Source organism: Salmo salar, chromosome ssa01, assembly GCF_905237065.1.
Source record: "Salmo salar chromosome ssa01, Ssal_v3.1, whole genome shotgun sequence".
In the NCBI taxonomy this organism is placed as follows: domain Eukaryota; kingdom Metazoa; phylum Chordata; class Actinopteri; order Salmoniformes; family Salmonidae; genus Salmo; species Salmo salar.
In genome coordinates this window covers 89,619,446-89,763,624 of record NC_059442.1, presented here as the reverse complement: position 1 = coordinate 89,763,624, position 144,179 = coordinate 89,619,446, and the positions used below count along the sequence as shown (strand labels likewise).

The 144,179-nt window shown below is 43.8% G+C and overlaps 4 protein-coding genes across 4 annotated transcripts in view; 3 read left to right on the top strand and 1 right to left on the bottom strand.

The window, feature by feature from the left end:
- The window catches only part of LOC106609293 (testis-expressed protein 2), a 52,778-nt gene extending 11,925 nt beyond the window's left edge, over positions 1-40,853 (bottom strand). The window contains exons 1-8 of the mRNA XM_045724166.1: positions 40,684-40,853; positions 32,363-33,847; positions 29,659-29,865; positions 28,971-29,286; positions 21,795-22,027; positions 21,549-21,689; positions 21,277-21,376; positions 19,053-19,185 (exon numbers count right to left, since the gene is read on the bottom strand). Of these exons, the coding sequence (XP_045580122.1) occupies positions 19,053-19,185; positions 21,277-21,376; positions 21,549-21,689; positions 21,795-22,027; positions 28,971-29,286; positions 29,659-29,865; positions 32,363-33,817 (2,585 nt within the window). The 5' untranslated portion in view covers positions 33,818-33,847; positions 40,684-40,853. The remainder of the gene's footprint in view (positions 1-19,052; positions 19,186-21,276; positions 21,377-21,548; positions 21,690-21,794; positions 22,028-28,970; positions 29,287-29,658; positions 29,866-32,362; positions 33,848-40,683) is intronic.
- Positions 40,854-82,054: 41,201 nt separating this feature from the next.
- On the top strand, positions 82,055-112,082 carry LOC106609741 (heparan sulfate glucosamine 3-O-sulfotransferase 6). Its single transcript, XM_014208722.1, has 2 exons — positions 82,055-82,914; positions 110,740-112,082. The coding sequence occupies exons 1-2, from the start codon at positions 82,406-82,408 to the stop codon at positions 111,356-111,358; spliced, it is 1,128 nt and encodes a 375-aa protein (XP_014064197.1). The 5' UTR covers positions 82,055-82,405; the 3' UTR covers positions 111,359-112,082.
- Positions 112,083-130,027: 17,945 nt separating this feature from the next.
- Positions 130,028-136,077, top strand: LOC106610039 (meiosis specific with OB-fold). Its single transcript, XM_045694778.1, has 14 exons — positions 130,028-130,332; positions 131,592-131,696; positions 131,907-131,964; positions 132,242-132,373; positions 132,479-132,551; positions 132,638-132,833; positions 133,039-133,139; positions 133,223-133,275; positions 133,374-133,469; positions 133,640-133,732; positions 134,955-135,099; positions 135,267-135,453; positions 135,555-135,641; positions 135,785-136,077. The coding sequence occupies exons 2-14, from the start codon at positions 131,628-131,630 to the stop codon at positions 135,887-135,889; spliced, it is 1,395 nt and encodes a 464-aa protein (XP_045550734.1). The 5' UTR covers positions 130,028-130,332; positions 131,592-131,627; the 3' UTR covers positions 135,890-136,077.
- A 3,669-nt stretch (positions 136,078-139,746) lies between these two features.
- LOC106609735 (membrane-associated progesterone receptor component 1) lies at positions 139,747-143,508 on the top strand. Its single transcript, XM_014208712.2, has 3 exons — positions 139,747-140,089; positions 141,375-141,530; positions 141,972-143,508. The coding sequence occupies exons 1-3, from the start codon at positions 139,795-139,797 to the stop codon at positions 142,064-142,066; spliced, it is 546 nt and encodes a 181-aa protein (XP_014064187.1). The 5' UTR covers positions 139,747-139,794; the 3' UTR covers positions 142,067-143,508.
- Positions 143,509-144,179: the final 671 nt, after the last annotated feature.

Below are 144,179 nucleotides of genomic sequence, written 5' to 3'. Positions count from 1 at the left end.
CACTCTGCCCCTACTCGGATGGTATTGCGCCGTCCCAACCTTCGCTCTCTCTCTCCCGCTACTCTCTCCTCTTCCATCCTATCATCTCTTCCCTCTGCTCAAACCTTCTCCAACCTATCTCCTGATTCTGCCTCCTCAACCCTCTTCTCCTCCCTTTCTGCATCCTTTGATTTTCTCTGTCCCCTATCCTCCAGGCCGGCTCGGTCCTCCCCTCCTGCTCCGTGGCTCGACGACTCACTACGAGCTCACAGAACAGGGCTCCGGGCAGCTGAGCGGAAATGGAGGAAAACTCGCCTCCCTGCGGACCTGGCATCCTTTCACTCCCTCATCTCTACATTCTCCTCTTCTGTCTCTGCTGCTAAAGCCACTTTCTACCACTCTAAATTCCAAGCATCTGCCTCTAACCCTAGGAAGCTCTCCTCCCTCCTGAATCCTCCTCCCCCTCCCCCCCCCCTCCTCCCTCTCTGCGGATGACTTCGTCAACCATTTTGAACGGAAGGTTGACGATATCCGATCCTCGTTTGCTAAGTCAAACGACACCGCTGGTCCTGCTCACACTGCCCTACCCTGTGCTTTGACCTCTTTCTCCCCTCTCTCTCCAGATGAAATCTCGCGTCTTGTGACGGCTGGCCGCCCAACAACCTGCCCACTTGACCCTATCCCCTCCTCTCTTCTCCAGACCATTTCCGGAGACCTTCTCCCCTACCTCACCTCGCTCATCAACTCATCCTTGACCGCTGGCTACGTCCCTTCCGTCTTCAAGATAGCGAGAGTTGCACCCCTTCTGAAAAAACCTACACTTGATCCCTCCGATGTCAACAACTACATACCAGTATCCCTTCTTTCTTTTCTCTCCAAAACTCTTGAACATGCCGTCCTTGGCCAGCTCTCCTGCTATCTCTCTCAGAATGACCTTCTTGATCCTAATCAGTCAGGTTTCAAGACTGGGCATTCAACTGAGACTGCTCTTCTCTGTGTCACGGAGGCTCTCCGCACTGCTAAAGCTAACTCTCTCTCCTCTGCTCTCATCCTTCTAGACCTATCTGCTGCCTTTGATACTGTGAACCATCAGATCCTCCTCTCCACCCTCTCCGAGTTGGGCATCTCCGGCGCGGCCCACGCTTGGATTGCGTCCTACCTGACAGGTTGCTCCTACCAGGTGGCGTGGCGAGAATCTGTCTCCGCACCATGCGCTCTCACCACTGGTGTCCCCCAGGGCTCTGTTCTAGGCCCTCTCCTATTCTCGCTATACACCAAGTCACTTGGCTCTGTCATATCCTCACATGGTCTCTCCTATCATTGCTATGCAGACGACACACAATTAATCTTCTCCTTTCCCCCTTCTGATAACCAGGCGGCGAATCGCATCTCTGCATGTCTGTCAGACATATCAGTGTGGATGACGGATCACCACCTCAAGCTGAACCTCGGCAAGACGGAGCTGCTCTTCCTCCCGGGGAAGGACTGCCCGTTCCATGATCTCGCCATCACGGTTGACAACTCCCTTGTGTCCTCCTCCCAGAGTGCTAAGAACCTTGGCGTGATCCTGGACAACACCCTGTCATTCTTCACTAACATCAAGGCGGTGACCCGATCCTGTAGGTTCATGCTCTACAACATTCGCAGAGTACGACCCTGCCTCACACAGGAAGTGGCGCAGGTCCTAATCCAGGCACTTGTCATCTCCCGTCTAGATTACTGCAACTCGCTGTTGGCTGGGCTCCCTGCCTGTGCCATTAAACCCCTACAACTCATCCAGAACGCCGCAGCCCGTCTGGTGTTCAACCTTCCCAAGTTCTCTCACGTCACCCCGCTCCTCCGCTCTCTCCACTGGCTTCCAGTTGAAGCTCGCATCCGCTACAAGACCATGGTGATTGCCTACGGAGCTGTGAAGGGAACGGCACCTCCATACCTTCAGGCTCTGATCAGGCCCTACACCCAAACAAGGGCACTGCGTTCATCCACCTCTGGCCTGCTGGCCCCCCTAACTCTGAGGAAGCACAGTTCCCGCTCAGCCCAGTCAAAACTGTTCGCTGCTCTGGCACCCCAATGGTGGAACAAACTCCCTCACGACGCCAGGACTGCGGAGTCAATCACCACCTTCCGGAGACACCTGAAACCCCACCTCTTTAAGGAATACCTAGGATAGAATAAAGTAATCCTTCTAACCCCCCCCCCCTTATAAGATTTAGATGCACTATTGTAAAGTGGTTGTTCCACTGGATATCATAAGGTGAATGCACCAATTTGTAAGTCGCTCTGGATAAGAGCGTCTGCTAAATGACTTAAATGTAAATGTAAATTTAAGTTGTAATGGCAGCTGTTATCTCCTTCCATCTTCGTGATTCTTTGCCATATGGTGTGCCGCGGACAAAAGCCTCTTGCGAAGTCTCAGTCGGGGGTTTGTTTTGAGCACTCAAATGTACTTTTATGGGTCTCATTCGTAGGCTCTCTCCATACTGTTTCACATGATTCTTGCGTAGGTGGTAAAAGAGGTTAGTGGTGTTTGAGCCTGTTGTCGGGACCGGCCTGCGGCATATTTTGCAGAGGACAGTTTTCTGGTCCGTGTCAGACTTTTCATACCCAAACCACGTCCATGCAACCGAAGTAGTCCCTCTTTTAGGTATGAGCTCCGTGTCTCCGTGCCACATACTGTAGTGGTCTGGGTGTAGCTGGTGCAGAGGAGTCAGGCGCAGGACAGCAGAGATGGGTAACACAAGTAACTTTACTCAAATATTCCAATAACATGTCGTAATACCGAGCTCACAATAACGGACCGAACATACATAAAACAATCACGCACAAAAACCATGGGGATCACAGAGGGTTAAATAATGAACATGTAATTGGGGAATTGAAACCAGGTGTGTAAGACAAAACAATTGGAAAATGAAAAGTGGATCGGCGATGGCTAGAAGGCCAGTGACGTCGAACGCCACCTGAACAAGGAGGGGGACCGACTTCGGCGGAAGTCGTGACAGTACCCCCCCCTTGACGTGCGGCTCCAGCTGCGCGTCGACACCAACCTCGGGGACGACCCGGAAGACGAGGCGCAGGGCGATCCGAATGGAGACGGTGGAACTCCCGCAGCAACGGAGGGTCCAAAACGTCCTCCACCGGCACCTCTCCTGCGGACCGTACCCTCCCACTCCACAAGGTACTGAAGGCCCCTCGCCCGACGCCTTGAGACCAGTATGGCTCGAACAGCATACGCTGGGGGCCCCCTCGATGTCCAGAGGGGGCGGAGGAACCTACCGCACCTCAGACTCCTGGAGTGGACCAGCCACCACCGGCCTGAGGAGAGACAAATGGAACGAGGGGGTTAATACGGTAATCGGGGGGAAGCTGTAACCTGTAGCAAACCTTGTTCAGTCTCCTCAGGACTTTGAATGGCCCCACAAACCGCGGGCCCAGCTTCCGGCAGGGCAGGCAGAGGGGCAGGTTTTGGGTCGAGAGCCAGACCCGGTCCCCCGGTGTTCGCTGCGGTGGCGGTCAGTACTCGCCTTCTGACGCCTCACGGCCCGTTGCAGGTGCACATGAGCGGCGTCCCAGGTCTCCTCCGAGCACTTAAACCATTCGTCCACCGCAGGAGCCTCGATCTGGCTCTGATGCCAAGGTGCCAGAACCGGCTGATACCCCAGTACGCACTGGAAGGGGGAGAGGTTAGTTGAGGAGTGGTGGAGCGAGTTTTGGGCCATCTCTGCCCAGGGGATGACCAGGGGATGAGTGCCTGAAACCTACCCAGAAACCTACCCACATCCTGGTTTACTCTCTCCACCTGCCCATTACTCTCAGGGTGAAAACCCGAGGTAAGGCTGACCGAGACCCCCAGACATTCCATGAACGCCCTCCAGACCCTTGACGTGAACTGGGGACCTCGATCAGACACTATATCCTCAGGCACCCCGTAGTGCTGGAAGACATGTGTAACAGGGCCTCCGCAGTCTGTAGGGCCGTAGGGAGACCGGGCAAAGGAAGGAGACGGGTAAAGGACATGGCCCACCTTGCCTGGCGAGGGTTCAGTCTCCTCGCCGCCCGGATGTACTCCAGATTGGGGTGGTCAGTCCAGATGAGAAAAGGGTGTTTAGCCCCCTCAAGCCAATGTCTCCACGCCTTCAGAGCCTTGACAACAGCCAACAGCTCCTGGTCCCCCACATCATATTTTCGCTCCGCCGGGCTGAGCTTCTTCAAAAAGAAAGCACAGGGGCGGAGCTTTGGCGGCGTACCCGAGCGCTGAGAGAGCACGGCTCCTATCCCAGCCTCGGACGCGTCCACCTCCACTATGAACGCCAAAGAGGGATCCGGATGAGCCAGCACAGGAGCCGAGGTAAACAGAGCCCTCAGGTGACCAAAAGCCCTGTCCGCCTCAGCCGACCACTGCAGTCGCACCGGTCCCCCCTTCAGCAGTGAGGTAACGGGAGCCGCTACCTGACCAAAGCCCCGTATAAACCTCTGGTAGTAGTTGGCAAACCCTAGAAACCGCTGCACTTCCTTTACCGTGGTGGGAGTCGGCCAATTACGCACGGCTGAAATACGGTCACTCTCCATCTCCACCCCTGAAGTGGAAATATGGTACCCTAGGAAAGAGACGGACTGTTGGAAGAATAGACATTTCTCAGCCTTGACGTACAGGTCATGCTCCAACAGTCGACCAAGCACCCGGCCCACCAGGGACACATGCTCGGCGCGTGTAGCGGAGTATATCAGAATGTCGTCGATATACACCACTACACCCTGCCTGTGCAGGTCCCGGAAAATCTTGTCTACAAAGGCCTGGAAGACTGATGGAGCATTCATCAACCCGTACCTTACAGTGATTTGGTTGATACCTCGATAGTCAATGCACGGGCGCAGACCTCCATCCTTCTTCTTCACAAAAAAGAAACTTGAGGAGGCAGGTGAAGTGGAGGGCCGAATGTACCCCTGCCCCAGGGATTCGGAGACATATGTTTCCATATCCGCCGTCTCCTCCTGTGACAGGGGATACACGTGACTCCTGGGAGGTGCTGCGTCTACCAGGAGATTTATCAAACAATCCCCCAATCGATGGGGTGGTAATTGAGCCGCCCTCTTCTTACAGAAGGCGAGAGCCAAATCGGCATATTCAGAGGGGATGCGCATGGTGGAGACCTGGTCTGGACTTTCAACCGTTGTAGCACCGACAGAAACCCCTAAACACCTCCCCGAACACTTGTGACTACCCCTTGAGAGCCCTCTGTTGCCACGAAATAGTGGGGTCATGACATGCCAACCAGGGTAGGCCCAGCACCACGGGAAACGCAGGAGGGGGCTCTGAGTGAGCCTGGTGCCGACTCACCTGGGGTGACACAAGAGTGCCCTGCCTGCTGCCTCGACTCCCAGAGGAACCTCCCCAGCACCGACCAGCAGTGTGCCCTCTGCAGCCACAGATGGTACAGGGAACGGCCCCTCCTCTGGTCACCCTAAGTGCAGCACCTCCCAGCTCCACGGGCATCGGAGCGGTGGTGCTGGGGGATGGAACTGACAGGCCCTGATCCGGATGTCCGTGGGTAGCCAGCAGGTTATCCAGCCGGATGGACAGATCCACCAGATGGTCAAACGTGAGAGTGGTGTCCCTGCAGGCCAACTCCCGACGGACGTCCTCGTGCAGACTGCACCGGTAGTGATCGATCAGGGCCCTGACGTTCCATCCCGCACTGGCGGCCAGGGTCCGGAAGTCCAAGGCGAACTCCTGTGCGCTCCTCGTCCCCTACCTCAGGTGGAACAGACGTAAACGCCGCGTAATGGTCCAACACCGCTTCTCCTTCCCCCCATACGCCGTTGGCCCACTCCAGGGCTTTCCCTGAGAGACAGGAGACGAGGGCGGACACGCTCTTACGCCCCGGGTGGACGTTCGCCAGGTAGAGTTCCAGCTGGAGTAGGAACCCCTGGCATCCGGCAGCCGTCCCATCATACTCCCTCTGGAGCGCGAGCCGAATCCCACTAGGACCGGGTGAAGGAGGGGTGAACGGTGGTGCCTGTTGTAGTGGTGCTGGTGGAGGCGCTGGAAGAACTCCTCCTGTCTCCCATCGGTCCATCGTCTGCAGCACGCGATGGCGTTGCAGAGATGTTGCAACATGGTCGCATGCTGCTGGACGTGCTCCTCGACCGCCAAAGGGGGGTTGTCTGCTCCTGCTGACTCCATTTTTGGGTGCGTGATTCTGTAGTGGTCTGGGTGTAGCTGGTGCAGAGGAGTCAGGCGCAGGACAGCAGAGATGAGTAACCCAAGTAACTTTACTCAAATATTCCAATAACATGTCGTAATACTGAGCCCACAATAACGGACCGAACATACATAAAACAATCAAGCACAAAAACCATGGGGAAAACAGAGGGTTAAATAAGTCGTGACACATACACTCTACTCCATGTTTGTTTGTGTTGCAAATTTCCTTCCACATGTGATCTCAAAGCATCGTCCAATTGATAAAAAATATTACCATCAAGAGTGTGATTTGCGACACAACGAAATAAACAATGGAGCATAATATGAAACGATAGATGTTTTTCTATCGTCACATGATATATATCGTCATATCACCCAGCCCTAGTTTCAAGCAGACCACCATAGTCCCTGTGCCCAAGAACACTAAGCCACGAAGTGCTTTGAAAGGCTGGTCATGGCTCACATCAACACCATTATCCCAGAAACTCTAGACCCACTCCAATTTGCATACCTCCCCAACAGATCCACAGATGATGCAATCTCTATTGCACTCCACACTGCCCTTTCCCACCTGGACAAAAGGAACACCTATATGAGAATGCTATTCATTGACTATAGCTCAGTGTTCAACACCATAGTGCCCTCAAAGCTCATCACTAAGCTATGGACCCTGGGACTAAATTCCTCCCTTTGCAACTGGATCCCGGACTTCCTGACGGACCATCCCCAGGTGGTAAGGGTAGGTAACAACACATCTGCCACACTGATTCTCAACACAGGGGCCCCTCAGGGGTGCATGCTCAGTCCCCTCCTGTACAGTGGTTCTTCATTTAAAAGTTGTGTCGTACTGATAGCACAGCTTGCGGGCTGCAGCAGAATTCTATGGTACGCTATTTAAGTGTTAGCTATTGTTGCCATTAATGCTAGTTAGACCACCAGAGGGCATCTTTGAGAAGCATTTGACTGTTTTTAATATTGGCTGTACTAGAGAATAAAAAAAAGTGTAATAACATAGTATATGGGATTAATTTTAAGAAATTTTGCTTAATTAATTAGATTAATATTATGGTGTTTCTATTCCAAGAAAAACGAAAAACAAAACCCTCAGGGTTTCCATTAGAAAAATATGACGCTGTACAACGTGACCAGTCGGGAGAAGGCTAGTAAGTGACTGCGAGTGAATAGCAAAATAATCACTTTGGGTGTTCCAGTAAGCAACAATTCGTTGCCTTCATTAGTCTACTTTATTCTTAAAGAACTCCAACACAGAGAAGAGAAAGGAGACTTAAATAATTAAACAATAAAGCGATTGAATTCAAATATATTTTACTGTTTTTAATATTGGCCATCAACCAAAAACACAGCATCTACCGTGGTCGAAACATGTTATTGAATTCAATAAATAAATAAAAAACTATTTCAAAATGCACATGTTTATTAGGCTACTGTGCAGTCAGACAAAACCAACAGGACAATGAGAATAGGCAAAAATAACACATAATTCCTCTCAAGAGAATTAACATTACAGTTACCAACTGGTAGGCTAATCACACAATTGTTCAAAATGGTAAGAGAACTAATGAAGAAAGTTACTCCTCTACATACACATTTATTGTATTTACATATAACAATAGCAACAGGAATATTTTAAAAGTAAAATAAGTATTTGTTCTGACTTACATTTGGTCAAAAACACACAAATATCAAAAGAAAACAGTTTGAGCTACACAATAGCCAACCAAACTAAGAAATACATTTCGTTGATTGCCATGGTGAATAAGCCAATAATAATTGGTAGGACACATAAAAGAAAACATCAAAGAGTTTACCCGGAATCTCTGAATGAAAATACTGGCAGATCAATAAAATGTCCTTGTACAGTAGTAGGTCAAATTAAATTTAGAGGATTGTAATTTAGTATCTAAGGAGCTTTTATACAATTATAATGCAGGGTTAATAATAAATTAATATATTTGTAGGGGTTGATGCATTTTTTGGTGGGGCAAATCTGGTTTTAGATTATTTAAACATCGAATAAATTGCAAGTTTGCCCATTTTGGCCTTTAGGCTACACTTTACAACAGGACTCAACTCTGACGGACTGCAGAATCTACAGTGGTACAAATATATTATTGAATTCGATAAAAAAAAGTTTTAAAGTGTAATGTTTATTAAGTAGTCTTGCTTGTCTCAGAACACTGTGAAACGATGCTGAAATAGTTGACCGGGTAAGCTATTGCTTCACAATCCTATTTTAACAACTGGATGACTTTGGGTGTTACAGTAAGCAACAATTTGTTGCCTTCATTAGCCTACTTTATTCCAATATTTTTGTCATTCAGTGATATTTATTCCTATAGTAATTCATTATGGAACCATCCAGATGTGGTTAGAAAACAAAGCATTTGGTGGACTTGGTGGACTGCGTGCACAATTATTAGGCAAGTGAGTATTCTGATCTTATCATTATTTCTATTCACATTTTCGAAGTCCAAACCATATAAACTTGAATGCTTATTGGATTTAATCATTTTCAGGTGATATGTATTTGTGCAATGAGGGAGGGTGTGGCGAAAGTGAATAATGTGCATAATTATTAGTGCATAATTATTAGGCAGCCTCATTAAAATGGGCCAAAAAGAGATTTAACTGACACTGAAAAGCCAAAAATGTAAAATGCCTTTCAGACAGATGCGACACTCTTTAAATAGCTAAACTATTGAGGCGTAGGCGTGACCACCGGACAATCAAACGTTTTGTTGCGAATAGTCAACTGGGGCGCAAAAACGCATGGGGAAGAAAAGGCGCAAATTAACTGCAAAAGACTTGAGAAGAATTAAACATCAAACTACCAGGAACCCATTATCCTCCAGTGCCACCATATTCCAGAACTGCAACCTACCTGGAGTGTTCAAAAGTACAAGGTGTCAAGTGCTCAGAGACATGGCCAAGGTCAAGAAGACTGAAACAAGACCACCACTGAATAAGATTCACAAGTTGAAGCGTCAAGATTGGGCAAAGAAATACCTGAAGACAGATTTTTCAAAGGTTTTATGGACAGATGAAATGAAAGTGACTCTTGATGGACCAAATGGATGGGCCTGTGGCTGGATCAGTAATGGACACAGGGCACCACTTTGAGTCAGGTGCCAGCAAGGTGAAGTAGGGGTACTGGTATGTGCTGCTATCATTGAGGGTGAGGTAGTAGGACCTTTTCGGGTTGAAGATGGTCTGAAACTCAACTCCCAAACCTACTGCCAGTTTCTGGAAGATTCTTTCATTAAACAGTGGTACAGGAAGACGTCCTCAGCATTCTAGAAGGCCATGATCTTTATGCAGGACAATGCTCCATCACATGCATCCAAGTACTCCACTGCTTGGCTAGCCAGCAAGGGCCTCAAAGATGCCTGAATAACGTCCTGGCCCCCTTCCTCACCTGACTTAAATCCTATTGAGAACTTGTGGGCCCTTCTCAAACATGAGATTTTCAGTGAGGGAAGACAATACATCTCTGAACAGCATTTGGGAGGCTGTGGTTGCTGCTTCAGCGAAAATTGATTGTGAACAGATCAAGAAACTGACAGACTCCATGGATGGAAGGCTCATGGCAGTTTTTGAAAATAAGGGTGGCTATATTGGTCGCTGAATATTTTTGAAAGGCCAAAAATGTTATATAATTGTCATTTTATGTTACTTATCTGTTACACTTACTCTAAAAATTGAGAATCAACAAGTGAGTTGAGAGAAATTATTTTTGTAATTTAGTTGCCTAATAATTCTGCACACTAATAGTTGCCTAATAATTGTGCACACTTATATATTTCCCTGAGAAAGACAAAACTCACTTTTCCTTTGTTAAACATTCAGGTTTGAGGTTCAATAACATTTTGGATTGACTGAGAGCATTGTGTTTGTTCAACAATAAAATGAATCCCGAGGAATACAATTTGCCTAACAATTGTGCACGCAGTGTATATACATACTGCTCAAAAAAATAAAGGGAACACTTAAACAACACATCCTAGATCTGAATGAAAGAAATAATCTTATTAAATACTTTTTTCTTTACATAGTTGAATGTGCTGACAACAAAATCACACAAAAATAATCAATGGAAATCCAATTTATCAACCCATGAAGGTCTGGATTTGGAGTCACACTCAAAATTAAAGTGGAAAACCACACTACAGGCTGATCCAACTTTGATGTAATGTCCTTAAAACAAGTCAAAATGAGGCTCAGTAGTGTGTGTGGCCTCCACGTGCCTGTATGACCTCCCTACAACGCCTGGGCATGCTCCTGATGAGGTGGCGGATGGTCTCCTGAGGGATCTCCTCCCAGACCTGGACTAAAGCATCCGCCAACTCCTGGACAGTCTGTGGTGCAACGTGGCGTTGGTGGATGGAGCGAGACATGATGTCCCAGATGTGCTCAATTGGATTCAGGTCTGGGGAACGGGCAGGCCAGTCCATAGCATCAATGCCTTCCTCTTGCAGGAACTGCTGACACACTCCAGCCACATGAGGTCTAGCATTGTCTTGCATTAGGAGGAACCCAGGGCCAACCACACCAGCATATGGTCTCACAAGGGGTCTGAGGATCTCATCTCGGTACCTAATGGCAGTCAGGCTACCTCTGGCGAGCACATGGAGGGCTGTGCGGCCCCCCAAAGAAATGCCACCCCACACCATGACTGACCCACTGCCAAACCGGTCATGCTGGAGGATGTTGCAGGCAGCAGAACGTTCTCCACGGCATCTCCAGACTGTCATGTCTGTCACGTGCTCAGTGTGAACCTGCTTTCATCTGTGAAGAGCACAGGGCGCCAGTGGCGAATTTGCCAATCTTGGTGTTCTCTGGCAAATGCCAAACGTCCTGCACGGTGTTGGGCTGTAAGCACAACCCCCACCTGTGGACGTCGGGCCCTCATACCACCCTCATGGAGTCTGTTTCTGACCGTTTGAGCAGACACATGCACATTTGTGGCCTGCTGGAGGTCATTTTGCAGGGCTCTGGCAGTGCTCCTCCTGCTCCTCTTTGCACAAAGGCGGAGGTAGCGGTCCTGCTGCTGGGTTGTTGCCCTCCTACGGCCTCCTCCACGTCTCCTGATGTACTGGCCTGTCTCCTGGTAGCGCCTCCATGCTCTGGACACTACGCTGACAGACACAGCAAACCTTCTTGCCACAGCTCGCATTGATGTGCCATCCTGGATGAGCTGCACTACCTGAGCCACTTGTGTGGGTTGTAGACTCCATCTCATGCTACCACTAGAGTGAAAGCACCACCAGCATTCAAAAGTGACCAAAACATCAGCCAGGAAGCATAGGAACTGAGAAGTGGTCTGTGGTTACCACCTGCAGAACCACTCCTTTATTGGGGGTGTCTTGCTAATTGCCTATAATTTCCACCTGTTGTCTATTCCATTTGCACAACAGCATGTGAAATTTATTGTCAATCAGTGTTGCTTCCTATGTGGACAGTTTGATTTCACAGAAGTGTGATTGACTTGGAGTTACATTGTGTTGTTTAAGTGTTCCCTTTATTTTTTTGAGCAGTGTGTAATATATATATATATAATTTTTTTTCAGAACATTAGCCATGTGTGTTCTCTTGTTTTGTACGGTTCTGTAATTTCGGCCCAATGATTCGTCTGACAAACAAAGAACTTTGCGTACTGCAGGCCCAGGCATGGATCAAAGCTGGCGAGACATTCAATGACATCATCAAGAGATTTGCTGGACCCTAGGTATTTTTGGGACCACATCGTGTATATTGTCCTCCTAATAGCCCTTGAGTTTAACCACAATATTTGTTGTATTATTTGTTCTGTCTTTTCTGGTGGATTAAACTGAAATTGCAAACAACTTTCTATTGCTCATTTAAAAAATAACAATATTTTGGAGACTATTTCATTTTCAAATAACCGAAAGTGAGTGGTTGTAATCTGAATAAAGGGGGAAATGCAGTTCTTGAACATGGGGTGAGACATTCTTACTAATTTGTTAGAGAACCAGTTCGGATTTAAGTATAACTTTTGTATGACTGATGCCTTTAGTGAGAGGTCTAATGCTTTAATATTTCACATGTGCACCTTCATCAGATGAACTGCAACATGTCGGCTAAAGCTATTTAATTCATGAATGCATTTGAATGTTTTTAATATTGTGATAGTGAAGAGCAAAATAATGCAAACATTTCCCCCCCAAAATTTGATTGATTTATCAAGACCAGTCCCCATGATATGTCATTCAGTGATATTTGTTCCCATAGTAATTCGTTATGGATCCATTAATATATTTAAAGTCCCTAAACTCGGCAAGAGTCTATTGTCCTGCTGATAGTTGAAATAAACATCTGCATTTTGAAAGAGTATTTTTATCATTATTTTATTAACGAAAGCATTAAGATGTTGATTAAGAAATACTGTACAGCATATGCTTTATCCAACATTTTGCAATTGCATGAGGTTTAGAGTTAAAAATGTTAAACTTTAGAGTACTTAATACATTGCAAGTTGGGGGGATTGTTTTCACAATAGCCGAGCTATTCTTTTGTAAAGGTTGAAGAGTCTATTGTCCTGCTAATAGCCCATCATGGAAGCATTGTTTGCACCCATAGGTTTTAGGCCTGCATTAGGTTATAACAATCCATGTGGTCCCATGTGGCTCAGTTGGTAGAGCATGGTGTTTGCAACGCCAGGGTTGTGGGTTCGATTCCCACGGGGGACCAGTATGGGGAAAAAAAGAAATATATATGAAATGTATGCATTCACTACTGTAAGTTGCTCTGGATAAGAGCGTATGTAAAATGTTCTGGGAATGTTTAAAAGTCATGGGTGGAGTTATAATTTTGCTGTCAGAAGTATTCAAATCAACCAATGTCAGCCTTTAAATGCTTTATTATCCAAATGTTTAAAGTGCGTGTGAGCGACGGAGAGAATGCATTTGACTGTTTTTAATATTGGCCATCAACGAAAAACACAGCATCTACCGTGGTAGAAATATGTTATTGAATTCATTTTTTAAAACTATTTCAAAATGCATATGTTTAATAGGTGTCACGTCCTGACCAGTATAGGGGTTATTTGTATTTGTAGGTTGGTCAGGACGTGGCAGAGGATATTTGTTTTGGTTGGTTCGGGGTGGTGGTTTGATTAGAAGGGTGTTTGTTTTATTATTTCCGGGTTTTGGGTTATGTGCTATGTTTTTCTGTATTTCTATTGGAGGCAGGTGTTTGTAGTTGCCTTTGAGAGTCCTATATATAGGTATGGGTTTTGTTTGTATTTTGTGGGTAGTTGTCTTTAGCACTGCTGTTGTAAGTATAGCCTGTTAAACTGTCTTCTGTCGTTCTTTTGTTTATTGTTTTTCCCGTGTTCACATTTACTTAATAAATTATAATGATGAGCACGCAACCCGCTGCGCCTTGGTCGTCTCTACCCAACGACACCCGTGACAATAGGCTACAATGCAGTGTCTACCCTCCTTCTTGGCAAGAGTCTATTGTCCTGCTAATAGCCCATCATGGGTGGATGGCTTCATTTGTATTCCAATGTGAGGAGTACTGGAAAGGTGTGGCTCCAGGTTACAATAGGCCATAAGTATACAGCAGATCGCAGATTGTCCTCACTTTGATTATGCTGTAACAACATACTGTAGCACCATGACCAGGATCTCTATTAATTTAAGTAAGCAGATTAGGGCTTTCAGGGGGAACATAAATTTGTGTGTCAATTCATAAACCATGTGCCACGGAATCGGTACATCGAGAATCTCTTCCCAACTATTTTGCAATCTATATGGCACAGCTGTAAATGTTTTGGTCATTAAATGAAACTGGTATATATTTTTATTTATCACAATTTTCTTTCGAAAATTTTGTTTTTTAAGGATTGATTGAATATGTCTGTAAACACACCAGCCAGCTGGTCTGCACATGCTCTGAGGACGCGGCCGGGGATGCCCTCTGGGCCGGCAGCCTTGCGAGGGTTAACACGTTTAAATGTTTTACTCGCATTGGCTGCAGTGTAGGAGAGCCCGCAGGTTTTGGTAGCGGGACGTGTTAGTGGCACTATATTGTCCTCAGAGCGAGCCAAAAAGTTGTTTAGTCTGTCTGGGAGCAAGGCATCGTGGTTAGGGGTTAGGTTAGGATATTGGTTGGGGTCAGGAATAGGGTTCTGTGGGTTAAGGTTAGACTTAGGAGCAGGGTTCTTCGGGTTAAGGTGAGGGGTAAGGTTAGGGTTGGGGTCAGCAGCAGGGTTCTGTGGGTTAAGGTAAGGGTCAGGAATAGGGTTCTGTGGGTTAAGGTTAGGGGTGATGTTATGGCTAGGGTTCTGTGGCTTAGGATCAGGGTTCTGTGGGTTAAATTGAGGATAGGATTGGGGTTAGGGTTAAGATTAGGATAAAGGTTGAGGTCGGTTGTCTCTGCCTGGTCCTGGGTGCTGTAGGAGACAGGAAGGGTATGGGGTTTAGGAGAAGGAGGCAGTCGATGGTTGGTGATGCTGGCTAGGGTGCTGGCCCTGATATATCTAAGCTACGCCTGGAACAGCCCCTCCTTCTCAATGCCCCAAACAATGTTTGTGTAGCTGCTGTGAAATCAAATCAAATTGTATTTGTCACATGCGCCCTGAATACAACAGGTGTAGACCTTACAGTGAAATGCTTACTTAATGCAGTTTTAATAAAAATAAGTGTTAAGTAAAAAAATGTATAAATAAACTATTAAAATTAAAATAACTATAATTAAAGAGCAGCAGTAAAATAACAGTAGCAAGGCTATATACAGGGGGTACCGGTACAGAGTCAATGTGCAGGGGCACAGGTTAGAGGTAATTGAGGTAATATGTACATGTAGGTAGTTTTAAAGTGACTATGCATAGATAATAAACAGAGAGTGGGAGCAGCGTAAAAAGAGGGGGGGGGGGCAATGCAAATAGTCTGGGTTGCCATTTGATGAGCTGTTCAGGAGTCTTATGGCTTGGGGGTAGAAGCTGTTAAGAAGCCTTTTGGACCTAGACTTGGCGCGCCGGTACCGCTTGCCGTGAGGTAGCAGAGAGAACCGTCTATGACTAGGGTGGCAATTTGACAATTTTTAGGGCCTTCCTCTGACACCGCCAGGTATAGAGGTCCTGGATGGCAGGAAGCTTGGCCCTAGTGATGTACTGGGTCGAAGGCACTACCCTCTATAGTGCCTTGCGGTCAGAGGCCGAGCAGTTGTCATACCATACCAGTTGCAACCAGTCATGGTGCTCTCGATGGTGCAGCTGTAGAACCTTTGAGGATCTGAGGACCCATGCCAAATCTTTTCAGTGTCCTGAGGGGGAATAGGTTTTGTCGTACCCTCTTTATGACTGTCTTGGTGTGTTTGGACCATGATAGTTTGTTGGTGATGTGGATACCAAGGAACTTGAAGCTCTCAACCTGCTCCACTACAGCCCCGTCGATGAGAATGGGGGCGTCCTCGGTCCTCCTTTTCCTGTAGTCCACAATCATCTCCTTTGTCTTAATCACGTTGAGGGAGATGTCTTTATCCTGGCACCACAGGGCCAGGCCTCTGACCTCCTCCCTATAGGCTGTCTCGTCGTTGTCGGTGATCAGGCCTACCACTGTCGTGTCGGCAAACTTAATGATGGTGTTGAAGCCGTGCCTGGCCATGCAGTCATGAGTGAACAACGATTACAGTGGTTCTTTCTTTAAAAGTTACGAGCTTATGCCGCGACCATTAGTGGTAGATGGTGGCATTCTGTCATTGCACCACACTATCACAAGGGGGAGTTGATCTATCAGTAGTCTTAACTGTGGCACAAATTGACTTTCTTTTCATAAATTAATGGAGGCGTTTTCAGTCTGAGAGTCTCTTCTCTGGCACTAGGCAACAACACAAAAAACTGTTGGTGGTCCTGGAGTAAAGACAGAACTTTGGTAAATACAATGGGGGAATTTCACTTGACATGTGGAATGATGATTTTTGAAAAATAGGCAGAGTGGGCTTTTGGTTTCTCTCCCTTTAATGCAGGGCTGACAGACAAGTTCCTTACTTTTTTCCCATTCCACTTGATAAAGGTTCCAATTCATAAAGTTTTTTTTATCAATTAGTATATTTGTTGTATTATTTGTTTTGTCTTTTCTGGTGGGTTAAACTGAAATTGCAACCAACAGCTTGATATTTGAGATTAGTTCGTTTTCAAATAACCGAAAGTGAGCGGTTGCAATCTGAATAAAGGGAAAAAGGCCATTATTGAACATGGGATGAGACATTCTTACTAATTTGTAAATAAAGCCAGTTTGTTACTTAGAATGATTTACTTCTGTTTTTAACCGAGTCTGCTGTCCCCACATGCTTCAAGAGGGCCACCATTGTTCCTGTTCCCAAGAAAGCTTAGGTAACTGAGCTAAATGACTATCGCCCTGTAGCACTCACTTCCGTCATCATGAAGTGCTTTGAGAAACTAGTCAAGGACCATATCACCTCCACCCTACCTGACACCCTAGACCCACTCCAATTTGCTTACCAACCCAATAGGTCCACAGACGACGCAATCGCCATCACAATGCACACTGCCCTAACACATCTGGACAAGAGGAATACCTATGTAAGAATGCTGTTCATCGATTACAGCTCAACATTTAACACCATAGTACCCTCCAAACTCGTCATTAAGCTCGAGACACTGGGTCTCGACCCCGCCCTGTGCAACTGGGTCCTGGACTTCCTGATGGGCCGCCCCCAGGTGGTGAGGGTAGGTAACAACATCTCCACCCCGCTGATCCTCAACACTGGGTCCCCACAAGGGTGGGTTCTCAGCCCTCTCCTGTACTCCCTGTTCACCCACGACTGCGTGGCCATGCACGCATCCAACTCAATTATCAAGTTTGCAGACGACACTACAGTGGTAGGCTTGATTACCAACAACGACGAGACGGCCTACAGGGAGGCGGTGAGGGCCCTCGGAGTGTGGTGTCAGGAAAATAACCTCGCACTCAATGTCAACAAAGCAAAAGAGATGATCGTGGACTTCAGGAAACAGCAGAGGGAGCAGCCCCCTATCTACATTGACGGGACAGTAGTGGAAAGGATGGAGAGTTTTAAGTTCCTCGGCGTACACATCACGGACAAACTGAAATGGTCCACCCACACAGACAGCGTGGTGAAGAAGGCGCAGCAGCGCCTCTTCAACCTCAGGAGGCTGAAGAAATTCGGCTTGTCACCAAAAACACTCAAACTTTTACAGATGCACAATCGAGAGCATCCTGTCGGGCTGTATCACCGCCTGGTACGGCAGCTGCTCCACCCATAACCGGAAGGCTCTCCAGAGGGTAGTGAGGTCTGCACAACACATCATCGGGTGCAAACTACCTGCCCTCCAGGACACCTACACCACCCGATGTCACAGGAAGGCCAAAAAGATCATCAAGGACAGCAACCACCTGAGCCACTGCCTGTTCACCCCGCTAACATCCAGAAGGCGAGGTCAGTACAGGTGCATCAAAGCTGGAACCGAGAGACTGAAAAACATCTTCTATCTCAAGGCCATCAGACTGTTAAACAGCCATCACTAACATTGAGTGGCTGCTGCCAACATACAGACTCAACTCAAGCCACTTTAATAATGGGAAAATTGATGTAATCAATTTATCACTTGCCACTTTATATTATTTATATTAGATAATGTTTACATAACCTACATTATTCATCTCATATGTATATACTGTACGCTATACCATCTACTGCATCTTGCCATCTTGATGTAATCAGATGTATCACTAGCTACATTAAACAATGCCACTTTATATAATGTTTTCATAACCTACATTACTCATCTCATATGTATATACTGTACTCTATACCATCTACTGCATCTTGCCATCCTGATGTAAGGTATCACTAGCCACCTTAAACAATGCTGCTTTATATGTTTTCATACCCTACAATACTCATCTCATATACTGTACTCCATACCATCTATTACATCTTGCCTATGCCGGTCGGCCATCACTCATTTATATATTTTTATGTACATATTCGTATTCATTCCTTTACACTTGTGTGTACATCTCCATAAACAGATAAACTACAAACCTAACCCTAACTTAGCCTCAACCTTTTTATTTATTTTACCTTTATTTAACTAGGCAAGTCAGTTAAGAACAAATTATTATTTTCAATGATGGCCTAGTAACAGTGGGATAACTGCCTTGTTCAGGGGCAGAACGACAGTTTTTTACCTTGTCAGCTCGGGGATTCGATCTTGCAACCTTTTGGTTACTAGTCCAATGCTCTAATCACTAGGCTACCTGCCGAGATGTGTATCAGGATGTGAAAGTTAAATCAGGTACTGCTGGATAAATAATATTCAGCAGAGCTGTAAAGACAATCTCATACATGCCGAACAAAAACAGGATCTACTGAAGGATTACATTTTAATTTAGAAACAGACCAACTAATCAACATAATGTGCATGCACAGGCTCTGTTCAAAGGTTCACTATTAGAGGAGTTTGACAGATCAGGAGGGATAATGTAGGCTGGTGTCTTCATTATTATTTCACTATTTAGTTCACAGAGGGGGCAGACAGAGCGTGGCAGATGCCAGCAGATGCCAGCAGATGCCGCAAGGCTGTGGTTATTTTGTAGCTTGAAATCCAGACTTGTTTTGTGCTAATATTCCACTCCTTGTACTCCGTGTCATATTCTAAACATGACAAGGAGTGGAATGATAGCACAAACAGACTGGTACCCAGCTAGACTAGCAATTTTTCAGTTCAATTTACAATTAAATAATGAATAATGTTAATTATACAACGTAAATGCTGTACAGTAAATCAGATATTTCTTTTAGATGATAGTGCAGTAGTAACTGTAATGTGACTGACCCCAGGCTGCCAGTATCAGTGAGGCTGTCTGTGTCCAGGCCTCCCTCCTTGCCCAGTTTGGACAGGTTGATCTTGGTCTCCAGGGTGATCTGCAGGGCCCCGGTGTACACCACCTCCAGCTCCAGCCACAAGCCTGTGGAACACACCATTTTTATATATTTTATTTAACCTTTAATTAATTAGGCAACTCAGTTAAGAACAAATTATTATTTTACAATGACAGCCTACCCCTGCCAAATCCTTCCCTAACCCGGATGACGCTGGGCCAATTGTGTGCCGCCCTATGGGACTCCCGATTACGGCTGACTGTGATACAGCCCAGGATCAAACCAGGGTCTGTAGTGACGCCTCTAGTGCTGAGATGCAGTGCCTTAGACCGCAAAGATACTCAGGAACCAAACATGCAGGTACGCCCGCACGCCCGCCCGCGCGCACGCACGCACGCACGCACACACGCACACACACACACGCACACACACACACACGCAAATACATATACACACACACACCAGAACAGAGATTGAGAGAGATCTAGGAGATTAAGAGGAGGAGACACTCCTCGTCTGATTATGGTGGAGTACTGAGCATCAGATGAGTCCATATTATTAATCTGGTGTAATCTCAGGGAGCCAGGGAGCTGTTACTTCCTGCTGGGGACATGTAGTGCAGCATATTGGTTTGGTGGTGGTGTGTGTGTGTGTGTGTGTGCATTGTGTGTGTGTGTGTGTCTGCGAAGCCATACACACGGGTGCATTTAGCAGTGCTTAGGCAGGATTTGCCATTTGCCAGTAGTTAGTCTGGGTGTCCTACCCTCCTGTCTCTCTGCCCCCTGGCTATTATCTCCAGAAAGGGTTAGTCTGGGTGTCCCACCCTCCTGTCTCTCTGCCCCTTGGCTATTATCTCCAGAGAGGGTTAGTCTGGGTGTCCCACCCTCCTGTCTCTCTGCCCCCTGGCTATTATCTCCAGAAAGGGTTAGTCTGGGTGTCCTCCCTCCTGTCTCTCTGCCCCCTGGCTATTATCTCCAGAGAGGGTTAGTCTGGGTGTCCTCCCTCCTGTCTCTCTGCCCCCTGGCTATTATCTCCAGAGAGGGTTAGTCTGGGTGTCCCACCCTCCTGTCTCTCTGCCCCCTGGCTATTATCTCCAGAGGGGGTTAGTCTGGGTGTCCCACCCTCCTGTCTCTCTGCCCCCTGGCTATTATCTCCAGAGAGGGTTAGTCTGGGTGTCCTCCCTCCTGTCTCTCTGCCCCCTGGCTATTATCTCCAGAGAGGGTTAGTCTGGGTGTCCCACCCTCCTGTCTCTCTGCCCCCTGGCTATTATCTCCAGAGGGGGTTAGTCTGGGTGTCCCACCCTCCTGTCTCTCTGCCCCCTGGCTATTATCTCCAGAGAGGGTTAGTCTGGGTGTCCCACCCTCCTGTCTCTCTGCCCCCTGGCTATTATCTCCAGAGAGGGTTAGTCTGGGTGTCCCACCCTCCTGTCTCTCTGCCCCCTGGCTATTATCTCCAGAGAGGGTTAGTCTGGGTGTCCCACCCTCCTGTCTCTCTGCCCCCTGGCTATTATCTCCAGAGAGGGTTAGTCTGGGTGTCCCACCCTCCTGTCTCTCTGCCCCCTGGCTATTATCTCCAGAGAGGGTTAGTCTGGGTGTCCCACCCTCCTGTCTCTCTGCCCCCTGGCTATTATCTCCAGAGAGGGTTAGTCTGGGTGTCCCACCCTCCTGTCTCTCTGCCCCCTGGCTATTATCTCCAGAGAGGGTTAGTCTGGGTGTCCTCCCTCCTGTCTCTCTGCCCGCACCACAATCTGCACCAGGCTCAGCTTGTTAGTCAGTGACCCACGTCACATCCATGCCTCTCTAATCACATGTCATCATTTACAGATTTATACAGAGCTCCCCCACACAGTCAACATGTGTCACCATCATTCCTTTGGGGAATTATAATCTGTCGTAATTTACGGTAATTTTCAGACCTTCATCATCAGGGCAAATCCATTTAATCTGATCCTAAATACCCCTCCAGAATCCAGATTAGACTGAGGATGACACATTGTCATTGTGTTTCAATAATTGGTTCTCTGAGTAGAGTTTCATTTACTGTACTGTGGGCTGAGTTACTGGGTCCAGAGTTTCTCCTGGTCAGGTCACATGGTCTGGAAAAGCTCCTGGCCCTTTATTGCAGAAACATCAGGGAGTGTAAAAAAAGGGAGCGTGCGCTCTCTGGTTGACACTCACCTCTGCTGTTGACCACAGGCCTGGATGCGCTGGTGATTTGGGGCAGACAGGAGCCCATGTCCAGTTCAGTCAGAGTCAGCTCATTCATGAAGTAAGGCAGCTGCACAAACACAAACAAACAAAGAAACTAGCTCTTCTGTTTTGCTTGTTTCCAGTGGGTGTTGTGATTATGTAGGCTATATATTACTAGCAAATGACAAAATATAAATCTTATACAAGCTCCCCTTAATCCTGAACAGAGGATTTTACACTGTGATAGCTCACATACTCACTCTGATTCTGCTCAGCTTTCTCTGGATCTTTCTGGAGACAATGTCCGCCCAGTATTTCTCACGCAGGAAGTCCAAGAAGATTCGACCAATCAGGGCATTGACCCAGTCAGTCTGGCCCTCCCCCAGGAACTCGCAGGTGCACTGTAGGGAAATAGATACACCACTACAGATTAACACACTATTTCAATTGACCATTTATCTGTTTCTAGATGTTTCATTCAGGTGGTCACAGGAAATCACCCTCACTTTTTTGGTGGGGCTTGTCTCTGTGCTGTTGAGATGTGGGCTGGGAAAGGGGCTGGGCTGCTCTGAGGCCAGGAAACGAGCCATGTAGGTGGGGTAGTCCAGCAGCGGAGAGCCCGCCCTGGATGGTTGGATGGAGGGGGTAGAAGGGGGAGAGGGGAGGTCCTCTTCAGTGCTCCCCATCCTGCTGCCCTGGAACCGTCTTGAAGGGCTCACCCCTTGCACCATTGGCACATCTAAATACAGAGATGACAGTTGTTGGTTCACAGATTTGATGTTGTTGTGATCATTTTCTTTTAAGAGTGTTACATGAGAGTGCATCTGTAAGGAAACGTGTAATATTGTCAGCGATGGATTTAGCTTCAGGGGCCTTAGTGGACTGTCTAGGAATAAAGATGGAGGGCAACACTGTTCAGTTTACTACCAGGACAGACCAGAGCGAGGGCAGAAACATTTGTGGTTAAGTGCTTGAGAGCATCACGACAGTACTACATTCTCCTGCATGTTCACGCATCTGTAATCTAGAAATGAACCTGAACACAAGGAACTACCCTGGGGCAAAGGTGCCTGAACAATGAAGGAAACGGAGCAGCTGCAAAATAGGGGCGTAAACGTATGTTTTTGCACCCCCACTTTTTTATAAGAAAATTATCATGATCCATTGGGTAACTTATTTTCAATGATTAGTAGTGTTTTGAGCTAGTCTGTATTAAAATAGATATGTCCATTTTATATATGATATAATAATTAACGGATAGCATTTTGCACCCCATGTCACGGCTGTCAAAAGGAGCGGACCAAGGTGCAGCGTGTTTGTAGTTCCACATTTTATTAAATCCGTGAAACCTTGCAAAACATAAATAACTGAATTTGACAAAACAAACTGTGACGCAGAGAGAAACAAACACTATTCAAAAGATAATAACCCACAAAAACAGGAAGAAAAAAACCCTTCTTAAATATGATCTCCAATCAGAGGTAACGAGGACCAGCTCCCTCCAGTTGGAGATCAACCCAAACAACCCCAACATAGAAATAGAAAAACTAGAACTTAAACATAGAAATAGAAAACCTAGAAAAACACAAAAGGTGCAGACTCCGAATGCAACAAAAATCAATAAAGAAACCACAAAACAAAAGGGAGGGTAGGGAGGGTAATAATTGTCTATGGCGGCTCAAATGCAGTCCACATAACCTTAACCTCCAGCAGAGGAGGCGGCTCCGATTCGGGGTGTAATCCCCGCTCCACCCGCTGATCCCTCCGCTTTAGTACCACCGGACTGTGGATCGTCGGAGGAGGAACCGGACTGTAGATCGCCGCTGGAGACTCCGGGCTGCAGGCCGCCGCTGGAGACTCCGGGCTGCAGGCCGCCGATCCCTCCGCTTTAGCGGCGATCTACAGTCCGGTTCCTCCAACGACGATCCACGGTCCGGTGGTACTAAAGCGGCGGGATCAGCGGGTGGAGCGGGGATTACGCCCCGAATCGGAGCCGCCTCCTCTGCTGGAGGTTACGGTTATGTGGACTGGACTGTATTCCGTCTTAGGGGATTCCGGACTGTAGGCCGTCTCAGGGGGTTCCGGACTGTAGGCCGTCTCAGGGGGTTACGGACTGTAGGCCGTCTCAGGGGGTTCCGGACTATAGGCCGTCTCAGGGGGTTCCGGACTGTAGGCCAACTCAGGGGGTTCCGGACTGTAGGCCGTCTCAGGGGGTTCCGGACTCTAGGCCGTCTCAGGGGGTTCCGGACTGTAGGCCGTCTCGGGGGGTTCCGGACTGTAGACCGTCTCAGGAGGTTCCGGGCTGTAGACCGTCTTAGGAAGTTCCGGACTGTAGACCGTCACTGCAGGCTCCGTGCCGTGGATCATCCCTACAGGCTTCTTGCCATGGATTATCCCTACAGGCTTCTTGCCATGGATTATCCCTACAGGCTCCGGACCATGGATCATCCCTACAGGCTTCTTGCCATGGATCCTCTCTACAGGCTTCGGACCATAGATCATCACTGGAGGCTTCCTTCGTGGAGCTGGAATAGGTCTCACCGGACTAGGGAACGTCGCTGGGAGTCCTGGACTAGGGAACGTCTCTGGGAGTTCTGGACTAGGGAACGTCGCTGGAGGCTTCCTTCGCGGAGCTGGAATAGGTCTCACCAGACTAGGGAACGTTGCTGGGAGTTCTGCACTAGGGAACGTCTCTGGGAGTTCTGGACTAGGGAACGTCGCTGGAGGCTTCCTTCGTGGAGCTGGAATAAGTCTCACTGTAATTATTATTACGTGATTAACCTGATTATTCATGTAACTGTAATTAACTAGGAAGTCGGGGCACCAAGGAAAATATTCAGATTACAAAGTTATAATTTTCCTAATATAACTTTCCGATATTTTAATATCTGATCAATTAGTCTTCGAATTAATGAATTATTATTTACCTCACGCCAGTCTCATTCCAAACGTCGTAAATTGTTGGTTATCTGCACGAACCCAGTCTTCACTATGAGTCATCCATACACCAATTGTCTTAAAATCAATTATTTACTAACTAAGTAATTCACAGAAATGCATAACAAACAGTAGATATGATTACAAGGAAATGATAGGAGAATGTGCCCCAGTGGACTAAACCGGCATGGCGGCTTGTTAGACAAAAGGGGAGTGGGGGGGGTCAACTGAGGAGACACTACAGAGTTTAATATTATAACAATTGAAATGCCAATCCTTTGCACATGAACGCTCACTCATTCGGAAATAATCGCAATCAATATTTATATTTATATTGTGTCGTCGGGAACTCTGGTGAAAAGTTTGTTTCTGTTGGAGAGTCTGTCCGCCCTCTATCTTTCTCTGTTGTGGTTAGAATGGATGGTTCAGAGTAACATTCATTCATGTCGTTATAGAATAGCTGTTTCGGCGGTTGTCGGTCTTCGCGTTCAATGATACCGAATTCCTAGCTGCAGACTAGTAATTAATATCAAAGACTTGTTCTTATTTGGTCGGTATCGCTAGTCTAAGAGTTTAAAACCTCTTGGGGCTAGGGGGCAGTATTTTCACGGCCGGATGAAAAACGTACCCAATTTAAACAGGTTACTACTCTGGCCCAGAAAATAGAATATGCATATTATTAGTAGATTTGGACAGAAACCACTCTGAAGTTTCTAAAACTGTTTGAATGGTGTCTGTGAGTATAACAGAACTCATATGGCAGGCAAAAACCTGAGAAAAATTGAATCAGGAAGTGGGAGAAATGAGAAATGTAGTTCTTCTTTTGAATCCCTTGAGAAACTACAGTGACATAGGGTTTACGTTGCACCTCCTAAGGCTTCCATTGGCTGTCAACAATCTTTAGAAACTGGTTTCATCTGTCTCCTGTTACCGGGCAGAAAATTGTGGCTCAGTCAATCAGTGGCCAGTCTGAGGACAGGTGTCTCGTGACGCGCATGCACGCGAGTTCGCTGTTCGTTATTTTTCTTCTGGGATGAATACCTATTGTCCGGTTGGAAAGCTATCGCAATTTTACGTAAAAAAATACCCCAAAGATTGATTGTAAACATCGTTTGACATGTTTCTACAAACGGTAATGGAACTTTTGAAGTATTCATCTATGGATTTGTGCCCACGCCTTATGGCATTGTAAAGTGTTCTGGATGGGTCAACAAAACGGAGGTATTTGGACATACAGTGGGGGAAAAAAGTATTTGATCCCCTGCTGATTTTGTACGTTTGCCCACTTACAAAGAAATAATCTGTCTATAATTTTAATAGTAGGTTTATTTGAACAGTGAGAGACAGAATAACAACAAAAAAATCCAGAAAAAGGCATGTCAAAAATGTTATAAAATGATTTGCATTTTAATGAGGGAAATAAGTATTTGACCCCTCTGCAAAACATGACTTAGTACTTGGTGGCAAAACCCTTGTTGGCAATCACAGAGGTCAGACGTTTCTTGTAGTTGGCCACCAGGTTTGCACACATCTCAGGAGGGATTTTGTCCCACTCCTCTTTGCAGATCTTCTCCAAGTCATTAAGGTTTCGAGGCTGACGTTTGGCAACTCGAACCTTCAGCTCCCTCCACAGATTTTCTATGGGATTAAGGTCTGGAGACTGGCTAGGCCACTCCAGGACCTTAATGTGCTTCTTCTTGAGCCACTCCTTTGTTGCCTTGGCCGTGTGTTTTGGGTCATTGTCATGCTGGAACACCCATCCACGACCCATTTTCAATGCCCTGGCTGAGGGAAGGAGGTTGTCACCCAAGATTTGATGGTACATGGCCCTGTCCATCGTCCCTTTGATGCGGTGAAGTTGTCCTGTCCCCTTAGCAGAAAAACACCCCCAAAGCATAATGTTTCCACCTCCATGTTTGACGGTGGAGATGGTGTTCTTAGGGTCATAGGCAGCATTTCTCCTCCTCCAAACATGGCGAGTTGAGTTGATGTCAAAAAGCTCCATTTTGGTCTCATCTGACCGCAACACTTTCACCAGTTGTCCTCTGAGTCATTCAGATGTTCATTGGCAAACTTCAGACGGGCATGTATATGTATTCTTGAGCAGGGGGACCTTGCGGGCGCTGCAGGATTTCAGTCCTTCACGGCGTAGTGTGTTAAACAATTGTTTTCGAAGGTGACTATGGTCCCAGATGCCTTGAGATCATTGACAAGATCCTCCCGTGTAGTTCTGGGCTGATTCCTCACCGTTCTCATGATCATTGCAACTCCACGAGGTGAGATCTTGCATGGAGCCCCAGGCCAAGGGATATTGACAGTTATTTTGTGTTTCTTCCATTTGCGAATAATCGCACCAAATGTTGTCACCTTCTCACCAAGCTGCTTGGCGATGGTCTTGTAGCCCATTCCAGCCTTGTGTAGGTCTACAATCTTGTCCCTGACATCCTTGGAGAGCTCTTTGGTCTTGGCCATGGTGGAGAATTTGGAATCCGATTGATTGATTGCTTCTGTGGACAGGTGTCTTTTTTACAGGTAACAAGCTGCGGTTAGGAGCACTCCCTTTAAGAGTGTGCTCCTAATCTCAGCTCGTTACCTGTATAAAAGACACCTGGGAGCCAGAAATCTTTCTGATTGAGAGGGGTTCAAATACTTATTTCCCTCATTAAAATGCAAATCAATTTGTAACATTTTTGACATGCGTTTTTCTGGATATTTTTGTTGTTATTCTGTCTCTCACTGTTCAAATAAACCTACCATTAAAATTATAGACTGATCCTTTCTTTGTCAGTGGCCAAACGTACAAAATCAGCAGGGGATCAAATACTTTTTTCCCCCACTGTAAATGATGGACTTTGCAGAACAAATGAGCATTTCTTGTAGAAGTGGGAGCCCTTCCGAGTGCATTTCGCCGAAGATCAGCAAAGGTAAAAAAATATTTTGAACATATTTTACAGATTTGTTGACGCCGTGTTTGTAGGCTAACTGTATAGCGTAGCATTGAAGGCTAAGTTCTGTACTCAGAATATTGAACAATATGCTTTCTCCGTAAAGTTATTTTGAAATCTGACAAAGCGGTTGATTCTGTAAATTGATGTGCCCATTCACCGGCGGTTATGGGGAGAAAACATTTTCTGAACGTCACGCGCCAATGTAAAATGGGGTTTTTGGATATAAATATGAACTTGACTAACATGATGTCCTAGGAGTGTCATCTGATGAAGATTGTCAAAGGTTAGTGCTTAATTTTAGCTGTATATCTGGTTTTGTGACGGCTATCCGTGCTTGGAAAATTGCAGTTTTTTTTTTTTTGCTAAGGTGCTATCCTAAAATAATGTAATGTTTTGCTTTCACCGTAAAAGCCTTTTTGAAATCGCACAATGTGGTTGGATTAACGAGAAGAGTATCTTTAAAATGCCGTTTAATACTTGAATTTTAATTTTGAGATTTTTTTTTATTTATTTCGCGCCGTGCTATCTCACTGGTTGTTGTCCAACCAATCCCGTTAACGGGATTTTATCTTGAAGGGGTCCTCAAGAGGTTAACCACGTGGTATGGTTAAAAGTTCAGCAAGAGAAAAGCTTGGTCTCCTCTCAAACCTTGGCCCTCTCATTATCGAGGTAAGCTGGTCTCCAACCTTTAGCCATCTCGTAATTGAGGTAAGCTCGGTCTGGTGATAGAAAACCCAGGTGGGGGTTTTATTCGTAAGAGCAGAAAAGGGCCTGTCCCATGACGCCAGACCATAACTGTGCTCATGGGCGGTCCTCTGATTTAGTTAAACTCCAAAGGGAATTGGAGTTTCCTTCATTAAACAGTCCAAAATCACATTACACAATTTCACAAACAGTTCCATCTTTATTCATTCATTTTATACAACAATTTAGATGTAAGTCTCATAGCTGAGGCTATTGTATAAACATGATTATGGTAATGTGGCGGTATTGTCTCTCATGAGTTTCACAAAATTGTACCAAACGGACCAGTTCGTAGCTGGATTCTTCACCGATCTTTTATACCTTCTCCAGAACATAAATGTCGTTCGGTTCTCCAGTTCTGTGAGGTGGAAGAACTCCTTTGTTCTCTCTATACTGTGGCCATGAGGAGAGGGTCTCCTCGTAGGAATTTACGACCGCTCTTACAGAGCCTGGTGTCAGAAGTATAGAGGTCGGGGGATGGTGCATAGAAAAGGCCTGGTGCAGAGGGAGGGGGATCAACTGTGCTCGCTGTACCCAAAGAGGGCAACATCATGACAAGCATCATGTACTGCTGGAATGCTAACCAATCGCAAATCCATATTTTTGTGAGAAATTACACTGGTCACTCAAAACATTTATTAAGTATTTAGAAAGTATAAATAGCCCACACTAGATGAGGCCACACAAAAATACTATAACTAATGATTAGTAAATTGTTTATATGGACCTATGTGAAACATATGATTTGAGTAATGATTAACAATAAATGATGAATTAATTATTTACTAATCCATTATAAATGCTTTATTACATGTTATTATCAAGTGCCACCAGAAAGTATAATCCACTAGTGTAACACTTGCTTGATTTCTCCTTCCCTTCCACGTGTATTGTTAGTGCATTATATTTCCATGGCCAACATGTGCACTGTGTTGAGATTTGTCATTATGCAACAATCACAAATAAAAGACTAGCGTGAAGTTAGGTAAAAGACAACCATACCAAACACAATGTCCAAAAAACAAAAACAAACAAAAACAATGTTTCTCCTACCTGATCTGGTCACACATCTGCCAGGCCTTTCCTTCTCCTTCTCCATTACCATGGACGAGGACAGGAAGTGATGAAACCACTCCTCCTTCTCTCTTCCTGTCCGTCCAAAGAGGTATAGGGTTGTAGGGACGCTGTTTGCTGGTTTGGGGGTTGTGGTGGGTCGTGTTTGCGGGTCTCCCCCCTGCTCCTCTCCTGGGGTCTCCTCTTTACCCTTCTCCTCCTCCATGACCCGCTCTCCCTCTGCCAGCTCGATGCAGATAGGGTACTTCAGATTCCACAGCCTCTTACGGGCTAGCACAGAGGGCAGCAGGAACACCTGGTATGACAGCAAGACTTATTAGAAACCTGTTATAACACAACATTAAGTGAAGTGTGATCAAATGCACGTCCTTAAGTTCAGGGCCGAAACAAGTAGGTTTAAAAGAAATAGAGCCCGCACACTCCACATGCTCCACCACGCAACTTTATTCACAAACAAACAATGTTTCCTTCCTGCAGGATCTCCGTCAGGTCATTGCAGAAACTAAATGTTGTTTGTTTATAAATAAAGGTACATGGTACATGGTACATGGTACATGTGCTTATTAATATTCATGCTTTCATAGCATCTCAATGTTTTATTTATTTCCTCAAATGAAATGGTAAGCTTTGAACGGTGAGTGTAAGTTGACAGACCAAGCAGACATACCTTGCCGTTTTGTAGCTGGAAGCAGCGTGAGCTGACAACCACAGCCTCGGGGGGCTTTTCGTCATAGGTGGCCCTACGGCTGATGTTGTTCCTGGGGTAGTCCAGGCGGAGGCAGTGCCCCTCCAGGGTGGCGAACACAGAGTGGGTAAGGGACGGGTGGTAAGTCTCTGGGTCGTACTCAAACATCTCGTTCATCCAGCCCTGGGACTATGGGAACATACCCAGTTATAAAGTGAGACTGTGAGAGAATACCTGAATGACACATGGGAATACACTAAGAGCATGCTTCAATGACTAACACTAGCTGTTGTGCAACGAGCTATTTCATCTATTGATAATATCTTGTTCTAAAATAGTAGCTTGTCCTTCCCAACACCTGTCAGCTAATCAGAGTGAAACGCCTGTCAGTTAGTCAGAGAGTGAAACGCCTGTCAGTTAGTCAGAGTGAAACACCTGTCAGTTAGTCAGAGTGAAACACCTGTCAGTTAGTCAAAGTGAAACGCCTGTCAGTTAGTCAGAGAGTGAAACGCCTGTCAGTTAGTCAGAGTGAAACACCTGTCAGTTAGTCAGAGTGAAACACGTGTCAGTTAGTCTGAGTAAAACACCTGTCAGTTAGTCAGAGTGAAACGCCTGTCAGTTAGTCAGAGTGAAACACCTGTCAGTTAGTCAGAGAGTGAAAAGCCTGTCAGTTAGTCAGAGTAAAACACCTGTCAGTTAGTCAGAGTGAAACACCTGTCAGTTAGTCAGAGAGTGAAAAGCCTGTCAGTTAGTCAGAGTAAAACACCTGTCAGTTAGTCAGAGTGAAACACCTGTCAGTTAGTCAGAGAGTGAAAAGCCTGTCAGTTAGTCAGAGTAAAACACCTGTCAGTTAGTCAGAGTAAAACACCTGTCACTTAGTCAGAGTAAAAAACCTGTCAGTTAGTCAGAGAGTGAAAAGCCTGTCATTTAGTCAGAGTAAAACACCTGTCAGTTAGTCAGAGTAAAACACCTCAGTTAGTCAGAGTGAAACGCCTGTCAGTTAGTCAGAGTGAAACACCTGTCAGTTAGTCAGAGTGAAACACCTGTCAGTTAGTCAGAGTAAAACACCTGTCAGTCAGTCAGAGTAAAACACCTGTCAGATAGTCAGAGTGAAACACCTGTCAGTTAGTCAGAGTGAAACACCTGTCAGATAGTCAGAGTGAAATACCTGTCAGTTAGTCAGAGTAAAAAACCTGTCAGTTAGTCAGAGTAAAACACCAGTCAGTTAATCAGAGAGTGAAACACCTGTCAGTTAGTCAGAGTGAAACACCTGTCAGTTAGTCAGAGAGTGAAACACCTGTCAGTTAGTCAGAGTAAAACACCTGTCAGTTAGTCAGAGTAAAAAACCTGTCAGTTAATCAGAGTGAAACACCTGTCAGTTAGTCAGAGTAAAAAACCTGTCAGTTAGTCAGAGTGAAACACCTGTCAGTTAGTCAGAGTGAAACACCTGTCAGTTAGTCAGAGTGAAATGCCTGTCAGTTAGTCAGAGTAAAACACCTGTCAGTTAGTCAGAGTGAAACACCTGTCAGATAGTCAGAGTAAAATGCCTGTCAGTTAGTCAGAGAGTGAAACACCTGTCAGTTAGTCAGTGTGAAACGCCTGTCAGTTAGTCAGAGTGAAACACCTGTCAGTTAGTCAGAGTGAAACGCCTGTCAGTTAGTCAGAGTAAAACACCTGTCAGTTAGTCAGAGTGAAACATCTGTCAGATAGTCAGAGTGAAACACCTGTCAGTTAGTCAGAGTAAAACACCTGTCAGTTAGTCAGAGAGTGAAACACCTGTCAGTTAGTCGAGTGAAATGCATGTCAGTTAGTCAGAGAGTGAAAATACACCATGACACATAGAGAAAGCTACAAAGCAAAATATCTATCAATGTTGGACTTGACATAAACCCTTTTGCTCTTTGGGGATTATAGGTAATGCAATGGTATCAATGTTAGATGGAGAGTGAAAGTCTCAGAACTCTCTCACACTGACGACCATGATTAACTCTACCCTGAGGCTCAGTCTAACCTCCACCTTAAAAACAAACCAGCCAATTACCCAACAAGGGAATTATCCCTCCTCACTAAGACAGTCTCTCTTTCCCCTTGTGGCGCTACACTTTACCACTGATAACACTGTTCTACCACTGAACCTCACAAATTACACAGCCCCAGCCTCTCTTGCTCAGCTAATTTCCTCTGGAGCTGACAACGCTGGGTCAGAGCAATACCCTGCACCTGGCAAGGCTGTGCTCTGCTCTGCTGTGAGACAACACTAACGAGGTTCTGTATCTTTTTTAGGAACTTTTTATTGGGAGACGTTAATTTTATTCCAGGCACTTTTAGCTGTCGCACAGGGACCACGTTAGAAATTATTCATGCTCAGAGAGGGAAAGAGAGAGGGAGTTGATGTGCTGACTTGTTCTAAGAACAAACTTTCTAAAAAGTTCATGCCACAGTATGGAGGAGGAGAAGTGCCATTTAAAAAGATGGTTTTCTATTCAGCAAATTCTTGTGTGGGTGTTGACGTCTGTCAAAACCAAGATCATACTCTGACTCCATTTGTTATAACTCCCCATTCAGACCTAGCTGGGCCTTTGTGCTGAGAGAAATTAACTGTACAAAAAGGAATTGACCTTCATGTTTTTATGTTCACGTATTTCATTTGCTGACAACAAAAAAACATTGTTGAACATTGACTTACCTTGAGGACGTCGGATTTGGTGCTGAGGGCATCAGACTGCTGAACAGCCTCAGTCAGGGCCTGAACGTCGCTGTGTGGATGTGGCTGAGCGGTTTGTCTGGTTGAGCCCAGCCTAAGAAGCAGCAGCCCCAGCAGGAAGCCAAAGGCCATGCCCAGAGCCAGGCCTGACATGTAGGTGCCCAGGGGGAGAATGAAGTAGGCGTATGACAACACAGCCACACAGAACAACCCCATGCGTGGTGGAGGTGGTAGAGAGGTGGGTTGATGGGGTCCTGAGGAGATCAGAGAACCAGGCAATCTCCGCAGACGACTGTGATGATGTCTCTCGACCGCCACAACCTGCATGACTTCATCGTAGGTGCAGATCTCCAGTTCCTCTGTCGTGTAGTTTCGTTTGTTATCGTGGTGATTGTGGACAGAACATGTTCTAGTGGGCAGACCCTTCCTGGGATGTCTGGCACATGGCCGGTCAAACACCGGCGGAGAGCCACCGTCCGTTCTCTTGGCGCTCCGCAAAGGAGACTCTGTGTTACCCACCTCCATGCTGTCCATCCTCCCCACACAGACCCCTCTGGAGCTGGGGGAGTCGGCTGAGGGAGTCCCTGTAGATCTCTGGTGCTTGGGGCTGCCTGCTGCTGCATTCTCCTTCTCATCCCCCATGATCTTACTGAACATACTGATAGGCTTACTGAACATAGGCTCCTGCATGGCCTCAGAGAACTTCCGCTTCGTGTCCATCTTGAAGAAGCCTGCCTTGGTGCCCTCGGACGGGGATAGAGTGACTGGTGAGGGTGGGGCGGTACGGGAATCTCCGTTACTCCTTCCCTTAGGCTGAGTTAGGTTCTTCCACTGCAGGTGGAGGTAGAGGCGGGAGTCAGACTTGGACTGGGACACCTCTGGCTCTGAGCGGGAGATCTCAGTAGAGATGGACTTGACCAGGCTGAGGAAGGGCCGGGGTCTAAGGGATGAGCCCTGAGGGAGCTCCAGCTCTGTGGACAGGGATTTCACCAGGCTGGCCAGGGGCTGGTGGGTGGGGGTGGCTGGGCCGGGGGAGAGGAAGCTAGGGGCTAAGATGGAGGAGTCCTCCAGGGACCCAGGGGAAGAGGGGGAGAGGGGTACGTGGAAGGCTGGGGAGTACAGGCAGTGTTGGTTCTCCTCCTCTGTGGAGTTCTGTCTCTCCTTGGAGAGGGAGATGTAAGGGGTCTGGTCGACATAGTCGTGTTCCAGGGGGAAGATGAGCTCGTTGTCATCCAGACTGTCCCACTCACCCTCTGTGCCTGTTAGCTGGATCACGATCCCTCTCCTGAGCCCGCCATGGTGGGCCCTGACTGGGGGAGCAGGAGACGGACAGCGGGCCGGGCTCTGGGGGTCATGGGGTGGCCTTACACCTCCCATTCCACCTCCTCCATCTGCTCCTTCTCTTCCTCTCGCCTCATTTTCTCCTATCTCTGCCATTTCTTATCTTTACATTGCAGACCAAGGCACCTAGGAGTTAGCATAAGAAATAACAACCCAGTCAGCTACAGTTCATTATTAAGTCCCAGGAGAGAGGGAGAGAAAAAGGAGAGAGAGAGAGCTTCTTTTGACGTGTTTATGCATCATTTTAATCATCAGCATGTTCCTTTCAGTGAGAGGAAGTGTGAACGTAGCTTGGCAGGAGAGGGGAAAGGACTTACATTTAAATCTCTGTACTGACGTCTGCCTACGTCTGAATCAGGCCCTGATAACAACATCTCCCTCTCCCCCTGCTGTGGCTTCACATTTGTGTGTGTGTGTGTGTGTGTGTGTGGGGGGGGGGGAGTAGGGCCTATCCAGAAATAGATGAGAGTTTCCTCCCCATATGTTGTTTAAAATAGGGAAGAACACAGTGCTTCAATCAAATTCTGTACTTTGTTAGGGAAGAAGTGCTGATTAAAAGGTAAGATTACACTCATTCACAAGGTTACACTAATATAATAATTATTAATGCATATTAACTTACAGAGAAAATACAAGTTTTTGGGTTGAAATTACATGGAAACAATGTTGATTCAACCAGTTTTTGCCCAGTGGGATCAGTCTGTCTTACTGTTAACACTGTTGTCTGAGCACAGAGCAGCCCGTCAACATGATGTGATTGGTTCTTGCTTTAGCAGCTTAAAGAGCAGCTTATGTAACACTAAGATGAATGGTAACGGTAGTCAGAGATGCTTTCACTCACCTCCTTCAGGCAGCCAAACAGACATTTTGACAGCCTGTATGTTTACATCTATTCTGTTCCCACGGCACTAGAGTGCTGAGAGAGGAACAGAGCTAACAGAAAGCTTGGAATGTAGTGACTGTGAGTGTGGAAATGACAGGATCAGTGGACAGGAAGATGATGATAATGATGACCCAATGAGATCCCAGTTCCTCCACCAGTCTATCTGGGGATTTGTCCGAAATGGCACACTTTTCCCTACATAGCGCACTACTGTTCGTAATTTTAGTGCACTATATAGGACTTCCAGCCAGGACAGGGTATCTACCAATTTTTCATGGTTAGCTAGCTATCCAGTTAGCCCTATTGACTTACTATGGACTTGGGACTTACACATTCACTGAACCGTCTTCCAGCCAGGGCAATAGCAATAGAGACGAAATAAGATATACACAAAGCAACCGTTTTGCTTGATAACTATCAGCTAGCTATATGTGAATAGTAATAATGTAGCTAACCAGATAGTTTAACCTGTTATGGATAGGGGGCAGTATTTTCACGACCGGATAAAAAACGTACCCGATTTAATCTGTTTATTACTCCTGCCCAGAAACTAGAATATGCATATAATTGTTTGATTTGGATAGAAAACACCCTAAAGTTTCTAAAACTGTTTGAATGGTGTCTGTGAGTATAACAGAACTCATATGGCAGGCCAAAACCTGAGAAGATTCCAAACAGGAAGTGCCCTCTCTGACCATTTCTTGGCCTTCTTTATTCTCTTTATTGAAAACAGAGGATCTCTGCTGTAATGTGACACTTTCTAAGGCTCCCATAGGCTCTCAGAAGGCGCCAGAACGTTGAATGATGACTTTGCAGTCCATGGCTGAAAAACAGTAGCGCATTTGGATAGTGGTCGATCTGAGAACAATGAGACGGGTGCGCGCGTGCACGTGAAGAGTCCATTTTAGATTATCAGTCTTTGAACGAAAACAACGACTCCCGGTCGGAATATTATCGCTATTTTACGAGAAAAATCTCATAAAAATAGATTTTAAACAGCGTTTGACATGCTTCGAAGTATGGTAATGGAATATTTAGATTTTTTTTGTCACGATACGCGTCCGCGCGTCACCCTTCGTTACCCTTCGGATAGTGTCTTGAACGCACGAACAAAACGCCGCTATTTGGATATAACTATGGATTATTTGGAACCAAACCAACATTTGTTGTTGAAGTAGAAGTCCTGGGAGTGCATTCTGATGAAGAACAGCAAAGGTAATCCAATTTTTCTTATAGTAAATCTGAGTTTGGTGAGTACCAAACTTGGTGGGTGTCAAAATAGCTAGCCTGTGATGGCCGGGCTATCTACTCAGTATATTGCAAAATGTGCTTTCACCGAAAAGCTATTTTAAAATCGGACACCGCGATTGCATAAAGGAGTTCTTTATCTATAATTCTTAAAATAATTGTTATGTTTTTTGTGAACGTTTATCGTGAGTAATTTAGTAAATTCACCGGAAGTTTGCGGTGGGAATGCTAGTTCTGAACGTCACATGCTAATGTAAAAAGCTGTTTTTGATATAAATATGAACTTGATTGAACAAAACATGCATGTATTGTATAACATAATGTCCTAGGAGTGTCATCTGATGAAGATCATCAAAGGTTAGTGCTGCATTTAGCTGTGGTTTTGTTTTTTGTGACATTATATGCTAGTTTGAAAAATGGGTGTCTGATTATTTCTGGCTGGGTACTCTCCTGACATAATCTAATGTTTTGCTTTCATTGTAAAGCCTTTTTGAAATCGGACAGTGTGGTTAGATAAAGGAGAGTCTTGTCTTTAAAATGCTGTAAAATAGTCATATGTTTGAAAAATGGAAGTTTTCGGATTTTCGAGGAGTTTGTATTTCGCGCCACGCCCTATCATTGGATATTGGAGCGGTGTTCCGCTAGCGGAACGTCTAGATGTAAGAAGTTAACAGGCAAAAATGACCTAAAACTAATATTATGCAAGATTGATGTAAATTCTTCTGTAGTAGCTAGCCAGTTAGCCCTATTGATTTAATATGGGCTTGCTATCTATGGTACATTGGCAGGTAAACATGCCAAAATGATATACACACACTCTCATTCAAATACACACATACACGGGGACACACACAGGTAAATAGAGCCAGACATGCACTCAAACATATACAGTTGGCCTTGCTGTTATGATTTTAGTTGTTTTTTGCATTGTTGTTTTCTGTTTTCCTTTTTTTATATTTTTCTCTTTAGTTGGTTGTTGGTGCATTGGGGGGTTCTTGGGGGTGGGGAATGGAATTAATTAAATGTCTTATCTATTTATTTTCTTGGGGGGGGGGGCTGTGGGAGGGGTCTCAGATGGTTGAGGGACAGCTATTGGGGAACTGTGGGGGGGATCTTGGAGGGTTCAGGTTCACGTTTTTTGGCCTGGTGGGAGATCTGTCAACATGCCCTTGAGCAGGGCATTGACCCTGGATGCTTCTGTGTGTCGCTCTGAATGGGAGTCTGTTGGATGACTGGTATGATGTAGTTGTTGAGCGGCTTCACTGCAAGTATATTAAATGTTTTGGATTCAATAAAAAATATATATATTTAATACATATTAAAAAACACAGCATGTATATATTTTGTATAAAATATTTTAGTCAGGCAACATATGAGATGGTGAATAGGCAAGATTTCATTCCGAAGTCGGAGAATATTTTCTCTCGCTTCAGCTCATTGATTTCAATACATTTTGAGTAATATTTTAAATGGTTGCGTCATATTTCTTTGCATACTTTCCGTTGAAGCTTGGATCGATGCATGCTTTGAAATAGGTATAAATGGAGTATGCATTCGAGGAGTGCCCTCCATGCTCCGTTTCACATACTTTCATTTGTACTCATTCTCTGACCCTCCCGTGCCCCAATTTGTGTGCTCGGAGCACAGTAGTATGCATTTTGGGAAGCACCCACAAAGTCCCAGACAGCATCAGACCTCCCAGCCTGGGGACAAACAGCATCAGACCTCCCAGCCTGGGGACAAACAGCATCAGACCTCCCAGCTTGGGGACAAACAGCATCAGACCTCCCAGCGTAGGAACAAATAGCATCAGACCTCCCAGCCTGGGGACAGACAGCATCAGACCTCCCAGCCTGGGGACAGACAGCATCAGACCTCCCAGCCTGGGGACAGACAGCATCAGACCTCCCAGCTTGGGGACAAACAGCATCAGACCTCCCAGCGTGGGAACAAATAGCATCAGACCTCCCAGCCTGGGGACAGACAGCATCAGACCTCCCAGCCTGGGGACAGACAGCATCAGACCTCCCAGCCTGGGGACAGACAGCATCAGACCTCCCAGCCTGGGGACAGACAGCATCAGACCTCCCAGCCTGGGGACAGACAGCATCAGACCTCCCAGCCTGGGGACAGACAGCATCAGACCTCCCAGCCTGGGGACAGACAGCATCAGACCTCCCAGCCTGGGTGCACAGTGCATTCACATAAATAGTAGCAATATACACACATAGGTGCATGAGTGCACACACACAAACAGTATATGCAGGTGCACACAAACACACACACACACACGCAAACACTTCTCTATCTCTCTCAGTCTCTCTCCAGGGACCTCCTTCACACATAAAAATACAAATCGGTACAAAACGTATTCTGAGTGAGAATAAAGCCTTCACCTCTAGCTGTAGTAATCTGGTCTCCATGGCCTAAGCCAGTGGCAGCGTGTGGTATGACAGACATGGATTGCATTCCAAAGGGCACTCTATTCTCTTTATAGTACACTACTTTTGTCCAGAGCCCATAGGACTCTGATCAAAAGTAGTGTCCTATATATAGGGAATAGGATGCCATTTTGGGAAGCATCCATGGTTATGAAATGCCTCGGGCAGTATTATCTATCAGGCAGCATTATCTATCAGGCAGCATTATCTACCAGGCAACATTATTCTAGACAGGCTCAACCACGGCTTGGCTAATATAATGCTTGACACACGATGATGGACTGGTGGACATTTGACGTGTCAACTCAGCATGTAATGTAAAGAGCATGAAGGACTATCAGTCAGTGGAGCATGCAAAGGGAGACGTCATGCTGGTGACACTGGCAGTATAGAACAAGGTAACTATCAACTAGTTTACCACTTGCAGTGGTATATGGATTTTCCATTGTAGGGTTAAGTAAAACTCTACCTAAAATGAATTCCCAATCTCATGTGTACTGTGGTATACTATACAGGCTATAGAGGAAAACTTTATAGGAAGCAGCAAGTATTTGCCCTGATAATCAGAGATAGCCACTATGTCATTCTGTCTATGGAGGAGTTACTCTACTCCTCATAGGGCAAGTCAATGTTCTCCATCACCAATGTGCCTCCATGTGGGCATTACTGCACAGACAGACAGACAGACAGACAGACAGACAGACAGACAGACAGACAGACAGACAGACAGACAGACAGACAGACAGACAGACAGACAGACAGACAGACAGACAGACAGACAGACAGACAGACAGACAGACAGACAGATTACTACAGATACTCCTTTCCTCTCAGGCCATGCAGTGTCAATACCCTCTCTCTGAGTCTGATCAGACAGCCGGCCAGTGCCAGAGAACCACATTAACCATAATGCACGCTTTCACTGTAAAGTCAGACAAATAATATTGTGGACAAAAATAACAATGAATATGTTTGGAGATCTGGAAACTTGTTGACCCACTGATTTCTTTAACATCACTGAGAGATATCACGGTGACAGCACTAGGCCTATGGATATCTTCCAAATCAATTGGAACTGGAAGTGGTACAAAATAATAAACAGTGATCTCATTGATACATGTATGGTACAAATGGTGATCAGTTATTGTGATAAATGATGCTCTGTCTAGAGACAAAAGACAAAAAAGTTCCTGACATGCTATAACATAAATTAACTAAATGCTATAAATAAAACATGTCAAGCCATAGGATGTTCTTACAGGTCTATAAAGCATGTGAGGCGCCAAAACATATTGAATTAAAAATCAATAATATCAAAACGGACCTCAACCCACTTGGTTATCGCAGCAGCAGCATGGACACCCACCACACCACTTGGTTATCGCTACAGCATGGACACACACCACACCACTTGGTTATCGCTACAGCATGGACACCCACCACACCACTTGGTTATCGCTACAGCATGGACACCCACCACACCACTTGGTTATCGCTACAGCATGGACACCCACCACACCACTTGGTTATCGCTACAGCATGGACACCCACCACACCACTTGGTTATCGCTACAGCATGGACACCCACCACACCACTTGGTTATCGCTACAGCATGGACACCCACCACACCACTTGGTTATCGCTACAGCATGGACACACACCACACCACTTGGTTATCGCTGCAGCATGGACACCCACCACACCACTTGGTTATCGCTACAGCATGGACACACACCACACCACTTGGTTATCGCTACAGCATGGACACACACCACACCACTTGGTTATCGCTACAGCATGGACACACACCACACCACTTGGTTATGCTACAGAATGGACACACAACACTTCACTTGGTTATCGCTGCAGCATGGACGCACACCACATCACTTGGTTATCGCTGCAGCATGGACGCACACACCACTTGGTTATCGCTGCAGCATGGACACACACCACACCACTAGGACGTACACAACTTCTTCTCGTGTAGGCTATTCTTCAATCCTCACAAACACTTTGAGAAGCGAACTCCATTCTCCATGAGTAACTTGACTATACGATTTGCAATTCAATCAGTTAAATTCAATAGTCTTTGTTCTCGAAAATAACGGTTTGTCAAGATTGTCGGATGCGACCTGAAGAGATGTCCCGCGAAATGCGCATAGTGTGCTCTTGTCAGATAAAGCCTGGCTATAGCTGCGCGCACTTACTTTACAAATTGTAATTATTCACGACTAACGCCCAGGAGAATGTTGCCGGTTTTTCCTATTTCAGTGAAGTGAAGTCACTGCCTGGTATAAACGTAGATAGACCAGCTGCAAACCGATCTTAGAATAGAAGAGATCATGTGACTCCAGTTCCACCACGCGCTGCGCTCGCTCACACTTACCCCCGGCAGATTGACTCTGTTCTCTCCAGATGTGACACGCGCTCCCAGCATCAGCAGCAGCTAGAGCTCCTCTCAGAATCTCACCAATCTGATTCTAAAAACCATGGCTGCAGTGCACATTAATCAGTGCACTTTAAACGGTGATGATCAGTTGGTGTTGCTTCTATGTAGCCTACCTCTGCTTTTTTATGAGGTTTAGCTTTATTCTGACGTCACTAAGGCCATTCAAATCATTGTGAAACAACATAGGAACTGGACAATACAAAGTATACAATCACATTTCGAGTCAGTCTAAACTTTTAAAATTGAAATACTGAAAACACCATCATTATGTAGTAAAACCATGAAAAGTAGTGCTTGCACCTAAATTGAGATCTGGTGTTTGGAGGGTGTTTAAATGTAAACCCAATGGTAGTGTTAGGATACACAGAATGGAAGTACTGGTTCTTCAATCTGAATATTTGTGTTTTTAAGTTTCAGTGCATGTAAAAGCCAGTATCAAAACAATGTTTTGGAAGACTGTGTCCTTCATACAATCAAATGGTTTCGAATTGCCAGTGGTTTATAGGGTAAATATTGATTGATGAAGATTTTCAGTCAATATTTTGATCAACATTTTAAATAAAACTGGGAATTGAATACTTTTCATGGGTAGACAATGGCAGTAATTATAGGCTACAGTTGCCAGGCCCATTGTGAGATTATGTTTAGGGCTATGTAAATCATAGCAGTGGTATCATGTAAAGTAATCCTTCTAACACCCCCACCCCCCGCAACAACAAAAAAGAAATAGATGTACTATTGTAAAGTGGTTGTTCCACTGGATATCATAAGGTGAACGCACCAATTTGTAAGTCGCTCTGGATAAGAGCGTCTGCTAAATGACGTAAATGTAAAATGTATAAAGTGGCCTTTCATCACTGGTACCCATGTGAGAAAGTGGATGTCAACTTGGGTGTGCTACTTGTCAAAACACTGCCTTAGTCCACTCAGCCAGTGTTCAGGACTAACTGTTGTGCTGAGCTGCCATTGTTACAATGAGCACATGGGGCACAATTCAGACTGTAGATAAGTACACTTCAACATGGACTCAATAAAACATGGACTTAAGTCAATGTTAAATAAACCTCTCAAGTCTGAATAGGGCCTAGGGAGAATATGTTTGTGCGAAATTCCATTTTGCATATTGCTATTGATATGTTCAACCATTGTATATTCATATTGCAATGTATTAATATTGTAGCATTCAATAACCTAATTATACATTCATATACTATCATTACTGCTTGTTATTATGTGCTGTTTATCTGTCTTCTTGCAGAAAAACGTACATACAAACTACGTTATCCACCGGCTGGCCAATCCTAACCTCAGCCAATCAAGACCAGAATCACAGATGGTCAACTCAACTGTCAATCATATCATTGAACTCAACTGTACTGTGATTCCACCCGTCTGAACAACCGTCTGATGCCATGTACCATCATCTGAATATAAAGACTCAGGTCAGTGCATTCGCATGATGGCTGACTGGTTCATTGCATTGATCTCTGGGCTGAAGTTCTGTAAAATGTTTGTATGTGCTACTGTTAACATTAACAGTCATTGCATGTATTGTTTTTCCATTAATGTTAAATATAATGCCATATTGTCATTGATTTGGAAGAATTTTAATATGATAAATACCTTACAGATCTTTGAACTGATTACTTTATAAATATAGAACATTTGAAAATACCTGTTAATGTTTTGTTGTCTTTTGATCAGTTGCTAAGAAACATTAAAGCATTTGAAGCTAAAAATCATGTCTTGAAAAAGTAATTTTGTACTCAATAATTATTATCCTGGACAAGCTTATTAACTTGTATTTTCACAAAACTATTGAGCATAATACTGTATATTTGGCCTTTTGGAATAACCAATGAGGAGTTAATCAACACACCATATGAGAGCAGGAAATCTACAACACACAGGCGGCTGGTGGCACCTTAATTGGGGAGGATGGCTGGAATGGAATAGTATCGAACACATCAAACACATGGAAACCATACAATTCCATTTACTCCATTAGAGCTATTATTACGAGCCGTCGTCCCCTCAACAGCCTCCTGTGCTACAATAAGAGGAGGGAATCTTATTTACAGTATCTGGAAACTCCAGAAGGTGATATAATTCTGCACTACACAAGACTTAAAACACCATCATAGTGTTTTCAACCTTTTCTGGGTTCGTGCTCCCAGTCTCTGGCAAGGTGTTGCACAACTCTTGATTAAGTGGTGTTACAACACACCATGTCATGTTTTAGAACACCTCAGGATGACTGTTTCAGTACACCTTAAATCTGTCCCAATACCCTCACAACCATGTGTTTCAATACTTCAGCAAAGTTAAGGTATAATCTCCTTTAATTGGTGGCAGCTCAGTTGCCACTGGTTTTAATGTTTCAAAACACTTCATTTTAACAGTGTATTTTTCACAGGCCAAGGATGCTATGGTAATGCTCTCGATCTCGACCCCATTCTATAGAAGCCTTTATTAACTTGTCCTATAGATACAAATAGCAGGAGTCAGCTCTATGGCCTAGAGCAGGAGAACACTTACGAAAGCAGGGGTAAGGGATAAAAGAATGAACAGGGCTGTCCATCTCTCTTGGCCTAAATACAGAGAGCCCTGGAAATGATAAGGAACAGGGCATGTAGTGTTCAGACTCACTGCTGCAGCTGGGTTGGAATAACCTCTCTCCCTCTCTCTCTCTACTATCTTTCTACCATCTCTCTCTCTCTCTCTCTCTCTCTCTCTCTCTCTCTCTCTCTCGCTCCCTTTCTCTCTACCATCTTTCTTTTTCTCTCTTTCCCTCTCTCTCTCTCTTTGCCTCTCTCTCCTTGTCTTTCTTTCCTGCTTTCGCTTTCCTGCTGTCTCTTTTCTCTCTACCCCCCACTCTCTCTTGGATAATCCCCTATTAGAGGATACCTCTGACCAAAGGAACACTTATTGTTGTAGCTATTCTCAAGGGTACTGTGACATCACACCATTCATCCCTCTCCTCTAACACAACACTGATGTCACTGATGCTGTTTTCTTACAATGGGAGCAGAGCCAGGTACTGAATACATAATCCACATCAAGCGGAGTCATCTCTTTCAAGTCCTATATTGGCATGGTCTGCATCCTACATGGCACCCTTCTCCCTATATACAGCGGGGGGGGGGGGAAAGTATTTGATCCCCTGCTGATTTTGTACGTTTGTCCACTGACAAAGAAAGGATTAGTCTATCATTTTAATGGTATGTTTATTTGAACAGTGAGAGACAGAATAACAAAAAAAAATATCCAGAAAAACGCATGTCAAAAATGTTATAAATTCATTTGCATTTTAATGAGGGAAATAAGTATTTGACCCCCTCTCAATCAGAAAGATTTCTGGCTCCCAGGTGTCTTTTATACAGGTAACGAGTTGAGATTAAGAGCACACTCTTAAAGGGAGTGCTCCTAACCGCAGCTTGTTACCTGTAAAAAAGACACCTGTCCACAGAAGCAATCAATCAATCAGATTCCAAACTCTCCACCATGGCCAAGACCAAAGAGCTCTCCAAGGATGTCAGGGACAAGATTGTAGACCTACACAAGGCTGGAATGGGCTACAAGACCATCCCCAAGCAGCTTGGTGAGAAGGTGACAACATTTGGTGCAATTATTCGCAAATGAAAGAAACACAAAAGAACTGTCAATCTCCCTCGGCCTGGGGCGCCATGCAAGATCTCACCTCGTGGAGTTGCAATGATCATGAGAACGGTGAGGAATCAGCCCAGAACTACACGGGAGGATCTTGTCAATGATCTCAAGGCAGCTGGGACCATAGTCACCAAGAAAACAATTGTTTAACACACTACGCCGTGAAGGACTGAAATCCTGCAGCGCCCGCAAGGTCCCCCTGCTCAAGAATACATATACAGGCCCATCTGAAGTCTGCCAATGAACATCTGAATGACTCAGAGGACAAATGGTGAAAGTGTTGTGGTCAGATGACACCAAAATGGAGCTCTTTGACATCAACTCAACTCGCCGTGTTTGGAGGAGGAGGAATGCTGCCTAAGACCCCAAGAACACCATCTCCACCGTCAAACATGGAGGTGGAAACATTATGCTTTGGGGGTGTTTTTCTGCTAAGGGGACCGGACAACTTCACCGCATCAAAGGGACGATGGACGGGGCCATGTACCGTCAAATCTTGGATGAGAACCTCCTTCCCTCAGCCAGGGCATTTAAATGGGTCGTGGATGGGTATTCCAGCATGACAATGACCCAAAACACACGGCCAAGGCAACAAAGGAGTGGCTCAAGAAGAAGCACATTAAGGTCCTGGAGTGGCCTAGCCAGTCTCCAGACCTTAATCCCATAGAAAATCTGTGGAGTGAGCTGAAGGTTCGAGTTGCCAAACGTCAGCCTCGAAACCTTAAGCATCTCTAATCCAAAATTAAATCCAGAATCAGCTTCCTATTTCGCAAACAAAGCATCCTTCACTCATGCTGCCAAACATACCCTCGTAAAACTGACTATCCTACCGATCCTTGACTTCGGCGATGTCATTTACAAAACAGCCCCCAACACTCTACTCAACAAATTTGATGCAGTCTATCACAGTGCCATCCGTTTTGTCACCAAAGCCCAATATACTACCCACCACTGCGACCTGTACGCTCTCGTTGGCTGGCTCTCACTTCATACTTGGTGCCAAACCCATTGGCTCCAGGTCATCTACAAGTATTTGCTAGGTAAAGCCTCGCTTCATCTCAGCTCACTGGTCACCATAGCAGCACCCACCCGTAGCATGCGCTCCAGCAGGTATATCTTACTGGTCACCCCCAAAGTCAATTCCTCCTTTGGCCACCTTTCCTTCCAGTTCTCTGCTGCCAATGACTGCAAATATCACTGAAGCTGGAGACTCATATCTCCCTCTCTAGCTTTAAGCACCAGCTGTCAGAGCAGCTCACAGTTCACTGCACCTGTAAATAGCCCATCTGTAAATAGCCCATCCAACTACCTCATCCCCATACTGTATTTATTTATTTATTTTGCTCCTTTGCACCCCAGTATCTCTACTTGCACATTAATCTTCTGAACATCTATCACTCCAGTGTTTAATTGGTATATTGAAATGACTTCGCCACCATGGCCAATTTATTGCCTTACCTCCCTTATCTTACCTCATTTGCACACACTGTATATAGTATTTTTCTACTGTATTATTGTCTGTGTTTGTTTATTCCATGTGTAACTCTGTGTTGTTGTATGCGTCGCACTGCTTTGCTTTATCTTGGTCAGGTCGCAGTTGTAAATGAGAACTTGTTCTCAACTAGCCTACCTGGTTAAATAAAGGTGAAATAAAAAAAAAATAAAAAAAAATAGGACCTACTGAAGAGATGAGTCTTCAGTAAAGACTTAAAGGTTGAGACCGAGTCTGCATCTCTCACATGGATAGGCAGACCATTCCATTAAATTGGAGCTCTATAAGAGAAAGCCCTTCCTCCTGTTTGCTTAGAAATTCAATGGACAATAAGGAGGCCTGCATCTTGTGACCATAGCTTACGTGTAGGTATGTATGGCAGGACCAAATCGGAGAGATAGGTAGGAGCAAGTCAATGTAACGTAGGTTAGCAGTAAAATCTTGAAATCAGCCCTATCCTTAACAGGAAGCAAGTGTAGATAGGCTAGCACTGGGGTAAAATAATTACATTTTTTGGTTCTAGTCAAGATTCTAGCAGCAGTATTTAGCACTAACTGAAGTTTATTTGGTGCTTTATCCGGGTAGCAGGAGAGTAGAGCGTTGCAGTAGTCTAATCTAGAATTGACAAAGCATAGATTAGCCTTTCTGCATCATTTTTTGACAAATTTTTGCAATGTTACGAAGATAGAAAAAAGGTGCCCTTGAAATATTTTTGATATGTTCGTCAAAAGAGAGATCAGGGTCCAGAGTAACGCCTAAGTCAAATCAAATCAAACTTTATTTGTCACATGCGGCAAATACAACAGGTGTAGACCTTACCGTGAAATGCTTACTTGCAAGCCCTTAACCAGCAATAAAGTTCAAGAAAGAGTTAAGAAAACATTTACCAAATAAACTAAAGTGAAAAATAAATAAATAAGTAACATAATAAAATACCAATAACAAGGCTATATACTGGGGGTACCGGTACCGAGTCAAGGTGTGGGGGTACGGGTTAGTCAAGGTAATTTGTACATCTAGGTAGGGGTTGTGAGAGAAATTTCAAGATCATGTTATAATACTGTTATTGCATCAAATGGTTGTTTTATGCAACAGAATAGAGGGTTCTTATAACTCTATTCTGTCTGTGTGAACTGGTAGTGGGCCTCTAGGGGGGTTAAAACTGACAGAAGGTTTACGATGCTTTGGGGTGATAAACCTAACAAGACCGCATTCCATAGCATGAGTTGGTGTTTCTGTTCTATAAGGTACCAGGGAGAGATGACTCCAGAGCCAGACCCTGGTCTCTACACAATCGGAACAGTTTTTACAGCAGATACTGTCTACTGTGAATTATAAGTATCTTTCATACAAATCTTAACCTTGTGACCCATTCCATACATCTGTTGTTTGTCATGTAGACTAAAGGGGGTGTATCTTGTCTATAAAATACCTTTTTACCTTTGTCTCGAGGCTCTCAATGAATAATCTGAGGGTGATTTGACAACCAGACTTCATTATTGTTGAGCACCCAATCGATTAATTTTATATATGTGTGTTGTATTGACCTGCTCACTTATTAATAAGTGAATAAAGATTTAGTTTAAGTATAACTCTGACTTGTGTGATAAGTTTGTCTCTCCTCATTTGATAGTAAAGAAATTAACCACCACAGGGTAAAGTGACTATGCATAGATAATAAACAGCGAGTAGCAGCAGTGTAAAAACAACTGTATTCTGCTACAGTTGGTACCTGCGGATAATACATCCCTGTGCTCAAGTTAGGTACACATTTCTCATCCCAAGGCCGATCTACCCCCCACCCATTTGTAAACACCTTTGTTACAGTGTAGACTCTTCCATTCTTTCTATTCAAGGCTTCTTCTCTATCATTTATTAAATATCTCAATGTTCAAAGTTTAGCCAATTCCAACAGTCCTTCCTCTTGAACAATAGCGACCTAATGTTCACTTTACATGAACTTAGAAATTACTTAAATGGATAAACAATGATAATAAAATATGAATTTACAAAAAAACTAACAAATCATTATAAAATATGAATGAAACAATCTAACAAATGGAACAAACAATAAACAACATTCACCGTGAGGTTTACATATGTAAGAGACTTATGGCCTCTGTACTATGATCACACAATTTTATTCCCATCTATCATCACATAACAAAATGCCATTCCATCTGAATCTGTGGTCTTGTTATATGTCAGATGGAGCGGCTTTGGTTTCTCCACTTCCCCCTTCTGGTTCCTAAGAGAGTGATAGCACAAGACTCGGAAAGCAACAAAAATACATAAAACATAACAGTATTAACAATGTGATAAGCTATGCATATTTATATAAAGTCTGAAACCATGACAATTCCCACTCTCTCTTCACCTGACTCTATGCCTCCAGGATAATTTCCTGCTGGGTTCCACAAACATGAAAGCTCTAAAAAGCTTAATCATGCTTTCACCCAGTCTTCCCCTTTAGGCCGCAGGTTCCGAGAAGTGTTCCAAGTCATGTCATTATCACTTTGTTCTCCATCTTCTCCATTTCACCTGATAGGCACGACACCTGATATACAAGTGTGTATCCCTAATCCACGTTCCATCCTCGTGAGGGAACTCAGCACTGTATCTGCTTTCACATCAATGCCTTCAACATTTTGTTCACAATACAATTACCCCTCTATCCTCTATCATATGATGCATTAACCCATAAAGCAGCTAAACCCCAATCCAACTATGATGTTTATAGTAGTTCCCAGACCCAACCCATCTGTATGTCTTACAGTGGAATCTAGTCTCTCTCTCACTCTGCTTCCTGTGTCATGGTGTCTTCACTCACCCATTATGCAGTTGGACCTCACTTACGTGAAAACTATGCACCCCCTCACGGAGAGACGTGACGATCTTAACCACTGCAGGTACTGTACGGAGTAGTGTCTCTCAAACCAATGCTGTTCCAACACCCCGCCTGGTGTCTCTTGTTGTACACTCAATTTCCAGAATATCTCTGCTTCCACCTGAGTATATGCACACTGCAACACATGGGTTATTTCCTGACAACATAATTTGTTATATTTGAATAACCGCATCCCCTGTCCTCCCATCGGTCCCCCAGTTACCAGTAACCAATCCATGTGACATGAGTCGTCATAAACTGATATCCCAACAATGCTACAAAAGTAACCATTGCTACTTCCAACATGGCCCATGACTATAGTCTCACAATACCCCTTATTTGCGCAGTAATCCAATTCCATGCTATCAACATAGCATTCTACGCTACTAGTACTGCTCCGGTTACTGTCCCTAGAGGGACTGCTGTGAGACTAGCTATTGCTCGGAATTTGTCTCCTGCTCTCCTATTGTCTTCATGTTTTACTGATAAGTCTAGGACTGAACTTTCAGATACCCCCTACCTTTTTCCCAGTTTATCAAATCAAATCAAAGTTTAATTGTCACGTGCGCCGAATACAACAGGTGTAGACCTTACAGTGAAATGCTTACTTACAGACTCTAACTAATAGTGCAAAAAAGTTATTAGGTGAACAATAGGTAGGTAAAGAAATAAAAACAACAGTAAAAAGACAGGCTGTATACAGTAGCGAGGCTATAAAAGTAGCGAGGCTACATACAGACACCGGTTAGTCAGGTTGATTGAGGTAGTATGTACATGTAGATATGGCTAAAGTGACTATGCATATATGATGAACAGAGTAGCAGTTGCATAAAAGAGAGGTTGGCGGGTGGTGTGCAATGCAGATAGCCCGGTTGGTCTCTAGCCACCAACATCTCCAATGACCTGTATTCTGCAACAGTTGGTACCTGCGGATAATACATCCCTGTGCTCAAGTTAGGTACACATTTCTCATCCCAAGGCCGATCTACCCCCCACCCGTTTGTAAACACCTTTGTTACAGTGTAGACTTTGGGTCCCAACGGTTGATAAACAGACCTTCTGACACTTTCCGTTTACTGTGGTTCGGTCCCAATCTACTGGGAGGTATGTCAAGTGTTTACTAGCTGTCAGAAATGGGGGAGAGATTAGTGGCATTGGAAGAGTATCCAACCGTACAAAACTCTGAGTCACATGCTTCTTAATCACACTCTGCAGGAGATCTGATGCTATTCTTTCAAGTGTGATGCCTTCTGTGACAAACTCATTACTGAAAGTTGACAATAGTGTCTGAAATGACAACACTATCTCTGCTACTTTCACCATTATCTGGGTATGTGTAACGTTCAATTAAATCCCCATATTGTGTACAGTTAGCTGCTCTCCTTCTTCTTTGAGCTATCTCCTGTAACAATATTCAGTCTCTGGGAATGATACTCCTCTATCATTACATCTAACCCATAACACTCTATACTCCTAATGCATTTTCTACATTTACAAACTTACTAACACATTCTCAAGTCAGTTAGTCAAGTTAGTCAATACACATCATTCCCTCCACTGGAACAATGAACACCCTCATGTTCCACGAAACCTAAAAACATATCGACTTGAAACGAAAAGAGAAACAAAGTACATGTTTAATAACTCAGCACTACTCATTGATGCGATGTAACATAAAAGCTCTGAATAGAGGGTAAAACAAAAAAAAAACGTTCCTGGTTGTCCCAAGCTATCATCCAGTGACTTTCCCACACAAACCACCTTCCCTCAGGATGACACTTAGAGATGAGTTTTTGGAGACTCTCTCAGCCACATAAATGTTAGTAGCGCATCCACCCCTCATCGTGCTTTAGCAATTCTCTCTCGCTGTATCCCAATCACAACGAAAACATTTTATAAATGATCCAACCCGAATGTAGAATGACTGACCTCAGTGCTTACTTCTAGTCTAGGGCTCAAATTCCAACTTAGCACAGATCATCCCTGTTAGAACACACATTTATAAACAACTTTTTATTGTTGGTCATAACTCTGCTCAATACAGGCCCCCTTTGTCCCTGTTTTCCTGTCATGAGTGGCCTGGTAAAGAAAGATCAGTATCTCAATGCATTTTCATTTTAAATAGTTAGCAGGGCGTATACCACCCCCTTCCGTCACCCGGGACTTATCATTCTAGCGTGTCTTCTTCAGATATCATTTACGTGACATTTTCCTCCAACGGCACATGTAGCTTTTGCCTGTCACATTTCATGGCCCTTGATAATGTCCCGATTTTAATATCCAAGTAGATACTTCCGTTTCTCCCACGTACACGAGTCTCTCACCTGAGCTTGTTCTCTCTCAACGTTCACTCCACACGCGCTCTCAGCACTCCGGCCCTGTTTTATGGCTTGGACTCAGACAGGAGTGGTAAAAGTCACTGTCTCTCATAGCACGCCTTCGTCGCTCTTTCTTCAGCCGGTTAGGGAGGGTTTTGAGGTTCACACACACTGTCTATGGTCAAATTCTTTCTACCATGCATTAATACACGATCTGACGTCACCTTCCATGATAACCTAAAAAAAAACACAGATCATAACAACAGTTAAGTTCATTACATTTCTGTTTCAGGAAACTAGACAAACATTGACTATATGATGAATTATGACATTAACCTTTTCTTTATACCATCTAAGACAAATGTCAAAAAGCATAACATAATGTTACTGCAAAAAAAAAAAACATTTTCTAAATTAGTCAATACTCCCTTATTCTACTGGCGACCTCTAGGAAGAGTTACCAGATCATGAAGATAGCAATAGATATATCACAGTCCATCATTTGAAGTTACTGTCATCCCTTATGAACATATATTTTCCTTCCTATATGCAGCCTGAACACAGTACCACTGTATAAGTACCCCAAAAACCAGGACCTCGGGGAACTGGTCATTTACCACTTTCAAACACGTGATTAAAAAAAAACATGTTAAATCAAAAAGAAACTATTTAGAATTACAACTCTTTATAACTCCCTATAGAAATAATAATAATCTCCTAAAGTAATGGTACAATTTGGATAGAGAATAGTGTTTCTCATGAATTTTATAATGACCCCCCCCCCCCTCGTCTATTTAATTCCTAATGAAGTTGATCATTCTTCATTAGGAATTTTTAATATTCAAGGCTTTCGTCAGCATTAAAATGTTTCCTCTCCCTTTCTTTCCTTGTCCTTCAGAAACCATTTAAATACCTCTTCAAAACATTTCATCCTCCTCCATACCCATTTTAACTGAATTGAAAAGACTCCTTCCAATAAATCCCACAACACGGCGATATTATCTCTCCACCGATTCTAACGATTCACTGGTCTCCTTTTCCCCATGATTCTCCATAACCATCATACCATACATTTTTTTTATAAGTTCATTTTAGGTTTGGTACCCCAACGCTAATTCCTCTTGACCCCTCCACCCTTTCGTCCATTCTAGAATCCCATTCCAGAATAAGACGACATCAAATGTAAATATGTTTAAAAATAAAACCACATAAAATGTCTAATGATTTAGACAAACCCTTAGGCCTTCTGCATTTGCAATGAGTGTTTGGTCATATAATTTAAATGTGTTACCTTAAGAATCCATTCCCTTGGCATTTCGCCTAGAATCTTCAACCCAAAATACGTTTTCCTGTGGCAAATTTAGCCAATGTCTCATCGTAAGGAATCCTCAATATATACATGTGGTTCCATAACACTTTCTCTCACCAAGGCAACTGCCTTAGCCATTTCGGCTGCTTTACGATTACCTATGGCGATTTTATCTGTACGACTGGTATGAGCTTCACATTTCACCACTGCTAATTTACTGTTTAACTGACATTATTCTAATAATACATCTACCTCCAGACCATTTTTATTGGTGTTCCTGTCGCTGCTAACATGCCCCGTGGTGACCACACTGTACCAAAATCATGAATTACTCATTTACATTTACATTTACATTTAAGTCATTTAGCAGACGCTCTTATCCAGAGCGACTTACAAAATGGTGCATTCACCTTATGATATCCAGTGGAACAACCACTTTACAATAGTGCATCTACATCTTTTAAGGGGGGGGGTTAGAAGGATTACTTTATCCTATCCTAGGTATTCCTTAAAGAGGTGGGGTTTCAGGTGTCTCCGTTAGGTGGTGATTGACTCCGCTGTCCTGGCGTCGTGAGGGAGCTTGTTCCACCATTGGGGTGCCAGAGCAGCGAACAGTTTTGACTGGGCTGAGCAAGAACTGTGCTTCCTCAGAGGTAGGGGGGCCAGCAGGCCAGTGGTGGATGAACGCAGTGCCCTTGTTTGGGTGTAGTGCCTGATCAGAGCCTGAAGGTATGGAGGTGCCGTTCCCTTCACAGCTCCGTAGGCAATCACCATGGTCTTGTAGCGGATGCGAGCTTCAACTGGAAGCCAGTGGAGAGAGCGGAGGAGCGGGGTGACGTGAGAGAACTTGGGAAGGTTGAACACCAGACGGGCTGCGGCGTTCTGGATGAGTTGTAGGGGTTTAATGGCACAGGCAGGGAGCCCAGCCAACAGCGAGTTGCAGTAATCCAGACGGGAGATGACAAGTGCCTGGATTAGGACCTGCGCCGCTTCCTGTGTGAGGCAGGGTCGTACTCTGCGAATGTTGTAGAGCATGAACCTACAGGATCGGGTCACCGCCTTGATGTTAGTGGAGAACGACAGGGTGTTGTCCAGGATCACGCCAAGGTTCTTAGCACTCTGGGAGGAGGACACAAGGGAGTTGTCAACCGTGATGGCGAGATCATGGAACGGGCAGTCCTTCCCCGGGAGGAAGAGCAGCTCCGTCTTGCCGAGGTTCAGCTTGAGCTGGTGATCCGTCATCCACACTGATATGTCTGACAGACATGCAGAGATGCGATTCGCCACCTGGTTATCAGAAGGGGGAAAGGAGAAGATTAATTGTGTGTCGTCTGCATAGCAATGATAGGAGAGACCATGTGAGGATATGACAGAGCCAAGTGACTTGGTGTATAGCGAGAATAGGAGAGGGCCTAGAACAGAGCCCTGGGGGACACCAGTGGTGAGAGCGCATGGTGCGGAGACAGATTCTCGCCATGCCACCTGGTAGGAGCGACCTGTCAGGTAGGACGCAATCCAAGCGTGGGCCGCGCCGGAGATGCCCAACTCGGAGAGGGTGGAGAGGAGGATCTGATGGTTCACAGTATCAAAGGCAGCAGATAGGTCTAGAAGGATGAGAGCAGAGGAGAGAGAGTTAGCTTTAGCAGTGCGGAGAGCCTCCGTGACACAGAGAAGAGCAGTCTCAGTTGAATGCCCAGTCTTGAAACCTGACTGATTAGGATCAAGAAGGTCATTCTGAGAGAGATAGCAGGAGAGCTGGCCAAGGACGGCACACCAAATGCATACCACACACAGCGTACCCCGTTACGTTACTCTCTTCCCTTCTGTGTTCATGTAACTAGAGACATCTGTATACAATAGTTTTCCTTGTTCCAATGCTGTCTCTCGCAAATCAGGCCTAGGTTTAGGAGTAATCTGATCTGGGTCACATGTATGCGATTCACCCTCCATGCAACGGCATTAGCAACACAGGATTCAAAGTACCAATCTTATGAAATTGTAGATTTTCTCCATTTAACGTTAACTCCCAGTTTGTCCATCTTGCACTAGTAGCATGTTGTGCTTTGTCATACATGCTTTATGAACCTGGTTCGCCAAATTGTCTGCCAATGGGGTGCGGTCTCGCATGTGAGTTTCTTCGTCTTTTGACGCTTATAACTAATCCTCCACGTATTGTACCAACACAGAACCTACAATTGACAACCTTTTAATGATTGTTTCAATGCAAAATGATACCACGTGGGAATATTTGTAAATCCCATCAGTACTCTACTAAAAGTTAGGTAAAATGTGATCTAATACGTCTTCCATCACATAGAAACTGTAATCTCTATGAACCTCTTATCGATCGAACAGAAACTATACACCGCTAGGTGAAAGTTCCATTCTTACTAACCTCAAAACGATTAGTTGTTGCTCTTTTGAAAAAGATGCAAACTCTTGTATAGCTGCATTTCCTGCTAATGCACTAGGTTCCAGTATCACTTTACATTCATTCTTCCAATGCCCGATAATCCCACATCTAAAACAGGGAGCCATCTCCTTACATTTTGATGTTTTTTCACTACGTTTCTTAATTTTATCCTGACCATTGAAACTATAGTTAGTGATTTCCTCTATGGCTCTACTAACCCTTCGCATGTCTGTGAGGCGAGCGGAGTCATATTCCATTCTCAAAACATCATCTTGAATTAAATCTACTACCCCCGCAATTACCGTTTTGATCACAGGGTTCAACCCCGTCATTAAAGCAGAAGCGCAAATTCTATCAATGCACTCCCGTTCCCAGTCCTTCTGTAGTAAAGTACTGGTGTTACACTTTCTGGGTTTATCATTATGCATTTTCTGTTGATAGAATGCTGACATCAAAACGCTGGTATATTGAGCTTTTGATTCTGGTTTTATGCCCTTGTGCCAAGTCATAATTGCCTCCCTGAATTCTTTATTTGTTTTGAATTCTCCATCAGCAGTTAAATGTTGTCCAATTTTTTCTAATTTGCTAAAAACAAATCCATATTCCAACCGAATTGGTAGAATGCTCGTGCGCTCCTTTTAGCGCCTCCATGGCTTTTTTAAATTCTGCTATCTCTATATGTCATCTTCGTGTGTGTAGGTGGCAAGGAAGTCAGGCGCAGGAGAAACCAACTTGGTATAACTGGAGTTGTTTAATAAATAATAAACAAACACGAACTCCAAAACCAACATACATAAAAATAACATGGGTAAAAATACCCGTAGCTTACCAATACAAAAATACACGAAAATCAATAACAAACAAAACAATCTCAGACAAGGACATGAGGGAAAACAGAGGGTTAAATACACAACATGTAATGAATGGGATTGGAACCAGGTGTGTAGGAAAACAAGACAAAACCAATGGAAAATGAAAAAGGGATCCGTGATGACTAGAAGACCGGTGACGTCGACCGCCGAGCACCACCCGAACAAGGAGGGGCAATGACTTCGGCAGAAGTCGTGACGTTATATTACAGGGAGCAAAAAATATATATCAATAGTTATTATTCCTAAACACTCCCGTCGGTGTTCAGGGTATCTTAGATTCCTTAACTCCCGTCGATTATACACACATTCTATTAACTATTTTCTAAGATAGCAATACACACTTCCCCGGATAATAATTAATTGGACACGGCACTTAATACCTTGTATTAAAACCGATACCTTAAATGTCTGTGAATCTATTACTGGAGAATACGTATTTCTTAATATCTTTGTGCCGTATCTCCTCCAATATCCCTATTATTGATAACACACATCACCAAAATGATTCACACTTGTCTTCCTATTTCCACATAATCTGCCATGGTTCACCACCCCAACAGGGCACACAACTAACCTTCCATTCACACTTTTATGGCCAATACAACTAGGCTCTCACCCCGTTATAGCTATGCAGGGAACCAACCTCGCTGGTATTTATCCCCTAGGACTAACCCTTTGCAGGTTCCAGCCTGCGCGGGCTTACCTTCCGGGACTCACCCTATATTAATAGTAATCACAGGTATTAATCCACTGGGATTTATTGTTGACTTTATAGTACTAGCAGGAACCAACCTACTAGGGAGTTACACCCTAGGACTTACCCTACAGGTACCAGCCTGTATGAGTTTACCTTCCAGGCCTTACCATTTACTATGAAAGCTACGACCGGTCATTACACAATGGGCCTATAGAATTAAACTTAGGCTCTCCAGGTCCGTATCCCATAATTAGTTCAGCCAACGATTCTCATCTCCCCAAGATGTCAAAAGGAGTGGAAACAGATATAGGAACTTAGCCTACCTTTTGTTTGTTGCCAGCTCTGCTCCACTTATCTGGACTCTTTGGTTTGACTACAAATCGTGGTGAACTCCTGGCTAGCTCGATATCTGTTAGATTCTTCTTTTTCAGAGTAAATAACTCACGGACACTAGAGAAGTTTTAACCAAGTTTAATTCTGTCCAAAGGTTCTGTACAACTGTAATCAGACAACCCAATATTTGTCCCATCCAGATATTTATATCCCACTTAAGACACTCCCTGTCTACAATCCTTCCAGTTTATGCCCAACAGGAAGAAGGTAACCAGCTACTTCAACATAAACTCCCTTAAGGGGAACTGACCTCACCCCTCATTTGCTGACCTCAACCCCTCCTTCACCTAATCCACAGATATCCATCTGTCTTCCCTATATCAACAAGTCGCTCTCCTCTCCTCCATCAAACACATTCCAAAGCCTTCTGGCTTTCTACAGAGAACCCTTAACTTCTGACACAAAAGACATTCTCTTTCACTCTTTCTATTCAAGGCTTCATTTATTTAATATCTCAATGTTCAAAGTTTAGCCGATTCCAACAGTACACATCCGGAGGATAGGGAGTTGTTTATTATGTTCAACATAGGAGGGCCAAGCACAGGAAGTAGCTCTTTCAGTAGTTTAGTTGGAATAGGGTCTAGTAGGCAGCTGGAAGGTTTAGAGGCCATTACTACTTTCTTGAATGTTTCGAGAGATACAGGAATAAAAAACTTGAGTGTCTCCATTGATCCTAGATCCTTACAGTTCTGTGCAGACTCAGGATAAATACGTTTTGGATAAATACGCAGATTCAAAGAGGAGTCTGTAATTTGCTTTCTAGTGATCATGATATTTTCATCAAAGAAGTTAATGAATTAGTCACTGCTGAAGTGAATGCCATCCTCTCTTGGGGAATGTTGCTTTTTAGTTTGCATTGCAACAGGATCAAAAATAAATGTTTGATTGTTTTTAATTCTCCTCAATCAGGTTGGAAAAGTAGGCTGATTGAGCAGCAGTGAGGGATCTTCGATATTGAAGCAATTCGGAAGACTTCCAGTTTGGTGAAGCGCCATTTCTGTTCCAATTTTCTGGAAGCTTGCTTCGGGGCTTGGGTATTTTCTGTATACCAGGGAGCTAATTTCTTGTCAGAAATGTTTTTGGTTTTTAGAGGTGCGCTGCATCTAGGGTATTCTACAAAGTTAAATTTAGATCCTTAGTTAGGTGGTTAACTGATTTTTGTAGGTTGTTCTAGGAATTTCATATCTTGATGATAATAATCAATAATCAATTCGCCTTGACTAATGCCCAAGGTTTGTAAGACAATGGGTTAAAATAATTAGGCAAGGACTCAGCTTTCTGCAAAAGGTTTCTGTAGCTTTATTCAGAGAACGTTCTGCCGTCAGGATAACAAAACAGTCATTATATAGTTCTTGCTTACTTACGCACATGCATTTACACACAATCTGTTGGTGACCTGCAACCCCCATAAACTTCTCACGCTGTTTATCACCTTCTGGCTCAGCCTGTTCCTTTCCTTCAAGGTTAGGAACTCTCTGAAGTTTTACTCCCTTGACCATCTGCTTCTGTAGCTATACTAATTGCATACACACATTTCTTTCCCTCTCCAGTGGTTCCTGGACTTTCCGGAACTAATCAGACCAATCGATCCCTACATTGATCATTACATTGATTATTCATTAACCATGCTGTATGACTAATAATTCATCATGGTTTATTGATTCATTTACCTTTATTAGATAATTCTCTTATCATAGGTGGAGGGAGTCTGGAAGGGCAGCTCTAGGAAGAGTCTTGGTGGTTCCAAACTTCTTCCATTTAAGAATGATGGAGGCCACTGTGTTCTTTGGGACCTTCATGCTGGAAAAGAAATGTTGGTACCCTTCCCCAGATCTGTGACTCGACACAATCCTGTCTCGGAGCTCTATGGACAATTCCTGCGATATATTCTTGAAGAACCCCTTGATCTTCAAGAATAGGACTTGGAAATATGGAAGTACAGGTTAGCCAAATAGTTTTACCTGAGCATAGCCCCTAAAACGAAGGACTTATTAGCCAGCCCTACTCTGTTGTTTATGATTTTGTCATGGAGGACTGAAATAAACGCTGCGCTTATGGAATGTCATGCTTTGAGCACTACTGAAAAGTGCTATTTACATGTGAAAAATGAATGCCATACACTCTAAAAATATAACGACTGTCGTAGCGAGGGGACCAAAGCGCAGCGTGTTGAGTGCTCATAATGACTTTTTTATTTTATTAACACAGAACACTAAAGAAAATAACAAAAGTGAAAACGATCAGCTCACAGTTCTGTCAGGTACATAGACAAAACAGAAAACAACTGCCCACAACACAGGTGGAAAGAAAACCCTACTTAAGTATGATCTCCAATTAGAGACAACGAGGACCAGCTGCCTCTAATTGGAGATCATCCCAAAAAACAACAACATAGAAATAGAAAACTAGAACTAAACATAGATATAGAAAAACACAAAAGAAAACACCCCTTGTCACGCCCTGACCTACTCTACCATAGAAAATAACATCTTACTATGGTCAGGACGTGACAGTACCCCCCCCAAAGGTGCAAACTCCGAATGCTCCTAAAAAACAAAAACAAAAAAGGAGGGTAGGGTGGGGAACACCTGTTTATGGCGGCTCTAGTGCAGTCCACATAACCTTATCCTCCAGCAGAGGAGGTGGCTCCGGTTCGGGGCGTAACCCCTGCTCCACCCGCTGATCCCTCTGCTTTAGTACCACTGGACCGTGGATCGTCGTCGAAGGAACCGGACTGTAGATCATCGCTGGAAGTTCTGGGCTGCAGGCCGCCGCTGAAGACTCTGGGCTGCAGGCCGTCTCAGGAGGTTCCGGGCCGCCGCTGGAGGTTCCGGGCTGCGGGGAGCGTCCAGGCTGCAGGGAGCGGCGCTGGAGGCTCCAGACTGGGGAACGGCGCTGGAGGCTCCAGACTGGGGAGCGGCGCTGGAGGCTCCGGACTGGGCGCTGGAGGCTCTGGACTGGGCGCTGGAGGCTCGGGACTGGGGAGCATCGCTGGAGGCTCCGGACTGGGGACCGTCGCTGGAGGCTCCGGACTGGGGACCGTCGCTGGAGGCTCCGACCTGGGGACCGTCGCTGGAGGCCTAGTGCGTGGAGCCGGGGCAGGTGGCACCAGACTGGTGACTTGCATTTCAAGTCAAATGCGAGGAGCAGGCACAGGACGTACCGGGCTGTTGAGACGTACTGGAGACCTGGTGTGTATAGCCGGTATCACTTGTTCCGGAACTTCCACACACTTCTCAGGACGAGTACGGGGAGCTGACTCAGGTGGCACCAAACTAACGACACGTTCCTTTGGGAAAAACTCATGCGTCCTCCACCAACTCAACAACTCTCCCATTTCTCCCTTCTCCAAATTTTCTCTTCTCCCGGATTGTCTCTGGTTTACTCCTCGGCTCCGCCGACTGCTCCATGTGCCCCCCCCCCCAAAATGTTTTCTTGGGTTTCTGTAACCTCTCGTGCCTCCCCGGCAGGCTTCTATATCTGTCCAATACTTGGCCCCAAGTCCAGTTCATTCTCTCTAGCCTCATCTCCAGAGACCAGGTATCCATCTCCTCCCGAGCACGCTGTTTGATCCAGTTGTGGTGGGAAGTTCTGTAATGTTTGTCGTAGCGAGGGGACCAAAGTGCAGCGTGTTGAGTGCTCATAATGACTTTTTTATTTTATTAACCTGTTTAGGATAGGGGGCAGTATTTTCACGGCCGGATAAAAAAAGTACCCGATTTAATCTGGTTATTACTCCTGCCCAGAAACTAGAATATGCATATAATTGTTTGATTTGGATAGAAAACACCCTAAAGTTTCTAAAACTGTTTGAATGGTGTCTGTGAGTATAACAGAACTCATATGGCAGGCCAAAACCTGAGAAGATTCTAAACAGGAAGTGCCCTCTCTGACCTTTTCTTGGCCTTCTATACCCTCTTTATCGAAAACAGACGATCTCTGCTGTAACGTGACATTTTCTAAGACTCCCATAGGCTCTCAGAAGGCGCCAGAACATGAATGATGACTCTGCAGTCCCTGGCTGAAAAACAGTAGCGCATTTGGATAGTTGTCGATCTGAGAACAATGAAACGGGTGCGCGCGTGCACGTGAAGAGTCAATTTTTACATTTTCAGTCTTTGAACGAAAACAACGTTCAACAAGAATATTATCGCTATTTTACGAGAAAAATCACGTAAAAAAAAGATTTTAAACAGCGTTTGACATGCTTCGAAGTACGGCAATGGAATATTTGGAATTTTTTTTGTCACGATACGCGCCGGCGCGTCACCCTTCGGATAGTGTCTTGAACGCAAGAACAAACGCAGCTATTTGGATATAACTATGGATTATTTGGAACCAAACCAACATTTGTTGTTGAAGTAGAAGTCCTGGGAGTGCATTTTGACGAAGAACAGCAAAGGTAATCCAATTTTTCTTATAGTAAATCTGAGTTTGGTGAGTGCCAAACTTGGTGGGTGTCAAAATAGCTAGCCATGATGGCCGGGCTATCTACTCAGAATATTGCAAAATGTGCTTTTGCCGAAAAGCTATTTTAAAATCGGACATAGCGATTGCATAAAGGAATTCTGTATCTATAATTCTTAAAATAATTGTTATGTTTTTTGTGAACGTTTATCGTGAGTAATTTAGTAAATTCACCGGAAGTTTCGGTGGGTATGCTAGTTCTGAACGTCACATGCTAATGTAAAAAGCTGTTTTTGATATAAATATAAACTTGATTGAACAAAACATGCATGTATTGTATAACATAATGTCCTAGGAGTGTCATCTGATGAAGATCATCAAAGGTTAGTGCTGCATTTAGCTGTGGTTTGGGTTTTTGTGACATTATATGCTAGCTTGAAAAATGGGTGTCTGATTATTTCTGGCTGGGTACTCTCCTGATATATTCCGCTACAAGCGCCGTGCATATGTCTCTGGTGCGCAGAGTACTTGGGCGACTGTTGGAGCATGACCTATTCGTCAAGGCTGAGAAATGCGTGTTCATCAAACAGACCTTCTCCTTCCTGGGGTATCGCATTTCCACATTAGGGGTGGAAAGGGAGTGTGACTGCATTTCAGCCGTGCGTAATTGGCCGAATCCCACCACGGTGAAGGAGTTGCAGCAGTTTTTAGGGTTTGCCAATTACTACCAGAGGTTTATCCGGGGTTTTGGGCAGGTGGCTGCTCCCATTACCTCACAGCTGAAGGGAGGGCCGGTGCGTCTGCGGTGGTCGGCTGAGGCGGACAGAGCTTTTGATCGCTTGAAGTCTCTGTTTACCGAGGGTCCAGTATTGCCTCATCCAGATCCCTCTTTGCCATTCATAGTGGAGGTGGACGCGTCCGAGGCTGGGGTAGGAGCCGTGCTCTCACAGCGCTCGGTTACGCCACTGAAGCTCCGCCCCTGCGCTTTCTTTTCGAGGAAGCTCAGCCCGGAGGAGCGATACTATGACGTGGGGGACCCGGAGTTGCTAGCTGTCATAAAAGCTCTGAAAGTGTGGAGACATTAGCTCGAGGGAGCCAAACACCCTTTCCTCATCTGGACTGACCACCGTAATCTGGAGTACATCCACGTGGCGAGGAGACTGAATCCTCGTCAGGCAAGGTGGGCCATGTTTTTCACCAGATTTAGTTTTACAATCTCGTATAGACCAGGTTCCCAGAACACTAAGGCAGACGCACTGTCCCGTCTGTATGATACGGAGGAACGGTCCATCGATCCCACCCCCATACTTCCGGCCTCTTATCTGGTGGTGCCGGTGTTGTGGGAGGTGGATGCGGACATCGAGCGGGCATCTCGTTCGGAGCCTACTCCGCCTCAGTGTCCTGCGGGACGGAGGTATGTCCCGCTTGGTGTCCGCGATAGATTGATTCGGTGGGCGCATACGTTACCTTCCTCTGGTCATCCAGGTATAGATAGGACGGTGTGAAGCCTTAGGGGGAAGTACTGGTGGCCCAGCAAAGGACGTGAGGGTTTACGTCTCCTCCTGTTCGGTGTGCGCTCAGTGCAAGGCTCCTAGACATCTGCCCAGAGGGAAGTTACAACCCCTCCCCGTTCCACAGCGGCCTTGGTCACACCTATCGGTAGACTTCCTGACCGATCTCCCTCCATCCCAGTGGAACACCACGATCCTGGTCGTTGTGGGTCGGTTTTCTAAGTCCTGTTGTCTCCTCCCTTTGCCCTGTCTCCCTACAGACTGCGGAGGCCCTATTTACACACGTCTTCCAGCACTATGGGGTGCCTGAGGACATAGTTTCTGATCGGGGTCCCCAGTTCACGTCCCGGGTGTGGAAGGTGTTCATGGAGCATCTGGGGGTCTCGGTCAGCCTGACCTCTGGTTTTTACCCCGAGAGTAATGGGCAGGTGGAGAGAGTGAACCAGGATGTGGGTAGGTTTCTGCAGTCGTATTGCCAGGACCGGCCAGGGGAGTGGGCGAGGTATGTTCCATGGGCAGAGATGATCCAGAACTCGCTCCGCCACTCCTCAACGAACATTTTGCCCTTTCAGTGGATGTTGAGGTATTAGCCGGTCCTGGTACCATGGCATCAGAGCCAGACCGAGGCTCCTGTGGTGGAGGATTGGGTACAGTGCTCGAGGGAGACCTGGAAGGCCGTCCAGTTGCACCTGAAACGGGCCGAAGGCCAGGAGAAGACGAGCGCTGACTGCCACCGCAGTGAGGCCCCAGTGTTCACGCCTGGGGATCGGGTCTGGCTCTCGACCCGAAACCTGCCCCTCTGCCTGCCCTGCCGGAAGCTGCGTCCACGGTTTGTGGGGACATTTAAAGTCCTGAGGAGGATAAACGTGGTGTGTTATTGGTTACAGCTCCCCCGTTATTACTGTATTAACCCCTCGTTTCGTGTGTCTCTCCTCTGACCGGTGGTAGCTGGTCCGCTTCAAGAAGCTGAGGTGCAGGAGGTCCCTCCACCCCCCCTGGACATCGAGGGGGCCCCGGCGTACACAGTACGATCCATACTGGATTCCAGGCGTCGGGTGGGGGGCCTGCAGTACCTCGTGGATTGGGAGGGGTACGGTCCGGAGGAGAGATGCTGGGTGCCGGTTGGGGACGTCTTGGACCCATCTCTGCTGAGTGAGTTTCACCGCCTCCATCCGGGTCGCTCTGCACCTCATCCTCCGGGTCGTCCTTGAGGCCGGCGTCGGCGCGCTGCCGGAGCCGCGTGTCGAGGGGGGGTACTGTCACGACTTCCACCAAAGGTGGCTCCTCTCCCTGTTCGGGCGGTGCTCGGCGGTCGTTGTTTACCGTGTGCATTTTGCGCTTTTGTTTGCGGAGTCGAGGTTTCTCCTCCGTGTGCGTAATTCATTCCCTGTGGGTGGCGACGACGTTTGTGCGGTTATTCCCTTGTGTTTGTGTTGTGCTTTCGGGACCGCCTGAATAAACGGTTGAGTTACACTGGAACTTATCTGCTCTCTTGCTCCTGATTTCCTACACCACCCCCCTCCTACGAAGAGGCGTTGTTACACCCTTACCTCTTCAATGAATATTCCATAGGCCTCTACATTATGGACAAGCTATGTGAACGAAATCCATTATCAAAACAGTTTATTAAATTCACATTTACCACAAAAACCAAGGTATGAATAATGTTGTGTGCATGTTTTGTTAAACATCTGTATAAACCTATTTTTGGGATTCACAGACTTCACCCTCCCTACACCTTTCTTGAATGTTTCGAGAGATACAGGAATACAAAACTTGAGTGTCTCCATTGATCCTAGATCCTTACAATTCTGTGCAGACTCAGGATAAATACGTTTTGGATAAATACGCAGATTCAAAGAGGAGTCCGTAATTTGCTTTCTAGTGATCATGATATTTTCGTCAAAGAATATAATATATAACAGGAAACCTGTTTGATTACCATGCACCCCAAAATCATTCTGGCTATGGATACAGAGAACATCAACATGCCAGAGGATATATATACGTCATGGGACTTGGGATTCTGCTGGAAGTTAACCTCATATTTAGATTTTTTTATTTCACTTAGCAAGTCAGTTACAAACAAATTCTTATTTACAATGACGGCCTAGGAATAGTGGGTTAACTGCCTTGTTCAGGGGCAGAACAACAGATTTTTACCTCGTCAGCTCGGGGATTCGATCTAGCAACCTTTCAGTTACTAGCCCAACACTCTTGCCACTAGGCTACCTGCTTTGCCACTAAAATCATAAAAAACACTGATAACTAAAATATTGTGTTATTGTTATTGTTATGCGTATTATTAATAATAATAATAATAATAACAGGGGAGGGGGGTAGTTCAAAATTGTACCCCAAAAGGTTCTTCAAAAGATTCTTTGAGGATCTATTAAAAGGGGTTCTTCGAGGACCTTATAGGGGTTCCCCCACAGTTTCAATTTGAAGAACCCCTAAAGGATACTTTCTTTTTAGAGTGTATGCTGCATTTCCTATAGACCTATTGTTAACTTTTTTTTGTAACACTTTGATATCTTGATAATATGCAGCTGTTTTAAAGGGCAAATCCCAGGTTAAACAATAACAAAACGGTCGCCCTGCCTCTGTTTTGGTAAAAACCTGAGGGATGGGCCTGGAGAAATGTAACCACTCTCAGATTAACAGACAGACCTACGGATGCAAGGACTGACCATCCATGATATCAAAATGATTGTTTTAACCATATTATGAGGCTACACAGTGTTTGGTTACATTTACAATGTTTACAAACACTGAAGCAAAACAAGTTTATATTTTGGGTTCTTATGGAGTGTGACATTTGAACTAACCTAAGACAACAACATAGCATGGCAGCAACACATGACAACACAACATGGCAGCAGCACAACATGGTAGCAGCACAAAACATGGTACAAGCATTATTGGGCACAGGCAACAGTACAAAGGACAAGAGTGTCAGTAAGAGTGTCCTTGATTGAGTCTTTGAATGAAGCGATGGAGATAAAACTGTCCAGCTTGAGGGTTTTTTGTAGCTCGTTCCAGTCTCTAGCTGCAGCAAACTGAAAAGAGGAGCGACCCAGGGATGTGTGTGCTTTGGGGACCTTTAACAGAATGTGACTGGCAGAACGGGTGTTATATATGGAGGATGAGGTCTACAGTAGGTATCTCAGATGGGGGGAGTGAGGCCTAAGAGGGTTTGAAAAATAAGCATCAACCAGTGGGTATTGCGACGGGTATACAGAGATGACCAGTTTACAGGGGAGTATAGAGTGCAGTGATGTGTCCTATAAGGAGCATTGGTGGCAAATCTGATGGCCGAATGGTAACGAACATCTAGCCGCTCGAGCGCACCCTTACCTGCCGATCTATAAATTATGTCTCCATAATCTAGCATGGGTAGGATGGTCATCTGAATCAGGTTAAGTTTGGCAGCTGGAGTGAAAGATGAGCGATTACGATAAAGGAAACCATGTCTAGATTTAAAATTATATATATATATATCAAAGCTGCAGGCTAATTTTAAATAAAATATATATATAACCTTTATTTAACTAGGCAAGTCAGTTAAGAACAAATTCTTCTTTACATTGGCGGCCTACCCCGGCCAAACCCTCCCCTAACCTGGACGACACTGGGCCAATTGTGCGCCGCCATATGTGCTTAGAGAAGGACATTGTGCCATCTAGCCATACTTCCAAGTACTTGTATGAGGTGACTACCTCAAGCTCTAAACCCTCAGAGGTAGTAATCACAGTAGGTTTAAGTTCCCCCACTCCTGGCCTGCCTTCACTGAGACCATCAAAGAGGACAGCGTCACCAAGATGATGGAGTCACTCACAGCCTTCAAAGTAGGATGACTCTCTATGGAGACTTACATGCATATCCCAGATTGTGCCTTTAAGCACAATCTTAATGGCTGTAAATATCACAGAGTAGACCATTAAAGGGGTAGTTCACGCCCAAATCGCATTATCTCTTATTACATCAAAAGTGGTGTAAGAAATCGGTCAGAATTTAGGTTATAGACGTTTGCAGTTCATGTCCAGCAGGTGGGGCGATATCTCTGTGTATGAGCCACTGAGAACACCCCAGCTCAGGGCATCGGGTGTGGTATACCCAGTCGTTGGACATGACTCTTTTAGAGTACGGAAAATGCTGACCTGAATTGGCAAGGTGTAGACTGGTGGAACTGAGACTGTAGCTGTATCAACATTTTGACAGTGATCTTCTTTGTCAAATCAAAGGTTATTGGTTGCATACACATACTTAGCAGATGTTATTGCGGGTGTTGCGAAATGCTTGTGTTTCTAGCTCCAACAGTGCAGTAATATCTAACAATACAAAACAATACACACAAATCTAAAAGTAAAATAATGAATATAAGAAATATAGAAATATTCGGATGAGCAATGTCAGAGTCCAGAGTATAAATATGTACGGTATGTGATGGGATGAATAGACATTGTGTACAGTTTGTGGATAGAATATATAGTATATCTCAAGAATGGATTTGACTAGAATACAATTGTTAGGTATTTCATGATGTACAAGAGGGCCAGGGTTGGTTTCTCTCTCTGCCCCTGCAGGAAGTCATTCTGTAGGCCTTAGCAGTTGGCACGGACCCTGTGAGGGAGAGGAGTGGCCCTGCAGCCCAGCTAGGCTCAGAGGAGTATCATTACTCTACTAGCACGACTGACACATACATAGACACACAGCGCCCTCTCATGAGTGACATACTCACTCATGTCTGAACCAGTTACTACTCTACTGTGTGTCTTGAGGGAGCTGTTTGTGGTGAAATTTGTGGATTTCACCACAAACAAGTTTTAACGCTTATTTTCTTTCTAAATATTACTCCTTGTAGTGTCAATTTACTGCATAACTCAATGTTTGAGAGTTTACTGGAGCCAATTAAAACATAACAGATTTCAATAACTTCTAGTCAATGCCACCCTATTCAACTATTGCTGTATTCAATATATACTGTTCTATCCTACGTATTCTACAGATACTGTATACTAAACATTTTATCCACATACTGTCCATAATGTCAAGTGTGTATATATATATATCTATATCTATATCTATATCTATATATATATATATATATATATATATATATATATATATATATATATATATATATATATATATATATATATATATATATATATATATACATATATACATATATACACAGACACACTCCGGACTACGACATTGCTCGTCCTAAAATGTATATATTTCTTGATTCTATTCTTTTACTTTTAGTGTGTATTGTTGTGAATTGTTAGATACTACTGTACGGCTAGAGCTAGGAATACAAGCATTTCACAACACCCGCAATAACATCTGCTAAATATCTGTATGTGACCAATAATAATAGCATACCTTTTGACCTATATATCCCTCAGAATGCCCTTTGAAAACCAACATATGATGTCACCTACATTAGGGTTAAACAGTCGGACCCTGCAGTTGTCATTATAGTGTTTCCTAGCAGAGACGACTGATCAAAAGCATGACTGCACCTTTACTCTAATGACATGTTGTTGAGTTAGTGCTCTCATAGACATCTCCTCAGCAGTTTGTCCTTTTATCAGGCTATAGCAAACACACACACACACATATGGGACGATCTGAACGTTAGATGACTGGGCAGCAGAAACGTGTAATCAGGGTACAGCTGAAGAGACCAGACATCACTTCACAATCCTGGGCAGTGCAGGCCAGCCCGACACAAAGCAGTGTTTTGGCTGCCTCAGAGAAGTATGTGTCTCCACCACAAAGCTGTTAGGTAAGCCACAAACTGGTTTGAACAGTGTATTCTGTTGAGGCATACGTACATAGACGACCAGTTGTACCATGCTGTGTCCTGACACGTAGCTCTTCACACTGAGATCAGTGACATTTTAGCCATAGGGAATTACCCTCACACTAACTGAAACTCTATAAGACATTATGTCAATCTATTTTTGCTTAGTAGTCAAATACACCAAATACTGTATGCATGGGAATAAAGTAAAGTTGTTTACGTAGTACTGTCTGGGCCAGTCATTAGAATGTAACTCTCTGTCTTTTTTAAAGCAGAGTTGTTTATACAGGATCTGAGTTGAAGGTGATTTGAGGACACTGCTGAAGCTGAGGTAATGAGCTTGATCAGAGAGCAGAGACTTGTCATGCACTCATCTGAAACTACAATCCCTGAAAATCTAACACTGCATAAAGATGATGTATCTAAGAGCATTTGAAACTAACACTTCAGGTAAAATGGGGGATGAGGTCAATGTTTGATACAGTTGTAACATTTTCAGAGAAGGCTGAAAGAACTTAATCAGTCTTAGCTACACACCATAAAAACAGGAAAGTGAACTTGAATTGTTTACACTGTACCTTATACAGTACACACCACAGCTGCTTTTGTCCAATGGGTATCATTCAGGACAGGGACACACAAATACAAAGTCACCGACGCTAGCAGTGAGACAGCAGATGAGTGTACATGGGACCTATGGACCCGCATACTCCATCATACACACACACAACCACACACACACACAAACACACACGCACGCACAAACACACACACAGACACATACACAAACACAGACAATGGCGTCCCCATGGGAGAGTTCAGCACTCTGTTGTCTGATTACTGCCATTAAAAATACCTGGAAACTGTCAAACGGAAATGCCTCGTCCCATAGGGGTAGCTCTACTAAGGGTATTGACACACCTGCTTATCTATCCACACCACTCATCCAGGCACATGTTGGTGGCATTCAGTTTGAAGAGAGAGATCCTAGCGGCCATTTTAGTAATTCCTACTGTCATTTTTAATTCCACCAACATGCTAGAACAATATAGAACTTTCATTTTGAGCCTACCAACATTCTATAACATTCAATAACATTTTTACCCCACCAACATTCTAATTTGCAAGATAGTGGATAAAATGGCTGGATTAAAATGACTGGTGCCCCCACCACATCATTCTAAGCCTCCAGGGACCCTCACCTGCCAAAGGGACAGAATCACATCACATCTGGACATTGTTAGCCTCCATTTCCCCCTGTGGGTGGCTGGCAAATAGCCACATCCATCTTTATCCTCTGACACGCTGTATGAGCCTCAGACCACACCACATAGTCTAATGTAACCTGCATTTGGAGGGGCCCTTAAGACCACACACACACTCACAGAAATGCATCAAATAACATGATCCAGCAGACAGGCTGTGCAGTGAGCTACTGATCAATGTTAAGTTTACAGTCAAAGAGAACAGTATTGACAGATTTCAAATCCATCTAGGATTTGATATGAAGTTAGAAATTGACAATGGAACAAGATGACTTCTCGCCTTTGTGTCCTCAAATTGGATTTCAACAAGAAGTTTCCGTTGGCCATTACACAGCTCTCTACTACTGTGGATTTAAACAAGAAGGCTCAGTTGGCCCTTACACAGCTCTCTACTATTGTGGATATAAACATGCCATTTTATTACAAGAAGGCTCAGTTGGCCCTTACATAGCTTTCTACTACTGTGGATTTGTGGAGAAGTTAGCATGTCTTGGGGGTATGATCTTTGACCCTCTGTAACTTTCTCACTCATCATTATTCACAATTAATTCAGGATTATCCATAATCATGGTAGCATTCACATTCAAGTAAAAGTGTTAAAAAATATATTATATTCTTATTTACAATAAAAGTGACTCCAAAAGGACACAATACACTATTTATCATTCATTTCTATTGGGCACAAAATAATCTGAAACAACCAAAACAAACAACATATGCATCCAACATATTTGTACAGTCACAAGCTTAATGTAGCCATTGCGTGCTAGGAATATAGGACCAAATACCTAACTTTTTACTACTTTAATATACAAGTGAATTTATCCCAATACTTTTGGTTCCCTAAAATGGGGGTCAATGTACAAAAGTGCTATCATTTCTAACAGTCTGCACTTTAACCTCATAGTCATTGTATAATTTCAAATCCAAAGTGCCAAAACAACAAAAAATGTGTCTCTGTCCCAATACTTTTAGAGCTCACTGTATATACAGTTGAAGTCGGAAGTTTACATACACTTAGGTTGGACTCATTAATACTTGTTTTTCAACCACTCCACAAATTTCTTGTTAACAAACTATAGTTTTGGCAAGTCGGATAGGACATCTACTTTGTGCATGACACAAGTCATTTTTCCAGCAATTGTTTACAGACAGATTATTTCACTTATAATTCACTGTATCACAATTCCAGTGGGTCAGAAGTTTACACCAAATTGAAAGTGCCTTTAAACGGCTTGGAAAATTCCAGGATATGATATCATGGCTTTAGAAGCTTCTGATAGGCTAATTGATAAGATTTGAATCAATTGGAGGTGTGTCTATGGATGTATTTCAAGGCCTACCTTCAAACTCAGTGCCGCTTTGCTTAACATCATGGGAAAATCAGAAGAAATCAGCTAAGACCTCAGAAAAATATGTGTAGACCTCCACAAGTCTGGTTCATCCTTGGGAGCAATTTCCAAACGCCTGAAGGTACCACGTTCATCTGTACAAACAATAGTACGCAAGTATAAACACCATGGGACCACACAGCCGTCATACCGATCAGGAAGGAGGCGCGTTCTGTCTCCTAAAGATGAACGTACTTTGGTGCGAAAAGTGCAAATCAATCCCAGTACAACAGCAAAGGACCTTGTGAAGATGCTGGAGGAAACATGTACAAAATTGTCTATATCCACAGTAAAACGAGTCCTATATCGACATAACCTGAAAGGCCGCTCAGCAAGGAAGAAGCCACTGCTCCAAAACCGCCATAAAAAAGCCAGACTACGGTTTGCAACTGCACATGGGGAAAAAGATCGTACTTTTTGGAGAAATGTCCTCTGGTCTGATGAAACAAAAATATAACTGTTTGGCCATAATGACCATCGTTATGTTTGGAGGAAAAAGGGGGAGGCTTGCAAGCCGAAGAACACCATCCCAATCGTGAAGCACGGGGGTGGCAACATCATGTTGTGGGGGTGCTTTGCTGCAGGAGGGACTAGTGCACTTCACAAAATAGATGGCATCATGAGGATGGAAAATTATGTGGATATATTGAAGCAACATCTCAAGATATCAGTCAGGAAGTTAAAGCTTGGTCCAAAGTTGTGGAAAAATGGCTCAAGGACAACAAGTCAAGGTATTGGAGTGGCCATCATAAAGCCCTGACCTCAATCCTATAGAAAATGTCTGTGCAGAATTGAAAAAGCGTTTGCGAGCAAGGAGGCCTACAAACCTGACTCAGTTACACCAGCTCTGTCAGGAGGAATGGGCCAAAATTCACCCAATTTATTGTGGGAAGCTTGTGAAAGGCTTCCCGAAATGTTTGACCCAAGTTAAACAATTTAAAGGCAATGCTACCAAATACTAATTGAGTGGATGTAAACTTCTGAACCATTGGGAATGTGATGAAAGAAATAAAATCTGAAATACATAATTCTCTCTACTATTATTCTGACATTTCACATTCTTAAAATAAAGTGGTTATTCTAACCACTTTAATAATAAGACAGGGATTTTTTACCAGGAATAAATGTCAGGAATTGTGAAAAACTGAGTTTAAATGTATTTGGCTAAGGTGTATGTAAACTTCTGACTTCAACTCTATATCCACATTCTATTCTTCATCTGCTTGGTGAACTATACATATCCCTAGACCTTCATAATAGTATTCAATGCATTCAAGACTAGATAGCTTGCATTTTCAGAGTTGCTTCTGCTAGACATGTACTGTATCTCTGCCTCATCCTATTGCTACTCAGAGAAGAGCTGTGATAGGGAATGTTAGTAAACACCACCTCTGATTCCTGTCCCGTATTGTTGTCTGTCCTGTGAGAGAGATAACCGTGAAACACATCAACCAATGTGTCGAACCGCGGCGATGCAGGCCCTGAAACTACTTAATCTGTTCCTCCCGCTCTCTGCAGGGATTTAGAACTATGTCTACGTCCCAAATGGCACCCTAGTCCCTATATAGTGCACTACTTTTGACCAGGGCCCATAGGACTGTGGTCAAAAGTAGTGCACTATGTAGAGCATAAGGTGCCGTTTGTGGCACAGTAACCTGGAACTGATCTCAGAAGGGGTGTTTTACTGTGAAGAAATGCGTTATGTAACTATTTTTCTGTTCTGTTCTTTGTCCCTGTACAGTCACACAGGCCTAAGAGACAAGATGACGAGTCAAGCTTTTGAATAGGCTGTCACAAGAGTTTGGTTGATGTTAGAAAAATAGTTTTAATTATACACTAACTAGTAGCCTACAACTCATAGACCCAAGGTGCTGCAGCATCTATTTTCCAAAGATAAACATTCTGACATTCTAACATACAGATGTAGGATCTTCATTTGATCACCCTGTTGTAGGAGAACTTTCCTGCAATGCAGGACATTTGAGGTTTGAAAAGGCTTGATTTCCCTTACAAAATGTATCAACCCCTACAAAAATGTCTGTTACTTATAATCCACATAATAATTCACATTTTCTGTTGCTGCAGGATTATTTTCCTGCTGTAGAAAACTGGCTCAAATTAAGATCCTACATCTGTAAGTAGCCTGTCTCTTTACTCATTTTTATTTGCTTTTTGGTTTCTAGAAGTTTCTCTGAAATGGTTAGCCCCCATGGACACTTCTGTTTATTTATGGATAAGCTGGTTTGTGATACAGTATATTTTCTTTCTCTGTGGAAGCCATCGAAGAAGAGGAGACCAGCGTGATTGCAGTCCTTATTCCATAGATGACATCATACCGTAGGCTATAGAATCATGTGGTTTGGGATTCTCTCTGTATGTATCCCACTAAATTTGACATTTTAGTCATTTAGCAGACACTCTTATCCAAAGCGATTTATAGGAGCAATTAGGGTTAACCCACTGGGCACAGAAGTCAGTTCAACGTCTAGTTTTGATTTACATTAGGTTAAGTTGTCAACTAATGGGAATTCAATGTGAGATCAACAACAAATGTCATCATGTCATTGGATTTAGGTTCAAAGTTGGTTCAAAAAGATTAAGTGCACTTACGTTGACAATATTGTGCAAATCCAATCAGTTTTCCACATTGATTTTTGGGGTTGAAATGACATGGAAACAACATTGATTCAATCAGTTTTTTTCCAAGGGCACATTGATAGATTTTTCAGCTAGTCGGCTTGGGGATTAGAACCAGCAACATTTCGGTTACTAGCCCAACACTCTTAACTGCTAGGCTGCCTGCCGCCCGCTACGTAGTAATGTATATGAAATGCATACTGTATTGCAGAGGATTTGTTGCAAAAAGGAAACATCAGGTCAAGAAAGACCCCATGTGCATGCACACACACACACACACACACACACACACACACACACACACACACACACACACACACACACACACACACACACACACACACAGTATCTGTAGTACACACACACTTCATGTGGAAGGTGGGTCCACATGCAGTCCACAGCAGGTTGTTATGGGTGGTCTGTGAATTACACCTTTCAGATAACAACCTATCAGAGCTGGGCTGATTGCTTACTCCTGTAGATTAAACACCAGATACCTCGGTTGAGGTTGTTTTCCTCTCTGACTTAAGGTCATGCTTTCATTGTTCCTAGGAATGCATATTGTCCATATTTCAAAAGTTGTTTTGACACTGTTCAGCCAACAGTGACTTTCGTTACCCAAATACTGCGGTGCATATTTTACCAATATATTTCATATATTCATCTTTTTTTTGCTATGAGAGACTTCTGTTGGCTTTTTTTTCAGGTTAATATTTATTTTGCCCATGGGTATTGTTAGTCTGGTGGGTACATATTGATGGTATGTGGGGTGAATTACTCCCCATTTAAAAACCCTTTGAAAATTCATGAAAAACTCTTCAGCATATACAGTAAATACAATCTATTACCCTACTTCAATAAATATCACGACCAGTTAATGACCCGTCTTTTGAACTACTCTACTGACCTCTTAAGTACTGTGAATGTGCCACTCCATCTCCTTCATCTGCTTTTCCCATCTAGCAGCAGCAACAGCAGTAGAGACGTACTTCAGGCCTCTAGACTTCCGGTTGTTCTCTCCCAATGTTGTGTCTGGATCTCCAGACGGTATCACTAACCTCTGAATTTAAGACCACTGTGCTTTTTCCCCAGTCCCTACACAGTTTTAATAGGACTTAACCCAGTAATCATGGTCAGTGTATTTGTTTTAACGTGAGGCCCTAGCTGTTTTCACTCAGTATAACCCAGCTGATGTCCTCAGCTCTTTCTTTTTCCCAACATAAAGCAGGATCTCAAACAGTTTACATTGAGTTATACATACAGATGTAGGGGCTTATTTTGATCACTCGGTTGCAGGAGAACTTTCCTGCTATCCAGGAAATGCAAAACTTCTACATCTGCATGTCCTCCTTTTCCTCTACTTTGTGACACCTGCTGATGTAAAAAGGGCTTTATAAATACTATAAATGTAATTGATTGATTGTTTAAAAAGGCTTCTGAAGTTTGTAAATACCACTTAAATCAAGAAAATCAAGAAAAAATGATTACCCCTTCAAAAATGTCCACTAATTATCCATATAATCCACATAATAATTCACATTTCCTGTTGCTGCAGGATTATTTTCCTGCTGAAGCAAATTGGCTCAAATGAAGATCCTACATCTGTGCTAGTTCGCATTGAGTAATGAGTACAAAGAAACAATCAGACCAGAAGTTAACAGGAACATCTCTGCCTGGTCTGGTTTTATTAGACTCAGACTGGAAGATTTAGGATCAGCTCACCTTCTCCTAATCCTAACCTTAACCATTAGATGGAAAAATTATCTCTGACCTCAGAACAGTGTCTGGGTGCAACTTCACACTTTTCTTTTAATTAGAGACAATGACGGTGTTTAACCACAATGCAGCGCATTAAAAGCCTTTAATGGTCGTTGGACAGGCATCAGCTTGGGTCTCCTCCACGGCATCTTTGTCATCTTTAATAACTTCACAGGCTGATGCATTTTTTAATTATTCCCAAAATTCCCACATCTCGCAGGAATATGTTCCTGCATGGGCATGCCTGGCACTTACTTATACCCTCAGAGCTGCTCCTGGTTGAAAGCACTTTTGCGCTGCCTGCCTGCTAGCCTGCCTGCAATAATCCCCTATACTTAGCCACCTAACCGCAGTACTCTGTCCTACAGTTAGGGAATATGGCCCTATAACTGGGGTTCACACAACAGAGAGATAGATAGAGATAGGGATTGAGAGAGAGATAGATAGAGATAGAGATAGGGATTGAGAGAAAGAGAGAGAAAAAGGGAAATAAAGGGAAAGAGAGAGAGAGAGAGAGAGAGAGAGAGAGAGACTTACAGAAAGAGAGACAGAGAGGGTTGGAGGGTTGCTGGGATCTTTTGTACACTACAGTGCCTCCTCTCCATGATTAGAATGGACTCATTAGTGTGGTGGCAGTTTAGTTGTTTTCTATTCAGCTGTTTTGAGCAAACATGGTTAGCAAGACAGCTCTACATAACATTATAGATAAGCTTACTGTAAAAGCTGAATGAAAACAACATCTTGCAGAGATTGGAAAGCCACACTAAAGTTCACCCAGGAGTTACCGTAATTTCCGGACTATTAAGCGCACCTGAATATAAGCCGCACCCACTGAATTAAAAAAAAAAATATTATTTTGAACATAAATAAGCCGCACATGTCTATAAGCCGCAGGTGCCTACCGGTACATTGAAACAAATTAACTTTACACAGGCTTTAACGAAACACGGCTTGTAACAAAAATAAATAGGCTTTAACGAAACACGGCTTGTAACAAAAATAAATAGGCTTTAACAAAACACGGCTTGTAACAAAAATAAATAGGCTTTAACGAAACACGGCTTGTAACAAAAATAAGAAATGAGCAGTAAGCTTTAGTTGTCTTTTTGCACTGAGTCAATTCCTCACGCTGCTGTTTCCAACGTCTTATCATCGACTCATTAAGACCAAGCTCCCAAGCAGCAGCTCTATTTCCTTTTCCAACAGCCAGATCAATCGCCTTCAACTTGAATGCTGCATCATATGCATTTCTCCATGTCTTTGCCATGATGAGGGTGACAAAATGACTACCGTAATCAGAATGATGGTGTCACACTTGTCGTCGGTGAATGAGGACCAAAACGCAGCAGGTACGTGAATGCTCATCTTGATTTTTAATTATCTTCAAAAATGAACATACAAAATAACAAAACCGAAAAACAAACAACTAACAAACAGTCTGGCAAAGCAAAGCTCAACACAGAACAATCACCCACAAATCACACACACAAATACACCCTAATATATGGGACTCTCAATCAAAGGCAGATAGACAACACCTGCCTTCAACTGAGAGTCCCAACCCCAATCAACCAAACATAGAAACACACACACAAGACTAACCATAGAATACAAACACATAGACCATCAACCAAAAACCCGGAAATACTAAATCAAACACCCTTTACACAAACACACCACCCCGAACCACATAAAACAAATACCCTCTGCCACGTCCTGACCAAACTACAAAACAATTAACCTTATACTGGCCAGGACGTGACAGATGGGAAGTTTGAGAGCGCTCGATTTAATCTACACAGTAAACAGAAAAGTTGTTTGACCTTAACCCGTTCGGCAATTTCATTGGTCTAATGAAAGCTTCATGCCGCCAAAAAACTGAGCACGTCACAGAAAGCGGGAAAAATCCATATATTAGCCGCGTCATTGTTTAAGCCGCGAGGTTCAAAGCTGGGAAAAAAGTTGCGGCTTATAGTCCGGAATTTACGGTACTGCAAGGATACTTCCCTCCTGTTTTACTGTATTCAGTGCCACCCTTGCCATCGGCGCCTCAGGGGGGTTGACGATATTGATTTGATGTTTTCCAAAGAGGACTGTGAGAACAGGGGAAGCTGATAGGACATGGCTGCGCCTTTCAACAACTGTCTTTTCTCTGCAGGATAAACAGCCAGAGAGGGAGTGGTCAGATCACTTCCTTCATTATAGCAGCCTCCAGTTCTTTGAAAGGGACGAGTTGTCAAGTTCTACATGATGTGCCATGTCCCCTTCTGTCCTGTGATGCCTGTGTATGATCCCTTATGACAGAAGGGCTCCCTAGGGCTGTGCGCATGTGTGTGTGTGTGTGTGTGTGTGTGTGTGTGTGTGTGTGTGTGTGTGTGTGTGTGTGTGTGTGTGTGTGTGTGTGTGTGTGTGTGTGTGTGTGTGTGTGTGTGTGTGTGTGTGTGTGTGTGTGTGTGTGTGACATTCCATCCAGGTGAGTCAATAGGCCAGTTTCAAGAGCATCTCTTCAGCAGATAGCCCATGCACTGTATCTTCTGTAGTCCTGTACCAGATCACTATCCGTCACCCTCTTCAAAACACTACAATTGAGAAGTGTTGCTCATACAGTTTCACCAGAGACAGTGAGGTGCTAAACCAGGTCTCTCCAACCCTGTTCCTGGAGAGCACCTGATTCTAATAATTAGCTGGTTGATTAACTGAATCAGGTTAGTTACAACTGGGATTGAAAACCTACAAGAGGGTAGTTCTACAGCAATATAGTTGGAGAGACCTGTGCTAAACCATTGTGGAATGCTTTTAAAACATTGAACAAAGCTATTATGCTGAAATGTTTTCTATTTTTGTATCACAAAAATAACTGTTTGGTAGTCAGCCACCTCTTTCTCTGTGACAGACAGGAAATCAGTGCCAAAACCCTGATCCATACTTCCCAACAATACGTCAGCTTCAATGAAATAGGATTTTGGCTCCTCATGACACGACAAGCGATAACGTTTATATTTCCGGATCCCTCTTTGAAGAGACAAGGCAGGTCGTCATAGGGACTTACCCAGGATGACAGACCATAATCTGCTGCCAAGCTTTGTACAGATGTCTCCTTCCCACAGCTAGAACCTTACACAGGTGGGTAGGAATTCAACACGGGAGGTGTCATTGTGGTGTGTGTGTGTGTGTGTGTGTGTGTGTGTGTGTGTGTGTGTGTGTGTGTGTGTGTGTGTGTGTGTGTGTGTGTGTGTGTGTGTGTGTGTGTGTGTGTGTGTGGACCTGTTTAACTATTCTTGTAGGGACCAGAAGTCCCCACAAGAATAGTAAACAAACTAATATTTGACCAACTGGGAACATTCTGTTGGTCCCCATGAGGTCAAATGCTATTTCTAGGGGGTTTAGGGTTAAGGTTAGGTTTTTGGGTTAAGGTTAGGGTTAGGGTTAGGATAGGGTTAGAGTACGGGTTAGGTTTAGGGTTAGGGGTTAGGGAAAATAGGATTTTGAATGGGACTGAATTGTGTGTCCCCACAATGTTAACTGTACAAGACTGTGTGTGTGTGTGTGTGTGTGTGTGTGTGTGTGTGTGTGTGTGTGTGTGTGTGTGTGTGTGTGTGTGTGTGTGTGTGTGTGTGTGTGTGTGTGTGTGTGGACCTGTTTAACTATTCTTGTAGGGACCAGAAGTCCCCACAAGAATAGTAAACAAACTAATATTTGACCAACTGGGAACATTCTGTTGGTCCCCATGAGGTCAAATTCTATTTCTAGGGGGTTTAGGGTTAAGGTTAGGTTTTTGGGTTAAGGTTAGGGTTAGGGTTAGGATAGGGTTAGAGTACGGGTTAGGTTTAGGGTTAGGGGTTAGGGAAAATAGGATTTTGAATGGGACTGAATTGTGTGTCCCCACAATGTTAACTGTACAAGACTGTGTGTGTGTGTGTGTGTGTGTGTGTGTGTGTGTGTGTGTGTGTGTGTGTGTGTGTGTGTGTGTGTGTGTGTGTGTGTGTGTGTGTGTGTGTGTGTCATTCAATTGACCATAAAACATATAATTTTCATTCGAGTATTATTTATCCATTCATCTGTTTGACCAGAGAAGTAGAGATGCAAAGAACAGAGAAGCAAATCCTGTTGTTTTTCAACATCCTAAACAGCTTTGAGAGTACTCAAAGAGACAGGGAGCTACTGTAAATCATTCATTTTAGCTTTAAAGACTGGAGCACATTGATAGGCCCCTGGGTAAGAGTAACAGAAGGTCAATAGATATTGTCATTGGGTTTGGATTTATTTTCCTTATAAATGTGCTGTCATAGAAGGACCCACAGGTCTTCCAACCGACTGGTCAAAGTCATCAATACCTGCCAACATTGAATCCTAAAATGCAGTAGCATCAATATTTCATTGACTGTAAACAGTATATAACAAAAATCCCTGCACTGGACTGTAATACACCTACCAGTTGTCCTGCTGTTAATACAAGAATTCAGTCTGTCACCTCAGACTGCATGTCATCAGAGGCTTCTTTCCACTCTGCTAACATAGTAAACACAGCAACAGCAACATCACCACAGTCTGCCACAGATAGCAGATGTGCTGATGATTCTAGTGGGCAAAACCATAAACATAATGTTTCACACAGCTTACTGTGGATCTCCTCTCTGAGATCTGTCTGCTTGCCCTTCTTACATCACTGAGTTACAGAATACACTAAACATCCCTGTCTCATCTTCTAGCTGAACTAGATGTACGACAGTTAGCTGATGGAGAGAAAACTGAGTCTGAAAGGAAGGATTCAAGTGAGCTGAACAGGGCTCTTCATCAGATCACTGAGTTGGGTTTCCATGAGTTTAATTACACTTAACAAAAATATAAATGCAACATGTAAAGTGTTGGTCCCATGTTTCATGAGCTGAAATAAAAAATCCCAGGAATGTTCCATACGCACAAAAAGCTTATTTCTCTCAAATTTTGGGCACAAATTTGTTACATTCCTGTTAGTGAGCATTTCTCCTTTGCCAAGACAATCCATCCACCTAACAGATGTGGCATATCAAGAAGCTGATTAAACAGCAGGATTATTACACAGGTGCACCTTGTGCTGGGGACAATAAAAGGCCACTATAAAATGTGCAGTTTTGTCACACAACACATTGTCACAGATGTTTCAAGTTTTGAGGGAACGTGTAATTGGTATGCTGACTGCAGGAATGTCCACCAGTGCTGTTGCCAGAGAATACCATAAGCTACCTCCAACGTCATTTTAAAGAATTTGGCAGTATGTCCAACCGGCCTCACAACCATAGATCATGTGTGATGTGTAATGTGTGTGTGTGCGTGTGTGCGTGCATGAGTGAGTGTGTGTATCAGCTGCAACCATTCAGATTGTTCAGATTTTTTATCTCTATTTTGTTATAGTGGAACATTCTATTGATCTTTTAGCCAACTGACTGTAACATAATGCTTGGTAATATCTGTGGTAATATCAGCTTTATTGGTCCACTCTCCAGCCTTTCTCAGGTAACAGAGGAAACCCGAGCCCTTTGACTACAAGTCGTTATTGTAGGAGACAGATCCAATTTCAGCTTTATTCCACTTGTTGTTTTCTTTACTCCTTTACTTCCTTGTTGCTGTTATCAGCAGCAGCTGGGCTGGGTTTTAGCATTTAGATTTCCTCCAATACTTATTGCATTGTACCTGATGAAAGGATATGTAACACCACAGGTACATTTCTGACTACGATCATCAGCATCTTGTAGTCTAGCTACAGCTCTGACGTTAGGCTGCCGATGTGAGAAAGTTGGCATGAGAGAAACTGATGGTGGTCTGTCTGCATTTTCACCATAGTCTCTTGAAGAGGGAGAGGGTCCGTTTATACAGCACACTGCTGATCACACACAGGCCTCTAGCTGAACACTGACCACACCTGTCTGGCCCTGTTATAGCAGGGAGAGGAGAGGTTAAATGTGTGTGCCATGGCTGTGCAGGCTGACTCCATAGGGTGTGTGGTCCAGGAGGGATAGCAGACTGACAGGTGGTTCCACAGGGTAGGGCCCCTTTCACAGCCCTGCATGGGGACAGGGGGTAACCCTGACCCCACACAGACACAGTGACCACAATAAGCCCTAAACATTAGAGGGCTTTAAACAACACTTCACATAAACATATCTAGAGATTTTCATGCTCATTTTTATATGTAAATGACATATCAACATAATTCTGAACAAAACTGTTCTCTTGGAAGATAACTATATATTCTTGAGTTACATAGCAATTTAAAAAAATGAATCATCAAAAATATAAATCAGTGCTATTGAATCATATAATTATTAGTGATTGGTCTCAGTTTGCTAGTTATTAGTGTTATTTTAGAGTCAAATGGCTGAAAACGTAAGGGGTGGGAATTTGACCAACGGGGCGTGGCTTCACACCCAGAATGAAAGGGGTGTGTCTGTAGGCTGCTGATGGGGGCCAAAGGGCTTCGAGTGAGCGCTTCTTTGCCAAGGGAGAGGAGCAGAGAGTGAGAGGGGACAGAGGGGACATAAACTCAACCGTTTCCCAGAGCACTGTGGACTTTGGACAAGTTGACATTGACACTGATCAAAATATTTTCTCTAGACTACAGTTATGAAGTGGATGGTCAAACAAAAAGGATTTTGAAATTGTCATTTTTTTGAAATATTAAATGCATTTTTTAAGTGCGTAATGTCACGACTTCACCATGAACTATGTTTTTATGGGTAACATTATAAAGAAAGACTAGGCCTAATCTTGATTTTAAAGCGCATTGAACTGATCTAATTTAAAAGGCATGTTTCCTGCGTGTTACCCTCCAGCTCAGTATAGCGCCTCATGGGATGTAACAAATGGAAAGCTGGGTTCAACTTTGGACACCTGAAGGCACAGTCCAAACTTTCCGTCTTCTTTGCCATGATCATCATCTTCACGTACTTATTTTATTGTTTCACTGGGTACTGCGACTCCCTACCTTTAACTGTATACGACCAACAGACTTTTATCAACAAAATCCTCCAAAAGGAAGGACTGGAGTATTCACCTCACCAACTGTCCGACGCGCACAAGAACAGTTCTCCCGGCTCGTTTGTTCGCGAGCTCCCCGGCGTTGACAGTGTTGACACACTCTTGCAGGGCAATGATAACGAACTGCGACCTGATAACAATATCTCTACAGCCAATAACTTCGGGACTAAAACGTTTCCTCAAGCAATCATCATCGGAGTAAAGAAAGGAGGCACGCGCGCGCTACTGGAGTTTCTGCGCATTCACCCGGATGTCAGAGCAGTGGGCTCCGAACCCCACTTCTTCGACAGGTTCTATGATAAAGGACTGGAATGGTACAGGTGAGCCAGTGCTGTTTTGAATTTCACTGAAATGTTTTTCTTTACAGGAGCACTGAAAACATCAACGTGAACATGGCCAATAGATGGAAAGAGATATGATTTTCTATCATAAATAGCCTAATGTTTCGTTTGAATTAGTCAATACAGATTGCCTGCTACCCAGGTAAAATCATGGTATTACAATCACTGTGACATAGGGGCTTGCTTGGTAAATATTTATTTTTTTCTCAAATAAAGTAATTCATCCAACAATGACAAAGTATCAGATATTGTGTGAAACTGCCTGTCATCACAGGCGCAGACAACAGACTCAGACTCAAAAGACAACAGACTCAGAAACACATCTGTGGATTTACTATATATCAGGTGTAGCCTATATGGGAAATTCCATGGTAACAGAATTACACAGAAGACTCAGATTTTTCACTTTGAAATATATTCCAAACAAAAAACATTTATTTCAAAATTTAACAAACCATACAATTTATACCATAAATCTAAAAAATGACATTTATTGGAAAAATTTGGTAACAGAAAAGTTTGGTAACAGAATTACGCTAAAATCTCTCCGTTTTATTCTGTTAGCAAACTTTGTATCTGCTCAGTTCTTCCTGTAAATGTGTTTTTGTAAAATGTACAGTGGAAATTGTTCAAAGTAGTCATTTTGCATAGAGTTATATGGTTTGTAAAACTTTAAATAAATATACATTTGGTATACATTTGAAAATGAAAAATAGGAGTCTCAGCATAATTCCATTACCATGGAATTGCCCATATTTTGGTAACTTGTGTTTGTCATTGATCACCTCTCCTGAGCAGGCTCCTCCTCCACCTCCTCCCTTCCTACAGTGTCACCTCATTAATATCGCCCAATGCCAATAAGGATCCTCTCTTTGAGCCCTTTGGTGCGACAGGGTATTCAGTCCCCTGCCAATAAAATGCTGTTTATTGACATGATGTGCTGCGGTTCTAAGTGTCTGTCCCTGTGTGTGTCCCCGGGGACCCCTCACTGTCACCCATATCACCTGGTTGGGCAGGTGAGCACACAGAGATGTGACACAGAGCCAATGAGAGGGAGAAATCAATACAGTCTGTTAATTAATATAGCAGATGTTGGGTATTAACGTCGATAGCAGCAATGGAGGGATGAAAGTCTCTCCCATCACAACTCTCTGAACTCCCCAAGCATATGCAGATTTCTTTTTACTAAAGAAATCAAGATCACACAGAGAAATGTTTCTAATGATGTATGGCAGGTAGCCTAGTGGTTAAGAGCAGGTTGCTGGTCTGAATCCCTGAGCCAACTAGGTGAAGAACAAAAGTATCTGTTGATGTGCCCTTGAGCAAGGCGCATAAACCTAATTGCTCTGGATAAGAATTACTAAAATGTAAATGTACTCTTTCCAAGCGTTGACAATGTAGCGTTGACAGTGTAGCCTATAGTCTTCTGCAAGTTACCTGAATGTACTGTCTTTCATGGTACTATAATTTCATTTGTGAGGCCAGGCAGTTGAACCTACAGTGTGGCACTACAACAGTTACAGGCCTTGGTGTTGAGAGACCAGTGACCTTTTAACACCAGTGCTTTGTTGCAGCTGCACGGCGGCTCTCTAGTCTCTCTTCTGTCTCATAAATGTGTGATGAAATGGTTTTAGTCTTTCCTAATCTGACGACAGGTCTTGTCAGCACTGTGTGGATTGGCCTGATGTAATGACAGCTCAAGCATTAGCTCGGACAACTCAGGGACATGGAGATTAGGACCCTGTCACGGTTCAACATCACATTATGGAGTACCAACCAGTCAGTGTACGGTAAAGTTGCCCAAAGCCAAGGCTCTGATCTAAAGTCAGTGTTGGGTCTTTTTCCCTAATGGTTTAGGTTGGTATTGGGGGATGGGAAGCTGATCCCAGATCTGTGCCTAAGGGTGTGATGGTTTATTGGTTCTTATCTAAGGAGAAGTGTGTAGTGCTGTGCTGGAGTAATGAAAATGGTGTCAAAGCACCCCAATTAGCCAGTCTCTCATCATCACCTGCTCCCTCTGATCTTCTCTCACCTCCTTCCGCTCTTCTCCCTAAGCTCTGTGCCACTCGGGCTCCCGAGTGGTGCAGCGGTCAAAGGCACTGCATCTCAGTGCTAGAGGCGTCACAACAGACACCCTGGTTCGAATCCAGGCTGTATCACAACCGGCTGTGATTGGGAGTCCACTAGGGCGGTGCACAATTGGTCCAGCGTCGTCCGGGTTTGGCCCGGTGTAGGCCGTCATTGTAAATAAGAATTTGTTCTTAACTGACATGCCTAGTTAAATATATATATAAAAAATTAATCTCACCTCCCTCTGCTCTTCTCTCACCTCCCTCTTCTCTCACTCCCTCCGCTCTTCTCTTACGTCCCTCCGCTTTTCTCTCACTCCCTCCACTCTTCTCTCACTCCCTCCCCTCTTCTCTCACTCCATCCTCTCTTTTCTCACTCCCTTCGCTCTTCTCACTCCATCCTCTCTTCTCTCACTCCCTCCTCTCTCTCACTCCATCATCTCTTCTCTCACTCCCTTCGCTTCTCTCTCACTTCCCTCCGCTTTTCTCTCACTTCCCTCCGCTTTTCTCTCACCTCCCTCCTCTCTTCTCTCACTCCCTCCACTCTTCTCTCACTCTCTTCCCTCTTCTCTCACTCATCCTCTCTTCTCTCACCTCCCTCCTCTCTTCTCTCACTCCCTCCACTCTTCTCTCACTCCCTCCTCTCTTCTCTCACTCCATCCTCTCTTCTCTCACTCCCTCCTCTCTTCTCTCACTCCCTCCTCTCTTCTCTCACTCCCTCCACTCTTCTCTCACTCCATCCTCTCTTCTCTCACTCCCTCCTCTCTTCTCTCACTCCATCCTCTCTTCTCTCACTCCCTCCTCTCTTCTCTCACTCCCTCCTCTCTTCTCTCACTCCCTCCTCTCTTCTCTCACTCCATCATCTCTTCTCTCACTCCCTTCGCTTCTCTCTCACTTCCCTCCGCTTTTCTCTCACTTCCCTCCGCTTTTCTCTCACCTCCCTCCTCTCTTCTCTCACTCCCTCCACTCTTCTCTCACTCTCTTCCCTCTTCTCTCACTCATCCTCTCTTCTCTCACCTCCCTCCTCTCTTCTCTCACTCCCTCCACTCTTCTCTCACTCTCTTCCCTCTTCTCTCACTCATCCTCTCTTCTCTCACCTCCCTCCTCTCTTCTCTCACTCCCTCCACTCTTCTCTCACTCTCTTCCCTCTTCTCTCACTCATCCTCTCTTCTCTCACTCCCTCCTCTCTTCTCTCACTCCCTCCTCTCTTCTCTCACTCCATCCTCTCTTCTCTCACTCCCTCCTCTCTTCTCTCACTCCATCCTCTCTTCTCTCACTCCCTCCTCTCTTCTCTCACTCCCTCCTCTCTTCTCTCACTCCATCCTCTCTTCTCTCACTCCATCCTCTCTTCTCTCACTCCCTCCTCTCTTCTCTCACTCCCTCCTCTCTTCTCTCACTCCCTCCTCTCTTCTCTCACTCCATCCTCTCTTCTCTCACTCCCTCCTCTCTTCTCTCACTCCCTCCTCTCTTCTCTCACTCCATCCTCTCTTCTCTCACTCCCTCCTCTCTTCTCTCACTCCATCCTCTCTTCTCTCACTCCATCCTCTCTTCTCTCACTCCATCCTCTCTTCTCTCACTCCATCCTCTCTTCTCTCACTCCCTAAGCTCTTCTTTCACTCCATCCTCTCTTCTCTCACTCTATCCTCTCTTCTCTCACTCCCTCCTCTCTTCTCTCACTCCCTCCTCTCTTCTCTCACTCCATCCTCTCTTCTCTCACTCCCTTAGCTCTTCTCTCACTCCATCCTCTCTTCTCTCACTCCATCCTCTCTTCTCTCACTCTATCCTCTCTTCTCTCACTCCCTCCTCTCTTCTCTCACTCCATCCTCTCTTCTCTCACTCCCTTAGCTCTTCTCTCACTCCATCCTCTCTTCTCTCACCTCCCTCCTCTCTTCTCTCACCTCCCTCCTCTCTTCTCTCACTCCATCCTCTCTTCTCTCACTCCATCCTCTCTTCTCTCACTCCATCCTCTCTTCTCTCACTCCCTAAGCTCTTCTCTCACTCCATCCTCTCTTCTCTCACTCTATCCTCTCTTCTCTCACTCCCTCCTCTCTTCTCTCACTCCATCCTCTCTTCTCTCACTCCCTTAGCTCTTCTCTCACTCCATCCTCTTTTCTCTCACTCTATCCTCTCTTCTCTCACTCCCTCCTCTCTTCTCTCACTCCATCCTCTCTTCTCTCACTCCCTTAGCTCTTCTCTCACTCCATCCTCTCTTCTCTCACTCCATCCTCTCTTCTCTCACTCTATCCTCTCTTCTCTCACTCCCTCCTCTCTTCTCTCACTCCATCCTCTCTTCTCTCACTCCCTTAGCTCTTCTCTCACTCCATCCTCTCTTCTCTCACTCTATCCTCTCTTCTCTCACCTCCCTCCTCTCTTCTCTCACTCCATCCTCTCTTCTCTCACTCCATCCTCTCTTCTCTCGCTCCATCCTCTCTTCTCTCACTCCCTTCGCTCTTCTCTCACCTCCCTCCACTCTTCTCTCCTGTGTGTGAAAGGTGTTGTATCATTGATGGGGTCTTTGATTTTAACCAGGGTATTACACAGGGTATTATAATGTCTTGTGTAATGATTTATGTATCTACACGGTACTACACTAGTAACTGATATGAAACCGAATCTGACCCTTGTCCTTTGAAGGCAATTCAATCATTGTTTTATGTGTGCAACTGAGGAATAACATTCTGGTTACCAAAGCAGTTATAGAGTAACTCTGTGGTGTAAAGGCAACTTTATAAAATGTTGCTATTCACATTGACATAAAGTGAAACCTATCCATTCATATGTAGACTGGATTCACTCCAGACACCGTTTAGGAATGCATTTAGACTGGACTGGAAAATGTCACTTCAACATTTTATACTTTGACAGAGCTCTTAACTTCAAGGTATTATTACAGTTATTATTACATGGCCATGTTAAAAGGAAGCATTTGGCAAATTGTTTTAGAAGAAATGCTTATATGTGGGGAAAACACTCGATGCATTTGGAAATGGTAATGTGGCTTTGTGGGAGAGAACATGTTTAAAGGGTTTAGCTCTTTCTACTCTTTCTGTGTGTGACTGTGTGTGTGTTTCCACTGTGTGTGTGTGACTGTGTGTGTGTGTTTCCACTGTGTGTGTGTGACTGTGTGTGTGTTTCCATTGCATGTGTGCATGTAGCCTAAGCTTTACCCGATGAGATCCAGTCCCGTGTCTATCTCCCTCTCCCCATTCTCCTCTGCCATCCACCATTAAACCTATCCACAACTTTTCATTACACCATAAATATCCAATAGATATAAATGTAATTTCCCATATTGATCTGTTAAAATAGGGTTTCCTATTGATTCAGCTCCTGGCACCTTTATCAGGCCACTGCAGGGGAGGTTCATTAACCGCTGAATATTCAATCTTGTTGACAAGGTGTCGTTGGCCCGTCAACCAGCGACATTTATACCCTACACACATGGTTACACCTAGAATGTATTTATGCTGCAGTGAAATTCTAGTTAAGTCTGTGAAACGTGTGGTGATTTGGGGGACAGGGTTCTTCAGAAGTATATTTTCTTTCATAATTCAGTGTAGCATTGGTCACAGTATCCAGACTGGAATGACCGGCTCTTATTTCCTGCAAGTCTTTTTTACCAATCACAAGGGATTCCACTGTGGAATTCTGAGGCATATCTCAAAGGTTTGGAAATGGAGTGTTAGAGACAGAGAGAGTGTTCTTTGACCCAACAAAAAGGTTTTGGGAGGGCCTTTCATGGTTCCAAGTAGGAAGCATGGAAATTATTGTCTTTGAAATAATGAAATGTATAGAATTGGACTGAACAAAGGAGACCTTTGTTTGAATGTCCACTGGTCGGCTTGTCTTTGTGTCATTATGCAGAATGAGAGCAATGAGAAACATTCTCTGCTGTGACCAATGACAATCATAAATGCTGCCTCCTAACTTTTCAAAAATAACATTTATCTCAGGCTATGGCGGTGTACGATCAAAGAAAGATCTAGAATATATGCAAGCAACCAAAGGAATTCCTTCAAGATTGATATCAATATGCAAAATGAAATGGGGAAAATGTAACTGAATAATCGAACATGACTTGATAAATTGGTTTGGGGACGGGCATGGATTTTCAATCTTGAGAAAAACTCATCGTCCAACTCAGTCATCAATATTTTGACAGCTCATAATTGGCCGACCTTTCACCTTCAGTATGGCATGCACTATCTAATCAGATGATAGTTAATGAAATAACTGGAAAGTATAAGAGATGTGAAAATGATAACTAGATGAGTATTTAGAATTGGACAGATGGAAAAGTAATTGGACTTCCTTTCCAACCCTATAGTGTGACAGAACAAGGGGCTGACTATTACGAATCAATGTCTTCAATAGCCAGATGCCGAACTTAATTACATCTGAACATGATTATTTAACTAACAGATCATCAATTAATAGAAGTGTTAAAGTAATAGTTAAAACTGGGTTCCCTATACTGTTTACCAGTGTTCATGTTTGGTGGAGTGGAAACGTGATTCCCCACTCCGTCCCTGTCACAGCAAGATGGATGGCACAGCTATAACAACCTCACATGGTACTACACCTCTCTGGAATCACAATACACACCCAGTCAACACTGATAAACAGAAATGTCTTGTTTTCTGCAAGGCTGTGATTATCGAATTGTGGACTAATGAAATTCTAGTTATCAGAGATTGTAGTAGTGGTTGTAGCGACTGTAGGATAGAAGTGTGAATGTTGACAAGGACAGTTTTGCTTTTGCACCAACCCCAGAGTTACTCTGTTTAGTTACACAAGGAATGAATCCCTGCTTACACTTCAAATTGTCTAACCTTATCTTAACCAGGGCCCATTCCCATTTAGAGTGTGCTTATTTGCCTTAGTACCTCAACAAGGCAGAGAGTAGTGTAGGCTATTAGATAGTTATTGGAATATAATTCAGCCAGGAGCTCTCTTGTGCACCATTTCACCTAGGAAGCTTTAAGTTGACCTCTACCCCCATCACCCAGCCTAACATCTTCTGTCTAGAGAGGCTACTGGATCACTGACTTTAAGTTGACCTCTACCCCCATCACCCAGCCTAACATCTTCTGTCTAGAGAGGCTATTGGATCATTGACAGCTTAGTGTCTGTTTGCTGTCTCAGCCATTAAACCATCTCTGTTTAATGACTGACTGACTGACTGACTGGCTGGCTGGCTGGCTGGCTGGCTGGCTGGCTGGCTGGCTGGCTGGCTGGCTGGCTGGCTGGCTGGCTGGCTGGCTGGCTGGGTGAGAGAGGGTAATGGTCCTTTGTAGCTCAGTTGGTAGAGCATGGTGCTTGTAACACCAGGGTAGTGGGTTTGATTCCTGGGACCACCCAAACGTAAAATGTATGCACACATGACTGTAAGTCCCTTTGGATAAAAGCATCTGCTAATTTGCATAGATATATTATATATATAAGAAGGGAGGAAGGTTGAGGTGGAGAGAATGTGAGAACACACCTTTTTTTTGAAAACCTTCTTAGGAAAAATGTTATGGGTTGTCTTTAATAGCGTAACAGGAATTGGTTACTGGTGCGGTGGTTATGTTTAATTGTGAGGAAATGTGACTGATTAAAAGGAGAACTCTGCCTGAAGGAGATCTCTGGAAGAAATTGTCTGCGGAATGTGAACATTATCTGGGAAGTTCACAATGAGAAATCTGAAGAAAAAAATACTTGCTCTCTCACAAAATTGCTCTCTCTCTTCGTTGTACTGTGTTTTTTAGAGACACGCTCTCTCTCTCTCTCTCTCACACACACACACACACACACACACACACACACACACACACACACACACACACACACACACACACACACACACACACACACACACACACACACACACACACACACAGCACTTACTGGGTGTGGATCGGTCCCTTAATGACAAACACTGGAGCTTTCCCAGCAGCTGCAGTCCCTGTGTTCTGCCAGCAATAATCCCCATTCCTCAATTAAAACAAGTCAAGGATGGGCCGACAACCACAAGGAGTGGGACATTTAACAGTTTAGGAAGTGGTTTTTCACTGCAGTCCAGTATTGAGTCTTCTCATTGGTCTAGAGTTGGGTAGATGCCAGATGGCCAATGGTTGGAGCCCATATTGAGTCCATTAGAGAGTTCTGAGGTGTACTTGTAAGTTTTATTCATTTGGAAAAGCTAGCTAATTAATGGAAACATGTGGGCGTTTTAGCACGGTAGCAGACCCTGGGGAAAGAACACTTTAGCATTATGTATAGTATAAGACGATAATGTTTAACTTTGGTTCAAAAGGGAAGAAGCTGCATTTATAAAGTTCTCAAAAAGACAACCCTGCTTATAGCATCATAAGAAGCCCTTGTGAAATATGAATCTAGGATAAGATTTCACAATACTGTATCAAGGCTGGTAGTGCATTTCTGATACTGGGTTTTCTGCTTTTCCATAAAGGTAGTCGTTAGTAAGAATAACTACAGTGCAGTGCATGATTTCATACTGAAACCCTCGGAGCAATTTAACATAATGAAGTTACTAGAGCCCACTCAGTCAACTGGTGGACAGCGGTCCAGATGCGGACCCAGAACGACCAACTGGTGGACAGCGGTCCAGATGCGGACCCAGAACGAGGTAAAACACCTTTGGGGGGGAACTCAGTGGGGTTTCGACCCCTGGTATCATCTGAACTCACGTAAGACATGAACAATTTTGTAGAATTGCAGGGAATGAGCTTTAAAACTTCAAAATGTTCTCTCTGCCAACAAGAGGGGTGTGAACAGTTAGGGGTTGCATGGGTTGCGAGGTGGGGGTTTGTTATTACGCCGAAAAATAACAATATCCATTCGGACCTTTGCCACCTAGGAAATTTGTGTGACTGGACCTTCTCAAATAGTACTTGAGTACCCCTGTACTAGAGGCTCGTTTTACCGTGTTATCAATTACATCACTGGGGTCAGGCTGAGGGAGGAAGGAAGTGACCCTCCAGTAATCTGTCCATCTCTCTCTTCCTCCTCCTCTTGTCTGTTCATCGGTTCATCTCAGGGTGGGGGCACCCGGCCACTGGTCACCCACGGATAAATCCTCACAGCCAACAGCTAACCCACTGTGGGCCAGGCAGTAACACAGTGGAACACACAGGCTGATTTTCCCATTCGATAAGACAGAGGCGGGCAGTCAAAGGGGGGCAGACAGAGGGGGTCAGACAGGGGGGTCAGACAGGGGGACAGACAGAGGGGGGCAGACAGTGGGAGGCAAACAGAGGGGGACAGACAGATGGAGGCAGACTGAGGGTGGCAGACAGAGGGGGTCAGACAGGGGTCAGACAGAGGGGTGTAGACAGAGGGAGGCAGACAGAGGGGGCAGACCAAGGGGGCAGACCGAGGGGGCAGACAGAGGGGGGCAGACACTTTTCTCTGTCTTTCACTCTCTCATATACATACAGTATGCTCTCCCATCTCTTGCTCTCTCAGAAAAAAAGTATTATCTCTCCAACGCTCTCTCTCTCTCTATCTTTTTAATTCTGGAGTTGGAATGCCAGGCTTTATCCTGCAGTAGTCAGTCTGGAGTCTTGAGCTGTTCTCCCTCTCTCCTCTCTCTCTGTTTCTCTCTCTCTCTACACTCTTAGAAAAAAATGGTTCCAAAAGGAGAACCCTTTTTGGTTTCAGGTAGAACCCTTTTGTGTTCTGTGTAGATCCCTCTGTGGAAAGGGTTCTACATGGAACTCAAAATGGTTTTACCTGGAACCAAAAGGGTTCTACCTGAAACCAATAAGTGTTCTTCCAAGGGTTCTCCTATGGGGACAGCCGAAGAACCATTTTATTTTTTTTCTAAGAGTGTACACGCATACAGACTCTGTTGTTACCTCTCCTGAAGAAGCTGTGAGACTGCTACTCACTCATTCTTCTCAACGTTGCCTGCTGTAGTAATCTCTGTATTAGTTGTCATGTTCACTTTTCCCCCTGGTAGACACATTCTTTAGGTCTTTCTTACTGACCTACCTCACTGATCTAAACCTCCTCAACAAATAGAACTCTCCGTCTCACCATTTCCTGCTGTGTGTGTAGTCAGGCAGCCTTGGTGTGTATTGAATTAGGTTCTACTATGCAATGCTACTGTATCACACACACACACACACACACACACACACACACACACACACACACACACACACACACACACACACACACACACACACACACACACAAAACATGCACGCACACACAAAACATGCACGCACAGACACACACACACACATATGCACACCCACCCACCCACGCATGCACGCACACACACACACACACACACACACACACACACACACACACACACACACACACACACACACACACAAACTGTACTTTAATTGGGCTCTTTTTGGTTGCTTATATGCATTGGTCAAAACTGAAGTCACATTGTCAAAACTCTTCACACAGTCAGCGAAGCAGAAGTGTATGTGGACCAAACTGAATCATTTTTCATTGCTTTCACACAAAATGCATTCAATGACCACTTTCTCCGAAATCCATGAACTCTTTTCTCATTCATACTCCACCGCCTGTTTAACTATATATTTGCAGCACATGTTTTCAAATGCTACACATTGTTTCCAAAACTGTTAAAAACACATTCAAAACAGAATGATGGCAAATGTCGTACATTTCTGCAGTAACCAGATTGAAACACAGAAAATCTCAGCACAATATTTAATCATTCCAAACACAGCTAATTGCAATTTCAGCTGAAAGCCTACCTAAGTGTCCTGTTTGTAGTCTCGTTACCAAACAGACAAAAGAGGACGGCTTCGGAAGGATTTAGTTTGGAAACATAGATCAAGGAAGACAGGTTGGTGGGGAAAGAAGAGTGGCAGGGAGAGGGAGAATGCGTGGGGAGGACAAAGGAGAGGAAGAACAAGAGCGGTGGTCTTTGATGAGATAAGGGCCACCATTATTGACCATGTTGTAAACCATGGTCTCGCTTCGAGAGAGGCCGGTTTAAGGGTGCATCCAAATTTGCAGAGCTCAACAGTTGCATCATTAGTACACATTTTCCAGCAAAACAACAGGGGAGATGTGCATCCTTCAATGATAATTGAACTACATGTTACAGTACAATACAGTATGTTCACATTTTTACATGTACTGACATATTGAAATATATTGATTGTTTTGTGTTTATCAGTAGGATCCAAAGTTTGCCTCCCACAGGAGGGAGAGGCAGAATACTATCAGATGCACAGGAAATTGACATTGTTGACATGGTAATACGGTCAGCACAACGACAATTGCCAGAGTCCTAGAGAAACATAAAATAAGGATGAAGCAGTTGTACACTGTACCCTTTGAGAGAAACGGTGAAAGTGTGAAAGAACTCCGGTATCAATATGTCCAGGTAAGATGTCTGTTCAATAACCAAACAGGGTACATACACAGCTACGCATAATGTAAGGTACTGTAAAACTGTAGATTTACTGTTTTTTAGAGAGTAACTGCACAGATATTCATCTTTGTGGATGAAGTTGGATTCAACCTGGCAAAAACACGCCGCAGGGGAAGAAATGTGATTGGATAGAGAGCAACCGTGGATGTCCCAGGCCAGAGAGGAGCTAACATCACAATGTGTGCAGCACTGTCCAATGATGGTTTGCTGTTACACAAACCACTCATTGGCCCCTACAATACAGAGGAGCTCATTTATTTTCTGGATGACCTGCATAATCGACTTGTGCCAGCGGAGGAGAGAGGGGCAAGAAACTCCCCTACCTTCGTTGTTGTGTGGGATAATGTGGCATTCCACCACTCTGCTGCAGTCACAGACTGGTTTACTGCACATCCCAGGATGTCAGTACTATTCTTGCCTCCATACTCCCCCTTCCTAAACCCCATATAGGAGTTTTTCTCTGCGTGGAGGTGGAAGGTTTATGACCATCATCCACATGACCAGATGTCCTTACTGGATGCCATGAATGTGGGGTGTGGAGACACTTCTACTGAAGACTGCCAGGGTTGGATTAGACATTCCAGAAGATACTTTCCAAGATGCATCGCCAGAGAAGACATAAGATGTGATGTTGCTGAGAACTTGTGGCCAAATGCAGGACAGAGGGAGAACTAGAACCCTCACAGTACTGTACAGTATGAGTGATTATACTATACATGTTGATGAGAGCTAGAACCCTCACAGTACTGTACAATATGAGTGATTACACTATACATGTTGATGAGAGCTAGAACCCTCACAGTACTGTACAATATGAGTGATTATACTATACATGTTGATGAGAACTAGAACCCTCACAGTACTGTACATTATGAGTGATTGTACTATACATGTTGATGAGAACTAGAACCCTCACAGTACTGTACAGTATGAGTGATTATACTATACATGTTGATGAGAACTAGAACCCTCACAGTACTGTACATTATGAGTGATTGTACTATACATGTTGATGAGAACTAGAACCCTCACAGTACTGTACAGTATGAGTGATTATACTATACATGTTGATGAGAACTAGAACCCTCACAGTACTGTACAGTATGAGGGATTATACTACATATGTTGATGAGAACTAGAATCCTCACAGTACTGTACAGTATGAGTGATTATACTATACATGTTGTTGATGGGGTTTTTTTGTCGTTATTATTGCAGCCCTGGAATTTCAGGAATTTGTTTTTTGTTTCAACTTTTTATTTTTCACAAGTAAATTACTATATGCAAAGATACATAAAAAAAATAAAGGCTATCGAAGCAAATTTCTGCATTTCTGATTCATTCTTGTTACATATACTTTACTACAGTCAATAAAGTGAAAGGTGTTATTCTATAATGAAATACTGATTTATGTGAAAAATCACTGTTGTTAGTGTTTTTTAGGTCATTGTGTCAAAGTGACAATGTATGCTTTCTGAGTGAGAATTGTTTGCCAGTGTTATGGTCGAATGAGCTTATTTTGAGACATGTGTCACGGCCGTCGTAAGGATTGGACCTAAATGCAGCGGGTACGTGAATGCTCTAACTTTTATTGAACACTTAACGGAAAAACAAGAAAACGAACGACAGCTAAACAGTTTTGCAGGAACATAGAAATACAAAACATAGAACAATACCCCAAAACCCAGACAACACAAAACAAACACACCCCTGCCACGCCCTGACCAAACTACAATAACAAATAACCCTTTATACTGGTCAAGACGTGACAGTACCCCCCCCAAGGTGCAGACCCTGGGTGCACCTGAAACAAAAACGAACAAAACAATAACCCACAACAAAACAAATCCCCAAAACTACAGGGGAGGGAAGGGAGGATGGCCACCGTCACCGACGGTTCTTGTGCAACACCCCCCCTCCCCAATCCTCCTACCACGGAGGTGGCTCAGGCTCCGGCCTTAGTCCCCAACCTAACCTGTCCACCCCCGCTGAAGGCTCAGGGCTAAGGCGCGTCGCTGGAGACCTCGGGCTGATGCGCGTCGCTGGAGACCTCGAGCTGATGCGCGTCGCTGGAGACCTCGGGCTGATGCGCGACTCTGGAAGCTCCGGACTGGAGGGCGACTCTGGCTTCGCCGGTTCCAGACTGAAGGGCGATTCTGGCTGCGCCGGTTCCAGACTGAAGGGCGACTCTGGCTGCGCCGGTTCCAGACTGAAGGGCGACTCTGGCTGCGCCGGTTCCAGACTGAAGGGCGACTCTGGCTGCGCCGGTTCCGGACTGAAGGGCGACTCTGGCTGCGCCGGTTCTGGACTTTAGGGCATCTCTGTTGGCTCCGGACTGTGGGCCGTCTCTTTCGGCTCCGGACTGTGGGCCGTCTCTGTCGGCTCCGGACTGTGGGCCATCTTTGCAGGCTCTGGACTGTAGGACGTCACCGGACACACTGGACAGGGAACTGTCGCCGGAAGCTCTAGACGGGGCATTGTCGCCGGAAGCTCTAGACGGGGCACTGTCGCCGGAAGCTCTAGACGGGGAACTGTCGCCGGAAGCTCTGGACGGGGTACTGTTGTCGGAAGCTCTGGACGGGGTACTGTCGTCGGAAGCTCTGGACTGGAGCTGCGCACTGAAGGCCTGATGCGTGGGGCTGGCTTAGGAGGCACAAGACTATTTTCACCAACCACAGGGCTAGTGCAAGGAGCAGGAGCAGGACAAACTGGACTGGGCTGATGCACTGGAGGCCTGGTGCGTGGGGCTGGTACTGGAGGTACCAGACTGGAGACACGCACCCCAAGGCTAGTGCGAGGAGCGGGAACAGGACGTACTACACTGGGCTGACGCACTGGAGGCCTGGTGCGTGGTGCTGGCTCTGGAGGCACCAGACTGGAGACACGCACCTCAGGGCTAGTGCGGGGAGCGGGAACAGGAGACACTGGGCCGTGGATGCGCGCTGGCGGTCTCGAGCGCAGAACTGGCACCACCCTTACTGGCTGGGTGCCCGCTTCCCCCTGACAAATGCGGGACGCTGGCACCGAGCACACCGGCCTGTGGATGCTCGGCCTCGACGCCGTGCGCATCACCCCATAGCACGGGGCCTGATCAGTACCACGCTGCCTCCGGTAAGCATGGGGAGTTGGCTTAGGGCTCAACCCTGGCCCAGCCAAACTACCCGTGTGCCCCCCCCCAAAACATTTTTTGGGGCTGCCTCTCAGGCTTCCATGCCAGCCGTGTTCCAGCATAACACTCCCGGTCCTCTCCAGCCTTCCTCCATGGTCCCTCTCCGGCTAGAATCTCCTCCCAAGTCCACGACTCCAGATAGCTCCTCTCCAGCTCCTTACCCCGCTGCTTGGTCCGTTTGTGGTGGGAAGTTCTGTCACGGCCGTCGTAAGGATTGGACCAAAATGCAGCGGGTACGTGAATGCTCATAATAACTTTTATTGAACACTTAACGGAAAACAAGAAAATGAAAATGAAAGACAGATAAACAGTTTTGCAGGCTAAAATACAGCAGTGCAAAAACAACTTCCCACAAAAGACAGGTGGAAAAAGGGCTACCTAAGTATGGCTCCCAATCAGCAACAACGAAGTACAGCTGTCCCTGATTGAGAGCCATACCAGGCCAACACAAAGAAATACACAACATAGAAAGAACATAGAAATACAAAAACATAGAACAATACCCAAAAACCCCGACAACACAAAACAAACACACCCCTGCCACGCCCTGACCAAACTACAATAACAAATAACCCCTTATACTGGTCAGGACATGACAACATGTATGAAGTGTTTTGGTGGTTTGAGTGAGTTTTGGAGGTGAGATTAACTGTTTGGCCAAGATGCATGTTGAAAATGCAGACTGTGTGAAGAGTTTTGAAAAAGTGGCTTCAGTATTGACCGATGCCTGTTAATAATTGAACTCCTGAAGCCTTCATTCTTTCTTCCCAGTAATAACAAGCCTTTCTCTCTGCAGAGTAGCAGAGTATTGAGTGAAAAGCATGGGACAGAGGGTTAAACTCATGATGTCACAGTGTGTTTAACCCTGCAGATGACACTGAACTTGTAGTGACAGAAATACAGTCCCCCAGTGATGGAAATTGAGTACAGAAAGTCTTCTCAACATTCCTGGACACTGTGTGTACTCATAATTTACAATCTCCTATGGAAGTATCCCTGAGAGAGAGAGAGAGGCTGAGCTTAAGACATCTTGCATTACAAGCATGCCCATGGCCCCGGTGGTCTCATCCACTGAATCAAAAGTGTCTGCCTCTGACCTTCAGGGCGGAAAGGCCCATATCCTCTCTCAGAGGGGTCTGGCGAGGGTCCCAGACTAAAGTTACACAGATCACAGCATACAGGGTCTGAACCCTGGGACCAGCAGAGAAAACACTTCCTACCCAGGGACCAGCAGAGAAAATACGTCCTACCCAGGGACCAGCAGGGAAAACATTTCCTAACCAGGGACCAGCAGGGAAAACATTTCCTACCCAGGGACCAGCAGGGAAAACATTTCCTACCCAGGGACCAGCAGGGAAAACATTTCCTACCCAGGGACCAGCAGGGAAAACATTTCCTACCCAGGGACCAGCAGGGAAAACATTTCCTACCCAGGGACCAGCAGGGAAAACACCAGCAGGGAAAACACTCCCTACCCAGGGACCAGCAGGGAAAACATTTCCTACCCAGGGACCAGCAGGGAAAACATTTCCTACCCAGGGACCAGCAGGGAAAACACCAGCAGGGAAAACACTCCCTACCCAGGGACCAGCAGGGAAAACACTCCCTACCCAGGGACCAGCAACACTTCTCTCATATCCTCTGCAACTCTGTTTCACACACACTCTGGTACCAAGATTTACACACACACACACACACACACACACACACACACACACACACACACACACACACACACACACACACACACACACACACACACACACACACACACACACACACACACACACACACACACAGAGAGAGAGGATCATTGCTACCAGATGTGGGAGTATCCTGTGCCGCTGGTAGCAGTGTAGAGTGTTTACTGCTCCTGCATCAGGGAGTGAGGCTGTGTGTGCATTCATGTGCGTGTGTGTGTGTTTGGTGGGTGTGTCAATGTGTGCCCCTCTGAGAGTGAGGCCACCTTTTAAATCAACACTCCTGTCCTGTGTTTACACACATGGGCTCTTACTGTATGACCCAGTGAGGAGAGGAGAGATAACGTTGGGACGACAAATAAAGAGTTAAAAGACTGGAGCACTGTGAAATCAAGAGTTAAAAGACTGGAGCACTGTGAAATCAACCCTCTGTTGGACCAGTTCTAATGGCCACTGCGTTTACTGTACCTGAGGGGGCCAGCTTTATACTGTACAACACGACACACACACACGTTAATGCCCAGATGCTGTGTTTTACGAGTGAGCTTCAGTCATGAAAAAGTACTACTGAATTACTACTGGTTTTACTACTTGATTGCTATTGAGATGTGTAGTACAACAGCAGTGATTTATGTAGTAATGAGTGATATATTGGTATGTTTCACTACTGGTAAACACTACATATTTCACTACTGGTGAACACTACATATTTCACTACTGGTAAACACTACATATTTCACTACTGGTAAACACTACATATTTCACTACTGGTAAACACTACATATTTCACTACTGGTAAACACTACATATTTCACTACTGGTAAACACTACATATTTCACTTCTGGTAAACACTACATATTTCACTACTTGTGAACACTACATATTTCACTACTGGTAAACACTACATATTTCACTACTGGTAAACACTACATATTTCACTACTGGTAAACACTACATATTTCACTACTGGTAAACACTACATATTTCACTACTGGTGAACACTACATATTTCACTACTGGTGAACACTACATATTTCACTACTGGTAAACACTACATATTTCACTACTGGTAAACACTACATATTTCACTACTGGTGAACACTACATATTTCACTATTGGTAAACATCACATAGGCTGTGCAGTCTTGCCCTCTACATGTATCTGTTCAGATAGAACAGGTTAAGCCTGATAGAGAGGCAATTTATTTTGGGCTATTGCCAGTGTATATTTGGTAAATGTAGTTGTTTATTTTGTATGATATGGCACTTTCACCATTGGAAAAGCAGGAGCTGAGAAAAATGCTGGTTGACTTGACAAACAAGACGAACTGGCAACAGACAAACACATATATACACAGGTATAAATACACAGGGGATAATGGGGAAGATGGGTGACACCTGGAGTGGGGTGGAGACAATCACAAGGACAAGTGAAACAGATCAGGGCATGACAGTAGTTGAACAAGTCATTGCATGTACAGATTTTTTTAACTTGAAAAAACGTGACTCAACTTGCTCTTAGAAAGCACGACTTGGACTTGACCCGTTCTACTTGGGACTCGGGCCTTGTTTCCGACCTTTTTCATTATACATTGCTCAGAGGGTTTTGATCAGTCATTAAAGTGCTGAAAACAAATTGGCTAAAAATACTAGAGTTTTGGTGAATGTAAAGCCAACTAGCACAAAAATAATATTGTGATATAGTCAAAATGATACAACACGATATACTGTAAAAAAAAGTATTCCCCCATACAGATTACTGCTGTATGCCTACTCAATTGTTATTGAATAACTACTGCCATCTGTGTCTGTAGTGTTGTGTCACTACTGATCACTACTGAATTGCTCCTGATCCTTTTTTATTCCATACATAAAACCTTTTGGATTACTATTGAAACATTTACTACTGTTTGCATATTCAAAATCACTGCTGACATCTTCTTGTCTCACTACTGTGTCCCTACTAGACTATTGCACATGATATTTCCTCAAGTTTCTAACTGTAGTTACAGTGCATTCGGAAAGTATTCAGACCCCTTGACTTTTTCCACATTTTGTTACTTTACAACCTAATTCTAAAATGGATTAAATTAAAAATGTTCCTCATCAATCTACACACAATACCCCATGATGACAAACCCGCTAGCTTTTCTGAATGCTGTGTCCCCTGCTCGCCTAGCGTAGTAGTGACTACCGAACAGCACCCTGACTCACCTATTGCTACTCTTTTGACCCTATGATCACTCGGCTACACAGCTGACAGTTGATGGACTGTTTCAATAACACAGTACTTCATTTTGTTTATCTGTCGGCCCCAGCCTCAAACTCAGGTCCTGTACGTACCTAACTGACCCGCTCTGCCCATTCAACGCCATTTACCCGTTGTTGTCTTAGCTCTCCTGATCAACACCTGTGACTGCTTAATGCCTCTCTCTAATGTCAATATGCCTTGTCTACTGCTGTCTTGTCTAGGTTTTTTTGTTTTATTTCACTGTAGAGCCCTCAGTCCCGCTCAAAATGCTTTAGATAGTTATTTCGTCCCACCCCACACACATGCAGAGACCTCACCTAGGTTAACTGATGCCTCCAGAGACGAAACATCTCTCATCGTCACTCAACACATAGGTTTACCTCCACTGTACTCACATCCTACCATACCCTTGTCTGTACATTATGCCTTGAATCTCTGTAGCCCCCAGTTCCACTCCTATTCCCCAGGCGCTATCATTTGTTTACTTCTGTAACCGTAAAAGCCTTGGTTTCATGCATGTTAACATCAGAAGCCTCCTCCCTAAGTTTGTTTTTTTCACTGCTTTTAGCACACTCCACCAACCCTGATGTCCTAGCCGTGTCTGAATCTTGGCTTAGGAAGGCCACCAAAAATTCTGAAATTTCCATCCCCAACTACAACATTTTCCACCAAGATAGAACTGCCAAAGGGAGTGGAGTTTCAATCTACTGTAGAGATAGCCTGCAGAGGTCTGTCATGCTATCCAGGTCTGTGCCCAAACAGTTCGAGCTTCTACTTTTAAAAATCCCCCTTTCCAGAAATATCTCACTGTTGCAGCTTGTTATAGACCCCCCCTCAGCCCCCAGCTGTGCCCTGGACACCATATGTGAATTAATTGTCCCCCATTTATCTTCAGAGTTTGTACTGTTAGGTGACCTAACCTGGGATATGCTTAACACCCCGGCCGTCCTACAATCTAAGCTAGATGCCCTCAATCTCACACAAATTATCATGGAACCTACCAGGTACAACCCTAAATCCATAAACATGGGCACCCTCATAGATATCATCCTGATCAACCTGTCCTCTAAATACACCTCTGCTGTCTTCAACCAGGATCTCAGTGATCACTGCCTCATTGCCTGCGTCCGTAATGGGTCTGCGGTCAAACGACCACCCCTCATCACTGTCAAACGCTCTCTAAAACACTTCAGCGAGCAAGCCTTTCTAATCGACGTAGCCCGTGTATCCTGGAAGGATATTGACCTCATTCCGGCAGTAGAGGATGCCTGGTTGTTCTTTAAAAGTGCTTTCCTCACCATCTTAAATAAGCATGCCCCATTCAAAAAATGTAGAACTAAGAACAGATATAGCCCTTGGTTCACTCCAGACCTGACTGCCCTTGACCAGCACAAAAACATCCTGTGGCGTACTGCATTAGTGTCACGTCCTGACCATAGAAATATGTTATTTTCTATGGTAGAGTAGGTCAGGGCGTGACAGGGGGTTTTTCTAGTTTAGTTTTTCTATGTTGTCATGTTCTAGTTTTGTATTTCTATGTTGGGTTTTGTTTGGGATGATCTCCAATTAGAGGCAGCTGGTCATCGTTGTCTCTAATTGGAGATCATACTTAAGTAGGTGTTTTTCCCACCTGGGTTTGTGGGAGATTGTCTTTGAGTTAGTGTTTGGTTCACCTCTTCGTCACTATTGAGGAGATAAGGAGGAGTATATCCAGGGCTTTGGAGGAATTAGGGGCAGAAGAAAAGCGCCTCCCATGGGAACAGGTGGAGGCAGCGAGAGCACGGCAACAAGGGAAGCATGAGAGGCAGCGGGCACACGGGGAGATTGGCAGAGTCAGGTTGGAGACCTGAGCCAACTCTTCGCGCTTACAGTGGGGAGCGAGTGAATGAGCAAGCACCGTGTTATGCGGTGATGCGCACTGTGTCGCCAGTGCGTATTCACAGCCCAGTGTGCTGTGTGCCTGCCCCACGTACCAGGCCTCCAGTGAGTCTATCCAGCCTGGTACGCCCTGTGCCTGCTCCTCGCACTTGCCCTGAGATGCGTGTTACCAGTCTGGCGCCACCTGTGCCAGCCCCACGCATCAGGTCTCTAGTACGCCTGCCCAGTCCGGTGTGTCCTGTTCCTGCTCCTCGCACTCGCCCTGAGGTGCGTGTTACCAGTCTGGCGCCACCTGTGCCAGCCCCACGCATCAGGCCTCCAGTGCGCCTTCCCAGTCCAGAGCTTCCGGCGACAGTTCCCAGTCCAGAGCTTCCGACAACGTCCCCTAGTCCGGTGAGACCTGTTCCGGCTCCACATAAGAAGCCTCCAGTGATGATCCATGGTCCGACGCCTCCAGTGATGATCCATGGCACGAAGCCTCCAGTTATGATCCATGGCCCGGAGCCTGTAGTGATGATCCATGGCACGAAGCCTCCAGTGATAATCCATGGCCCGGATCCTCCAGTGATAATCCATGGCAAGAAGCCTGTAGGAATGATCCATGGCCCGGAGCCTGTAGGGATGATCCATGGCATGAAGCCTCCAGTGATAATCCATGACCCGGAGCCTCCAGTGATGATCTATGGCACAAAGCCTCCAGTGGTGATCCATGGCGCGGAGCCTGCAGTGATGATCCATGGCATGGAGCCTGCAGCGACGGTCCCCAGTCCGGGAACCTCCTGAGACGGCCCGCAGTCCGGAACCTCCTGAGACGGCCCGCAGTCCAGAACCTCCTGAGACGGCCCACAGTCCGGAACCTCCTGAGACGGTCCGCAGTCCGGAACCTCCAGCGGCGGTCCGCAGTCCGGAACCTCCAGTGGTGGCCTGCAGTCCGGAACCTCCAGCGGTGGCCTGCAGTCTAGAACCTCCAGCGGCGGTCTGCAGTACAGAGCCTCCGGCGATGATCTACGGTCGGGTTTCTCCGACGACGATCCACGGTCCGGTGGCACAAAAACAGAGGGATCAGCGGACGGAGCGGGGGTTACGCCCCGAACCGGAGCCGCCTCCTCTGCTGGAGGATCCGCGGGATGAGAAGGTTATGCGCACTGCACCAGAGCCGCCATAGACATGAGTTATTCTCCCTTTTTGGGGGGGGGGGGGGGTTGTTGTTGTTTTTGTTTAGGTGCTTTCGGAGTCCGCACCTTTGGTTGGGGGGGTACTGTCACGTCCTGACCATAGAAAGATGTTATTAACATGATGCTGCCACCCCTGTGCTTCACGGTTGGGATGGTGTTCTTCGGCTTGCAAGCGTCCCCCTTTTCCTCCAAACATAATGATGGTCGTTATGGCCAAACAGTTCTATTTTTGTTTCATCAGACCAGAGGACATTTCTCCAAAAAGTAAGATCTTTGTCCCCATGTGCAGTTGCAAACCGTAGTCTAGCTTTTTTATGGCGGTTTTGGAGCAGTGGCTTCTTCCTTGCTGAGGTTATGTCGATATAGGACTCGTTTTACTGTGGATATAGATACTTTTGTACCTGTTTCCTCCAGCATCTTCACAAGGTCCTTTGCTGTTGTTCTGGGATTGAGTTGCACTTTTCGCACCAAAGTACGTTAATCTCTAGGAGACAGAACGCATCTCTTTCCTGAGCGGTATTGTAACGGCTGTCGTAGAGAGGGGACCAAGGCACAGTGTGTTGAGTGCTCATAGTGAATATTTATTTTAACTCAGAATACTAAAGACAAAATAACAAACAGCCAATAGTTCTGTCAGGTAACAGATAACTAAACAGAAAATAACTATCCACAAACACAGGTGGAAAAATCACTACTTAAGTATGATCTCCAATTAGAGACAACGAGGACCAGCTGCCTCTAATTGGAAATCATCCCCAAAAAACCCAACATAGAAATAGAAAACTAGAACTAAACATAGATATAGAAAAACACAAAACACCCCCCTGTCACGCCCTGACCTACTCTACCATAGAAAATAACATCTTACTATGGTCAGGATTTGACAGGTATGACGGCTGCGTGGTCCCATGGTGTTTATACTTGCATACTATTGTTTGTACAGATGAACGTGGTACTTTCTGGCATTTGGAAATTGCTCCCAAGGATGAACCAGACTTGTAGAGGTTTACAATTTTTGGCGGATTTCTTTTGATTTTCCCCTGATGTCAAGCAAAGAGTCACTGAGTTTGAAGCTAGGCCTTGAAATACATCCACAGGTACACCTCAAATTGACTCAAATGATGTCAATTAGCCTATTAGAAGCTTCTAAAGCCATGACATCATTTTCTGGAATTTTCCAATCTGTTTAAAGGCACAGTCAACTTAGTGTACTTCTGACCCACTGGAATTGTGATTCAGTGAATTATAAGTGAAATAATCTGTCTGTAAACAATTGTTGGAAAAATTACTTGTTTCATACACAAAGAAGATGTCCTAACCGACTTGCCAAAACTATAATTTATTAACAAGACATTTGTGGAGTGGTTGAAAACAAGTTTTAATGACTCTAACCTAAGTGTATGTAAACTTCCGACTTCAACTGTACATACAGCATCCCTTTGATCGTTGTATAATTTATTCTCGCATCTACGTGCTATCCTCCTCTCACCTTATCTCTTCACTTGTGGACTTCAGTGCACAACATGTCAGCTGTCTGTGACCAGGCGAAAAAACCTTTCCAAGCCAAATCCTCATATCATAACCGCTACCTACATTGTTGTCACCATATTATAACGTCAGTGGTGTAAAGTACTTAAGTAAAAATACTTGAAAGTACTACTTAAGTAGTTTTTGGGGTATCTGTACTTTACATTACTATTTATATTTTTGACAACTTTTACTTTTACTTCACTACATTCCTGAGGAAAATCATGTACTTTTTACTCCATACATTTTCCCTGACACCCAAAGTACATGTCACATTTTGAATGCTTAGCAGGACAGGAAAAGGTCATTGCTATTGCCTCTGATCTGGCAGACTCACTAAACACAAATGCTTCATTTGTAAATTATGTCTGAGTGTTGGAGTGTGCCCCTGGCTATACATAAATAAAAAAACAAGAAAATGGTGCAGTCTGATTTGCTTAATATAAGGAATTTGAAATGATTTATAATTTTATTTTTACTTTCAATACTTAAGTATATTTTAGCAATTACATTTACTTTTGATACTTAAGTATATGTAAAGCCAAATACTTTTAGACTTTTACTCAGGTAGTATTTTTTACTGGGTGACTTTCACTTTTACTTGAGTCATTTTCTATTAAGGTATCTTTACTTTTACTCAAGCATGACAATTGGGTACTTTTTACACCACTGTATAATGTCAGTCAACATAGCTACTAGAACTAACGCATGAGTAAATCCGCTACAATCATGCAGTACATTGTATAGTCACCAAGGAGTTTAACAGTTACACTGGCGGGTGCCGGTGGCAATACATTTATAAAACCAAAAGTTCCAGTGTTGGATAGCCATAGCCAGTTAGCTAACACAGTATCTCTCTCTGTTTGAGCTGGTTGTTTGAGTAGGCTAAACTAGCTAGCTGCATTTGCTAAGTGAAAAAAATACTAAATATCTCTCTCTCGGTCGCTTCTCCTTAATTTTTGAAGAAAAGTAATTTGTTAAAAACTGTTCAACTATTGTCTTTCACTGCACTGCAGTGCTAGCTTGCTGAAGTACTATATTTATTCTCTGATCCTCTGATTGGGTGGACAGCATGTCAGTTCATGCTGCAAGAGCTCTGATAGGTTGGAGGATGTCCTCCGGAAGTTGTCATAATTACTGTGTAAGTCTATGGAAGGGGGTGAGAACCATAAGCCTCCTACGTAAGTCATTGTACCCAAAGGAGGACGGAAACTAGCCGTCATCCGGCTACACCATGGTGCTACCCTACAGAGTGATTTTGAGGCTACTGTAGACCTTCATTGCAAAACATTGTGTTTGAAATCAACTATTTGGTGACGTGAACATATTTAGTAGAGTTTTATCTAAAAACGTTTTAAACGTTTCACTATTTACATGTTTCTGAAATTCACTGAGGATAATGGTCCTCCCCTTCCTCCCCTGAGGAGCCTCCACTGATACAAACACACATACCTATTAGCTCGCATGGCGAAAACAGAGGCTACATAGCTACATTTCAATATGGCTAGTAAACACAAGACAATTTTGACTAGCAATCTTTTTGATGTGGTTATATAAATGGCTAAACAACGACATGAAAGTATTCATAAAACATAAAGGAAAGTTAAGCTTACAGATGGTGCCAGCATAAGGGCTATGAAAGACAGGATGACAAAGGATGGAAGATGATTACATTCTGAATTTTCAAAAACAGTAGATCGCTAACAACAACCAACTACTTCCTGTTTTGTCTTCTTCTGTGGTCGTGAAAAGACGGTGTAGTCTGGCGGTAGTGTTGTGACTACTTATTTATTACCAACATCAAGTAGTAAAAATCTCTACCTGATTACTACTGTAAACACTACTGTTTTTCCTACTGAACACTACAAAACTCTACTTGAGTAGTGCATATACAACACATTCACTACACAATCCCTACAAGTCTCTACATAATCACTACTGCACGAATAGGTTTTGTGTAGTAATTCAGTAGTCTTTTTTTCATGAGGGGTCACCTACTTAGAACAAAAAACAATTAAGTAAATATGATGTTTCCAGAATTAGTGTGTAGCTCGTCATCTTTTCACCTTGTTTTTGAGATGACATTGACACACAGGTAGTAGTTCAGTCACTACAATACGGTCGTAAACAGTAGCCTATTAACCTGAGGTCTTTTAAAATAGGGCCTAATAGAGCTGAGGGCCACCCATACAGTGAGTACTGCAGGCTGCTGATAGCAGCAGGTCTAAGGAGATAAACATACACCGACATTCCTGCTCCAGATGCTAACAGCGCTACCGCTAGGCTAAGGTGTGATCAAAACCAACAGCAAGTCGCTTAGCTAGCCTCCGCTAACCTGGCTACCCTTGGAAACCATACAAAGACCAACAGCATCTGATAAAGAACAAACACAACAGTTGAAGTGGTATACACTCTAGTACATAGTCTCGCTTTAATCTTGCGAGATAAGGCTGACCAGGTTAATGTGTTTTCTTTCCCCTCTCTCTCTCTCTTTCTCTCTCCCTCCCTCCCTCCCTCCCTCTCTCTCTCTAGTGTGTGGCCTCCTTTTAGGGTTTGTGTTATAGCCAGAGAGTCCTACAGAGTTCTGTGATTACAGGCCTGTGTTCCAGAATGTAAATATGATGTCAATGGAAGTTGGGACAGGTCCAGCATGGATCCCATTAGCCTGATTGGCCAGAATTAAACATCCACTTACTGCTGAGTACACACTGCACAAACAGACTGGCACCTCTATATGGCAGGCCAAAATGATCACTGTAAAAAGAACAAAGAGCAAAATCATAAAATGAAATAAATAGAATTATTTAGTTGTAGTGGGTTGTAGTAGTAGTTGTAAAGAAAAGTGTCACTTCCTTTATATCCTTTATATAAAGTATAGAAACGTGGCACAATGCTGTCCTATGTAACTGATCGGCCACTGTGGGAGTCGTTCAGAACAAAGAGGAAGACAGGAGAGAGAGGCCCCTGGAGATGAATGCGTAGAAAAGCTGGATCCAAGTGGAGATGTTGTTCTTTGATGTTTTCTGTGTCACTTGATGACCTCTTATGTTGTAATATTAATATCAACATGCTACAGGCCTAGTTGGGTGAGCCAAATAAATGTTTTCTACATTATTGTTTGTTTTTATTTCTTTAATGTCTTTATGGAACCAGAAGATCACATTGAGATGAATACCAAAAACCTAATACATTCATAATCTTCTTTTTGCATGGTGTATTACTGTAGTATATGTGTTCTCTATATGCCTGATCCTCGTATCCCCTCATATCGAGGCTGTAGTAGGGAAAAAAGAGGTGATCTGTTGTAAAAACATATGTCGTGTTTTCAGTATTAGCCCCATGGCACATTTGTGGTGGGGGACATCAGATTTGGATCAGAGAGGAGTTTGTTCCCCACACAGCTCAGGCCAGAGCCCTGCAGTTAGAGACCAGAGAACAACCACGTCAACGGCAGCCTTCAGGACGTGTCTCAAATGGCACCCTATTCCCTATATATTGCATTCATTTTGAACATAGCCCAAATGCACTGCATAGCAAATAGGGTGCCATTTGAGACCCACCCTCAGTCTCTACCACATAGCTACGCAACAGGGGGGAACCATCCGTGGAAATTAAATGAGGGATTTTCTGAAGACTTGGAACATTCCTCCATGCTTGGATTTCTAAAACATAAACCCGCCGTGAGATTTGAATCCCCTCATTTTAAATTAAATGAAGGGATCTTTTTTTGAGGAAAGTTGGAAGGATTCCTGTTTTGTATTTTAAAATGAAACTTCTGGTAATCCACTTTAGATAGTGTTCCATCATATGGTTCCAGCTGTGAAAGGACACATTTTTGGAGACTAATAGCTGTCCTTCATCTCACAATCAGAGCCTTTACTGCCAACCTTGGTGTCAGTCTATTTCTCCTTTGTTGGCTAAAGCAGAATCAGACTGTTGCTAGTCTGTTGGGGAGTTTCTTGCAGCTTCAGTGGTATACAATACACAGTACATGGTGTAGTATATGTGTCCAGGCAGCCTGGGGGAGAGAGCACTCAGCCCAGCTCTCAGCCCAGCCTCCAACAGCCTTGTGAAGGAGGAGGAAGTCCTGAGGAAATTACTTTTCACTGGTCATTATGGCCTTGTGGTTTGCCTTAAGCACCCACTCATTAACTTCCTTTCCATCTGACATGCATTTCAGCGAGGCCAGCGTCTAATGTAGGTGTTTATATTGATGTAATCACAGACCTAACCAACTACTTACAAAGCTAAATCAGAAGCTCTCAAGGTTGCAGAGCATCAAAGAGACGATCAGAACACTCCAATAACACAAGGAATATTAATATGTTGTCACAATTTGTAATATAGATTGGGACGCAGATCTGGTCATGTTTATGACACAAGCCAGGTTTCAAAGGTCTTCAAGTCTGTTGCATCACATGCAGGAGGTTAGGATTGAGACTGGGTACATAGAAACAAGATTTCTGTTTACTTCATGGGTCACAAGAAATTTCCAGAAGCTTTTGGTGGGTCCGTTTGCCAAATATTTGGGAACCACTAATCAAATCTTTCCTCTCCTCTCTTCTCCTCTCCTCTCCTGTCTTCTCCTCTCCTCTCAGAAACCTGATGCCTCGGACATTGGAAAGCCAGATCACTATGGAGAAGACACCTAGCTACTTCGTCACCAAGGAGGCTCCTCGCCGTCTTTTCGCCCTGAGTCATCACACCAAGCTGATTGTGGTGGTCCGAGATCCTGTGACCCGGGCTGTGTCCGACTACACCCAGACACTGTCGAAACAACCCGGCCTTCCGTCCTTCCAGAGCCTGACCTTCCGGAACTCAACCACGGGCCTCATCGACACCTCCTGGAGTGCCGTGCGCATCGGGATCTACGCCAAGCACCTGGAGAACTGGCTGCGCTACTTCCCCCTCTCGAAGTTCCTCTTCGTCAGCGGGGAGCGGCTGGTGACGGACCCGGCCGGGGAGATGGGCAGGGTGCAGGACTTCCTGGGGCTGAAGAGGTTGGTCACAGACAAACACTTCTACTTCAATCAGACCAAGGGTTTCCCCTGCCTGAAGAAGCCTGAGGGGAGCAGCAGGCCACGCTGTCTGGGGAAGTCTAAGGGAAGGCCTCATCCAGAGATCTCTCCAGAGGTGCTGCTCAGGCTCAGGGAGTTCTATAGGCCATTTAATATGAAGTTTTACCAAATGACAGGCCATGACTTTGGCTGGGACTGATGGAAATGGGATGGGATAGAGAATAGACATGGGTCTCCAGAGGATCGACAGGCCCTGTACTGGCCACTCAACCTGATGTTTTACCAGATGACAGGTCTTCGTGACTTCGGCTGGGACTGGCGGGAACAGGCTAGAGTTGTGCTGCCAATGTAACCAAACCATGGGAGAGACTGATAGTATCTTTTGGTTTTAAAGAAAGGGATTAAAACTCCTTGAATAACAGATGTGATTTTTCTTGTATGATTGTTGTGTCCATACAATGTAATACCATTTTTATATTCTGACAAAACTGCTCCATGAGCCTGACAAATCTTTTTATCTGAGAAATGAATCCCGAATATGCTAATACTATTTAAATAAGCTAGACTACAATAAGCCAAGTGCATTTCTTGAATAATTTTAGTAATCACAAATTATTTACTGTTGTCCCATTTTCCAGTTTTAAAATGCAACCCCAACAATGTTTAGGTGACATTCTTTTTAACAGAAGACTATTGCTGGGATAAATGCTGGGATAAATGCTGGGATAAATGCTGGACAATGTGCTTTTTTGAGGGAAAAATATATATTATTGGTTTACTCTATGTGCTGTAAAATTGCTATTATTTATGTTGCAAGAGTTATGCTATTGAGAATTGTGATATATCCTATATGTGTATCTGTGGTTTTCTGCATTGTGTTTTTGTTTCAAACCAAACTAATAAACTGTACCGCTCTGACTGTACATTTCTGGAAAGCATCATTTATCAAATTACAATGTTATATCTTCTACTTCTGTATTTCAAATAAGTCAACATTTCAGTATAAAATACATTTCTATGAAATATCCACACCATATGATCTACTGTTCAGTCACGTCAGACCACATTCTTTCAGAGGATGTGTAGAGAGAGGGGAGGTAGAGAGGGTGGTGTGGGTCATTTGGCCCTGTAGTGTCCAGGGCTAAATGTGAAGTTAATGCAGAGAGGAAGCTTTCTGATGTGTAAGCAATCAATTGGCCGGGGTCATTGGAGACCTTTGGGATGGCCATTTTTGACCCCTGATTCCCCATTGACCTGCCTCACCATCATAAACTGCTGACCACTCCAGTGCTGCGGCGTTGGCCAGTGGAGCCGCCCAGGCCCAGACACACTCCCTGGGTCCTTCCCAAATGGCACCCTATTTCCTATATAGTGCACTACTTTTGACCAGAGCTATTGTCAAAAGTAGTGCACTATATAGGGGATAAAGTGCCATTTGGGACACAAATATACTCCCTATTCTAGAGAATCCATTAATATTGCAATCTTAACCTCCGGGACCCGGGGTGAAGGAAGATGGCTGAGCAGAATCAATAGCTGCCTGTTTAGTTTATAGGCTCTGGGATATGTGCTTATACCTACCATGTCCCTGTGTCACGGTGATTTAGACCAGGGTCGGCCCCAGGTCTCTATCACACATTTGTAAAATATTACTTAACGTGTGATTTATCATATATATGCATGAGGATATTCATATTGGTCTGTGATATTGGTCCGTGGACCCTTATCTTTACTGGCCTTCAGACTAATATATAGTACCAGTCAAAAGTTTGGACACACCTACTCATTCAAGGGTTTTTCTTTATTTTACTATTTTCTACATTGTAGAATAATAGTGAAGACATCAAAACTATGAAATAACACATATGGTATCATGTAGTAAACAAAAAGCTGTTAAACAAATCAAAATACATTTTAAATTTGAGATTATTCAAAGTAGCCACCCTTTGCCTTGATGATAACTTTGCACATCCTTGGCATTCTCTCAACCAGCTTCACCAGGTAGTCACCTCGAATGCATTTCAATTAACAGGTGTGCCTTGTTAAAAGTTCATTTGTGGAATTTCTTTCCTTCTTTGAGCCAATCAGTTGTGTTGTGACAAGGAAGGGGTGGTATACAGAAGATAGACCTATTTGGTAAAATACCAAGTCCATATTATGGCAAGAACAGCTCAAATAAGCAAAGAGAAATGACAGTCCATCATTACTTTAACGGTTACAACATCAAGGTCAGTCAATATGGAAAATTTCAAGAACTTTTAAAGTTTCTTCAAGTGCAGTCACAAAAACCATCAAGTGCTATGATGAAACTGGCTCTCATGAGGACCGCCACAGGAAAGGAAGACCAAAAGCTACCTCTGCTGCAGAGCATAAGTTCATTAGAGTTACCAGTCTCAGAAATTGCAGCCCAAATAAATGTTTCACAGAGTTAAGGTAACAGACACATCTCAACATCAACTGTTCAGAAGTGACTGTGTGAATCAGGCCTTTATGGTCGAATTTCTGCAATGAAACCACTACCAAAGGACACCAATAAGAAGAAAATATTGCTTGGGCCAAGAAACACAAGCAATGGACATTAGACTGGTGGGAATCTGTCCTTTGGTCTGATGAGTCCCAATTTGAGATTTTTGGTTCCAACCGACATGTCTTTGTGAGACGCAGAGTAGGTGAACAGATGATCACCACATGTGTGGTTCCCACCGTGAAGCATGGAGGTGTGATGGTGTGGGGATGCTTTGTTGGTGACACCGTCTGTGATTTATTTAGAATTCAAGGCACACTTAACCAGCAGGGCTACCACAGCAATCTGCAGCGATACACCAACAGGACAATGACCCAACACACCTCCAGGCTGTGTAAGGGCTATTTGACCAAGGAGGGTGATGGAGTGCTGCATCAAATGACCTGGCGTCCACAATCACCTGACCTCAACCCAATTGCGATGGTTTGGGATGAGTTGGGCCACAAAGTGAAGGAAAAGCAGTCAACAAGTGCTCAGCATTTGTGTGAACTCCAAGACTGTTGGAAATGCATTCCAGGTGAAGACGGTTCAGAGAATGCCAAGAGTATACAAAGCTGTTATCAAGGAAAAGGGTGGTTACTTAGAAGAATCTCAAATCTAAAATATATTTTGTTTTGTTTAACACTTTTTTGGTTACTACATGATCATAGTTTTGATGTCTTCACTATTATTCTACAATGTAGAAAAAAGTTAAAATAAAGAAAAACTCTTGAATGAGTAGATGTGTCCAAACTTTTGACTGGCACTGTACTTACTGTTTTTGGTTTGTACCTCATTAATTTGGTGTCTCATTTACAGTATGTAGACGACAAAGTTCTTATTTAATCAGAATCAGAATCCCCTTCCTTTGCCAAATACATTTTCATGTACAGGAATTTGACACAGTGAAATGGTGCTGCCACAATAAACAGTATAGATATATAGACGTGGAATTTACACAACTCACATCCAGTATGTCCACAATGAACAGAAGGCTAGAAACTACTGACTACACTATATGAACACCATGCTAGAACCAGGCTAGAAACTACTGACTACACTATATCAAATCAAATCAAATTTTATTAGTCACATGCGCCGAATACAACAGGTGTAGACCTTACAGTGAAATATTAACTTACGAGCCTCTAACCAACAACGCAGTTTAAAAATACGGATAAGAATAAGAAATAAAAGTAACAAGTAATTAAAGAGCAGCAGAACTTGGCTCTCCGGTACAGTCTATGACTAGGGTGGCTGGAGTCTTTGACAATTTTTAGGGCCTTCCTCTGACACCGCCAGGTATAGAGGTCCTGGATGGCAGAAAGCATGGCCCCAGTGATGTACTGGGTCGTTCGCATTACCCTCTGTAGTGCCTTGCGGTTGGAGGCCAAACAGTTGCCATACCAGGCAGTGATGCAACCAGTCAGGATGCTCTCGATGGTGCAGCTGTAGAACCTTTTGAGGATCTGAGGACCCATGCCAAATCTCCTTCAGTCTCCTGAGGGGTAATAGGTTTAGTCGTGCCCTCACAACTGTCTTGGTGTGCTTGGACCATGTTATTTTGTTAGTGATGTGGACACCAAGGAACTTCAAGCTCTCAACCTGCTCCACTGCAGCCCCGTTGATGAGAATGGGGGCGTGCTCTGTCCTCTTTATCCTGTAGTCCACAATCATCTCCTTTGTCTTGATCATGATGAAGGAGAGGTTGTTGTCCTGGCACCACACGTCCAGGTCTCTGACCTCCTCCCTATAGGCTATCTCGTCGTTGCCGGTGATCAGGCCTACCACTGTTGTGTCATCGGCAAACTTAATGATGGTGTTGGAGTCGTGCCTGGCCGTGCAGTCATGAGTGAACAGGGAGTACAGGAGGGAACTGAGCACGCACCCCTGAGGGGCCCCTGTGTTGAGGATCAGCGTGGAGGATGTGTTGTTACCTACCCTCACCACCTGGGGGCAGCCCGTCAGGAAGATCAGGATCCAGTTGCAGAGGGAGGTGTTTAGTCCTATGGTCCTTAGCTTATTGATGAGCTTTGAGGGCACTATGATGTTGAACGCTGAGCTGTAGTCATTGAATAGCATTCTCAAATAGGTGTTCCTTTTGCCCAGGTGGGAAAGGGGAGTGTGGAGTGCAATAGAGATTGCATCATCTGTGGATCTGTTGGGGCGGTATGCAAATTGGAGTGGGTCTAGGTTTCTGGCATAATGGTGTTGATGTGAGCCATGACCAGCCTTTCAAAGCACTTCATGGCTACAGATGTGAGTGCTACAGGTCAGTAGTCATTTAGGCAGGTTACCTTAGTGTTCTTGGGTACAGGCACTATGGTGGTCTGTTTAAAACATGTTAGTATTACAGACTCGGACAGGGAGTGGTTGAAAATGTCAGTGAAGACCCTTGCCAGTTGGTCAGCACATGCTCGCAGCACATGTCCTGGTAATCCGTCTGGCCCTGCGGCCTTGTGAATGTTGACCTGTTTAAAGATCTTACTCACATCGGCTGTGGAGAGCGTGATCACACAGTCTTTCTGGAACAGCTGGTGCTCTCATGCATGTTTCAGTGTTATTTGCTATAGGCTCGTGTCACTGGGCAGCTTTCGGCTGTGCTTCCCTTTGTAGTCTGTAATGGTTTGCAAGCCCTGCCACATCCGATGAGCATCGGAGCTGGTGTAGTACGATTCGATCTTAGTCCTGTATTGATGCTTTGCCTGTTTTATGGTTCGTCAGAGGGCATAGTGGGATTTCTTACAAGCTTCCGGGTTAGAGTCCCGCTACTTGAAAGCGGCAGCTCTAGCCTTTAGCTCAGTACGGATGTTGCCTGTAATCCATGGCTTCTTGTTGCGGTATGTACGTAAAGTCACTGTGGGGACGACGTCAACGATGCACTTATTGAGGAAGCCAATGACTGATTTGGTGTACTCCTCAATGCCATCGGAGGAATCCCGGAACATATTCCAGTCTGTGCTAGCAAAACAGTCCTGTAGTTTAGCATCTGCTTCATCTGACCACTTTTTTATTGATCTAATCACTGGTGCTTCCTGCTTTCATTTTTACTTGTAAGCTGGAATCAGGAGGACAGCAAGGGAGAGCTTTGTATGCATCTTTGTGTGTGGAGTAAGTAAAGGTGGTCCAGAGTTTTTTTTCCTCTGGTTGCACATTTAACATGCTGATAGAAATTTGGTAAAACGGATTTAAGTTTCCCTGCATTAACTAGGAGCGCTGCCTCTGGGTGAGGGTTTTCTTGTTTGCTTATGGCGGAACACAGCTCATTCAATGTTGTCTTTGTGCCAGCCTCTGACTGTAGTGGTATGTAAACAGCTACGAAAAATGCAGATTAAATCTTTCTAGGTAGATAGTGTGGTCTACAGCTTATCATGAGATACTCTACCTCAGGCGAGCAATGGCTTGAGACTTCCTTAGATATCGTGCACCAGCTGTTATTTACATTTACATTTTAGTCATTTAGCAGACGCTCTTATCCAGAGCGACTTACAGTAGTGAATGCATACTTTTCATACATTTTTTTTCTCCGTACTGGTCCCCCGTGGGAATCGAACCCACAACCCTGGCGTTGCAAACACCATGCAAACACCATGCTCTACCAACTGAGCCACAAAAATACATAGTCTGCCGTCCCTTGTCTTATCAGACTCTGCTGTTCTATCCTGCCGGTGCAGCGTATAACCAGCCAGCTGTATGTTGATAGTGTCGTCGTCCAGCCACAACTCCGTGAAGCATAAGATATTACAGTTTTGAATGTCCCGTTGGTAGTTTAATCTTCCGGGTAGGTCATCTATTTTATTCTCCAAAGATTGCACGTTTGCCAGCAGAATGGAAGGAAGTGGGGGTTTATTAGATCGCCTACGAATTCTCAGAAGGCAGCCCGCCCTCTGGCCCCTTTTTCTCCACCTCCTCATCACACAATCACGGGGATCTGGGCCTGTTCCTGAGAAAGCAGTATATCGTTCGCATCGGGCTCATCAGACTCGTTAAAGGAAAAAAAGGATTCTGCCAGTCCGTGGTGAGTCATTGCAGTCCTGATGTCCAGAAGTTATTTTCTGTCATAAGAGACGGTAGTGGCAACACATAAAATAAGTTACAAACAACGCAAATATATGAACAAAAAAACACAATCTGTTGGGGCCATGTAAAACATCTGTCTTCTTCTCCGGCGCCAGGCTAGAAACTACTGACTACACTATATGAACACCAGGCTAGAACTACTGACTACACTATATGAACACCATGTTAGAAACTACTGACTACACTATATGAACATCATGCTAGAAACTACTGACTATACTATATGAACACCATGCTAGAATCAGACTATAAACTACTCACTATATAAGCACCAGGCTAGAAACAACTGACTACACTATGTAAACATGAGGCTAGAAACTATTGACTACACTATATAAGCACCAGGCTAGAATCAGGCTAGAAACTACTGACTACACTATATGAACACCAGGCTAGAAACTACTGACTACACTATATGAACACTGGGCCTGAAACTACTGACTATACTATATGAACACCAGGCTAGAAACTACTGACTACACTATTTGTTCATTTTATTGCCATTTGTCCCTTCATTTCTATTATCTAGGTGCCTCGTAACAATATGGATATACTGGATTTAAGGAAGCTGATACATCATAAAATTGCCCTGATAATCACATTTTCAATCATCAAATCAAATCAAATCAAGCTTTATTTATGCAGCACATTTCAGACATAGAATGCAACGCAATGTGCTTTACAGGAAAAAAAACAGAATAAAAACATTTATATGTACTACACAACAAACATAAGAGAATAAAAACCAAAAGTATAACAATAAAAACTGTAAGACTAAAAAGCACCCTAAGGAAAAGCAAACCTAAAAAGGTGTGTTTTAAGATCTAATCATTGGTTGTACTAAAGAAGAGAGACTGGTGATTAGAATGGACAGGCCAAGGTTCAACAATGTAGAACTGGGGGGAGAAGAGGGGGACTATACAAGTGGAGAACAAGAAAACCGCCACAGAGAACAGCAACAATAGTGTCTTATTGCTCTTTGAGTATAGCATGTTGAAAGTCAGAGGATTCCATTCATTGAAGAGGAGAGGAGAGAGAGGGAAGGGAATGTCTTTGAGAGTTCCCCGAGCTAAAAGTTCCCTTTATATTTCAATATTAGAACCATTGTATTTCTGTACTAGAGCCTTTATATTTCAATACTACTAGAGCCTTTATATTTCAATACTACTAGAGCCTTTATATTTCAATACTACTAGAGCCTTTATATTTCAGTACTAGAGCCTTTATATTTCAATACTACTAGAGCCTTTATATTTCAATACTACTAGAGCCTTTATATTTCAATACTACTACAGCCTTTATATTTCAATACTACTAGAGCCTTTATATTTCAGTACGAGAGCCTTTATATTTAAGTACTAGAGCTTTTATGTTTCAGTACTAGAGCCTTCATGTTTCAGTACTAGAGCCTTTATGTTTCAGTACGAGAGCCTTTATAGTTCAGTACTAGAGCCTTTATATTTCAGTACTAGATCCTTTATATTTCAGTACTAGAGCCCTCAAAGTGGATAGCTATCTTTTCACCAGCTGACTGGATGCATTGCATTGAGGCTCGACCATAATGATTTGCAAACACCCAGGCGGGCTCAAAACAAGGTCTGTAGAGCGGGTCCTGAAACCTCTTCTCAGACATCTCACCCCATACATCTCCCTGGAGGTTCCTGTGAAGGCCTGAGCACTGTGTAGCCATAGTCAGTGGAAAATATCAATGAATAAGGCTCATGCATGCAGGGAATAAGCCTGGAAGTCACCCCTCAGATCACCTCAGATAAAAGCAATTGTTGACCCTTTAAGTGGAGGTCAAGCAGCTGTATTCATGGGAGTGGTGAATGGCCACTGTGTGTGTGTGTGTGTGTGTGTGTGTGTGTGTGTGTGTGTGTGTGTGTGTGTGTGTGTGTGTGTGTGTGTGTGTGTGTGTGTGTGTGTGTGTGTGTGTGTGTGTGTGTGTGTAAGGTAGAAGGACAAGACCTGTTCAATAGCACGGTTGAGTGGCTTCACTTCCTTATAGTACCTATTATTACTATCCTCTGTCTCTGTGTTCAGCCTGTGATTATACAGCTGTTTCCAAAGCCTACGTTCACCACCTGTCCTGTACTCTGATCACTTACTCACTGCAAATCCCCCACAATCCTCAAGAGGGGACAAGCAACACCCGCACCCCCCTAGCCCTCACCCCTTTCAAAACCGGTCACCCTCCAAAAGATCAATTAGATGCCATGCCACTTAACAGATGTCCAGTGTGTATTGGAGTCAGATCTCCTCTGGTCTGGTGGATGGAAGGCCATGTCTCCTCTGGTCTGGTGGATGGAAGGCCATGTCTCCTCTGGTCTGGTGGATGGAAGGCCATGTCTCCTCTGGTCTGGTGGATGGAAGGCCATGTCTCCTCTGGTCTGGTGGATGGAAGGCCATGTCTCCTCTGGTCTGGTGGATGGAAAGCCATGTCTCCTCTGGTCTGGTGGATGGATGTCTCAGACTGACGTTCTATGGTCTGGATGAGATGAGGACTATTTCTCTCTGAGGAGGAGACATGGTGCCTGATCAGCTTCCAGCCTATTCTTTTCCATCTCAGAGAGGAGAGAGGATAAAAGGAGAGAGAAGGAATGGAGAGAGGAGGAAAGGAGAGAAGAGGAGAGGAGAGAGGAGGAAAGGAGAGAGGAGGAGAGGAGAAAAGGAGAGAGGGAACCTATGTCAGCCAGTGGATGAAGCCAAACACAGAGGACCTGACACTGTGGACCTGACACAGGGGACTGACACAGGGGACATGGCACAGGGGACTGACACAGGGGACTGACACAGGGGACCTGACACAGGGGACTGGCACAGGGGACCTGACACAGGGGACTGACACAGGGGACTGACACAGGGGACCTGACACAGGGGGCTGACACAGGGGACTGACACAGGGGACCTGACACAGGGGACTGACACAGGGGACCTGACACAGGGGACTGACACAGGGGACTTGACACAGGGGACCTGACACAGGGGACTGACACAGGGGACTGACACAGGGGACCTGACACAGGGGCTTGTTTCAAGTAATTCAAAAAACAGTCACTTCTAGTGCCGGTTATATAAACATGAGCAATTTCAATTGACTAGATTATTCATTCAAAACGACTTCCCTTGTGTGTTATTTGATCATGTATTTTGAGGTATTAAAGATTCATCCTCACATCACCAGTGACCCATACAAAATGCTGACACTCTGCTTACATTGAATAAGTATTTTCTCCAGTGATTAGTGACCAAATCTGAGACAATGTCCACTTCCTGTGAACTGGTGGGAGACTAGACTTCGGTTTATTCCCACATCTCTAGGTCAAGAAAAATATCTCACATCTAGCCCCCAGGGCCTGAAATATAGCAGAGATCACCTCCCAAACTCTCATTATTTAATATTCTCTGAGAGGCTGTTTATATCTGTTATATATCTGCTCCGAGATTCAAAGATGTCTGCAAAAAGAATGGGTGTCAGCTATGACATGACACGTTGACTTTGACATTTTTTGGGGGGTTATTGAACTACAGTAAGTGAAGTGGAATTACAACCGGTAACGGTATTGCGGTAACAGAATATTATCATGGGTTCCTGATCTGTACTATACATAAATACATAATTATAGATATACTGTAAATGTCATTCTTTTCATGGGGATGTATCCTAAATAGGTACACAAAGGTAAAAATATGCAATATCCTCCTTTGCATATTTGGTTATTATTCTACACACTGGCTATTATTTTAATAAGCTCTGCCCCCAAACAAGACCAAATTTGGTTGGTCAGGACCAGACCCAATCTGAACCAATCATAGATACCGATGTTTCACAAGTTTGGACATCAAAGTACAGCACAGTAGAGCTCAGTATAGTACAGTAGAGGTCAGTATAGTACAGTAGAGTATAGAACAGTACAGTAGAGCTCAGTATAATACAGTAGAGTATAGTACAGTACTGTTCAGTATAGTACAGTAGAGCTTAGTATAGTGCAGTAGAGTATAGTACAGTACAGCTCAGTATAGTACAGTAGAGTATAGTACAGTACAGTAGAACTCAGTATAGTACAGTAGAGTATAGTACAGTACAGTAGAGCTCAGTATAGTACAGCAGAGTATAGTACAGTACAGTAGAGCTCAGTATAGTACAGTAGAGTATAGTACAGTACAGCACAATAGAGTATAGTACAGTACAGTGCAGCACAGTAGAGTACAGTACAGCACAGTAGAGCTCAGTATAGTACAGTAGAGTATAGTACAGTTCAGTATAGTACAGTAGAATATAGTACAGTACAGTAGAGCTCAGTATAGTACAGCAGAGTATAGTACAGTACAGTTGAGTATAGTACAGTAGAGTAAGTAGTACAGCTCAGTATAGTACAGTAGAGTATAGTACAGTACAGTAGAGCTCAGTATAGTATAGTAGAGTACAGTACAGTAGAGTATAGTACATTACAGCTCAGTATAGTACAGTAGAGTATAGTACAGCTCAGTATAGTACAGTAGAGTATAGTACAGTACAATAGAGGATAGTACAGTACAGTACAGCACAATAGAGTATAGTACAGTACAGCACAGTAGAGTACAGTATAGTACAGTACAGCTCAGTATAGTACGGTAGAATATAGTCCAGTACAGTTCAGTATAGTACAGTAGAGTATAGTACAGTACAGCTCAGTATAGTACAGTAGAGTATAGTACAGTAGAGCTCAGTATAGTACAGTAGAGTATAGTACAGTAGAGCTCAGTATAGTACAGTAGAATATAGTACAGTACAGTAGAGCTCAGTATAGTACAGTAGAGTATAGTACAGTACAGCACAATAGAGTATAGTACAGTACAGTGCAGCACAGTAGAGTACAGTACAGCACAGTAGAGCTCAGTATAGTACAGTAGAGTATAGTACAGTTCAGTATAGTACAGTAGAATATAGTACAGTACAGTAGAGCTCAGTATAGTACAGCAGAGTATAGTACAGTACAGTTGAGTATAGTACAGTAGAGTATAGTACAGCTCAGTATAGTACAGTAGAATATAGTACAGTACAGTAGAGCTCAGTATAGTACAGTAGAGTATAGTACAGTACAATAGAGGATAGTACAGTACAGCATAGTAGAGTATAGTTCAGTACAGTAGCATATAGTAGAGCACAGATCACTACAACACAATACATTATAGTGTACTCAACTCTAGTGTGCTCTACTGTGTACTGAATTATATTGAACTGTACTGTCCAAACTTGTGAACCCAACTGTGGTGTGTGACTACTATGATTTCCCATTGTAGCCAATTAGATTTTTCAGAAATTCCGTTACCGATTTGGTCATTTCAAAGCACTAGGCAATGTTTATTAAACTTACAGAAGGCTTCAAAACTACATCTAAGTGTTGATATCAGTTGGCAGGGGTCTTTACTTCAACATTAATGTGCTTTGATGTATTTCTAGTACCTTGTAAGACTTTTTCTGCTAGATGTTGTCTAAGACCCCTTTTCCATCTGCTTGACCAGAAATCAAAGCCTTTGCTCATGCCTAATTTGTAGGATGGAAAAGGCTTAAAATATATATATATATATATATATATATATATATATATATATATATATATATATATATATATGCCTTCATTTCTCAAACATATAGACTCTTAGCTTTCATTTGACGCCCAATTTGACATGCTCCTATGACCTTCACATGTTGGTGCTCGTGGGTCCTTTTACATGGAAATAACTCTAGTACCAACGGGTTAAACAGAAAGAACTCCTCCAGAGACAACAGGTAACCATCTATACCATGGAGACGAGACACACTGCAATCAGAGACCTTTCACACTCCCAGGGATCGATCAGCAGCTAGTCAGGACGGCCTGATGACCTTTCACACTCCCAGGGATCGATCAGCAGCTAGTCAGGACGGCCTGATGACCTTTCACACTCCCAGGGATCGATCAGCAGCTAGTCAGGACGGCCTGATGACCTTTCACACTCCCAGGGATCGATCAGCAGCTAGTCAGGACGGCCTGATGACCTTTCTCACTCCCAGGGATCGATCAGCAGCTAGTCAGGACGGCCTGATGACCTTTCTCACTCCCAGGGATCGATCAGCAGCTAGTCAGGACGGCCTGATGACCTTTCTCACTCCCAGGGATCGATCAGCAGCTAGTCAGGACGGCCTGATGACCTTTCTCACTCCCAGGGATCGATCAGCAGCTAGTCAGGACGGCCTGATGACCTTTCACACTCCCAGGGATCGATCAGCAGCTAGTCAGGACGGCCTGATGACCTTTCACACTCCCAGGGATCGATCAGCAGCTAGTCAGGACGGCCTGATGACCTTTCACACTCCCAGGGATCGATCAGCAGCTAGTCAGGACGGCCTGATGACCTTTCTCACTCCCAGGGATCGATCAGCAGCTAGTCAGGACGGCCTGATGACCATAATGCTGTGCAGTGTCCAGACCATTATCTGACACAGTGACAGTCAGGCTTCGGTATTAGAGCACGTCGTTCCACACATAACCATGCCTGCTGTGATCAATACACAACTAAAAGAACAGGTAATATGATATTGATGTGCTCCAGATGATAAGGGGATAAGGAGAAGGGTTGGTGTGTGTGTGTGTTTAACTTAATGTGTCTTTTAACAATGTAAATGTATCTTCACACAGGATGACATTCCAATGCATTTCTAACTGCTACTTGCTCAGTTTCATCTTGCCTGAGTTGATCAAGCTGACGTATTGGTGTGTTCAGACTAATGGAAATCAATGAGACAGACAGCGTGCTGTTAATAAGAGCATTGCACTTCCACTTACTCAAGCTAAACCAGACTGAACAGTAGCCACATCTGAGTAATGGGGATAGCTCATCAGGATTGCTGAATACAGTCACTACAATGCATATGATGGAAGTCAACAATCACAGTACATGACTCACAATAGATTCTCTACTGTGGACCTTCACTACAATAGATTTTAATGTAATTACAAGCCTGGTGAGGAGTTATTACATTTCATAACATGACATCTAATAACATGACAATAACATGAGCAACATATGTTTGCCTTATTTGGAAAGGAAACTAAAAGTTGTCTAAAGCAGAAAGAGACTGGCCATTCAGCCAGGGTGGCATTAAGCCCAATTTGGAGACCAAATATAATGTGACACTCAGCGAGACATAGACTACATTTAGGAACTTATTATAACGTGACACAGACAATCTATGAGGGAGAGTGGAGCCAGGGCCCCTCCCTACCATGCTATAGGTCTAACCTGTCACCTCACAGAATGGATGCTGATTTAACGACAGAGATGTCACTCCCTGTAGGGGCAGGGGTAAGGCTTCTCTGCCCACCCACTAAGAGCCTCATTTTCACTGGCACAGTGAGTAGGGGTTGTGTGTGGGTAGGGGCTGAATGAAAGACAGAGATGTCACTCCCTCTAGGGGCAGGGGTAAGGCTTCGCTGCCCACCCACTAAGACGGTTTCTCTGGCACCGCTTAGCTCTTACACTATCTATATTCTGAAGAGCCTGCCTAGGGTCTGTGTCTGTGATGTCTGTAGGCTTGCTGTGTGTTCTCCTCCGTAACCACTGTATCAATCCCAAGGGCCTGGTCGGTAATTACTGGAAGCCTCACCAGTCAAATTCCTGCACTCTGTCATCTCTCCAATCCCTGGAATGGCTTTTGGCCACACTTCTGCGCTACATGACGGGATAAGTCCATAATTTGTTCCATGCTTTTTTATTAAAACCCAAGCCACATTGGTATTAATGCTTCATGAAGGGTTGCCTATAACAGAATGTGATCGCTACCATATGGGGCATAACGACCAGTCCCAGCATACCGTCCAGCAGATGAACTGGAAGAGACAGTTGAGACCGACCCTTTCCTTCTAATAGCAGAGTTTGATTTGAAAGAAGCCAATGTGTCATTGAAAAGGGAAAATTAGTAAGACATTTAGTTCTTGGAGGATGGACATGTTGATGCTACTACAGGTTTCCATATTTTAACATCATTTTCACAACCTCACCAATAAGAGACTCACAGATGCCCTCTCGATATTATTTCAATTTTAACAGACACTGATACGGTCCACCTTTAATGAGCCACCTGGATGGATAACCTGAGGTGATGTCCTCGGGGCAGGAGATGAATGATGTTTGGGCTGGTGTGATACATCAACATGAGCTACAGTGAAACTCAATGACTCCCCTAACCAACTCCCTGAGGAGCTACTGGGGGTGACAGGCAGAGGAGATCTACAGTAAATGCTGAGAAAAACCCTCCATAGCGTTGCTCAAGTGAATGACGGATTATGCTAGAAATACTGAATATCGATAGGTTAAGGGATCGTCATAGCATTATGTATTTAACCCTTTGTCAGCATCAACACGGTGTTTTGGTCCAGGTACCACCTCACTTGCATCTATGCTTGCCTCAGCTTAGTGGCTCTATAGCTAAGCACCATTTTTCTTATGCAACTTAATGCACTGAAAACACAAATATAATTGGTGATTAATGTTAAAAAATAATATTTTCAAACATGTTACATACTTAAGCTACCATATCAAATCTGCTCATAAACAGTGTAATAATTCCACATCCTGTTATTGAATGACATTATTGTAAATACACTAACTCACCTTGCCCCATTTCATTCCCTCCTTCTTGTGTTCCAGAACTAAATGGACTCATTGTTCAGCAGAACACAAGCAGCAGAGAGAAATGAAAGCTTCTGTTTCATATGTTCTCCCAAATATAATTGAACAAATGTGTGTTCCCTCATATTTGGAACTTCAAAGGCTTGTTTTATTGAGAAAATGAAAAACTGTGGGGTCAAACTCGGAGAGAGATGTTTCTGTCTGTCAAAGCCGATCTGTGAAGAACAAACCTACACATTCTTTGTTCGGATTCTGAATGCATCTCAGATAGAAACAGGCTAGACCTTTGATGTTCCTGAAATACTGCACTGGTCTTTCCACAGTAAAGATGACAAATGGAAAGAAAGCTCTCTGGGCAATGTCATACTAACAGACAGTCACTGCATTTCAAGCTGGAGTTTTATTTTGAGTGGATAAAAAGTGAGAATTGAGTAAAGTTGATGCCGTTTATACAGGTATAATACAATGCATCATGCAAGCAAGCACACACAGGCATGCTTGCTAACACACACGCTCACATGGTCACAAGCACACACGCTCATCTGCTCGCGCGCACATACACATACACACAAACACACACACACACTGAAACCTATAATTAGACCTGCTAAAGTCTCAGCATTGATGTGCTGACTGCTGACATCATGCAGTGTAATGTAACTGCTCTCTCTCTCCACACTGGTTTTCATCAGCACCTTATTAAGACTATTTCAGACCTCAGCCAGAGTAATACCAGGTCTATTGGACCTGATGGACAACAGACAGAGAGCATTGTTCTACTAAAGCTCCCAGCTGGACTAGGCCTAAAGAACAGCAGTTGGGACAGGTGGTAGGAATATTCGAGAGAAGTGCACACATAGTAGCCTACCTCTACAGTACTTTAAACTTGATCCACTTTGGAAACACACACCCATACATGCACCACCATGCTCCTTGGCCAATGCTTGTAAAATGCTATATTTTCTGGTTGTTACGTTTTGTCATCATTCGTTCATTAGGCTATGCATTCGGCAAATGTATGTTTTTCTCATATAAAAAAACTATTATGATTGCTTCGATTTGATCTCTTCAGCATCACTGTATTAGCATTTTGCACAACTGATTTGACTCTTGACAATAGTTCCATTGTTGGTATGTGGATTCTAACTCTTTGTTCCACCTGTAACCCAACACCTGAGAATGTTAAGAAGTCCTGCTCTCCCTCCAGTTTCCAAATGGCACATAAGTGTAAAACAACTTTGTTTCTCTCTCCTCTGTTTGGGAATACGGAGTGACAGATAACGGTATTACTCATATAACAAGATAAAAACTGCCTTAAACAATTATTCAAAAATCAAGTGATATAATACAGTATCAGATTATACTTACCGTAAAATCCTTTCACTTGAGGGTCGGGTGAGAACAACTCTGATAATAGTGTTACCATAGAGAGTGTTACAGTCCCAGTGACAACATGGACCTGGCTTTGGGCGAGTCAGGTGTAACATGGCTGCCCTCTAGACAACTGAAATACATAAACTGGTTTGATTAATAGTTCAGGAGGGTCAAGGGTCAGGGGTCAGCAGACCCCTCGGCCCTCCCTGGTGTGGACTCATGGAAGCCGACCCTCGGACGAAGGGCCGGCCAATCAGAGCAGCCCATCAGTGACTCTGTTTGGAAACTTGTGCCTTTCCTGCTCCACTCAGAATGAGTAATGAAAGCAAATGTCACAAGTGGCATTCCAAAACATCCAATAGGTGAAAAATGCGATTTCTAAATTAACACAAATGATCAATTGTAGGGGCTAGTATACATGGGTCGAGTAAACATTGATTTTCCATTATGTTGAATATCAAATCCAAGTAAATTAGCATACTGTATTCATTATGAATAAACCATGCAATCAAAAAAGTAGATTTCACATGATACATTTTTGGTGCGATCAATGGAATCACAAACCCTGTTAGGAAATGCCTGATGAAATTTGAATTTGTAATGTGATAATTGAATAGGCCTACCTAAATGACAAATCCGTGCTTTACTCTCGAATGTCAGCCTACACACCTTTGTATGGAATTTTAACGTTGATCATTACTTTAAAGTTGTCAAAGAATAACTATATTTACCATTTATAACATTCAGTGTAAGGCTGCTAGAAACACAAAACATAGTTCAACCTATGAAAACCAACACCAGTCAGGATCTGATCCAAAAACACAACACACAGCGATAACCTGAATGCGGTTTCCAGTTCCACCTTTTGATAACCATTCAGCTGTGTAACACACTGTATCGTGTTCCAGCTCCGGCTTAGTGTATCAAAGCAGCTCCCAGCATCTGGTGAAGGGTGGAGCTGTCATAGCTGTCTCATCAAATACACACGCCAACGACTGACAGGCAGGTTGGATCATTTTAGGTCTCAGAATAGGGACAATACCGTAGCCTGAGGCACTGCGGCTATCCCCTCTTTGTAATGGAAACATCTAGAACGTCAACGCTACGGAACAGAACAGACAGGCCATGCCAAATAAGGCTTTGATATTCTACTTGTAGAATGCACCTGTGCATCATTGGCTGTTCGTCATTGTTCCTGCCGGTTTTATGTGTTTGCACAGCTGCCTGACTTGACTGTTCTTTGGAAGGTGTATTGAACGTTGTTGTATCTGAAAGGTAAAGGTTAAGTCTAGCCAAAATATTAGGGTGGATAGATCTACGGCATAAAAGTTAGAGTAAAATCTCAAACTGAGTGAATCAAAGGTGGAGAGGCATAGCCTTTACATATTTTGTTTGCCCATAGTCCATACAGATTTGAGTGCTTGTAAATCACACCTCTTTGTCTTTACAAGCAAAAGACAGGTCAGTGATTAAGATACAGTATATTTACCTTGTAAAAAATATGCTTTGGATAGGTCTTCATTGGCCTCCTCTATGACAGTGTAATGTAATGTTGAGCTATTACTGAGTACAGTGTACTAGTGTATTTACTACTGAGGTAGCCTAAAGTCTACATGTGGAAAGGGGCTGGTTTACATCATGACAGTTCATTAAAGGTCATGACTCAAGAGGGTCTGGAAGTAACAGGCTACTGCCGTAGACCTATTGTCCATGTCTAGGACCAGGTCAGTAAATCGTCAATAGCAGAGGGAATTTAATCATCCTCAACCACAAGTCATAAAACCTCCCAATGACAGGTGAGAAATCCTCAGATGCTGTTGATAAATATTGATCTATTTTTTTTATTATTGCCAAGACAGGGGGGAGGTGGAGAAGAACAATACAGGAAGGTGTGTGCCAGGAACAGTCATCATATTGGCCCTGCAATAAAAAAAGCAGATGATGTAGAATTGAAAAAGCTTTGCAACACGAGGCTCTCTCAATGCAGATCAGACAAGAATATCAGCATAGACCATACAGAATTATGCACCCCACCAGAATTATGCACTAGAGCCCCCCACCCCCCACAAAAAAAAAATATATACATATGTTTTATTGTCACATACACACCGGATAGCTGTTTTACGGGGTCAGCCATTGTAATAAGGGGCCTGGAGCAAATTAGAGTTAAGAGCCTTGCTCAAGGGTACATCAACATATTTTTCACGTGTCGGCTCGGTATTCGAACCAGTGCCCTTTTTGTTACTGTCTCAACGCTCTTACCGTTAGGCTGCCTGTCTTAACGAACAAGGGGAAATCCAAAACGATGCTCTCTCAATGCAGATGAGACAAGAATATTAGCCTCTTAGACCATACAGTATTATTCACCCCCCGCCACCAAAACGGCCACTTTAACCGTAAACAGCGCTGCAAAAACAACAAGGCTACTGTATCATTTCAAACTGCTTCTAGTCTATCATCCATCCACAAGGGCCGCGTGCGGTGGACGGGTGAACCACAGCATCGCGGGCTTCCCCCCCCGCGGAATTCACTGAACTAACTCCTGAGGCAAACGGAACCAGGTAATCTCAATGGCTTTTCTAACAAATACTAACAGTAGGCCCCACTTGCTTTGTATCTATTACCGGCATTTTATTTGACATCGTTTGTTATTCTGACCTTAGAGAAAATAGTTTTGCCTTACCTGGATTTTAGTTAGCAAGGTGGGTCGTGGCAGATAGTCTGGCAGGAAGCAGAGGGTCGCCAGAGTAGTTAGCTAGCTAGCCCAAAAAAGTAACGTTGCCAATGTTTATTGTTCCACTAAAAGAGTACCTCTTGCGTCTGGTGATATTTTTATTAGAAATTGTGCACCAATATTGAATTTTAAAAGCCTGTTATATAAATTGAAATGCCATTTAAAATAGACCACATGTACAATTCAATCAATTAGATTTTTAATATGAATAAATGCTTGCTAAAATGCCCAAATTCAGCATTTTGACATGCCTTCTGTCAACCATGTCTCTTCTAGGAAGATTTTAACCTATTTAATCCTAACATTTCTCCCAAATTACACCATCATTTTAAAACCCTCGTTATTTTGTTGCTTTGACAAAGTCATTTCTGAAGATTATTATTTATTTAATGTAATTAGTGATTCATTTACGTCAGTCCCTCATTTTAAGGTCAACTCTGTTTCATGAACTGAACTCTCTCATGAAACTAGTACTTTTAAAGTATTTTTTTTAAATAAACATTGAACATCTAATAGTTAAATCATAGAGTAAAAGCAGGTGTGCTGGTTCTATTCTATGTCAAATTTTGGGTGTTTTGTGGTGGAAAACTGAGCGGGTTGAGCATAACAGTCAACCCTGTTACCCATAGATAGGCTAGAAATGTTCTAACAATTATAATTTTTTAAGCTTGCATTCAATTGTCACTCCCTGTTGCACACAACATGAGTCCATTCTCCCTGTCACAAGGGGATTCATGGCTGATCTAAAAAATAAATTGACTATCCTGTTACGGTCAACCCTGTTATGATCAATCCTGTTATGATCAACCCTGTTACGGTCAACCGTGTTATGGTCAACCGTGTTACTTTATTTGGCACTTACTGTAGTTTTACTATTTTTGTATTTATCCTCTTGAGATGGGAAAACATGTTTTTTATGAAGTTGAACATTTTCTCTTTATGACAATGTTAAAATTAGGTCAAATCAAAAGTTTGTTTTGCCCAAGTTACACTTCTCAAAAGGCAGTGAATTGCTGGAACGACCCATTTACTAACTCACACAGGTAGAATATCTGACACGTGTGTTTTCTATTCATTTTATTTCAGCAACTTAGACCTTAGAACTAGATAAACATTTGGAAAATGGCATACAGCAGGCAAGCTAAGGACTTTGTTGCCATTTCTGATTTACATCCAAATACAACACATCCGGTGAGTCATGTGATATGATACAATTGTTACAGTAACCAAACTTCTGGGTGGATACACCGTCTTGAAAAAAATGTTTCAACCAATTTGATATCTTGAAGTGAAATAAACTGTCAAGACTACAACAATCATTTTGAATCGTGACTGTTGTATTGATTAGCCTAAATTGGTTTGAAGCGTACAAAATGTTGAAATATCTATTCTGTTTTTCAGAGAGTGGCTGGAGTCATCATTGGAAAAACTGATGTCAAAAGCTTTCCAGACAGGAAAAGTTGAGGATTCAATTTCATTATATTTCCCCCATCATTTAATATTGGTGCATACTGGCATCAAATAGTCTAAATACAACTTCCAAGTATTCATGTAGTATCACTGGTATCAAATTCAGTGATAGCCTGCTGTCCACTGAGGCCTCCTGCCTCTGTCCTCCCAAAACATAGACTTATCCCCAAGGCATGCCTATGCTGTAGCCTACTGTGCTCAAGTTTATGGCTTGCTCACTAGAACGCTCTACTGGCAGGTTTCTGAACTGAACTCTGTCATTTCAGGTATTGGTTTTGACAGATTCACTTTCGGCTTCACAATCAAGGACTCGCCAGACTATTTCATTAATGTATCCTCGTGGGGCAACGATGGATACATCAATGGGCTCTCTAACAGCTTCCGCATAGGAGACTGTGGTAAGATTATGCATTCAATTCAATTCTATGAAGATATAAAATAATACATCATGTAGAAACAATGTGTCCGTCTTTTTGATAATTACAGTATTTTACCCCCTTCAGTTATTATAGAAAATCCTTTAGTTGCTACCAAAGATCCTGAGAAAGAGGATAGATTCTGCCCCTCAACTCCCAGGTACGGTGTACTGAGTGGTTAGTTCTCTTTTTAAACATGACTATGCTCTAGTAATAAAAGTAACAAAACCAATTTCTCTGTTTCAGCTTCTACAGGTTGCTGGTGAGTGAAGCTCACTCCCAGCTATCAATATGCTCTGACATAGAGACGATGAACAGGCTGCTGCCTCTGCTCCACCTGCCTGTGAAGGACTCCAGGGACTTCTACTCTCTGGGAGACATCGTGGCCAACGGACAGAGCCTGGACAGGACCGTCATTAACATACTCGCCGCTGTTCGGTCGGTAAGATCTGAGAGTGCATAGAGTAAAGTAGGTCATGAGGAGGGTAAAATCCGGTACTAGTGTGACTTTGGACTATCATTATATAGTTGTATCTATTAATATAAGAGCCACAAACTAGGTCCTATTTTCACATGTCCAGTGGTATAAGTACCATATGTATTGGAAAAGCTAAAAGCGTTTCCAAACCACTATTTCTGCCCTCCAGATTGCAGAGCCAAAGTTTTTCACCACGGCGGACGGACGCAAAGGGCAGAGGCTAGAAGTGAAGCTCTTTGATGATTCTGTCACCTCTTTTCCCTTAGTATGGTAGGAATTGTACCACTGTACCCCACATGTCTTCAATATCCCCATCCTCTCCCCTGAGTAAACATAACCTCTGTATCACACAGCTGGGACAGAGAGGCCATTCAGCTAGTTCAGACTCTGATACCAAGAGAAACAGGTTGGTATACAATGGGCTCTAATTCTTTGTGAAATGTGAGATTTTGTGTTTGTTTTAAAATGTCATTGACTGAATAAGACTTTTCTGTGTACTTTAAGTGCTCTTTATCTCGGATGCCAGGACTGGTTTTGACAGCTTCCGGAACTGCATGACAGCTACAGTCAATTCTAAAACCATAATCACTGTCAACCCGGGTAAGGATATCACTTTATTTGGATTGATCACATCTGTTTACAACACAGTCTCCTTTTATGCATTGAGACACAGTAGACAATTGTTTTTCAAATAGAATATCTTAATTTTCACATTATTAATACAGTACCTTATGCTGTAATTAATGTGATTCTGTTTTGAGATACATAAGATACAAAGGAAGCCAGCCTTCTGTTCAGCTATGCCAAAGAGGTTTCTGAGTCTGGTGTGTTGGATGAGGATGACAGGCCTGGAGATGTGCCTGGTAGGTGACAACCATGACTGCAGTATTATCATACAATTGAGACTTTGCACATTTAAAAAATTGCTTTTTTATTTAACTAGGCAAGTCAGTTAACAACAAAGTCTTATTTAGAATGATGGCCTACCCCGGCCAAACCTGGACCTATTGTGCACTGCCTTATGGGACTCCCAATCACGGCCGGATGTGATACAGCCTGGAATCGAACCAGGGACTGTAGAGACGCCTCTTGCACTGAGATGTGGTGCCTTAGACCGCTGTGCCCTAATGAGTTAGGCCAGCGAGGAAGAGGCAAAGCAAGAAGGTTTATTCCACCCAAAATCTAATGAAAATAAGACCATGAAGTGAGGAATTTTCAATGAAAGAATGTCAAATTTGCTCAACAAAAAATGGAATTGCTAATTTGCTACGTAAGGTTTATTTGATCTAATAGAAGTTTGGTAATGGTTAGGTTGGTACGAATGCACACTGATATAGGTGGACGCACGTGGAATTTCGGCAACTTCTGAAAAAACTACTTTATATCGGAGTGTTGCCTGTTGTTCACATGCGTATCTGCCCTCTCATTGGCTAGAATGGCCCCACCTGATCTCACTTCCTACCACCTGCCTTCCATCTTTGAGGACATGTGCTTCCATTGTTAGAGCGGTAGGGTTGCAAAATTCCAGGAACGTCCAATAAATGTCCTGGTTTTCCCAAAATCCTGGTTGGATCATTCCCAGATATCAGGAGGGAATAAGCAGGAGAGCCGGTATCCTCCAACCAGGATTTCTGGAAAACCATGGAATTTATTGAAAGTTCCCCGGATTTTGCATATAGAGCAGTCACTCGACTATCATGTCAATATAATTATAATTATTATTATTATAACTATTTCAACAAGGAACACAGACTGAGACCAAGGTCTCTTTTACAGCTGGGCCCTGCGTATACATGTTTACACATACAATTTAGGTACAATGATTAAGAAACTACACAAGACAAACAATGCGATCACAGATAACACAAAAAAATACAGCAACAGATTACATTTACACATAGGTTATTCCCCTAACAGCACAAGAACTTGCATTACCCGAAACAGTTACAAGCAATACAAAATTAAAATCCTCCAATAAATATTTAAAATGGGCAAGGGGGACAAGAGTCTCAATAATAGATCATCTTTGGTTAGTCCTACATGTATGATTCTCTGTTATTGACGCCACTGTTCTCCTCTCTCCAGTGGATTCTATCAGTGATGTGTACACAGTGAGCCAGCTCAAACTCAAAGCCCAGGAGAACCCGGAGGTGTTCTGTGGAATCACCTACAGCTTCATCTCCAAACTAGATCTAGACACCTCTGTCTCCAAAGTCATCAGAAGCAGGTGGTAAGTTTAAACAGTGGATATACTTCGACACATGATTATTGAATTCATCATTTCTCAGCAAATCCCACATTTTCTGACTACACATTTCATCTCATTGAAACTTAACTACATTAGCACCCTTTCTTTTTCCTGATTTACATATTGGTGCTGGTCTCCTCCCTGCTCAGTTCCAAGTGCAGGTACCAGGTGAATGAGGAGATTCAGAGCTGCTCCAACACAGCCTGCCCTGGGGGAGACCAGCCTCTGACTGTGACCACAGGGTTTGATCTTCTGGTGGATGTGACAGACCACACAGGAACCCTGCAGTCCTGCTCCCTGAACGGCACTGTCGCAGAGAAGACTCTGGGGTGCAATGTGAGTGGGAATACAATATATAATAAGTGGGCTTATCCTGGATTTGTGCAACTGCCCTAATGTGCAACCATGGTTGACAGCTCTGCCCTCTTTTGTTGCAGCCCGAGGAGTTTGTGAGTTTAACAGAGGATGAGCGAACGGCGATGAAATGGAAGATTCTCTTAGAGAGATGCAAAGTATATATCAAGGTGTGTAAAATCCATATGTCATTGGTACTGACTAGCTTTGAAAAAGTTTTGAATGAACCTGTCAGTGGCAGCCTTGTCAAGTATTTTTCTCAGAATTTTGAGCTGAGGAACATAAAAAAATGTAATTGTACTGTATCTTTCAGATCACTCCCTCTCCCAAAAGCAGAAGTGGAATGAGAGGCAATGTCCTGCAGTGTTCTCTCGCTGATCCAGGAGAAGTGAAGCAGAACATGTCTGCCCTGCAGTAATCTCGTTCACTAGTTGTGTGGTTGGGTCCAAGTGTGGCGAGTCCTTCAGTAGCTTTCTCATATTAGGTGAATAATGGTTGAGATGCACTTTTGACATGGCTTGTGGGTTCTAGGCCTAGATAGAATGTACACATTTTTCATATTTATTTCCCTTTATTTATTTGGTATTGTATATGTGCTGTAATGTACTGTATTTATGTGTATAGTGATATATATATATATATATATATATATATATATATATATATATATATATATATATATATATATATATATATAGTATAAAAATATATAGTATAAAAATATTTTTGAAACCATTGCATTATTCTCTAATGAGCTTGGAGGCCTATCCAGTTTACTGTGCAGATACAGTTGAAGTCGGAAGTTTACATACACTTAGGTTAGTCATTAAAACTCGTTTTTCAACCACAACACAAATTTCTTGTTAACAAACTATAGTTTTGGCAAGTCGGTTAGGACATCTACTTTGTGCATGACACAAGTAATTTTTCCAACAATTGTTTACAGACAGATTATTTCACTTATAATTCACTGTATCACAATTCCAGTGGGTCAGAAGTTTACATACACTAAGTGCCTTTAAACAGCTTGGAAAATTCCAGAAAATTATGTCATGGCTTTAGAAGCTTCTGATAGGCTAATTGACATAATTTGAGTCAATTGGAGGTGTACCTGTGGATGTATTTCAAGGCTTACCTTCAAACTCAGTGTCTCTTTGCTTGACATCATGGGAAAATCGAAAGAAATCAGCCAAGACCCCAGAAAAACAATTGTAGACCTTCACAAGTCTGGTTCATCCTTGGGAGCAATTTCCAAACGCCTGAAGGTACCACGTTCATCTGTACAAACAATAGTACGCAAGTATAAACACCATGGACCACGCAGCCGTCATACCGCTCAGGAAGGAGACGCGTTCTGTCTCCTAGAGATGAATGTACTTTGGTGCGAAAAGTGCCATTCAATCCCAGAAAAACAGTAAAGGACCTTGTGAAGATGCTGGAGGAAACAGGTACAAAAGTATATCCACAGTAAAACGAGTCCTATATCGGCATAACCTGAAAGGCCGCTCAGCAAGGAAGAAGCCACTGCTCCAAAACCGCCATAAAAAAGCCATACTACGGTTTGCAACTGCATATGGGGACAAAGATTGTCCTTTTTGGAGAAATGATGAAACAAAAATAGAACTGTTTGGCCGTAATGACCATCGTTATGTTTGGTGGAAAAAGGGGGAGGCTTGCAAGCCGAAGAACACCATCCCATCTGTGAAGCACGGGGGTGGCAGCATCATGTTGTGGGGGTGCTTTGCTGCAGGCATGACTGGTGCACTTCACAAAATAGATGGCATCATGAGGATGTAAAATATGTGGATATATTGAAGAAACATTTCAAGACATCAGTCAAGAAGTTAAAGCTTGGTCGCAAATGGGTCTTCCAAATGGACAATGACCCCAAGCATACTTCCAAAGTTGTGGCAAAATGGGTTTAGGACAACAAAGTCAAGGTATTGGAGTGGCCATCACAAAGCCCTGACCTCAATCCTATAGAAAATTTGTGGGCAGAATTGAAAAAGTGTGTGCGAGCAAGGAGGCCTACAAACCTGACTCAGTTATACCAGCTCTGTCAGGACGAATGGGCCATAATTCACCCAACTTGTTGTGGGAAACTTTTGGAAGGCTACCCGAAACGTTTGACCCAAGTTAAACAATTTAAAAGCAATGCTACCAAATACTAATTGAGTGCATGTAAACTTCTGACCCACTGGGAAAGTGATGAAAGAAATGAAAGGTGAAATTAATCATTCTCTACTATTATTCTGACATTTCACATTCTTAAAATAAAGTGGTGATCCTAACTGACCTAAGACAGGTAATTTTTACTAGGATTAAATGTCTGGAATTGTGACAAACTGAGTTTAAATGTATTTGGCTAAGGTGTATGTAAACTTCCGACTTCAACTGTATATACGAAATAACAATGAGACAAGATTCTGGAACAGTCATGTTTGATGTGAAGCACATTTAAGTGACTAAAAAAGGTCATGAAGATGATTATACACTACTAATCTCTCTTGGACAGATGCACGTAACATAAAAGGTAGTAGCATTAACCGAGGATCTAACGCAATTATGCAAGATATTAGTTCTGCGTGTCCAAGATTAATACATTACAGTCAGTTGCCTATCAGACTAGCTCTTGCGAATCCAAGGGGCCATTCTGGCCTTGGGTTCCCACACCAAGCGTTGACAACGGTGCGACCAGTGTACGAAAGTCCTGACGCTCTGTCCACACATAAAAAATTTTGCTTGCGATACGGTTTTCAAACCTTTTGGAACATTACTTTCATATCAAAAATAAATATTTTTGGGGTGACAAGGCATCACTCTTCTTGTTTATGGAAGAGAGAGATCACCTGTTCTAATTAGATATCTAGCGTCCCCGAACACCTGTGTGTAACGGAAGATGGACGCCAGAAAAGTGTTGTAACTGAAAAATACTATTGGCTGCAACTGTGGTAAAACAGTGTACAGTAAGTGGATATTTTGCATTTGTGAAATTATTTTGATGTGATATGTAAGTAGCGGGCCTTATGTTTCTAGAACCGTGTCACGATTGAGAATCAAATCACGTTTAGATGGAGTATCCGGCTGTTTTGGCTGCCAGAGACAGTTTACCTCTTACTGAACAATCTCTTGTGGACAGATGCCCAAACACATGGTAGTAGCATCTGACAAAAGTTCCTGCCAACTACATTACAGATACATGCCAAATTGTAGAACGCCTGGATAGGTATTTAACATATCAGCTAACCAAATCATATGCTACAGCAATCTGATGCCCGACTGCACAGTCAATGACGTGACACTAAACCATTGGTTGATGCAATGCAACGCCTGCCCTTCTAGTCGGCATGAACGCAACCAACAAAAGGACACAGAGTTTTTAAACCCAGAGGCGCAACATCGTGAGACTTCCATGAAGGCTTGCAAACAGACCAAGCAGACCAGACCTGGCCGGGGTTTGAGAAGTCTGAGGTGAAAAAATATTCTGTAGTTGTTAATTTTCTCAAATTCTAAAGGCACAACCTAAATTCGAGCCAATGTCTTATGTATTTGAATATGTTATTACTCCAACCCCGTGAAAGTGACAAACTGACACGTTTTCATGTTCGTCAAATAACTTTATATCGAATGAGTGACTTTGATTTGACGGCCGCACATGCGCAGTTTTGGCGCGAGACGCCCGTTAAACCCGATGACATGTTTCTGGCACGAGTTTAGCTAGACAACGTCGCCATGAAATCGCCTACACGTGTGATCAGGGATTTCTACTGGAGAAGCAGTTTCTGCCTATCTTGATCCTGTACTGTATTGGATAAGGATATTGGACGTTAAATGAGTAGCTAGCTACAGGATGTGATGTCATTAATCAGAATGACGATGACGTCGTTATCAAGGTCCCATTTTTTCGTCTTTTGATTCAAATAATTTAATAACACTTTAATTGTTTGTTAATAAAAAATGAAATACATGCCCTACCCACCATGCAAGACAAGATTGTCAGTATTCAATGAATTATAAGGTCATATTTGCTACCAAAATTCTGATCTGAATTAATGTATGCACAGAACATTTTATATTGATAAAATAGACATGATTGTTAAAGGCATCAAATTGATGTAATACATTTTCAAAACACAAAGCCCATTGGTCAAAACTGCATAAGAGTTCATTTTTGGCCTCTGTGATTGGTGCATTGACACACACCCTCGATAAACCTCATGTCCCAGTACAGTCACCAGTCAGCCACAGATGAAAGGGGAAACCTTATAATAAGTAATCTTTGGTACGTAGCCTACAGTCCCACCCAAGCATAGAGAAACAAACATGGCTGATACAGAGACAGCCGAGGAATCTTCTTCAGGAATTTTGCAAGAAATGTTCACGTCCCCGTTGAATTTGAGTCTGCTTGGCCTCTGCATATTTATTTTACTCAGAATCTTCTGCGGAGACAAGCCTGCAGATATGGGCGAGGTTGAGGAACCTCTGCCTAAACTCAAGAACAGAGATTTCACTTTAGCGGAGCTGCAACCGTACGATGGGCTTCAAAATCGAAGAATTCTCATGGCTGTCAATTCAAAGGTGTTTGATGTAACCACAGGAAAGAAATTATACGGGCCAGGTAAAATAAGTTGTAGGCTATTTACATTTGTTATTTATGCTCAAAGGAATGGTTGGCGCAACTGTAGCCAAGTGGCTTGCCCAGTAAACTTAATACATACGTGTCTTACTTTGTGTCTATTGAGTATGTGTATAACTAGTACGACCATTGTAAAACGCCACACCCCCTTCTTCTTCATTAATCATTGCCCGCGATCGAATTTCACAACACGCGAGCTGTAGCCTCGAGAGACCGCTGGTGGGCGTAGTTCTTCCTGACGTCGTTATTCCGGGTAACCAGAAACGGAACAACAGAGCCCTCTGGCGGAGATGCGGCTACACACGCGGCAACTGGAGTGTTCAAGAGTTGGCATGTAACCTCTCACGGAGTTGATTAATCATGCCCTACGCTATTACGCAAGCCCTCCTGAGGAACACCCTCACTGAAAATATGTAGACGTTGCATATATTCTCAGTCTGTATAATAGGGTAAACTATTTATCTTATTGATGTTCCTCGCTTTTGAGGTGTGCCTCAGTTCTCTTCATGTCAATTCAGAACAAATAGCTTGAGGTTTAATGTTCAATTCAGCCAGACCAGATAGTTGCACAAAGTAAGGCTTGTTAAGGCCTATTGAAGAGCAATAATAGGCCTACTGGCTGACTCTCATTCCAAGAATTCAGGCTATCTTATCTTTCAGTCTCAACATCGAGAATAGAGGGCTTGTTGTTGGGCTATCTTTGAAGCCATCTGATCTTAGAATAGAGTAAGGTATGTCTGTTTGAGGGTGGAAGTTTAACTTTATTTTCACCAAATTTAAGAAACAGTGCATACTTGTTTCATTAAAGGGGCAATTTGCAATTGCTACCTCAATTTTTGGACTTTTAAATGCATTATATTAATCCATTGATTGAGATACAAGTTTGGTTCTTGAATAATATAACTGATAAATGCCTCGTGTGCTTAGTTGTACCCATCAGAACCCCAAATAGAAGCTTGTTTTACTTTGTCTACAAACATTGGAGTAAGTAAACATGGTTAAAACAGTTTATATAGTTTTAATATCATGGATGGTCAGTATTTGCATCCATAGCTCTGTCTATGAATTTGAGTGTGGTTACATTTCTCCAGCCTCATCCTTCTAATTTTTACCAAAACGGGCTGGGCGGGCTTATGCTTTTGTTTTCAATGGCTGATTGTCGCTTTAAATTGTAGTCATCAGCAAATGTATATACCTTGACAAATAGTTTGTCTATTCACAATCACATTTTAAATGAATCTCTTTCTCTGTGTGTGTTGTTCTCCAGTGGGTCCATATGGCTTGTTGGCTGGTAAAGATGCCTCCAGGGGCCTGGCCACTTTCTGTCTGGAGAAGGAGGCCCTGAAAGACACCCACGATGACCTCTCGGACCTCAATGCCATGCAACAGGAGAGCCTCAACGAATGGGAGACCCAGTTCACCCGTGAGTTAATGGACGAGTTGGTAGAAGTTGGTACAAAATACTTTAGATACTGTATTTTCAACTTCTACCTCAAGCGAAATGGACCTCTTGCGGTCAACATCACATGCACACACTCCACTCAACAGAATGTAGTGCAAACTGTTGATGCACCTCGTGGGGGTCCAGTCTGTTTCTGCTTCAGCCAACACCTCTTTGGTCTGTTGTTTTACTTGACTACGATAGAAGAGTTAGCTGTTTACATCGTAAACACTTCTTCGCATCAAATGAACACTTTCAATCAATTACATTGAGTAGTGCTGTGAATTGAAACCCAGACATGGGAGGCAGTCTTTGTAGGCTAAGGCTAGTGATTACAATGTCCTAGAGCTCAGCTGTGGTGTCGTGTGTAGCGATTGTCTCAGGAACTCAATGCTCTTTTCTACTTCTTCCTGCCTTTTACAGAAAAGTATGACTATGTTGGCAAACTTCTGAAACCTGGAGAGGAACCCTCTGAGTACACTGATGATGAGGAGGTCAAGGACAAAAATAAGGACTAGAACTCACAAGTGCACACAGGAAATTCAGATGCTTTAATTATTTTGGATAATGTGATGCATATTGGCTTGTGCTGCGGCCATTGAGCGAAATGCTTTCACCTGGATGGCTTTTGCATTATATCATTGTCATGGACCATCACCTCTTATGCTATGTTCATATGCCACAGACCTTAAGCCGCAATCAGCATTTGAAACAATAACAAAGCATTATCAAGCCATTGTTTAGGTAAAAAAAACTGGATGCAGCGACTGACCATCCATGATATAAAATTATAGTTTTAACTATGTTTTTAGGCTAAATAGGGTTTGTTTACATTTACTTTGTTTACACACATTGGAGTAAAACAAGCTTATATGTTGGGTTCTAATGGGGTACGACATTTTAACTATTGAACTAAACTCGTGAGGCATTTATAAGTTATATTCGTCAAAAATCAAGGGGTTAATATCATTCAATTATAAGTCCAAAAGTGGATGTAGCAACTGCAGATTGCCGCTTTAATTTACCAAAATGCACCAGGTTTTTATGTTCAGGTTACAATAACTTTTGAATACCATAGTGTCTTTGTAAAAGCAGTATACAGGTAGTATACACCTTTCTTGTATTTCTCTACATGTTTATTTTTTGTATATGGTGATGTTTTGTATGTGATCTTGCCGGATTGTTTCTATATTTTATTGTTCATTTAAAAAACAAACATCTTGGGCTACCTATCAAACAATCTTTTGTGTATAAAACCAGTAGATGACTGTAATACCACGGAGGGGAACCACCAGGCCACCTAATGATGGCTGCCGGTGTGGCCATGAGGTGGGGGTAAGATGGTGGACTGGAAAAAAATGAGAAAATTGGAACATGTTTTGAGTGAATATGGAGTGGTGGATCACACTGAACTTTTGGAAGCACTGCAGAAGCAAATTGAACGTGACCAGAGTGGAGATGAATTAACTGTGGTAGCAGGTGCGGTGAAGACTGCAGAGCTTGAGCCTCATCATGATGATAAAGATGATTCTAGCCCAGTGGGAATTAGATTTTTGGAGAGAATGGATCCTTGCCTTCTGGCAGATCCATATGTGGTGTCAGGTTGGGTGGAGAAGAGGTTTGGAAATGTTAGATCGGTGAAGGTGACTCGAAGTGGAATCGTTTTTATTTTTTGAGTTTCTGTCATCCAGAGGGAGTATGCACTCCGCATCACACGACTGAGGACAAGAACTGTGACTTGCTTTCCTCTCTGGAGCAGGGCGCTGCTGAAAGGAGTGATAACTGGAGTGCCGTTAAGTGTTGAGGAGGATCAAATGAAGTTAAAGATTCTCAGTGTCTGTGACGCCCGCCGTTTGGTGTGACGCAGACCCGGTGGAGAGGGGTGAAACTGAGAAGACACTGTCTGCACTACTGAGTTTTTATGCAGAGTTTTTACCAAATAAAGTCAAGTAATGATGTCCGTTGAGAACTTTTGTCCCAAACCCATTACAGTGTTTTAAGTGTCAAGCTTGTGGTCCGGTTGTAGGAGGGAGATTCCTAGATGTGAGAAGTGTGCAGGAGGACATGAGACAGGAATGTGTAATTTCTGTGGAAAAAGTTGTGTATAAACTGTAGGGGTAACCATGGTGCTGGAGATCAGAGGTGTCTGGTGAGAGAAAGGCAGGTTCAGGTTGCCAGGATCAGAGGAGTGCAGAAGGTGTTAAATACTGAGGCAGTGAAGAGAGTAGTAGAGGAAGATGGGTCCAAGGTGAGTAGGCCAATAGAAAGTGATAGGAATAACGTGCTTCTGTAAGGTTGCTTTTTTAGCGTTCATTGCCATTGCTGTCAACTTTACCGTAGGAATGGATCATAGATCACAGAGGATAGATGTTGTGGTGGCAGCTGCAGAGATGTACTTGGGTTTACGAGATTTTACTGAAGAAGAGTTCCAAGGTGTTTTGAACGATAGTGTCCTGTCCTTCCAGGCTGCTGGCCCTGTGTTGGATCAGCCAAAGTAGTGGAATAGTGGTGTAGGGTTAGTTGGTAGGACCATTTTTTTTCACAAAGTGTAATGAATTCATACTACAGAATAGTAGGCTGATGCACAGCCAATACAATAGGTGGCTGCATGCATCAATAACATTTGTTTGC

Bases quoted from the DNA above. Each gene is read 5' to 3' on its own strand.
- LOC106610039 (XM_045694778.1), top strand. From the start codon at position 131,628: ATGGCATACAGCAGGCAAGCTAAGGACTTTGTTGCCATTTCTGATTTA. The intron at 132,374-132,478 runs GTAAGATTATGC...TACCCCCTTCAG, and splicing joins CTTCCGCATAGGAGACTGTG to TTATTATAGAAAATCCTTTA. The intron at 133,140-133,222 runs GTAGGAATTGTA...TGTATCACACAG, and splicing joins ACCTCTTTTCCCTTAGTATG to CTGGGACAGAGAGGCCATTC.
- LOC106609741 (XM_014208722.1), top strand. From the start codon at position 82,406: ATGGGATGTAACAAATGGAAAGCTGGGTTCAACTTTGGACACCTGAAG. The intron at 82,915-110,739 runs GTGAGCCAGTGC...CTCTCCTCTCAG, and splicing joins AAAGGACTGGAATGGTACAG to AAACCTGATGCCTCGGACAT.
- LOC106609735 (XM_014208712.2), top strand. From the start codon at position 139,795: ATGGCTGATACAGAGACAGCCGAGGAATCTTCTTCAGGAATTTTGCAA. The intron at 140,090-141,374 runs GTAAAATAAGTT...GTTGTTCTCCAG, and splicing joins AAAGAAATTATACGGGCCAG to TGGGTCCATATGGCTTGTTG. The intron at 141,531-141,971 runs GTGAGTTAATGG...TGCCTTTTACAG, and splicing joins ATGGGAGACCCAGTTCACCC to AAAAGTATGACTATGTTGGC.